At 33.9% G+C, this 144,179-nt stretch overlaps 6 protein-coding genes across 16 annotated transcripts; 1 reads left to right on the forward strand and 5 right to left on the reverse strand.

Annotated features, from left to right (window-relative positions):
- Positions 1-10,238: 10,238 nt before the first annotated feature.
- LOC128163588 (tripartite motif-containing protein 59-like) lies at positions 10,239-12,391 on the forward strand. Its single transcript, XM_052827217.1, has one exon. It carries the CDS (start codon positions 10,333-10,335, stop codon positions 12,217-12,219), a length of 1,887 nt encoding a protein of 628 aa, XP_052683177.1. The 5' UTR covers positions 10,239-10,332; the 3' UTR covers positions 12,220-12,391.
- A 4,998-nt stretch (positions 12,392-17,389) lies between these two features.
- On the reverse strand, positions 17,390-75,940 carry LOC128162430 (zinc finger CCCH domain-containing protein 10-like). Of its 11 annotated transcripts, XM_052825635.1 has the most exons (8): positions 75,861-75,940; positions 70,434-70,499; positions 69,084-69,750; positions 66,434-66,497; positions 50,960-51,018; positions 36,049-36,209; positions 24,295-25,727; positions 17,390-18,614 (listed from the first exon to the last, which is right to left on the reverse strand). In XM_052825635.1, the coding sequence occupies exon 7, from the start codon at positions 25,510-25,512 to the stop codon at positions 24,301-24,303; it is 1,212 nt and encodes a 403-aa protein (XP_052681595.1). In that variant the 5' UTR covers positions 25,513-25,727; positions 36,049-36,209; positions 50,960-51,018; positions 66,434-66,497; positions 69,084-69,750; positions 70,434-70,499; positions 75,861-75,940; the 3' UTR covers positions 17,390-18,614; positions 24,295-24,300. The 11 variants fall into 11 exon arrangements, with proteins under 11 accessions (XP_052681595.1, XP_052681602.1, XP_052681598.1 ...); XM_052825642.1 differs by lacking the exon at positions 36,049-36,209; XM_052825638.1 differs by lacking the exons at positions 66,434-66,497; positions 69,084-69,750; positions 70,434-70,499; positions 75,861-75,940 and adding an exon at positions 62,826-62,977.
- A 2,083-nt stretch (positions 75,941-78,023) lies between these two features.
- On the reverse strand, positions 78,024-89,249 carry LOC128163904 (ATP-dependent RNA helicase DDX42-like). The gene is made up of 22 exons (XM_052827588.1): positions 89,144-89,249; positions 88,965-89,052; positions 88,476-88,682; positions 88,121-88,247; positions 87,492-87,562; positions 87,120-87,273; positions 86,478-86,618; positions 85,999-86,118; positions 85,478-85,585; positions 85,216-85,284; positions 84,701-84,829; positions 84,305-84,404; positions 83,563-83,610; positions 83,086-83,183; positions 82,548-82,641; positions 82,299-82,379; positions 81,860-81,961; positions 81,414-81,515; positions 80,855-80,979; positions 80,322-80,432; positions 79,803-79,907; positions 78,024-79,238 (listed from the first exon to the last, which is right to left on the reverse strand). The coding sequence occupies exons 3-22, from the start codon at positions 88,667-88,669 to the stop codon at positions 79,122-79,124; spliced, it is 2,196 nt and encodes a 731-aa protein (XP_052683548.1). The 5' UTR covers positions 88,670-88,682; positions 88,965-89,052; positions 89,144-89,249; the 3' UTR covers positions 78,024-79,121.
- Positions 89,250-100,824: 11,575 nt separating this feature from the next.
- Positions 100,825-102,967, reverse strand: LOC128163905 (uncharacterized). Its single transcript, XM_052827589.1, has one exon. The coding sequence runs from the start codon at positions 102,783-102,785 to the stop codon at positions 101,844-101,846; it is 942 nt and encodes a 313-aa protein (XP_052683549.1). The 5' UTR covers positions 102,786-102,967; the 3' UTR covers positions 100,825-101,843.
- Positions 102,968-115,299: 12,332 nt separating this feature from the next.
- Positions 115,300-117,418, reverse strand: LOC128162177 (uncharacterized). Its single transcript, XM_052825364.1, has one exon. The coding sequence runs from the start codon at positions 117,416-117,418 to the stop codon at positions 115,532-115,534; it is 1,887 nt and encodes a 628-aa protein (XP_052681324.1). The 3' UTR covers positions 115,300-115,531.
- A 10,352-nt stretch (positions 117,419-127,770) lies between these two features.
- LOC128164322 (uncharacterized) lies at positions 127,771-131,625 on the reverse strand. The gene is made up of 2 exons (XM_052828114.1): positions 131,576-131,625; positions 127,771-130,122 (listed from the first exon to the last, which is right to left on the reverse strand). The coding sequence occupies exon 2, from the start codon at positions 129,174-129,176 to the stop codon at positions 127,989-127,991; it is 1,188 nt and encodes a 395-aa protein (XP_052684074.1). The 5' UTR covers positions 129,177-130,122; positions 131,576-131,625; the 3' UTR covers positions 127,771-127,988.
- Between the last annotated feature and the right edge of the window lie 12,554 nt (positions 131,626-144,179).

Genomic DNA, 144,179 nt, shown 5'->3' on the forward strand with positions numbered 1-144,179 from the left:
TTGCCTTATATGCAATTGAATAGTGAACTGCGTTCTATCTAGAACAATTCAAAATTTAGAATTCATACTTGTGGCCCGCTTGCCTTATATGCAATTGAATAGTGAACTGCATTCTATAGAACGCAGTTCGCAATTCAAAATTTAGAATTCATATTTGGGACCCGCTTGCATTATATGCAATTGAATAGTGAACTGCGTTCTATAGAACGCAGTTCGCAATTCAAAATTTAGTGCGATTGAATAGTGAACTGCGTTCTATCTAGAACGCAGTTCGCAATTCAAAATTTAGAATTCATATTTGAGGCCCGCTTGCCTTATATGCAATTGAATAGTGAACTGCGTTCTATCTAGAACAATTCAAAATATAGAATTCATACTTGGGGCCCGCTTGCCTTATATGCAATTGAATAGTGAACTGCATTCTATATATAGAACGCAGTTCGCAATTCAAAATTTAGAATTCATATTTGGGGCCCGCTTGCCTTCTATGCAATTGAATAGTGAACTGCGTTCTATAGAACGCAGTTCGCAATTCAAAATTTAGAATTCATGTTTGGGGCCCGCTTGCCTTCTATGCAATTGAATAGTGAACTGCGTTCTATAGAACGCAGTTCGCAATTCAAAATTTAGAATTCATATTTGGGGCCCGCTTGCCTTATATGCAATTGAATAGTGAACTGCGTTCTATAGAACGCAGTTCGCAATTCAAAATTTAGAATTCATACTTGGGGCCCGCTTGCCTTATATGCAATTGAATAGTGAACTGCGTTCTATAGAACGCAGTTCGCAATTCAAAATTTAGAATTCATATTTGGGGCCTGCTTGCCTTATATGCAATTGAATAGTGAACTGCGTTCTATCTAGAACAATTCAAAATTTAGAATTCATACTTGTGGCCCGCTTGCCTTATATGCAATTGAATAGTGAACTGCATTCTATAGAACGCAGTTCGCAATTCAAAATTTAGAATTCATATTTGGGACCCGCTTGCATTATATGCAATTGAATAGTGAACTGCGTTCTATAGAACGCAGTTCGCAATTCAAAATTTAGTGCGATTGAATAGTGAACTGCGTTCTATCTAGAACGCAGTTCGCAATTCAAAATTTAGAATTCATATTTGAGGCCCGCTTGCCTTATATGCAATTGAATAGTGAACTGCGTTCTATCTAGAACGCAGTTCGCAATTCAAAATTTAGAATTCATATTTGAGGCCCGCTTGCCTTATATGCAATTGAATAGTGAACTGCGTTCTATCTAGAACGCAGTTTGCAATTCAAATTTAGAATTCATATTTGGGTAGTTTTTAGCTCACCGAAACGAAGTCGGGGGGAGCTTATGCTATACCCTCGGCGTCGGCGTCGGCGTCCGAACCTGGTTAAAGTTTTTGTTGCAGGTCCTGTATCTAAGTTATTACTTGTCCTATCTTCACCAAACTTGCATGGATGATGCATCTTGACCTACTCATGGACTTGAAAGACCTGAATGCTGAATCAGGGCCATGAGTTTCAGATGCTGGAGGAGGTTAAGGTTTTTGGAGCAAGTTAGAGTTTTTGGTGCAGGTGCCCTTTGATAGCAATTTATAGGTTACTACTGGTCCTAACTTTACCAAACTTGCATGGATGGTGCATCTTATGATACTGATGCATCAGACATGCTTTAATGCTGAATCTGAGCCTTAGGTTTCAGATGCTGGATGAGGTTAAGGTTTTTAGAGCTGGTTAACGTTTTTGGAGCAGGTGCCCTTTGATGATTATATCTTAGTTATTACTGGTCCTAACTTCACTAAATTTGCATAGATGGTGCGTCTTATGATACTGATATACCTGGCAGGCTTGAATGCTGAATCTGAGCCATAGGTTTCAGATGCTGGATGAGGTTAAGGTTTTTAGAGCTGGTTAAAGTTTTGGAGCAGGTGCCCTTTGATGATTATAACTTAGTTATCACTGGTCTTAACTTCACCAAACTTATATGGATGGTGCGTCTTATAATACTGATGCACCTGACAGGCATGAATGCTGAATCTGAGCCATAGGTTTCGGATGCTGAAGGAGGTTAAGGTTTTAAGAGTTTGTTAAAGTTTTTGGAGCAGGTGCCCTCTGATGATTATATCTTAGTTATTACTGGTCCTAACTTCATAAAACTTGCATGGATGATACGTCTTATGATACTGATGCACCTGGCAGGCTTGAATGCTGAATCTGAGGCGTATGTTTCGGATGCTGGATGAGATTTGTTTTTTTGGAACAGGGCACAAATTTTATAGATAATAGCTTGCATAGTTGATTTAACTATAATATTAATGAACTGCAGAGGTAGCTTCAGATGCAGATCTCCATTATCAAAGTTGCTAAAAAAAATTATCCTATCTAAAACCTGCTTGATAGATGTGTTCGTTGTTAAATGATATAATATGATTCCTATGATATAGTATTGTATGATATGATACACTATTGTTTAATATGATACAATATTATATCATATATTATATTGTAAATAGTTATATGATACGATATGATATTGTATCATTTTTTTTTGTACATTATGATATGATATTGTATTGTGATATTGTTATGTATAGTATTGTTTATTATGATACAATATTGTATAATATGATATTGTATAATAACACATATATAATATTTTATCACATGCTATTTCATATGATATTGCAACATAATATAGTATCATATGATATGATATTGTATAATATATATCATATCATATGATACGATATTGTATGAAATGAGATTGGTTTATATAATATATTATTATATCAATATATGAAAATGTATTATATGATATTGTATAATGTGATATTGTATCATATAATACAATAAAGTATACTATGATATTGTATGATATAATATAGTACTATATCACATTGATATAATACGATGTATAATTGATATGATACAATGTTGTAGCTAATTTTATTGTATCATATGATACAATATCCTACATTGTATTAAATATGATACAATATCATACAATGCAATATCATGCTATAATATTATACAGTATAATATTGTGATGCATCATGTGATATGATATTGTATCATATATTATTATAATGTATCATATCATATCAATATCATAATATATTATGATATTGTATTATGTGATCAAATACAATAATGTATAACAAGATACAATGTCATATCATATGTTACAATATCATATTTCATCATTATTTATTACAGTATTTTATTGTAATATATGATATATATTGTACTGGTATCATAGGATGCAATATAGTATTTCATATTATCGTATTGATAAACATTGTATCATATAATACCCTATGAAATGAACATATGATTATTATACAATTTTTATTATATGATATTGTTATACGATATTTTGTCAAAACAGTATCCATGTATATCCAAGATCATTAACTATGATTTTCAAATAATATGATAAAGGTGGTCTCATAAAGGTGATTCCTCAAAAAGGTGATCCCTCGTCTCGGTGAGCTTTGTAATCTGTTATTAACTATGTTTAAGAATCGGGCTTATATGCAATTGAATAGTGAACTGCGTTCTATCTAGAAAGCAATTCGCAAATCAAAATTTAGAATTCATATTCGGGACCTGAATTTTTCAGGGGCATCTACTAGTGGTATTTCACTACCACTGTGAAAATATGGTGATGCAGTTATCTATAGTTTCTGAGAATCTGGCTTATATGCAATTGAATACTGTAGTTTCATTGATATTCAAGGGCATCAATTTTCGTGGATAAAGTGAAAATCACAATATCAAGTATACGTAAATTAGTGGCCAATGAACCTATCAATACAAAATGTTTATTAAAATTGCACTTCAATGAATATTTAATTTCGTGGATCATCTAAACAATGATCCACGAAATTCATATCCTTATCTAGTGACACACTAGTAACTATATTTTTATTCATATGCACTGATAATAAATGAAAATAATATATATATTTCAAAGTACATTTTATTTATTTTTTATCCATGCTTGCGTGCATGAATATTTCAGCATGCGCAGTCTAATATTTCCGGACACGACTTCCTACTAGACTGTGAAACTTGCAAAGTTGCGTTAGCGCGACGGCGTGTTAAGCAAAGTTGTGTTAGCGCGACGGCGTGTTGTGCAAAGTTGTGTTAGCGCGACGGCGTGTTGTGCAAAGTTGCGTTAGCGCGACGGTGTGTTGTGTACATGTGTTAGCGCAATGTCTCGTTTATCTGAACGCGATGTCGCGCTAATGCAAATGGCCCTATCCGGACACCATACAGATCTCAAAAACTATAGATTACTGCATCACCAAATTTCACAGTGGTAGTGAAATACCACTAGTAGATGCCCCTGAAAATTTCGGTCCCCAAAAATGAATTGCGAACTGCGTTCTAGAACGCAGTTCACTATTCAATTGCATATAAGGCAAGCGGGCCCCAAATATAAATTCTAAATTTTGAATCGCGAACTGCATTCTAGATAGAACGCAGTTCACTATTCAATTGCATATAAGGCAAGCGGGCCCCAAGTATGAATTCTAAATTTTGAATTGCGAACTGCGTTCTAGATAGAACGCAGTTCACTATTCAATTGCATATAAGGCAAGCGGGCCCCAAATATATATGAATTCTAAATTTTGAATTGCGAACTGCGTTCTAGATAGAACGCAGTTCACTATTCAACAATTTGAATTGCGAACTGCGTTCTAGATAGAACGCAGTTCACTATTCAATTGCATATAAGGCAAGCGGGCCCCAAATATGAATTCTAAATTTTGAATTACGAACTGCGTTCTATAGAACGCAGTTCACTATTCAATTGCATTTAAGGCAAGCGGGCCCCAAATATGAATTCTAAATTTTGAATTGCGAACTGCATTCTATAGAACGCAGTTCACTATTCAATTGCATATAAGGCAAGCGGGCCCCAAATATGAATTCTAAATTTTGAATTGCGAACTGCGTTCTATAGAACGCAGTTCACTATTCAATTGCATTTAAGGCAAGCGGGCCCCAAATATGAATTCTAAATTTTGAATTGCAAACTGCGTTCTATAGAACGCAGTTCACTATTCAATTGCATATAAGGCAAGCGGGCCCCAAGTATGAATTCTAAATTTTGAATTGCGAACTGCGTTCTATAGAACGCAGTTCACTATTCAATTGCCTATAAGGCAAGCGGGCCCCAAGTATGAATTCTAAATTTTGAATTGCGAACTGCGTTCTATAGAACGCAGTTCACTATTCAATTGCATATAAGGCAAGCGGGCCCCAAGTATGAATTCTAAATTTTGAATTGCGAACTGCGTTCTATAGAACGCAGTTCACTATTCAATTGCCTATAAGGCAAGCGGGCCCCAAATATGAATTCTAAATTTTGAATTGCGAACTGCGTTCTATAGAACGCAGTTCACTATTCAATTGCCTATAAGGCAAGCGGGCCCCAAGTATGAATTCTAAATTTTGAATTGCGAACTGCGTTCTATAGAACGCAGTTCACTATTCAATCGCACTAAATTTTGAATTGCGAACTGCGTTCTATAGAACGCAGTTCACTATTCAATTGCGAACTGCGAACTGCGAACTGCGTTCTAAAAACCGATTGCCACAAGATTCTCGGTCGCATGCGGCAATTGAATTAACACAGACTGGCCGAATAAACAAAGGGGTGGGAAAGTGAAACAAAATGTTACACACAAGAAGAATCCACCAAAAATGATTTTCGACAGATCTTATTATCTTTTCTCCAATTAAAAAAAAATCCAGCGCGAGCACCTGTCAGCGGGGCGGGAGGAAAGGGGGGGGGGGCAGCAATGAGTTCGCTTCCACAATGAAACTACAGAAGTGATTAATATGTGACCGATAGAATCTAATCTAAAGTTTTTTAAACTCATGTGAATATTTTTTAAAATAATAATCGAATGCCTCAATTCAGGGCATTCCTTTATCGTGCTAGCCCCTACCGCAAACATGGAACTTTGATTATAATTTGATTTCATGTTTAAACTACCTTGTACGCTATCGTATAAATCAATGCTTAATCAACTGTACAAGTAAAATCAATTTATATTTTCATCTTAAACCAATATAATAGTTGAAAACATAATAAAATATAGTTGTGTCCGTGCAAAATATGAAACATAAACGCGTCATAAGGTACATGTAGAAGAATACGAACCGACGGCGGATCACTTATCCACTCGCGCCGGATCTCCTCAGCCTCAGCCATGTGCGAGGGATGATCATCATTTAAAGGTTTAATATTTGAAGGGGGGGGTGTTGATTTAAAACATTAATTGTACAGTGCACTATAAGAACTTAACAACAATGACTTTAACTCCTAAAGGAAAAGTTTGTACTCCAACAACAAAAAAAATTCTTATGAATTAATGCCTCCTGTATAAACCAGCATACTTTCTGCGGCAACTTTATGCCAGTTGTACGCACAAAGACTTTCGTTAACTTGTCAAATGAAAACAGGTACATGTCAACATGTAAAGCTTTTTACACTCATACTACACAAATCACTTACAAAATAACATTGTTACGACCTTTATGAGATCCCAACAAACAACTTTTCCAGCGACAGCCATATCAAAATCCTAACCGTTTTTGAGTTATTAAGCAAAAACTTTTAGAGGCTATTGGCCCTTAATTTAAGGGGCCAGCCCTTTTTTATTGGTGTTAAATGAAAGCCCTTGATATTCTGCACAACTTTTATTCTACATGTCTTTACAAAATATTTTTCGTTAAAAAGATATAAAGGAAAATATGTCTAAATTTTTGCACTTTTGGGAATCCTTTTTTTTGACCCCCTACCTTTTCCTAAATAAAAAACGTAATCTAAAAACAAAAACTAATGTGCACCACTACAATGTCTCTGCTATTCAAATTCGTTGAATTCCCATTCCCTGCTATCATAGTCTCGGAGCCTTTGTCTGGAAACCAAAGGCCCTAAAAAAATTTAAAAGGGGAATAACTCGTTACCGGAAAGGGAATTCTAACTTTTATGAATTGATGAAGATAGTGTTTTGTAAAGTCCATTAGCCCTGAAAATTTGAGCAAAAACCGTTCAGAAATGAGCACGATATGAAGCCTCAAAGTTCGCGTCTAGGAAGAAAAAAAGAAAAAAAGAAAAATAAGAATAATCTTAACCAGCACAATAATAGAAAGGTCTTCCGTTGGAAACGGAAGACCTTAATAAATGCATTTACTTCGAACATTAGTTTTACTATTTAATAGTATCATGCATGATTCTTTAATCACTGATTGACGGACATGTTTTAGCTGACGAATGCTTGATTTTACACAGTCTAATTTATTTTTCTGTTTTATCTTTTAACAATTGAGTAGTTAATTATACACAAATCAATTTACCAGTCTAGAGGTGTGAAACCCTCTCTTTGTTCACCAGACTCGTGTACCCTGTGTATACATACCCCAGATACACGTGTGTCTGGAGCAGTGGCTTCGTTAGTTTACCTGTTTACCTGTGTCATTATCTCGGATCACTCATGTGTGAAAGGATATTATGTAATCAAAAAATGAATAATGAACATAAATTTGCCCATGTAAGCGTTTAAAGATATCGTATTCATCGGTAAAAAGGCGACGAGAATAACAAATTTTAAAATCCTTTAAAAAGAAATCTGATTGTAATAAAATAATAACGGATACAAATTTCTAGATCTACAATACTTAAAATAACAAGATACGTCAAAACATCAGACCTATATCAATCATTTTGGCTGAAAAATCGAATTTAATTTGTATAGCTTTGTAAGGAAATTTCCCTCGTGTTGACCTCGTGACGTCACTTCCGCTGAAGCCTCGTTATCGCCTAATTCTGTTTTCTCTTGATTAGATTTCCCAAAGCAGGTAAAAATAGCCACTTTGAAGAGGCGTAACTCCGTTATTTTTGCACCGATTTCGATGCGGTTTTTTGCATTAAATTTTGGTAAATAAACTCTTTAACATATGTTTCACATCGGCTGGGCTGCAGGTACCCTTTAAAGATTTTTTTCTGGGTCAAGGGAGCTGGGTGTTGTTTGCCTTTTATAGACTATACTATACTGATCTCCTTTGCAAAGAAAGTTTTTATAAAGATGTTGGAAAATATTTAAATTTTACATATTAGATATTATTGATAATTCTTAACTATAGAAAGATACATCTTTAATTTTAAGGTGGTATGGGAAACCTGTCGATACTGATATGGCTAAAAGTACATTATAATCAAAATACTTTCACAGTTTTAGAATTTTATAATATTTGACAAAAAAATATGTTTGAAATTTTTTTTTTGAAATAAAAATATTATGAAAGGCCCAGTGGGATTCGAACTTAGAATTTACAGATCCGTTGCACCCACTTAGATCCATTACGCTACTCTGTTAGGGTACAATTTTAGAGGTAAACAATTATGATGTAATATAAGTTGGATCTGATGGTTAATTTGCTGCATGGCCATGGCTAATTATAAATAAACATGTAATATTTGATGAACGTGAAACTAATACAACTACATTTAATACATTGTATGTACATTGTGTTATTCTTTTTATTAAAATTTTGAACGCCAACTGTGAGTTGATACTGATATTTGATATGATGTACAGGTTAGATCAAAAGCATATAGTATGATTTTTTCAAATATAATTTATTTATTTATTCAAGGTATCATAACACGTGTTTTGATCGAACACTCGTTTACCTGGTGTTTGTTGTGAAGACTACGAATTTGAGTGGTTATCATATAAGGAATAAGGAATCATTTTATTGAGTATTATGAGGTGATAATTTCGGTCGGGGCGTGATCAAATCCAATAAAGCCCGAAGGGCTTTATGATAGATTTGATCACGCCCTGGCCGAAATTATCACCTCATGATATTAAAAGAATGATTCCTTATTGTTTATATCTATACAATTTTTAAGCCATCATACGATTAAATATTTAAATATAAATAAGCAAACCCCGCTGGCGCCTCAATTTGGCTTCATTTGAAGTTATGGGTTTTAAATACTACAAAATCGATACGTATTGTAATCACAGGCAAAGACACTGGAAAATGTAAATATATTTATAGAAAAACTGTTCTACAAGTATTGACTATTCTCGTAAGGTACGCAGGAATTGAAAAGAAATTGAGTTTTAAGGTCAGACGAGACGTTCTTCGAGAATCTTTTTTGTATCTCCTCGTAATAAAGAGTTCCAATAAAAAATACTTATTTTACAATTACTTTAAAAATGGTCAAAATTTACGTGACTTGGTTATATATATCTAGATGGCCGAGTGGTTAGAATCGTGGCCGCTGAATATCAGAAGCGTTTTTGAGGTCGTGAGATCAAAGCCCCGCCCCGGCGGAGATATAGTTCTAATATAGTGAATTTCGCTGTCCTGTAGATGCTTTTATTTTTTAATAGCAGCAATTCAAGTGTATTTTCAAGAAGATTATATGGGAAATTGCATACTCTGGTATTCTGCAGAAATGCCTGGTAAGGTACCCTAATTTTTTGCAAGAAAACTTGTCAAAGTAGTAGTTAACCATTAACAAATTCCTGGAAAAAGTTATCTAAATTTGAGGAACTCGTCGTCTGACCTTAAGTCATTCGAAGGCCCTCTCTCAGTGTAGGCAGATGTTTCCCCACCCATCCGCCCTCACAATAAGTCATAGATGTTTGTTATTTTTACATATATTTTGCTAATACATGTATGTGTTGTTTTGTTTTTGTAGATAAAAAAGAACACAAGAAAAATTCTTTTTGCGTCTTAAATAAATTATTAAACTGCACTTCTGACAGCGCTACTGCATCTATATACGTGTTGTTATATTTATTTCATAAAATAATTATTTATGTTCGTTTGAATTTTAACGAATAAAAAAAACCATATTACCCTAATTTATTGATTCCTGGAGGTTGTTAATTCGTGGATAAGAGGTACTGACGAATTTTACGAAAATTGAGCCGCCACGACGCTTCATGATTCCAAAACATTTCATGAACAAAACCATAACGATATCCTCCGAAAAAATGCTCTTTATAATTTCGATTTTTCCGTAATCAAATAACGTATTTGACGTCAATCAGAATTATAATACAAAGTTTTAGAAAATGCTATAAAAACAATAATAAATTAACTGATCACCATTCGAAAACAAACGATAAGGAATAAATTGTAATTATAGTTTCAACAATTGCTAAATCGGGCGTGGATGTGTCTCGTGGCTTCGGGATCGCCATGTAGAAAATTCCTTCGGTGAGTATTCGTTCAGCCAACTTGGACCTGTGAGAGAAGACTCGTGGTACAGTAAAGAAAAAAAAATATAAACAGGACACATTCAATGGCTACTTCGAATAGCCCGCCCCACAAAGGCGATGTTTCCACGTGCTCGGTTTGCTTTGAACGATACAAAAACCCTCGATACCTGCCGTGTCTTCATTCCTTTTGTCACTCCTGCTTGGAATCTTACATAGTGTCTACCTGCATTGCTAAGGAAGCCCCTGTTGGATTCCGGTGCCCACTGTGTAGAGAGTTTGTAGCTGCCCCTGGCACGTTTAGCTCACCAGAAAAATGGGCCAAGCAACTGCCGCTGAACGAGTCTTTGATCACTTATCTAAAAAGCGAAAAGCCTTTGGAGGACCATGAAACGTGCGAAGCGTGCAGAAGGACACAAGAGGATCAACCGGCCTCGTTTTGGTGCAAATCGTGCATGGAGTCTCTGTGCGATATGTGTACGAAATATCACCGGAAGAATATGATGACGCAAGATCACAAGCTCGTGCAACTCAGTGAAATAAAACTGTCTGGATCGGCGATGATTGCCGAGAACGTCTGCACGAAACATAAAGGGGAGATAATGAAAATGTTTTGTGCCGACCATAAGGAGGCTTGCTGTACAACTTGTGTGAGCTTTGAACACAGGAAATGCAATAATGTCGACAGCATCGATAAGTGTCTTACCGAGCTTCAAGAGGGTAAACAGATGGAACGATTATTGAGGGAGATCGACAAGCTATCGCTCAAACTGAACAACATAGCAAAGGAGGAAGAGGAGAATGTTTCACAGATAGATCGGCAATCCAACGAACTTATCCAGTCGGCTGAGAAACTGCTACAAGAAACGCAGGCTCATCTCGAGGAACTGAAACAAATCTATCTGCGGGAATTGTCGAAGATCATGAAAGACAGAAAAGGGAAAGTAAACTCCTCTCTGGAAGCCATTAGCGAAAAGAAACACTATGTTGAACATTGCAAACAGCTGCTTTCTCAGGTAAAAGACAGTGGATCAGATATCGCCTACGTCTGTAAGTTTTACGAAGTGAAGCACAAAATTGACGAAATAAAGAAGACCTATATCAATAAAGTGTCATTCGATATCCAAGGGAAATTATCATCCAAAATCAAAGAATTGAAAAGCATTTCCAAGCTTTCCGAGCTCTCTGTATTCCAGAAGTCTTGTTCCATGGAGTTTGGGTTTGACGTGAAATCGGCGCGCATGACTTTGGAATCTGAATTCACCATCGAGAACAGTTGGATTTACGGGGGATGTTTTCTTCCGAGCGGGGGGATTCTGCTGGCGGATTATCCAAACTTCCGATTTATTTACCTGGACTGCGTCGGAAAATCGATTCTTCAGGGAAAACTTGTCGGACCAAAACCAAGGGACATAATCGTGTCAGGATCTGACATATTAATTGCACTGGAAGGCTTAAACGCGCTACAAAAAGTCGCCATGGGAAAATTCAGCCTCGGGTCAACCATACCAACCGGCGAATCCTGCTTGGGGATCGCAAAATTCCAAGAATACCTTTACGTCACACGGCCAACCTCTATCATCAAACTAGACAAACAGGGTAATATTCTGAAGACCTACCCCACCCGGAAGTGGACATACTCGGTGACCGTGACCGGAAGTGGTGATATCGTGCACTGCCATTACGGCGGAAATTCCGTCACTGCCATGCGCGATGACGGTCAGACACTCTGGGTATACAAACACCCGCAGCTGATTGGCCCGGTATGCGTGACTGTGGATTTCTTGGATAATATATACGTGGCGGGAGAACAATCCAACAATATCCACATCCTGTCAGGCAAAGGGAAGCTACTCCGAATTCTCTCCGATGTTCCCAAACCGTTCTGTATGAGATTTAAGGAGGGTAGTCTCTCATTTCTTGTGGTTACGAACGGCAATTGCGTAAAGGTGTACAATCTGAAAACTGACTAAAAAAAAACATCGCTGAAAATTATACCGAAAATATAACCCCCTAACGGAAGCGTGAATTGTGAAAGTGCTATGCTTATAGATTTACCTGTAAAGTTCATTTGACAATTATCTAAGGATTGAAATTTGTATAAACGTGTTTATGTTAACTTTATTAAATCACTTTGAAACTTTTTCTTTGCTATTATTTTTATTGCCAACACAATGAGGTATCTTAACTGACACGCTGCTTTGCGAATTTTTTCAATTTTCATTTGATCGAAGCAATATGTTGTCACAGTTGGGACGTAAATAGTTGTTTAAGAAGAAAATTTGCAATAATATTTAGACTGTAAATATTTTGAAGTACAATTAACTAATATTCTAAACGAAATAGAACTAAGTTCGATATTAAGCAAAACTCATTCACGTGAATTTAAAAAAAGATTTTCACGTGGGTATTTTAATAGTATACTTATTAGTGTATACCATACATAATTATGATTAAGTAGCAATAACATTAAGTTTATCAAAACGGGGGTACCAAGGTTATACATAAGTTCATGCGTGCACCCCAAAACTAAAATTTGTATTGTATAATTATACCCCGCCTCAAACAAAATTATCACTGACCCCTATCCCCTTCAAATATTTTGGATGCGCTTACATTTTATTTGTTTAATATAATGATAACTGGAAACTTAAATGACGAAATAGGAACAATATTGTAAAATAGAATGAGCTGTTTTGTATTAATATAAGAAAGATAACTCTAAAAGAGACGTGAGAAAAACTATTCTATCCTTTTATCAAGCGTAGGGCAGGAGAGAGGACAATTATGGTTCTTTTGGATATGAAAATTTACAACAATCAAATTTCAACCAATGTGTTTTTAAACTGTATGATAACTTACATTGTAGTCTTTACTCATTTTCTTAGAGATATTAAAATCATAAAAACGAAAAAAAATCACTTAAAATATTTCAAAACGTGTCAACTAATTTGTAAAAAAAATTCCACATACAGACTATCAAATTATTCTATTGAATTGGGATAGAATAATTTTCTCTAAAATTTCAGTATTCTCATGTAATTTAAATTTCCAATTCTTTTTAAATAGTTGTACATTGCAGTCATACGAAAATACAAAAGTTAGATCCCCTCCCAAAAGCTTTTGACCTCCCCCATCCGCGCGTGCCAGCTATTTACATTTGATTTAAATTTGCTGCGCAATAAATTCGTTCGGAGATGTAAATTAATGTTTCCTTTTCAATGGTGTAAGGACCTCTGAATACGCGAGAATCAGCTTCTTTCTGTACATTCACGCATGGGTCAGTATTGGTGTTTTTTTATTATGATGATTTTCAAAAAGGTATAACATAAGATTCCTACTTCCCATTATATCCATTTGTGAATTTACGTTGTATGTGATAGTACATACAGGTAGTATTTAAACAATATTTTATTATGTAAAAAATATTACATAATAGGATTGGGCAGCAGGCAATCTGCCTATTTGAGCCCTCTCCTTTAACGGTCAATTTGACAAACATTGATGGTACAATGTAACAATAGAATATAGTAGAGAAAAACAAAGGAAAAATAAGTGGAATCAAAATGCTTGGTACCGGGTATTATTTATGTACAAAATGAAAAATAGTTGTAGAAAGCTAGCAGTTCAGCTGTTTGAGTGACACTGTGAATAATGCATTAAAACTTAAATCTTTTGGTAGCTAATATATAATCATGTACAATCTTAAATATAGCAACATTTTCGTTATAAGGCAAACTACTGTCCCCATATAACAATAAGTCCAGAGAGATGGGGATATCTAAGTGTAAATTACTTATTGACTGTATAAAAACTTGCCTCTGTGCATCATAATGTGGACAGACAAAAAAATAATGATAAGCATTTTCACATACATAACCACACATATCACAAATAGAATTTTCACACAAAAAATGATTGAATAGGTCAGCATTTAAATTGCTTGCATTATTTCTTATCTGACAATGTATAATATTTGCGTTTCTGTTTCCAAAGTCATAAAGTTTGTTTGGCTTTCTAAAGAATATGTTTTTTATGGCTGTTTTGAATGAAGACTCAGTTGGTAAAATTCTAATGTGAAGAGGTAATTCATTCCATAATTTTATAGACGAAGGTAGAAAACTGTTCATAAAGGCAGTTGTTTTTATCTGGGGTATAACAAATTTAAAATCATCTTGGTGTCTTAGTGAGTAATTATTTTGCGGTGTACATGGCATAAGTAAATCCTGTAGATATTTGGTAGCAAGACCATGGACCATTTTATAAAATAATGTGAGTTTATGAACCTAGCTTTCTTCTATCTGATAGTAGATCAATACCCAATTCATCATATAGAGCTGACCTGGATGAGTTACTTCTAAGACCTGATATAATCCTTGCAGCAGTTACTTGAATATCTTCTAGAAGTTTAACTTCTCTATCATAACAATTATCCCAAACTATATCAGCATATTCTAAAACTGGTCTTATAAATGAAAAAAATATTTTTTTAGAGAGCATCTACATAGCTTATATTTAACAAGTTTCAATAGGTTTAACCTTATACAAGCTTTTTATGAATAGAATTAATATGTTGTTTCCAACCTCCATCATATTGGAGATTTACACCAAGATGGATGTGACTATCAACTTTTTGTATAAATGGACCATGGACACCAAACTGCACAGGGGGATGAGATATATTTTTTCTACTACAGGTAGTATGTCGCCCATGTGAATGATCTAGAAAACTCATTGAATTGACCTGTTTAAAAATATTGCTTTTCAACCAACATTAAAATGCAATTTAAAAGTCCCTTCGATGTAATCATCAATAAAGAGAGATAACTCTATCGGAGATGAATGACTTCCATTCCATTATTTAATAATTGTCCAATCAAAAAGCAATTTCTGTCAGATACTGATGAATTATTTTCAATCAAGTACACGAAAACAGTTTTAAAGCGATTTTTGATTTACCAGTGAAACAAAATTTTATTATTTGATTGTGCAGGGTGATATAGTTGATCACATGCAAACATACGTGCATCAATGTCACATGTCACGTGATATTTGTTAAACACGTGAGAAATTATTCATTTCAATCTTACTTTATAGTCTCAACATATGTACATTAAAATGTAATTGTAGATCAGATGCTTTAATGTTCCATTTTACACATTTTCATGTTGATATCTATATACATTTTATATAATAAAAATATTCGGTAATTTTTTAGGGGATGACGAATTCTTGGTTAATATTTTGATAAATCATCCAGATTTATAGTTTTCTTTTTCAAAATTTCATTGATTTTTAACAGTTGTGTGAAAATGGCATATCAAAACATTGGTTATTTTTATTTTTTAATGCTGCAATAATATGCGACTCTTTATAAAAATCTAGTTCTTTTGAAAGAAATTTCAGAAATAGTATTAAAATGTCACGTGAATACGTACCGTTTTATGGTATCATGCCTTTTTAAACTGATAAATGGGCAAACAATGATATTAATTAAAAAAGGCACCCATTTTCTGCATTTATTACCTTTTTGTAAAAATGATAAAACTGTGACATTAGTCATATGCAGCGAGCCAATCGGTTGCAATCCTTCAATCAATACGAAGTCCATCCTCACATCGCTCATTTAACAAATCTCCATGATAACGATTTTTTATGATGTATTCATTCATCGTCTACAACATTATTTGCCTCGTCAGTGAAACAATTGAACATGTACATAATTCATTCTATTTCAACTTCATATTTCTCGCGGGTTTAATATTCATTGTGACATCTTGAATGAAGATGAATGAAGATCTTCATTAAAATTTGCCAATAAAAAGGGGACTATTATATATTTATTGGCTTCTCATTGCCTCAAATAAGACAAATATCAACTTTGATAAAATTTATTGATCACGGTTCCAGTAAATTTGATAGAGTTCAATATTTCTATAAAATGCTGTATCTGGCCGTTCATGCGGGTATGAGCGTAGGAAGCGGCCTCAGAATTGACATAAAAAAAACCCCCACAACCCGCTGAAGCGATTTATGATTATCGATAACCCGTATGAAACACTAAAGGAACGCGTTTTGCTGTTGCAATTTACATCAATGTAATGGATATATGCCGAAAACAGTTCCATATGAAAAAATATCAGACAGTTTCGGGGCCCGCTATCAATGGCCGAGAACTGTCCGATATTATTTTTTTCATACAGAACTTTTTTGTTTGTTTGATTTACCCGACACAGTCCGATTTTGGAGGATATCAGTACTGTAACCACTGGTAACGGTCTGATATTAAGAAGCTCACTAATATCTGACTGTCACAGGTACATGTAAAGTTTAAAGACTTCTGGAACAAAGGAATGACATCACAATAGTGTCTAAACTCAACATATCTGTTTAATCATCAATATAAAGTGAGTAATAAATAGGTAATTTGCATGAATGTATCGTTTTGGAATGACGCGTTTCTTAGAAGGAATAGCTAAATCTTCTATATATGGAAGTTTATTACTTTATCGTTTGGAAGTATGACGTCAGTCTATTCTACCATGCTGTTGTTAAAACAAGGACCAATGAATTACCTAATAAATTTGCGGCAGTATAGTTATGTTTTACAGTGTCAAAAAAGATTCATTTCCCATTAACCAAAACCATGCTCATTTACTTGTTATTCTTGGCATTTCAACTCGCATTTTTTTTTTCAAATATATGTGTTAAAATCTGCTCACATTCGATAGCATCATCCAAAGTCTCGACATACAATCTATGTCGGTCTAACTGATACACAATGACACAATGTGTTGTTGTATAGCGGTTTTCACAACTATATTATAATAAAATCAGTTTTTGTATGACGTCACTGAACAAACCGAACCCGACGGAAATTTTTTTTTAAATTAACATGTAATTCAACAGTTTGCGTACAATTATGCCGTTTGTGTACTAAAATATTATAAGAATATTAAATTACTTATTATATTTCCACAACAAAACGGAAGATTTTTTTTTATGAAAATCGTTAAGTACTCCAGCTTGTACGTCATCAGTCTGTCACTCTTTTCTACAGGGATTTATCTAAAGGGTGTGTAATGTTCAGATAATTACAATCCGTTCAACACAAAATTAAAAAAAACAACTTTAACATAGCAATAACAGTTGTGTTTTTAATTTGTTTTTTTCTACAACTCAAAAAATATAAAGTATTGAATATCATATTAATCAATAAATATGAATGACCAGAAAAATGCAATTTTGTTTTATGATCACGTATGACGTAGTAACTTCTGAGTCAGACAGGGATGCTCAAATCTCCAATGGATTTACAACTGTTTTCGGAAAATACAGAACACGAGAGCAAAGGTTGTGTTTCTTTAAAATTTTACAATTTCCTTTAGTTTTATTGACAAAAATTGCGTGCTAGTTTCGTTGTCTCTTGGTTTTTTATGTTTTCAAATTAATAATGGTGTTTAAAACTCCAACAAAAAACACAACCAATAGAGAAACTCAATCGAATGCACAATGAAAAGTGGTTCATTAATTGAATGAACAAAAAAACCCCGCTTAAAACAAATAATGTTCCAAATAAAAATTAATATCAAAATAGCAATTAACATTAAAAAAAACATATTAAAAGAAACAGTGATCAATTTATCAATGAACATAATCTTGAACGAATATTTCTATAGAAATATTATTTGAATGAGTGTTCAATTCAACCAAAAGCTTTCAAATCAATAACATCATCGAGAACCAATGAATTTTTTTTATCCCGCAATCGGCTATCATGGCCAAAAAAATATACATTTAATATAGCGCAAAAATGAAACAAGCTCGTAGTCAACTTGACATTTCTCAAAGAAAAATAGATTCTGAAACAAACTGAAGATTTAAACAGTTAAAGCTAATGCTTCTTAATATAGCACAAAAATGAAACAAGCTCATAGTCTCCTTGGCATTTATCAAAGAAAAATAAAAGAAACAAAACTGAAGAGACTAAAAGCTTGCTTCTTTGCTCTTTTATCCAGTTGAACTGTATATATACTTAACTAACACAATGCAAAACACTGTATGAGATCATCGGGAGAATATTAAACCTTGTGACCATATATTAGACTTTCAAAATGAAAATGAAACAAGGGTTATCGAGATGAGGATGTTTGAAAGTGATTTCCTCGCATCACTTCTGCATCCGTCTTAACAGTACCCCCTTTGCATCCAAATCTTCAGAGGGTATTTGTTTTGGTGTGGTGAAACTCCGCCATTTTGATTTTGTGTTCACGCGAGATCTCGGAATCCCTCTTTTACTTCCTTCTTTCCTCAAGAATTAACACCGGAAGTAGATATTCCCACACTACACGAATGTAGCCTCATACTTCTGAAAAAAAATAAGAGTTTATGAATAAATATGTTGATTCAATGCAATTTTTTTTTTATAGACAATGCAAAAATCTCTGACAAAACCGTCATCTTAACAGAAAATATTAAGAGAAATTTGAAATATAAAAAATAGTTTAAAAAACTAGAAACAAAAAACAAATAAAAAACAAATAAACCATCATAGCTCATCTCGAGTTACGTTAAAGTACAGCTGAATTTTGAAGTGGTTTCATTTTAAGCAGCGTCATTTATAAAACAATGGGTGTTGTTTTTCATTACTGGTTAATTGAGACATGATCATTACACTAGCTTTTTCGTTTTTTCCGATACGGAATCTGTCAGGAACAACACGTTTTATTTTAATAATTGAGTAGTACTATCATTCAAATACAAAGAAACTACTCTTAAATTCATGTCGGGCCGAATAGATTCTTTCAAATTTAGTGCCAACCTTTATAAATAAAAAAACCCACAAAAAATCCCACCCATAATAAAATGGGCAAAAAAGGACCATCTTTTCAAAGTAATGATTACATGTAATATTTTATAAAAAGTGTCTCGTCACTACCAATGACACCCAAAAATGATCACCAACAAGAAAATGTAGTCTAGCACCGCTGGAGTAAATTATGAATGATAGATGTACAATGTTCTCCAAGCCTATATCAAGAACTCCTTCTCGCCTGACAGTTGCTGAACACCGCTGAGAAATGTCTCTTATGTTCACACTTTTCTCAATTACATGATGTGCAATCACTAGAAACTGCCAAGAACGATTTCCCAAAGAAGCATTGAGAAACAAAGCTTAGATTTGTTGGCAATATGTCATCTTATTTCCTCGAACAGTGTTCTTTCTCTTCTGACGCTGTCTACATGTACTTGTTTTCATTGACAGTGTATAACTTCATGAATCTAAACTCTCTGAGGACCTTTAAAAAATCACGTGGTCCGTACTTTCTGTGACAAAACTATGACTTTTAACATTATATTTTATCGTACATAAATTCTCTAAATTTCTTTCTCATCTGGCGCTGTGTACAACTTTCTTCTATATAACGCGTACAACTATCTGAACACTCTGATCGGTCTTTTAAAAACCAAATGATCTTTATAAACTGACTTTAACAAAGGCCCTTTAAGATCTCGACGACTATTTTAAGACCTTTGTAAGATTCTTGCTCTGAACTCTACGACCAGTGTCGACCACTAAGATGAACTTTTCATATCACGTGCTCTTTACTCGCTGATCATTTTGAAGACCCTAAAATTAGTTTTATGTTCTCTTACCAAGCCACATTGATATCACGTGCCATCTAAAACAATCACCGGTTTACGTACTCTGCGAGAACCTTTGAATGTTTTTTTTAGGTCCGTACTCTACGACCAGTCATGGAGTCTCTTATCTAACCACTATAAAGTCTTACGTAAAGAGGTCACTGTGGTTCGTACTTCTTGGCGGGAAAAAGTACAACGGACCGCGTTCGCCTATACTTAATGCATTATTTAGACCCATTGCAGTGAAAAGGACATCGTGAGCCGAACTAGTTTATCCAGCAGAAAAAAATTAAATATTTAATAAAGCTGTGAGATGTCTAGGGCCTGTCATTCATACACACCTTTTCGCGTGCCTCTTGCCATATATGCATGTTTGTTATGAAATGTTCATACCTACAAACCTGCACAGAATGAGACTCAATGAATGAAAAACCTGAGAGAGTTCGCGTTTGTAAAAAAAAAAATGAGAGAGAAGAAGAAAAAAAACAAAAAAACGGAGTCATTAAGAGGAATACCAAAGTCGGGTGATAATGAAATATTAATACGATCTCCGATTGATTAAGGTAACCAGGAAAGAAAGGCGGCGAAGAGGAAGAGATTGGAAGAATTCGATTTATAAAGAAGTCGTAAATGGGTCAGTTTTCCCCGCAAAGCTTTGGGACCAATATATATATAAGACAAGCAGTGCAAGACACAAGTTTCCCGATATCCCTTGTCTTAACGTGTCAATGCATCGTCTTTATATAACATTACCCATTACAGATCCCCACCTTTTCTGTAAGTGCAATGGGTCTCCGGCATGCACAATAGGCATCAGTGACCGAGCTCTGGCATGATAAATGACGGGGTCTTAACATTGCTGGCGTACAAGACAAGCTCTAATCTGCTTACTGTTCGAAATTAAAAAGGAGGCCCAGGTATCGAGCCTGCTGATTTATGTAGCGCCATTGTCTCTCCATGGAATGTCTTCTTCGAATCCAAGTCTGCGTCTTATAAAAAAGACCAATAAAGATTCCAGAACAAAGTGAGAATAGGGAAAAATAGATGGAAGATCGTGCATACTGGGCCATTGGATCGATGATCGATGCTGTTTGAAACCACAGGAACACTAAGACTACACGGGTCATTCTTTTCAAAATTTGACGCCTGACCGAAATAGGAGACTTGGGGTTGATTGTTAATCTTAATTCACCATGGAGACCCGCTGTCTAAAAATGATTAAATAGTTTAGTCGCACATCCCTCAATTGAATGAATTTCTGCCTAATTTTGAAGTATAAGGTATAGATACATATTTGTGGTAAATTGTGGATATCGTCTCTCTCAAAAATCGTTTTTTCGTAAAAGAAGAAAGATAGCAAACAGACGCAATTTAATTAATTAATTGGCCGAAACGTCAGGCGTCGACAGTTTTTTGGGAATCTTCAGAGAATGTGTTGAAAAGGGCTATCAATTTCTGCTTATAGTTCAAGCAATTGGTGAGAAAAGAACAGTGCTATTTGAATAGGGGGCAACATTGAAAGATTACCGAGATCAAAAGGGCCCAACACATCATTAAAGATAAAACGCTCGGTTGACTTAGATGGTCCGATAGTTCAAGCTCATCGCTGTCCTTAATTATATGAAACAAGATTTAGGGAACCCACTCTATTGATTTTGTTTCGACGCTTCAAGATTAACAAACATTTCAGAGAGAGAGAGAGAGAGAGAGAGAGAGAGAGAGAGAGAGAGAGAGAGAGAGAGAGAGAGAGAGAGAGAGAGTACAAGGTATTTACTCGAACTATATGTCGTAATGAATTACACAATCTGAATCTAAAATATTTGTGATTAGATGTACGTTCGGAATGGTTTATAAGCTTGGGGTTTTTGTTTTAAACTACACAGTGTTTTATAAAAATACGTAGAAGCCCTGGACTCACTCGCTCAAAGACTGTATTTTATCATATCTACATTATTCATTTTATTCAATAATATCAATTACACAAACATAATCAATGATTTTAAGCATTTTTATTATGGTCTATTTTAAGAAAACGCAGGAATAGTTTACTCTTCATAGTTTTTGACCATACACAGCGAGCAAGCCAAGAAATTGTCAAACCAATGCATTTGATCCCAAAAATGAATGTTAGGTAAATATAGACTTCGTATCGAAAAGCAATATTTCAAGAAAATAATAATCGCATGCAGTGGAACAAAAGTAGCCCTGCGTCTTAAAATAATAACATGCTACAGAATTTTAACGACAACCCGTTCCTCTTTTTGGCTGATTTACGACATGCCGTTAAGAGATTAATAGCTCTCAAGTTTGGACATTCTCGGAGCACGGTCCATCATTTAAGGCTAATACGGATCAATTTCCGAACACTTATGTCTATCATTTTCTCTTCTTTTCAGCGGCAAAAAACTTGGGAGGAAATGTGCGGGATATATATATCCAAAAATGAGATTGATGGCACAGGGGAAGAAAAGGGCGATTGATGGTATACACTCAGTGTTCTGTCATTTTCCAGTCACCCTTTATGACAAATCAAGCCATTAACGACAAAACAGGCAGAACAGATAGATATCTTGTATCAATAAAGAATGGGTAAATTAATAATCCCTTTGTTGCGAAACCCAACATTACAAAAGAGAGCGGGCAAATTTTCGTACGAATACATAGCTTGGAAAATTACCACCCAGAGATTGTAGGGATGGCGTTTAGAGTAGCAAAGACTTTGCTTGAATTAACGTATAGCAAAATTGGGAAAACGCAGTTCAAAAGAATGGGAGTCATATACATGTAAAGTCTAAAACCACAAACTCCTCATCCCCACCGTACCCCTTCCCACAAAATCCATAACGGTCTAGTAGCCTAAAAGTCCTTCCGGATTTACAAATACGTTTGAAAACAATATATTTGAGGGGCTGACCAAACAGACAAGTCTAGACGTAATATTTGAGACATTCTTTGATTAAAATTTGATGTATTTTTAATGACCACCATTACTTAAAGAGGCGATATCTGGGATCATATACAAATACGTAATATATCACATAGCGATTATTCTATCTTTTTTTCACCAATATTGCTAGCCAACACGCTATCCAATGATCAGAGACATACATATACTAGTATAAATGTTCATGGATAGACCAAGCTATTAACAAATTTTAAGATCATTTACTACACTATCGATAAAAAAATCAGATTTTAAACAAAATTAACGCATTCTTTTTTATAATCCCTAATTATTGATTCCAAATTTCACCGAAAGGATAAGAGAGCTTTAAAATGTTTGTTGTCAAGTCGAGAAAACATTCAAGATCTTGGAGACAGTATTTGAAAAATCGATCGCAATTTAACTTCCTATCGAGAACTTTTTAATATAAGGAAACGATGCATACAGCAAAACATAACCGATACATAATTTCATGTAGTTGTACTCTTGTAAAATGTTATTTAAAAAATGATATTAAAAAAAATAATCAAGAAAGGTTACATAACAATTTAAAAGTGATTCATGAATTTAATATGTCGTTGTGGTAAAATTGGTTACCTCAACAAGTGTATGACACAATGCAAACAATTACAAGAGTATTGATGGAATAGGCGAAAACAAGTCAATTTATACCCTTTTTTCAAGAGATATAAAATTTTAACATTAATTTGATACTCCTTTCTCCTCTTTTGTAATTTTGTCGTTGAAGAATCAATGCAGGCTTATCATTTATTGATGTTCACAGCGCGAGTCAGAGTTACATTTACTTTGAACATTTAGAAGCTTTCGTACAGCATCTTCAGCTTTAATTTATAGAGCAGCTCAATTCGAAAAAAAAACCATACAAACTACAGATAATTGGATTGGTATAATTAAATCCAACACCTACCATTTTTAACTGATAAAAAAAAAAGAAAACTAATTTCCTATGGACCGAAACATAACACAGCAATCATGTACTATATGGAGATTATCCTAAAATATACGGCACGGGGTCCATAAAAACTTAGACCAGCTCACTTTAAATTTCTGTCTCCCTGTCTCAAAATAATTATATATTTATGTAAGGAAAAGGGAGACTGAGATCAAATGAGATCGTCTTAGTTTTTAGACACCGGGACTTGTTATGGAAATTCATAAGAATACAGTGTATATGTTCCGAGATTCATAAAAACACTGTACAAAAGAAAGTGTTCGTCCCTATTTTTTCGCCACATTTAACATCAAATTAATGTCTTTTTAGATATATTTATAAAATCCTGTATACTCATATCTATTTATAAAGCAAATGTATATAGAACAATGCAAATTGAACTATGATATGACATGATAGTAAAAAGCGAGCGAATTCACTAATAAGAGTCATTGGGCGAAAATATCCATGTGTACAGTATAACTTATAAGAATAAAGTGAACTAACCTGGCGTCAATGGGCCAGACTGCTGGGTGCCGCCCTCATATTTTGGGACACGATGGGGTACGACACCAGGGGCGCCGAAGGGGGTCCCTGCAGATTCTGGGGCATCGTTTGCGTCATGGAGACGACCGGGGGAAGTGTCTGTTGCATAGAACCGGAAGTCAAGGAAACATTCTGTGGAAGAGAGACCGGAACTATATTTCCTGGGTTTATTGTGACGGAAGGGTTAAGGGTCGCCCCCGCCAACCCTCCAGCGGTCTGCTGACCTAGTTCTCTCGCCAGATGCTGCTGCAAAGCATGCTGGGATGCCAGTTCACTATTAAGCGCTATTTGCTGAGCGAGGCTGCTCACAGCTAGCTGATTTAGAGGTTGCGCCTGGTTTGCGGTTGCGCCGATGCCAGCTGTTAGTTGCTGACTGACCGGCACGCCCGCAGGGTTAAGGGATTGTACAGCACTTGCCCTACTGACGCGGTACCTAGCGTTCTGTTCCAGTAACACTTCATTAGTTGCGGTTAAATCCGCCACTTGCTTTTTGAGCTCTTCCACTTTCCGTCGCAACATAGAATTTTCCTCTTCTAACAACTGATAACTAAAAGGACGGCTCGACGAATACCTGCCTTCGAATCCCCCGAAACCATCAAACTCCCGGTCCGACCTCCTTCGCTTCACCCCGCCCGCCGTGTGACCGTATTCAAACGCTTCGAACGTATTGAAATCGTCCTCATACGGGTCGTACATTTGATTGTTGTTATTTCTGTGGTCGGATTTCCGAAGTTCAAAGTCATACTCCCCTTGAGTAATGTGTCGGAATTTGCACTTGGCTCCGCGTTTGCAGTTTCCTTTAAGGTAGTCCTTACAAATGGGGATCTCTCCCCTTAACAGCGGCACGTCCACGTTTGGCGTCACGCCAAGTCCAAGCGCCGCCGCCTGCTGCAACCGGACCGGAAGTTGCCCGGTCTGCTTGTAATGTTCCTCTTCCTCTCTCGTGCAGTGTAGGAACTTGCAGTTACCTCTCCTGCACCCCGTGTTTTGAAAGTCGTGACAGAACGTGATGTTCTGCCTGCCGAGATCTCGCGCCTCGTCTGTGTTTGGGTGACGGTATTTGCAACGCTTGCCCCGCTTACAAACATTTCGCAAGAAATCGCGGCAAATGTCATCATCTTTTCCATTCTGTTTGGAGGCTAAGCTCTCCTCGCTGGATGTGTCACTGTTTTCAGACATAGTGTTTTTTTGTATATGTTAATATAATCGCACGTTATAATAATGTTTTTTTGCGTCAAATAATGTGGCTTTTTATATCAAATCACATTGGAATACACATGCACCTAATAAATACTGTCAGTCGAGCACACGCTGATAATAATATCATCCAAAGCTCATCTCTGATTGGTCAATCCTCAAAGCGTCATCACCAAACGACAACTAGTAGCCATGATCTGGAAAATAAAACAAAAGTTGACAATTGATGCGGGTTTTGTTTTTAAGACTGCTCCATCGAAGAACGAGTTAATATTGCTACAATGGCGGAAGGTGAAGGCAATGGTTCTCTGGCAATAATGGCATTAGCTACCAAAACACAAAAAAGAAAAAAATTACCAAGATTAATAATCGCGCGAAATCCTCTAAATCTGCAATAAAAACAACCATCAACATTAAGAATGCTCCAAATAAGGTTGTACAATCTGCGGATAAAAATCTAAATTGATGGGCCTTTACAACCAAATGGGAAAAGTTCGTGCTCGGTGGTAATCGTCAAGGGAGTCTATTGCAGAGGAAAAAAATCGCAGTTCCTTGTATATATATATCTGCATAGATTGATTATATCCCGCATAAAACCTGTACATTTTTTTTTCAGGAACTCGCTGCTGTAAGGTAATTTAACCCAACCCTGTCATTATATTATCATATTCGGTAATATTGAGCTAAAAACATTCTAGAAAAAAAAAACCCAAACCAGTCAGCTGAGTCACAAAACTTGTAGGTATTGATTTTATTACCGTGCTCAAATGAGAGGAAAAGACGGGCAATTACACGATACAAAAAGCACACAAACCCTTGAAACCCGTGATTGTCGCAATACCGACGCTTTCCCTTTCTTCCTCTTGAAGACAACTACTTCTGTTTTAAATGAAATACAAAAAAGGTCACATTCCATTTGCTCTTTGAAACTTTGATTTTCAACCTACTTGATTTTTTTTATTTGCCATTATGTAAACTTTTATTGAACAAATTGCTTATTGAACCACTATAACCAAAGAGGAAAACCTTGACTGCATCGTGTAACAATAAACGCACCATTTTTCCTGTACAAAAAAGTAACAGACAGAAAGGAGGAGGCTCCAACACTAAATTTCAGGGAGAGGTCCAATTATTACAGGCTGCTTGAAACAGACGAGAGAATATTAAGGGGGCTTGCGCTCTTCTTCTCAAGGAGATTAATAAAGTCTAAAAATGGCCACAATCATCCAGGTCTCTTAACATGAGGAATTTAATTACCTTAGAACACACGTTTTGTGTCCATTGGCCACAATATGATTATGAAGTCCACCCTGCCCAAAGTTAAGAAAAATCGAAAATTGGTAAACAGTTATCAAGATTCTGGCCAAGTTTTGAGTCACTCCAAAAAATATATGGCTAAAATCCATTCTAGATTCTACCTTAAGTTAAAATGATAACTAAACAAGACTCATTTTATCTTTATCCTTGAACGACAAATTCTAGTAGAACAGATCGACATTGAAACTGTAACGAGAGACATCCGAAACCAGTCCAAGTCAAAAGCACCAAACTCCCCTAAACAAAAACTGCAAAATGAAAACCTACCCTAAAATCGTTCAATCCGTTTTAAAAAGGAAAAAAAAATAAAATAAAATGAAAGCTTGATACCAATGGGGCTCTCTCATTAGCCCTGTACAATTACCGCGACATAATTGATGAGTGTTTGCCGAAGTGAATTGGCCGTTTGGGGGACTTTCAAGATTATCCATTACCATCTGTCAAGCAAGTAGGCTGCGATAGATTTGTCAACGTTTCCTGCGACTAAGAGGGTCTTGACAATTGGTTTTAACTTTCTCTTTCAATGCACTAACTACATGTGACTTCTTTTTTTGCAGTCTATAGTTGGTTTCTTTGTTTCTTTTCCGTTTGGTCCGAGTTTTTTTTCTAATCTCTCGTTGAATCATACTTTTCGCGTTGAAATGTTTTTGTTTAAAATAAACGAACCTTTTTCTGTAAAGCTCCCGGTGAAAGACTTTTTTCTTTTCCAAAATACCTTTGCTCATTTCGATACATTTTAGAAAAGGAAGTAACTTTTCTCTAAAGTTTAAGATATCCACGCAAATTAAAGAGTTATGCGCCTTGCTCTAGTAGTATTTTCAACAACTGCAATTACACTGTTTTCTTAGCCAATCATAGATTATACCATTTCTATTATGCAATAGGTCATTTTGTCAAGAACAACATCTCAAATGCAAAACACACAATTTCCAAATTCATGCATTACCTTTCAAGATAAAATACATCGTTATCCTCAGGTTTTTAATTAAGAATATTGCAGTCCAGATAGGCAAATTGAAGCGCAGATTAAAGGGGGGAAAAGACGCAATAAAGACTACAGCGTATGGATTCTCCATTCAGGGCCCGTGCAATCTCTTCGCATCCGACAGAGGAATACCGACAACATTAAGATACGATCAATCAGATATCAAAGAATTCCAATACATTAATTGGTTTCACAATCACCAATTTACATGCGCTCGGCCAATGGAAATGTCAACACACGTGATAAAACAAAATGAGATTCCAAATTGAAAGACTCGAAGTAATGCAGGGACCGGGCTAGTGTTATCTTTTCCCCAGTTTTACCAAGAGCCTCAGATTATATCCGGGCTCTCGTCAGCAGACAAAAGTCCCTCCTTAATGAGTCGCAAAAAACAAAGCCGCTAATATTAATACAATTTATAATAACGAGCAACGCTGTATCAATATTCTCTTCACAACGATTACTAGTATGCACAACGTTGTATTAAACGCTTCTACCACCGCGTTGCTGCTTTCTTCTTCCTCTTCCAGAATCTGACTTTATAGAACAACAAAAGATCCAAACTCCTTGATTCTTAGTAGAACCTAACCTGCCAAGATGAACCTGGCGGCAGTAATGAACGAATTTCTCTATACCCCCCTGATGACTTTACCACAACACACAACGATTATGACAGGGGCCTTCTTTTTCCCTTTTGTTTTGAGTTTTCCTCTAATCACCCAGGAGTCAGAGGGGGGAAGTCTTAGAAAACAAGAGAGGCATTTTTTTTGTCTCTCGATACGGTGCTTCGCTTCCAGTGCCGAGTAGTGGTGCATGGTGGGGTGGTTTTTTTTTTTTTCGAGAGAAACACACGGAGAGGCATTAGAAGAGATACCAGGTTCTTTGTTATAATATTAATTATGTTTTGAACGTCAATAGTGATTAAACTCAGGAGGCTTTTAGAGATAGATTATTTTACACTTTCAGGAGCAGATGTTTACACTCATAGCGCTGGGAATGAAATTAGTTGTGTCTTCGGCGTGAAAAATACAGCGAAGCAAGCGCTTACGTGGGGGATGGAATTCTTCCTATGTTTTTGCTGTTGAGTATTTAAGAGATTTTTTCATTATCAATATAAACATTGAACTATTTCAAGAATCTTTAACCACCTCCATGAAACCAAAGACGGACTTCACAAGAAACCGAGGGGGCAAAGAGGACATCCAAAATCACGTGACATCGGCCTAATCTCACCGATATTAGCGTATTACAAAAACAAGAAAGATAAAATGCATTATTGATGCTTCACATGCTTAGACAAGCTTACCAAAGCTTACCAAACCAAAGGCAAAACGGTCAAAAAAAAATTTCCCAGATCCCGATAATATACATACAGTACTAGTTCCTCCTTTCGTGATCCTATAATAAATCTGAGCCGACGGTTTCCCCCTCATTAACCGCGATCTGCATCTAACTCGCCCAATGATGCTCTAATGATGAGTAACAACACTTCTCCGACTTCCTAGATACACTGCTCACCTGTCAGCCCTTGTATACTCTCTCAGTACACACAATACGTATACAGACCAAGCACTCACCCCAATATCTGTCACTAAGTATATCAATACATGTAATAGGAACAAAACGATCTGGTACATTCCCTCAGTATATATACACAATACGTACATAAACCAAGAGCTCACCCCAATATCTGTCACTAAGTGTATAATATCTGTCACAAAGTATAAAAACAGTAGGAACAAAACTGTTTCTGCTCGCATTTCCTGAACTCGCGACCATCATTTTTTTTTGGGGGGGGGGTTGCTTTTTTTTTAAAATTTTTTTTTTATTTTTGGACTACAGGGGTTAAAATGTGACTTCAAAAATTACTGGTATTCATGAAATAACCCAACAATTAATATATTAGAGGGGTTGCAATCCAAAAACACATGGGTTGAGATTGGATGCTGTGCCAGGTTCAATATAGAACTGATGTTATGTAAACTAACCTCGCGCACTTGTGACCCAAGCATGAAAATATATACACAACAGTGTCTTAATATCGGTTTTCATATCAAAGAAAATTAAGATATGGCGGTGAGTAAATTGGTAATTGGCAATACAGAAGTGTATACCCTTTATGATTCAGAAGGTTTGTGTCAAAGATTGTGATTATCAACCCAAGTAGCAGACTCCGCCATTATTAACAGGGGGAATATTGGCTAGACAGTTGTAAAAAAAAGTATTCACTTTCTTTGCATTTGTATGTTAATATACACCACTATTACTGCTTATGACACTGTTAATATTTATTTCGAAAAAATGGTCATTAAAAAGAAATCACTCGCATTTTGAATTTTGGTTAAAAAAAAATAACAACTCTTTGTACATGTCAGTCTAAAATTTGCTTTTGTTACATAAAGATAAAGAAAAAAAAACTTTCTTGAAAGCAGTAAAATACGTCTAAACATGCATGCACGTGCGAACTTATCTAGAAAAATCACTGTCTTTTCTGGGCAATATTTATTTTACATACGGAGGCTATTTACGGGATCCGTTCACACATCTGACAAGATATACGAGTTTCGCTACAATTATATAAACATTTTACCTCATTTTCAAACAGTTAGCCGTCATGTGAGCGGCTGTATGTCATATATCTAAACGAATCACCGTCAGCCTTATTACGCCGAAATACGTTAAACTAAAGAAAACCGTTCAACATGCAGGATGAAGCTTATACTTTAGTATCTAGATTTGGTAACCATATCGACTCTTTTAAATGCTTCCTATAATATCGCGATAACATCTTTATTTCAGCAGACCCCTGTCACTGGGAGGAAATCATTCCCGCGCAATATACACTTTATAGATATCTGCCGAACGGTGTGAAATCAATCGCCAGGTTAAATCCAATATTCATCCTTTCCATTATCCCTTTCCATAAAAAAACACCACAAGATGGGTCGTAAAAATCCCCAGTTATCAACGTTTTCCAAAAAGCCCTCTCTTTACTTAACTCTGAAATCTGCCAAATTCAAACCTCCAGTCTTCCGAATTCTAAATGATGCAACGCAAGATCTTCTGCCAAAGGTGCATTAAGATTTGGCAAAAAAGACCCTTTCAATTTTGCAATTAGATGGAATGATCTCCTGTCGTTTTCGTGTAAAAAAAAGACAGCAGACGTGAAATTGTAAGCAATCTGCTATTTTACAACCTCTCTCTCTCTCTCTCTCTCTCTCTCTCTCTCTCTCTCTCTCTCTCTCTCCACATATATAAGGAGGCAGCAGCCGGGGATTTATAAGCAAACCTCAATTAAGCAAATACGAAGCTTTTGGTCAAAATTTCATTGCGATGAGAAGTAAACATGGAGGTTACAGAATTGTCCCGTTTCCCTGTAAATGTTCCTCGCTGGACGCGCTGTCGACATGCAGCATTCGTGTCTCTCTGACGAATTTCTCAGAAACGACAGAATGTTGATATTTTTCCTCGACGGAAATCTATGTTGAATCAAATAACACAGAAAAAGATGTCGAAGAGAACCCACCCAAGTCTAAAGCCACGGGAAAACATTCCTTAAAGAAAGATCAATTAGAACAGAAGATAAGAGTTCGTTCTCTCTCTCTCTCTCTCTCTCTCTCTCTCTCTCTCCTAACATGCATGCATACAGTACGGTTCTCTGTACCTCTCGCATGATGACCAAATTATTTTGCAAACTTTGGAATTCATTAATCAAAGACTACCCTTAATTAATAAAAACGTTTGTTCATTCTTTAGCAACACGTCAGACGTCACAGGACCGACATCTACCGAGAAGCAAAACCGGTGCATATTTTATTATTGATACAAGATTTATATTCAGAACTCTGACCTTTTGAGGATTAGGGGCATCTGATATCGACCCAATCTGATCTTGCACTTTAATACCAAGACAGTGTCTTAGATAAAGAACTGTTCTACACCAAGATGAGCACCAACAACTAATTAATCAAGATGTACTTAGCTAACACATCCGAGTTGGAAAAGAGCAAACCCCCCCCCCCCCCTCTTAAAAAAAGTTCAAGCTTTCGTGCGATGTTTAACTTAAAAACATCTTTGCAAAAACTAGCATTTTAATCTTCTTCACTATTCCAACACAGCAGCTCTCTCTCTCTCTCTCTAAAAAAAATAAAGGCCAAATTAACGCTTTCGTGCGATTTTAAATCTTTGCGCAAACTAGCATAATATTCTCCTTTACTATTCCAACACAGCATCTCTCTCTCTCTCTCTCTCTCTCTCTCTCTCTCTCTCTCTCTCTCTCTCTCTCTCTCTCTCTCTCTCTCAGAGAAATGAAGGTTAAAGCTTTCGTGTGATTTTTTACTTTTAAAAAAAATCTTTGCACAAACTAGCATAATAATCTTCTTCACTATTCTAGCATAAATCAGTTTTGAGTGTATAACACGGTGGAAGTGGAGGACTCGTGGAACGAAGGCAGCAGCAAGGGAAGGAAAATCAATGGCCAATTCACTATTGGATAACTATGTTTCATGCCCAATAAATCCAGCGCGGGATAAAAACGACTATACCTCTTATTTAAAGGAATTGTTTTGTTATCTTTCAACAATTATTACCTCTCCTAATTGATTTTTCAATAGACCAAATTTTACAGTTTAACAATTCTGCAATAAAATATACAATAGCAAGGACACCGCGCGTTAACTCTTAATAAATTCTGGAACGCGATCGTTGCATATAGAAGATCTAGAATAAAAGATAATTTACATTATAAATTTTTTCAATAGGGAAGTTTCCTTAACCTCTTACATACTTTTCTTCCCTCTGATAATTTTGTATGACAAACAAGAGGGAAATTATGCGGTGTAATTTTGTTCCTTACGGAAGAATTTGAAGGGATCATCGACTTTCTTAATTTGTCAAGTAATTCAAGCCGGCTACTGTTGAATCAAGCACCAGGTGAAAAATAACGCTCTAATTGACGAAATAACCCCTTTTCTTTTCACGTACCTTATAATCCAATTTCCCCGTCCATCCAACTATAAGTTATTTAAATCCGTGTATTGTATATCCCGCGACCTCGAAGGCTTTTTTTCACCGTGTTAATAAAAAAAAAGGAAAAGAAGTGTCTCCAGCCGCCATTTTATATTAACACCAAAGTCTTAGGGACAATACACCTTTTCTCTTGACCTTCTTGTCCCAAATGGGCGGAGGAGTGTTTAAAAAATCCTTGACTAGAAATGCATGGGGCCTCAAAGCTTATCAATAAACAAAGAAGAGTAAATATTTAGAGGCTTCACGTCCACTTGTAGATGGAATGACAGGCTTTGATTATTTACGGGCTACCCTACGCTAGTACTTAGTGAAAGGAAATAGGCGGCCGTGTAAACCCTCTACATTATACTAGAAGTGTTGTAACGGTATTGTCTGGTGCCCCCCTCTTTGGATAAGACAAATCTCTATAATTGAACTTGGTACAAGATTTTAAGGCTGCATGGAGCGACTTGTGTGTGTATTGGCTTCTTGACTACAGACAACAAATTGCAGCATGTCACAACGAATATTAAGATGGAGAGGGTTGTGACATCAGTAGGCCCTTTTAGAAAGCTGGGTTTTATTCTTTAGTCTCTACTTCAAAAAATGTATACATGTAGTATTTTTGAGAGAGAGAGAGAGAGAGAGAGAGAGAGAGAGAGAGAGAGAGAGAGAGAGAGAGAGAGAGAGAGAGTAACGTTTATAATTACTGATTCATCAAAAGAGAAAAATGATATATTAGTGAATATAATGCTTAGTGTATATAATGCTTGCTCATGAGAGAAGGATGGGGAGAGAAGGGAGTGAGAGAAGGAGGATATAGATCTGTGACATCATTTCGCCATGTGAAACTACTTGACTGACCACGTCAGCTTGATTATTACAGCCACTCTGTGATCAACTCTGCAATGCTATTAATCAGGACAGCGTATTGACCAACGATCGGGGATACCCATTCAAAACAAGTCGTAGGACACAATACCTATGACATCTATTCATTCTTGATTTCATTATTACCTTGATTGTAATCAGCGCTCCCAAGACTCCTTGACGCACATTCTCCACACCATCGAACGAAAATAAAAGTCGAAGCAATCCCGGCCATTCTCCGGGTCAACGTCCGGAGAGAAACAATGGTGACAACATACTATAAGTTCCATTTGCACAAAAGGAATCGCACACTTGTCGTTCTTCTCTCGAGAGAAACACACACAACAAAAAGTCTCTCGTGTCACAGCCCAAAACTGTCAACTACGCAGATTTACGTGAAAACGTTCACTTGGTTTACGCATTACCGGCAATAATGTTCATTTCTTTTTTCCTTCCTCTATAGTATAAAAAACACTATTTTAGGTCATATGCTAGACAAAGTGGTTTATTAGTAAGTCGCAGAACCGCGAAGTTGCTTTTTTTTTAAGTTGTTGGTCTTACTGGTAATGGCTTTTCAAGGGTTTGTTTCAAGAAGCAGACAGTTGATATATGCGACCCTTGTGACCTTATAAACTGCAGGACCTGATGACAGGCGTGGAATATTTATGCGGCCCCAGCAAGAGATTTTACCTGTACATGTTTATCTATACTAGAAAAAGAAACATTCCTGTCTTGGCCCAGTCGTTGCATGCAGAGTAAAAGATACATAAGAGACGACTTGATTTACCACACAACCAAATTCATGGCCGACGCTATACGTGTCAATGTCTGTATAACCACAATACGTATTTTTCGAAATTATAATTAGAGCCAGCTCGATTAAGGGGGCAAAATTACACCTTTTGTGACTGCTTAAAATTGAAAATCTCATTTAAAAGTTTGTCCAAGGTTTACGTTTACAAAGAAAGAAGATTACACATTTTAAAAACCCTGCAACTGTTTCTCATGGCAGATTAGAATAGAAACTTCAAACAAAACCAACATTTAAAAGTATACCCCCAACCCCCTTCAAACCGCACACTGTTCTGTATTGAAAAAAAAACCATGCATGTAGTTTATATATACACAACGTATATATTCAATGATTGATTTATAGTCTGAAAAAAAAAGAGAGAAAGAAAATCAATTTATGCTACGACAAATCGCTACCGTCAATGACAGTATAATTAATTCGCCCCGGTGTCAAATCTCAAGGGACCAAATAGATAAAAGATACTTGAGATGATGAATTCCCACAAAGAAATGACACCCATTCAAGGAGACCATCTTAAGTCCGTATACTCACAAGGTTTTCCACGCATTTCTAAAAGCCTTTAAGTTGGACAACAACCCTGGGAATTATTTCCCGATAGCTCTCTCTAACCACAGTGAAACACGGAACAAATTAGACCAGCGTTTCGTTTACAATGTCGAAACTAAATTTGAAAAAAAAAAAAATTATACAAATGGCAGCGATGTTCATTACGTAAGATCGTCATTCCCATTGAAATAAAATCTTTCCTCGAACCCACCATGATACAAACAATGAATCAGTTTAAAAATGAAAATTGAAGATTTCTTCATAATATCCCAGACGAAATACATCCGTATATAGCTGATAGTGGCTACATAATGACATAAGTTTGAATGTACTTTCTATACAGTATACAGTGGGAAGAAATCTTAATGAATCAATCATTTAAATGATGATTAACCTTTCTGTTGACCCCTTTACATGGTGCACTGTAACAATGTATCGTCAAGCAACTCATGCGGAACGCTTTGTCTCACGTAAAATAAGGACGAGCTTCTTCGTAAAGGAGCGACAATATCAGTCCAATAAAGTTATCGTCTGTGTAAACTTTTCCTCCATGAGTGGTGACACACAATGATAAAGATTCGTGGCTGTCCAGTGGACGAGGCGCCGACCAGAATAGTGGAAAAATTCATTGGGGGGGGGGGGGGGGCTAGCTAGGACCTACCCTATAGATGTACATGTAAGCCGCGATACATGCACAGTACATGTGGAATGTAAAGCTGAAAGAGCGCATAAGTCGCAGCTACATGTAGACACGCAATCTGGTATGTAAACATACAGATAAAAACGAAGTTAAGAAATTGATATTTAAAATAAACAAGGACAAGATCAGCCTTTAGATATCTTTAGATATCTTCATTAAAAAAATTAAAATCGTTAAAGCAAAGAGAAATCCATTTGAAGTCCTATGTAGTTTTGCCAAGGCTTAGTTTCTGACCGAAGAAGAATCAATTGTTTATCCTTAGCTCGAATTTCCTCTTACCTGTGTATTAAGTCCTTGTTTGTAAGCCAATGATCACATCAACAATCGATCAACATATCCCAACTCTGTTTAAGAATTTCCTCACTGGCCTTGCACCGACAACAACAGTCCCAACGAACAAAGGTAGAACATCGTCCGTGGAATGACGCTAGCTTCTCTTTCTACAAAGACACAAACGATCTTGGGTCATTGTTTTGGGGAAGAAGGGGGAGGGGAGATTTTTCCAAGAGCCACGCTCCCGTGTCTATGCCGTGCCGGTCACCGAAGACGCACACACACAGAGAGACCGATACTGTCAGGTGTATACACTACACAATGCACGAGTCATTACAGCCCATTATCACACAACGATCGATACCTGCTCGCTAGTCATAGCCGCCCTATACCTTTAATCTGAACTGACTCTGCTATGCCGACGAACGACCTATACCAGCTCAGACTATTACACAGTACGCTTTGCCAGTGATCAACTGACTGCTACAGAGACTCAGACTACAACTGTGTGGTTATTCATCAAATACGTGTTTTAACTCTTTTTATCCGAAGTGACTCGACACAACAAGACGCCACCATTAGACAATTTCCTTTGGCGTACTCCTTTGAGGTTTTATGCCGTGTTTCTTTCTTTGCTTAGAAATTATAAAGTTCTCCTTGACACAAGGTACAATTAACTGGCTTTTTGTCAGCATACATCTGCCGACCATTACCAATGCCACGCTCGACGTGTCTGACTATGATCTTTGCAACAGAAATATTTTTTTCCCCAAATGACCCCCCCCCCGTATTTTGTAATAACAACTAGATTTACTATACATCCACATCCCTCCTACATGTATGTCACAAATCAAGGGCATTTGTTAACTACTTTATATATTTCAATCTCCTTTCTCTTCTACGTCATTTATATACTACATGTACGTAACAAGGACAAACGTATTTAAACGAAGCTTTTTACTGTATTAATAAAGTTGTATTAACTCTCCGTAAATTCACTCTGAATTGTATTAGATGATACACATACATGTACAAAGTTTTATAAGCAGGGTAAAATTGATTGTTTTAACTTCTTCAAATTGCAGCAAGTTTTTTCTGCGTTGCATCTTTATTTGAATTGAATACACACACACAGAGAGAGAGAGAGAGAGAGAGAGAGAGAGAGAGAGAGAGAGAGAGAGAGAGAGAGAGAGAGAGAGAGAGAGACTTTTTTCAATTTGATGTTGTCAAACACGTCTTAGCATACAACAGACAACAATGTTGTACAGACAACAAAAGTCCATTCACAGAATCACAGAACGCTGGAGCCATTTTTCTCCAAGTCCCAGAGGAGGAGCCCCCCAAATCGCTGCCCTTCACTGAAGCCTCGTCTGCTGCCACTTGATACGGCAGAACTCTTCAATATTTATCCTTTTTATCTACCTCTGAGCACGCCTGCCATTTGTAACACTTCTGTTTACTCTAATTATAACAACTAAATTCTTTTCTGTTTTATCTGTGGAATGCCATACCGACTTTTCGACTCTCCGCTTACACCAACAAATGTTGAAGTTCCATGGCAGCGCAACATGACCAAAAACCAAAAACCAAAAAAAAAAAAAAAAATGAGAGAGGGACCTGCCATGCCAGCGTGACAGCTTTAGCGAGATATTTTGTTCATTTCGTCACGATGCATGTCAGATTTAATTATATTACTTTAAATGCATTTTCATGCTATCATTTCACTCATATCCCTTCTTCGTATATTATAAGAAAGAAAAATATTCGTTTTTGTTTTTTTCTACAAAAACTAAAAGCCTGAATAATTACTATTATATCAAATTTCATTATGAAAAAATGTTTTTCTATACAAATTAAATATAATTTTAATGTAAAACTAAAAAATTACGGGGTTTTTTGGGGGGTGAAAATGATTGGTACGATAAACAATCAATACGGAACACTCATTATTAATCACTCATCAATAAAACTGGGATTAAACAACCAAGCAAATATAGATGAAAACGCCACGCAGCCACAGGGCTCAACTTGAGAATCACTGTGATCATTCCTGACACGCCGCCATTGAATTGATATAAATGCACAAGTTTTAAGGGAACATTAACACTTCAAAGTCACCAAAACGTTTATATAAAACCTGTCATCGTCTGACGAAATCAAACATATAATAAACTCGGATCTCATGGCTGGGTTACTCCTACTCTATAAAGCGTTTCAACAAAGCCATTAAAGAGTGTAAAGAATATATAATTTACACTTCTATACCAATGGGCCCCTTATGAGATTCGATTAATGCCTTAACACTTAATTTGCATTGGGTTATTTTCTCCTTTAAAAAAGCAAGGAGATTTTTGAGTAAGATTACACAGACACTGCTTGAGAGACAAGATTCCCCACTGCTTCTCGACTTCGCGTTTAATGGGGTGAATATACCCCCAAAACTATCAAATGATGAATATAATGTGATAAAAGGCAGCAAAGGAGGGGGATTCGGTACGATTTTTCCGTGCGAATGATTTTATCTTGCATCAAAATGGTTGATAAAACTTTAATACCCGTCTACTGCGGAAATGAGATCAGAAGTATCTACGCTTCAAAAATAATTTCCGAATTTTTGTTATTTTATGAAACGGCATAATTATGTTAAAAGGAATTTGATTTCATTTTATTACGTTCCAATTTAATGAGTAAGATCCCGTTTTAAACTGACAATGAAAAATTCAAGAGAAAAAAAAAATAAATTCTTAAAAGATATTTCAGAACAATAAAAGTACGTATATTATGGAAGAAGGATCATACAAGGTTTCAGAAAATCAAAAAGTGCATGAATTATTATAAGGATCTTCCACGTTATGTTGTTGCCGAAAAAAAGGGTAAACATATATTATATATTTTTTTAAAATCCTGCCAGATCATTATCATCTTCATTACTACTATAGAATTATTCATCAAAAAAAAAAAAGATTAACAATATAAAAGCTACTTTGATTAGAATTATTCATCACACTTATATAGATTAACTATGAAATTCAAGACAAGAAGCACTTACTGATGAAAGCTTAAATCTCCTGATAATCGAAGGAAAGTAAACAGTAAAAAAAAATACACAAGGAGTAAAAAATCTCAGTCCTCATAAATGATAAAATACAGATTTCAGTCGCCTGTCGTCCAATATCAATTTCAAGCTTAGCTGAACACCATCCGGGGCTCCGATCAACTCTCTGGTCCTATGCCTCCTTTCTTTACAGATAAGAAATTCAAGTACCATGAATAATAGATCGGGCTTCTTCTTCCGAATATATTTTTTTCTAGTTTACAAAATATGCAAATTACGTGGATATATGTTTTTTCTTTCGGTTGAAAAAAAAACGTCGTTTTTGAGTAAGTGCAAAATGATATGTTTATTTTTTCGTAATCATGAATCACCATTAAAATTCCGCCGTGGACTTTAAGGTGTATAATCAATTCTTAAAAGATGACGTCACAATCGATTGAAAACATACATCTTAAATATTTTTTTTTAATTTAAAACACCGCGTAACGATTCAGTTTCATAGAATTTCACACGCACATGGTTTAGACATACAATTTACTTATCCAAGCTGCTTTAAGAGAAAGTTGAACTAAAGATTAAAATCTGAATTTAAAATTATTCACAGCGGGTACCCTATGCTTTTGTTGCAATTGATAAACGGAACCAAAAATCAAGAAATCAAAATTTACATTTTCAGATAACCATTATAATTAGATTGGGTCTGAAGCCAGGTTACAGCAAGTCTTACCTCTGCAAGTCTTTAGAAGTTAAACAGTTTAAAGGTATTTTCTCGATCGTAAAAACGAATCAAAGCTTTCTAATCGTCGGTCGTAAAACTGATCATTACAGTAACGAGAAGACAAAACACAGGTATACATGTAACTACAAAAATAAACAGCTGTCAATTTCTCCTGGTCAAAATCAATCACCTGTGACTGATTGTACCTGTGCATGTACCTTAATTACCTCTGCCTACCTATACCAATGGACGATCAATCGAAAGCAGCAATAGACGTGTCACCAGGAACCTGTGATGATTGAGCGTAACATCTTATAAAGGACACACACTACAAACATCTCAATATCTATCAAGTTTTGCAGACGAATCAGGTGACACCTCGCTGGGCAGCGACGAGGGATGGTGATGTATACAGCCTGCCCCCTAAACACCCCACCGCATCAGTGGTTCCACCTGATTCGGCGTACAAATATAGATGACACGCTCATAAAGAGAGAGGGGGAGAGAGAGACGTGGCCGGCATTGCCCATCAATCGTCGACCAAGGAATGTATCTTGACAACAAGAGAGGCAGTACCATGAACGAGGAATCGTTTTTACCGTTCAGGGGAGGTAATGGTGGCGGACCGAACCCGATGCCATACCTGCCCGCGAGAGGCCGCAATGGCGGTCCGGTTTACCTGTTAATTATAGGTAAGTTAAGAGAATGATGACAATCGTCGCCTGTCAAAGTAGCCATTCCAACGGTGGCCGTAAAAGGATATTGATTGCAAAAATAACCTTCCTTACTGAGTATACATGTACCTCTGTTTGACAAGGAACTCTAGGAAAGTCATCTGAGGATAATGTATAGGTTTATGTTTCGTAACAAAAACATATTTACCTAATTAGAACCCCTCACAAATCAATAGAATTGAAAAAAATGACGGAGTTCTTGAAACTTTGCATCAATTATTTACAGAATTTTTCTCCTTTATAGCTTAAATTGTAAAATATTCATACATATTTTTTCGATGTTATTTTAAAATGACACGCACATAATCCGAAAATCGCATGTTGCTATCTAAATTATGGAACTTTGACAAAAATGAAAGTGGAATAAGCATGTCTTACAATGTCTTTTGTTGTGAACTTCATTAATAATAAAATGCTATTTTAAAGGGACCTTTTCTCTTTTAAAACTATTCTATTCATTAAAACAAGAGGCCCAGGGGCCACATCGCTCACCTGAGCAACAATTGCCTTAATTCTGATCAAATTAGCATTACAGTATCAAAATATCTTGACAACTGAGTACAGTAGATCTTGCTAAAAAAATTGAAAATCTGCCAATTTTTATCAACCTCTTATTTTTTGGTAAATACCAAGCCCCTTTTGTTGTTGTACCTGTAAGAAGATTTGTCTCTATTCCTATATACCCCCCCCCCTCCCCCCATTTCATGGCCCCATTTTTCTCTAGGGAATCATGGTTTCATCAGACTTAAATCTGCATAACCTTTGCTTTCACACTAAGTACTGAGTTTTGAACCGAACACTTTCCCAGAATAGTTTTAAAGATTTTCTCTTCATATTCCTATGTAAAAATTCAAACCGCCATCACGGTCCCGCCCTACCACTAGGGACTGTGATTTTGCAAACTTGAATTTACACTACCCGAGGATGCCTCTACACAAGTTTAAACCCTTTCTGGCCAAAAATTCTTTAAAAAGAAGATTTTTAAAGATTTTCTCTATATATTCCTAAGTAAAAATTCATCCCCCATTGTGGCCTCACCCTACCCCTGGACTATTATTTAAACAAACTTGAATCTATACGATCTGGGGATGCTTCCACTCAAATTTGGGCTTTCCTGGCCTAATAATTTTGAGAAGAAGACTTTTAAAGATTTTCTCTATCTATAAAAATTCATCCCCCATTGTGACCCCGCCCTACCCCCAGGGACCATGATTTGAACAAACTTGAATCTACACTTCCTAAGGATGGTTACATGCCAATTTGAGATTTCTTGGCCAAATATTTTTGAGAAGAAGATTTTTAAAAGATTTTCTCAATATATTCCTATGTAAAACTTGATCTCCCAATTGTGGCCCCACCCTACCCCTGGGGATCATGATTTGAACAAACTTGAATCTACGCTACCTGAGGATGCTTTCATTTCAATTTGAACTTTTCTGGCCTAATAGTTTTTGAGAAGATTTTTAAAGATTTTCTCTATATATTCTTATGTAAAACATGATCCCCCTATTGTGGCCCCACCCTACCCCCGGGAACCATGATTTGAACAAACTTGAATCTACACTATCTGAGGATGCTTCCACTCAAATTTGAGCTTTCCTGGCCTAATAGTTTTTGAGAAGACTTTGGCTCAGGTGAGCTAAAAAAGGTTAAGTTTACAATGCAATAAGTTGTTAAAGTTGGTTTCTGGAAGAAGAGACTTTGAAAATTTTCTTAATAAATATTGAATTTTTTTTTAGTTTTTTAATCTTTAGTTTTTAAGATCTGTGTACAAACATAGAATTGTGAGCAAATCTCTGTATCTTGCTTATAATTCGAAGCTTAACACTCAAATATGGTTAGTAAATAGAAATTGTAAACAACATGCACTACATGTATAACAAATAAAGAAAACAATTTATTTTTTCGAAATGAATCATATATATATACATGGATATACCTACATATTTCCGACAGCGATATCAAACTCTATTTAAACTGAATAAACTCGAGAAAATGCCGAGCATCTCAACAAAACCTATTGCATTAATATACCATTACGCAAAATATAATGCCGAATTACCGATAGAATGAATTGTATTTCAGTACTTTTTTGATACATCAGATTTTGCTTAATTTGCGCAGGTAAACAGTTCACTGTTTGATTTACCGAAGTCTCTGTTTGATTTGATACGTAAAAATTACGAAATACAGACGATAGTTCCCAGGTTACAAAGCATAAATAATGAAAACGAAACGAAAATCAGAACAAGCTAACACCAACGTCATGTGTGAAAACTGTCAACGCATTGAAATATTTAGCCTCAATTTACTTCACAAAATCGGCACAAATACATTTTGCATGTTTCAAAACTCTCCCTTCATTCGCGAACTGTTGCACAACAAGCAAATTCATCATAGTCAGATCGACCCTTTTTCGTATAATGTCATGGCTGCTTTAAACAAAGAACCTCGTTTTAGATGTATGGAATACGAGTCTTGGTAAAATGGGTACGCAAACCTGGGCCGTGGCAAAATAAAAGCCGGGGCAGATCGGCAATCGTCAATTCCAAATACGCATTATTTTGCAGCAATATTTACAGCAAATACAAATATACTGGTCCATCAAATATCCTGAAATTTTAATGAGATTGGCAGATTAATAACTGCCAATCTTTTGTTTTGCCCAGGCCAAGTCTTGTCTACCCATTTTACCGAATGCCGAATCCGAAGCTATTAAACTGATTGAAACACGCCTTTCCTTTATTATTATTTTCGTAATAACTCAGATTTGAAACATAATTAGACCTTAATTTTTGCAATTTATATTTTCCTTCCCATAAGGATAATTCATGCTAAACAACGTTGAATTGGAATCAGTAGTTCTTGAGAAGAAGATTTTTTAAAATGCACCCCCCTTTTTTTACAGTTTCAAGGTTTTCTCCGCTTTGAATACAGATCTGACTTTTATTTCTGCAATTTATATTCGCCCTCCCATAAGGATGCTTTGTGCCAAATTTGGTTGAAATTGGATAAGCGGTTTTAGAGAAGAAGTTCAAAATGTAAAAAGTTTACAGACGGACAGACAGACGGACGGACAGACGGACGGACGGACGGACGGACGGACGGACGACGGACAAAAAGTGATCAGAATAGCTCACTTGAGCTTTCAGCTCAGGTGAGCTAATAAAATAGTCAATTCAAAAACAAAGTACATGTATGATACTTGGCATATACATCATATGGACCAAACATACAAACTGATCATTAACACACTATATATATATGAGTATTAAAAATTTTGCAACTTTAATTTATTGAATCATTAATTATCCAACGTAGCAGCCACTTCCATTTCTAATTCTTTGTTAAAAATTTTCATAACTTGTTAAATATTTAGAGTAATTATTTCAAAATAGCAATACAGATCATTCATAAACCATCACCGCAAGCATACTTTTCAGTTTCCCAGAACTTGCATTTGATTTACCAACTCAGCATCAGTCCGTTACACCAGAGAATACCTTATTAAGCAAATGACACCAATCGAACAACCAAACACACCAATTACAAAATGGGGACAGGCACTTAAAACATTTTGATGATGCTTTTGAAATTCCCTATCTAGCAAAGGTAAGTCTACCTTAATTACAGGTATGACATAAGAAATTCCACCAAGGTTTCTCGCATATTGATTCTTCTGTTCTTTTCTGTTTCAGATCTCTCTCTTTTTTCCCCCCTTTTATTTGTCATTTTTAATAACGCGATGGAAACGGCTATCAAAGGGCTTAACAGTATCGATGTTTAAAGATTGAAGACCGGTATAATGGTAGCTTGAAAGCATACACTATGTTAATGGCGCTGAGCGCTCGTCGCGACATCGGGGACCCCAAAAGACCAATCTTGGATGGATTCCTGCAGGCGTGTGTACACAGCGCAACAGTATCCAGCAACTGGGCGAGAATGAACGCTCAATTAGCAGTTCCATCAACTATTTAATCACTGTCTGACAGAGGCAGTAAACAAATTCTTCCTTCCCTTTTTTTTTGAAATCCACACCCAATAAAATTCTTTCCTCCTTTTGCCGCCAGCATCTTTTGAACGTCACGTGCTTTCAGCGTTCACAAATTACCAATGCATCTAAGAACCAAACAGCATAAATTTCTTACCTACATGTACATTTTTATCAAATCAATTTCTTCTGGGATCTTGTTGAATCTTTAAGGTACATGTATCTAATCTTTATCAGTTCCACGTGCCATGTTTACCGTTCAACTGGTTACAACACCCAAATCCCTTAATTGTTTACTCGTGTGTTAACAACACATTTTACCGAGCTATTACACGCATGCCAGGAATATACAGAATGTGTCAAATAAAAAAAAGTCATGCGCTGGTGACATAACAACGAGAATGCCTTCAGGTATATGATAAAATCAAGGTCAAGAATCACTTTAAGGAAGACCATTCCATTGGTACTGGAGAGGTCTTATGAAAAAACCAATTGCGCTTCAACGGCCATTGCCGTCTGTTTTATTTTTGAAAAATTCAAGAGAAAGGATGTTGAGTAGTAAAGTTACATAAATAAAGTCTACTGCCCCAAAGGTATATCAACTTTACGCAATTTTGGATCATTTGATGTTTTTTTTTTTTGGTTATTTTTCTTTAATTTATTATTCCCCTTCTTGCAAACATCGCGCAAGTGACAGGTATTGGTCAGGAACAAAAAGCATTTCTCTGAAAAACCAAAGTAAAAGTGACATTTCGCACTACTTAGAAGAAACATAGTAAATGTTTTATAATAGTCCAACTGCCCTTCTTCTACCTTTTTAACTTTTTTTTGGTAACATTAATATATTACTTTCTTTGAAGTTTAATCCTCTTCGTGTGAGATGTTTTCTTGTCTTCTAAACGATACATTTGACGCAAAAAAGACACCCTCTTTTTATTCCCAACTGCACGAACTGACAAAAAATCGGAGCCAGGTGTTTTCTGAAACCTTCCCTGACGGCATGACTGCAATCTGGTTTCTCTGTTTACTCCAAGGTATAGGGTAGGCGTATAGGGCCAACATGAGTTTATTTACGCTATACTCCTGCTACTTTTATTTGCTAGTAGGAATAATCTTTTCTACACACATAGCTTTATCCACGAGAAAAAACTCCCAAAGTCAACACTCCTGAAAAGTGAAACCAACGCCAAAAAAACTTTCCAAAAAACTTATAGCAATTGAAAAGAAAACGAGGTTTCAAATACTTAATAAAACAGATCTACAAAAAGGTTGAAATCAGAATCGCGTGTTGTTAAATACTCTAAAACCGTCAAATCCTACAAAAACAAGAATTACATAGAGATTCCTACTGTCTTCCAACTTATGCAATCTTGTAATTTAAGCTTTTTTTACAGAAATATTGAAGACTACAAACCATGAAACCTTTAAAGATTTATTTTCTTGTTATTTTTTTTTCCTGTACCAATATCCGACACTTGCAGACTGTCTAATAAACGCTTTAGTTTTTTGGTTGACGTAACAAGCTGGTTTTGCTGAATTAAAATGGTTCCAGTAATCCCCAGACGGAATAAATGATAAATAGATAAATCTTCCCAATTCCCTATAACTAAATCGGTTTGAAACATGAAATCTTGGAAACGAAAAAAAAAAAAATAAATAAATACCACTTTTCTCCAATTACTAAATTAGCTGGTACAAAGAAATCTTCGAAACGAAACTGACAAAACTAATACGAACTATTTTTTTTATTGAGGAATGTGGCAACCGCCAGCAATAAACCATGAACAGCTATTGCTGTACATATGTACCGATTTGTAAACATAATTGAACATCATTTGAAACACGATACCGCCGGCCTTTACATATCAATCAAATCTGCCAGAGGAATGAAGCATACTTCTATCATGTCTTCTTATATTGCCGCTATAGTATTTCTAAGAACTAATTATATATGTAAAAAAAAAAAATTAAGAGTGAAAATTTAGTTGGATCGACTCGCTTCAAATTTTTTGGACCCATTTACCGATTTTTTTGGCTGTTGGGCACACTTGGAAAATTTTCTTTTTAGGTTGATGGATAATTGAAAATTTTAAGAAATATATTATGAAGTTAAATAAAGCTCGATCGACATGCTTCCCAACTTTTTGGGCCCATTAACTGATCTTTCGGCCGCTGGCCACACCTGACAACTTTGACATAATAAGATTTTTTAGGTTGCTGGACAATTTCTGTTGTTATAACCTCAAAGACATTGGAAACAGCTAAAGTCATTATTGATTACAGGACACATTTGACATATCATCTGACAATCAAGGTTTAAAGCTCTCGTAACTTAATGAAATTTCAAGGCTGGAGAACACACACAGATGACATCCTGGTATCTTGACAAGTACCGGTTCTCAGAATACGTAAATTTTTAAATATTGGGCACATTGATTATCTAACTTTTTATTTACAATTCAAAAACCATTATATTGTTTGACAAAAATTGACTACCGTGAACACACTTTTATGACTTTAAGTTTGTCCAACAACTTAATATACACGACTGTTCAACACCCTTTATTAGATTAATGATATAATCTAATGGTGTTCTTAGAACCATTTTAACAAGACCTTGGACTTTCGGTTGGACGTAGCTATCTATTTCTTGCGTCAAAACAAGTTAAAAATGACGTGGTTTCAAGCGAAATATGCACCGATTGCGTAGTCTTAGCTCTAAAGCCATAGAGCCATATCTGAGAGGACAGCAGTGAAAAAGACAGGCCTACGTCTCATTGCTGTTTGACACAACTACCCAAAGTCCAAGGTCTTGTTAAAATGGTTCTATTTGCTGGACAGCATCATTTGGGGAAAAAACCCACCTGAAACAATGACATATAAAAGAAAGATTCATTGGACACACATGAAGGATCTCTTTAGTAAGAACTTTGACACACTTACGGACTAACTTTCAGTGTTTTCAGGTCACTGGACACACTTGAAGGACTTTTGGGTTTTTTTGGTTATTGGGGACACTTGAATGACTTTTAAAGGATGATTGGCACATACAGTGACTTGTGTTGTCAGATGGACATTGGTGTGGTCATGTTTACTTTGTAAATACAGGTCCTGTCCTTTCCTGACACCTAGAGGTAAGCACCAAGAATCACTGTCAACAACTCGGACTAATGGGCTGACATCCAGGTTAATAAGGAAACAGCCAAAAAGTATAAAATGCCATACTGGTCACAGAAGGGTTATGTTGGGCAGCATCCAAAATATCAAGCTTGATAGATCCATTGCATCAGAATTATATATTTTAATCAATTAAAGTTTCTTTGACTTTTCTAATACACATGAAATTGTAGGCCATAATATTGACTTTCAAGAAAAATTCAAGCTTCATCTACTAGTGGTGTAGAAGATCTATTCATGGTATGGAAGAGTTCAAAGTAAAAGCATTATCGGTATATACACACCAATAAAGTTCATTTGACTTTTCCATTACACTTTAAAAACTGTCATTACAGGTACCAGAAGCATTGACTTGATGTACTTATTTTGAAGAAGAAATACCATAACTTTAAAAAGCTAAATGGATTTGATCCTGACTCTCAAAGAAATCACAGTTACAGACTTGGTAATTAGTGGTTAAAAGTAGAGTATATTCAGTCATTACTCAAAAGGCTCTTCAAACAGTAAGTATACTGCTTTTTGATATTAAAAGCACGGCTTTTGAAAATTGTCCCCAAGCTAACCTTTTAAAGTATCCTTAATTACACTTTTTGCAATGAGCCTTAAAAAAGCCTCTCTAAAATATTAGAAGTCTCTCTCTCTCTGTTTCTCTCTCATCCCATTGTGTTTCTTCCTCATCAGTAATTTTTAATTAAGTGATTGGAAACCGCCATCAAAGATCATAATATATGAAGTATATGATGTATATTGGCTCTGCATTGGCGAGACCGTTCACCAAAACTAAAATTATCCGTAATAACTGCCACAATCTTCAAACAGCTACGTTTGGGATTGACTGCACACAGACGATTGATAACATATCCGCAGGAAAGAAGAAGTCATTACTTTTGAGGTTGTTGCAGATATTAAAGATGGTGCTCTTTTTTGGTATATGTAACTATATATTTATTTAATACCTGGTATAGACAAAGCAAAGGGAAGGTAAAAGAAGATCGATGCTCTTTTTGTATACATGGTATGTATTATTTAGAATCATATCCAATAAAGCAAAAAGAAGGTTATGTGATGCTCAAATGATTGCAGTGTCTGTTTTTGTATATCTTTTTTTCATTTGAAGATTAAAATGGTTTTTTTTAACCTTAAGTATTCAAGGAAAACCATACAGCAAATGTTCCGACAAAGGCTAAAATGAAAATATTAGAGTCCTATTTTGTTTACTCTTCAAATCTAAACCCTTTTCATTGAAATTTAAAGATTATTTAATTTATCATAATACAATTCTTATAAACAAAGAGTAAAGATTTTGAAATAATAAATATTACGAAAGCACAAAAGACTAAATGCCTTTGCTATATTTGTGTTTGGTTATCAAAATAATGGAAGCCTCAATGAAACTAAGCCATTTCTCTTAAGTTAATTGACTAATTATTGGATTGCCATCCCCATTGGTTTTTCAATGAAATTTACATCTTTCATAACATCTTGCATAAATTTCATCAATGATATGTAACATACCACAGTGACTGAATAATATATCAGACCTTCTGCATATACTTTCAATCAGTCAGCCCCCCCCCCCCCCCCCCCGCAAAAAAAAAAAAAAAATAATTAAATAAATAAAATGAAAAAAATAAAACAAAATAAATAAATGAATAACAAATATATAAAAAGAAAGAAAAATAGAAAAGTAAAAAGAAAGAATAGAATGAAACAAAATATGAATGATGTAATTATCATTGTGTCATATTCAGAGATCATGTCAATTCTTGGCAACAAATTGTCAATAATGAGGTAATATCAATAATTCATAAGAGTGCTGTAACCTTGTGTCTAAAAAGTATTAAATTCATCAAAACTAGATCAAAATATCTGTTAAGGTATAAATAATTATTATCATAACCTGTTAGTACAAAATACATAGAGGCAAGAATTAATTTATGATTGGTTGTACATGTTAACACCTTTACACATGACTACATACTGTTATATGTAATGATGTACAACTTGCTATGGGGTGTTTAAATATTATATCACTACAATCTTATGTCAACTGAAGATGAAAGTTATGTTTAAAAATATTTTTTTTAAAAACTTACATTTTTTGATATGAACATCTAGTGCTGCATATACACATAACCGTCAATGAATTACCGGGTAAACCACAGAATTTCACGGAATCCTTGCAAATTCTGAGAGTCACTCAAAGAAATTAAACCAGTGCAGAGAGAGGATTAACACTGACTGCTATTACGGTATAGTACTTATTCAATAACTGCATTCCAAGAATACACAAACTGTGTGAACAATGACTTTGTATTGTTGACATGTAGATATTGCAGCCTGCAGCTATGGCTTGACCTTAGTTCAAAGTTCAGGTCAGGGTTCACCAGCAATTAACACATGACATGGAGTCATAATTTGTGTTAATTATGCAACTGCTAGCTGAAAGGTGCAATATGTATTGCAAGTTGGAAGCGAGCATTTTTACTCCAAAGATTCATTCAGGTGACAATTTTTTTTGCATTTGAACTGCAAAATAGACAGTTTATGTAACTGTTGTAAGGCATTGCTTTGGCAACCATTAAAAAATCCAGCTTGAAAAATTGAAAACATTATAGTATTTTTTTTATCTTGTATTTTTTTCCCCCAATTTTTTTTTACAACAAATGTTTCAATCTAAGTTACCCTACAGGGTTTATTAAAACCAGGTGCATTTGAGATAAATTACCAATAAAAAAAAATCTTGCGAAAACCACACATCGCTTCTTCACAAAAATTCCTAGAGAGTACACATATTGACTCGATAATCTCTTTCACATATATTCTTAATGTACACTTAGTTTTTTTGGCTTTTTACTACTGTAAACATTTGTGAATCATTCATAGAACATATGTATATATATATAGTCTAATATAATGCAAGGAAATTGGATACTCTGATAATATGAAAACCATTGCTTTGAACTTGCCACTTCTATGTGGTATTGAAGTATGATGCGGGGGTTTAAAATGTAACTGAAAACCCTTGTTTTTTCATCAAATTAAATGAAAGCTTTTGCTAACTTTGTATTAAATAATACATATGAATTTGAATTTTAGCAGATAGATTAAAAGAAATTCAATAAATTCAAAACAACTTTGCATCATCCATTAAATTATCCTCATGAATAATTTACATGCATAGAGCATACAACTCAATGAATGGCAACTTCTGAAAATTCTAGAAATATACGTGTACCTACATTTTCAAGCTTGCTATTCAAATCCTCAGTTCATGACAGCTTCAGAATTTATTGTCCATCTTAAAAAAAGAAGAAGAAAAAATGTTATTAAATTCTGATTCATACACTTAAGGAGGAGTATTTCTTAAGGTTTTTGCATGTATGATGACATGATATCTTAAGTAAGGTGACAAGAATTCCTTAAGATTCATTAAGAATACATTTCATCACTTAAATTATTCACAGAATGAAGATGTAAAATTTGTGAGTAAGAGGTACCCCAAATTCAACAATAATTTAGAGCCACTAAGATTTATAGTATGTGTTATTTACTTACTACCGTATCATTGTAATGAATTCAATGTTCGAAATGTAAATGGACATTAACCGTCCTTTAAAATAATTAATGTAAGAAGAATATACAGAGGCCGGCTTATAACCGTGGAATTAATAAAACAAAAATGTTCAGCCACTGCAAATTAATGATAAAATAATATATTGCATCCTTTCTTGTTAGCAACTGAGTTAAACTGCTGTTATGTAAGTAAATATATAGCCTACATTAATTAAAGTCCTAATTAATTAAAAAATCCAAGAGTAAACAGAAGAGACCAACGCAGACAGCTAGAGCATCTTATAGCCTGCAGTGGATGACAACAAAGTCACCTTAAACCAAAGGTGCATGTTTATAAATAGCAGATGAAAAATATACAGGTGACAAATGCGCTTAAACATTCTACTGATGCAGAAAACATGATGCTCCAGGGATAATGTCTGCGTTTTCAAAGTAATCCCTCATTCTGTATATCCCAGTAGCCTTCCTAAATTATACAGACGCAAAAAAGATAGGTGTTTTAAAAGTAATCCCTCAATTCATGCATGCCAATAGTCTTCCGGAATTATACAGACGCAAAAAAAAGGACTGTTTTCAAAGTAATCCCTCACTCTATGTATGCCAACTAGTAGTCTTCTGAATTTATAATTTACGCAATATAAAAAATATAAGTGCTGGATCCTCTCTTATTTTATCAGCATTACAGCCCCTTGCTTCTACACAATCGGACCATTAATAGCTGGTAATTATTGGGTTTTTGTCCTGAGAGATTTAATCATTGTCTATCAGCCTCCTTCCTTTGGAGATTTGCCGATCATAAAACTGACTGTACAGCCAGCTCAGTTCTGCTTCCTTCAATAAATCACAGCTCCATGGAGAAGGCGTCATATTTTCCCTCCTTCTTTTACAGTTTTTTCTCCCCTTTTTCTGTCATGATTGCATAATTATTTGATTTTTATATGAAAAACAAAAAAAAATTAAGCAGGCTGGGTGGTCAAATCCATTTTTAGGCAGTATATATTATTTACCTCCTTTAGATGGAGAGCTGTGCATTAAAAATTTAGAAAAATGTTCAAATTTTATATCACAAATATTTGTATTTTCTTCATTAAATATGTTTTATGGCCACAAATATTTGTATTTTCTTCATTAAATATGTTTTATGGCAACAAATATCATTTTTAAAAGTTTGAGACAGATCTGATAGATAATTTGTTGCCGATCTGCAGCCTCCTTGAATTCCATTCTTGAAATGTTTTCTGCTTATGATATTCAAAGGGTGGGGTGAATTGGGTTTGCAAAATGACATTAAGGTCCTCAAAAGAGTGTCAGTTTTACATCACTAAATGCTGTATATATTATATCATCTGATACCAATCAAATACATATATATTATACAGATCTAATGGCCATCCAATTTTACATATCATATTAAAAGTATAATGCCGGTACAACCCCACCCATTCTCTCCCCCCCCCCCCCCCCCCCAAAAAAAAAATAAGATATCATAATTATACTGAAAACACACACACAACCAAAATAAATGCATCGAATGCATCTTGAATTTCACTAGACTGATAACAATCATATACCTTGAAAATCTAAATGCAATCAATAGAAGGAAAAAACCCAAAAAACAAACTAAGTGACACCTACTTTAGGTCCATTAGAAGAATTCCAATCAATGATATCTTCGTCAATAATTAATAAGGAATACAACTCTACCTCAAACAAAAAGAAATCCACAAACGCAGAACCACAACGGAGCCCCCACAAGTCTCTCTCTATAAAACTGCATGAACAGTTTGATGAAATCTCCGACATCTCCATCCTTCTGTGTATAATATATCTGTACATTCACCTCGACAGCTTCAGATTTAAAACTTCTTTTAAAATCCCAGATCATTGGCGTGATCTTGAAGCACACTCTGCAGGGAATTCTATTATGATTTCTTGAGTATCAGTTTTCTTTCTGACTTTATAATCTCTCTCTCAATATTATACCATATCATATCATATATACTGTAACACTGTATTTCTCCACACATTTCTATATGAATTCAATGCTGGAAAAGTTGTACAGGATTGAGATGTAACACTCTCTAGATCCTATTTATACTATTGTTTAATCAGTTTTCAAGAGATTATAGAGGAAAATTCTGTTAACATCTTCGAACTTATGACAAACATTTAGATGCACTGGAAACTCAATCAATAATTTTCATGCCAAATATCATATTTGTATTGTATGCATTTGACAACTACTTGACATTAGTTCTCTCTCTCTCTCTCTCTCTCTCTCTCTCTCTCTCTCTCTCTCAGTGACTCTCTCTCTCTCTAAAACACAAATACAAACATTACATGCATTTCTTTTGTTGATTTACACAATAAATAAAATATTAAGTATCATCTGCCTGATCCAGACGGCAGGATGCCGTGACTTCAAATATGTCATGTTTTATCTACTTGAAAAATGTAAACAGAAATACACCGAGTTATCAAAATGTTTGCTGAGAGACATACATCCCCTCTCCTTCAGATGAATAGAATTTCTAAAGGACATTTAAGGGGCTTTGGTGACAGTGGTAATATTAACACCAACACCTGGAATTTCAAATATATCGTCGGACGGAGCAAATACGAAAAGATGAGTACATCCCCTTTTGCATTATCCGCCGGATTTCAAAACGAATCCAGTTTCAGTTACATTAGCAATTTGAGCTTTAAAGTCTGAAATTCAATTACCTTCTTTTCAATTCCCGTCTCCAGTTTTTAATAAATTGGCACTTTTTGTGGTTTATAATCCCATTATAGGATTACCAGCTACAAAAATGTTTTATACAACTCCGACACGAATTGGTTGAAATTAGTTGGCTCAGCCTGCTATGTAGCCTGAGCGATCGCAATAGCGGGTCTCCGACAGCTTTGAAAATCGTTGCAAGCCCAGAATCCTCCTCTCTTGTTTTATGTGCGTGTTTCCCAATCAATTATCTGAGGCTCAAAGGGATTACACTATTTGTAAAAAGTCCCTTTAATATTCAACAATGATCAAAATACCGATTCCTAACTGATTTATAACACCATTAACACCTCTTTTTTGTTTGGTGGGATTTGCTCTCTTTTTTTCAATGTCTAGAATTACATGAATCAACCATGTTGAGATCATCAACTCTATATAAATCTTATAAAATGCACAGAAAATGCAAATTCTTAAATTTACATGCCAAATTCATTTTCTGCAGTACATGTAATTGAAATCTATTTTTTAATTAAAAATTGAGTATATTACATTCCATTCCTTATCGACATGCATATTTTAATATATAATTTCAAAAAGTTGTATGTTATCTTATAAATTCTTTCAGCAATATTTTCATTAAACATTTCATTTAACAAAGAAAAATACAATTGCCACCATTTTATTTAAAATTTGCCTCTTATAAACATCAAGGGCAGATTCAAAATGGTACAAACTTAAATAAAATGTTAGATTGCACTGCAGTTTCTGAAAAACATCATAACGAAATGTTATAATACAATGCAAATCTAAAACTGAAGCAAAATCTTTTTCAATGTTAACCTTACATGAAAGTTCATTCATTGTCAGTAAGACAATGAAAAGGCTGGAGTTTTAGCATACAATTACATACACATTAGATTTCAACTATGAGGCTTTGTTAGAATCCTTACATGTTCATATACATGTACTGCATAAACTGATGAATGATGAAAGAAATGAATATACCTCACTATTTTGCCTCCACCAGCTTTTTCTACAATGATACCACCCCATTTACAAGCCAGGGGCACCCTCATCCAGCAATAAATCTTTGGCCGCCCATGAGACTCTTTTGAAGTTGGGGCCCACCCATGTAAAACTCTCTCTTCTTTACCAGTGAAATCTTCACATCCCTATCACAAATCCAGAGGATTTCTTGACAGCCAGCCTGATTTATCATATTTGTGATATCATAAACAAGAGCATGTTTTTAAATATAGCCCAAATCATATTTTAAATCAGAAACAGGGTTCCATTTTTAGATAAAATGTGGCCGAGTTATAATTCACAATATAAATCACAGTAGTGTAAATTTGAAAGCTATAACTGACGTAAGTTTTTATGTAATCTAGTGGGACTCTCAAATTCATCAAATCATGATGAATTGTGTATTTTGACTACTAAAAACTTAACTTTCGATCGATCGATCAGGCACTGATGGTTTGATCTCAGAGGGTTTTTTACATGTAGTTGCTTGGCAAAGAATACCTAAATGGAGACTGAGGGGGCCCAGATTCAAGATCCAAGGGGCCCTGATTCAAGATCGCGGTCTCTGAAGGGCAGCACGTGGTCCATCATTTTTTCTCACATCTCATTACATTTTGTACACACAATAACCACTCAGCAACCCTCGGATTAGTGGTACATGTACTGCAAGTTTATAATACAAAGCTGATTAAGAAATTAGGATGCAAAGATCTTTAATAGGGGAAGAATATGGCAACTGGAAGCAATCAGACAGCCCAGTTTGTATAGCCTATTTTACCGGAGATTGTATCTCGCTGCATCGATCAGGATATGAATTATGTTCAGTGGTTTTAAAAGTGTCGTGTTTTCTCGGGCAATCCAGTCACATTATAAATACAATATATGATCAAATATTTACATCATTATTAACTAAAGGTAAAAATATGGTCAAATAGAATATGAATTATAATTATGCTCCCTTCGTTATATACTCAACCTACCTATAGGTAACAGCCACCATGCTGGCATTGCCATAATTAGCAAGACTCTATTATTGTGATAATCATAATGGGAAGGGAAAAGCCCAAGATTATGAAGCCCATTTGTCAACATGGAGAACTTTCCCTTAGGAAGGGCATGCTGCTCAGGAAACACTTCAGTTTATTTGCTCTGTCGGTAATCATTACAAAATGATATTTTTTCCCATTGTGCACCTGAGGAGCTGTCTGTTTACGCAATCAATTATTAACTAATTACAATGGTAGCACTGGAAACCCAATAGAACCCCCCAGGCTCCCGACAGAAATTAAATGCATGACATGCAATCAATGGTTTAATTTCCTTTTCTGTTATATGCGCTATCAACTCGATGTTTACATGTGGTTAATTAATTATTTATTTCATTTTTTCCTGTCTTATTATCCTACAAGAATAAAAATGGCAGCTCACTGTTAAAGGCAATACAGCTATTATAATAAACCTATGCATGTTCATGAACATCAATTGTTGCAAATTCAAAATTGCCAATCAATATTTAATCGCACTTGACCATATTAGCAATTATTTATTATTCAACTTTCCAATATACAAGCTAGGTGCTCAGTCATATTAAATAATGAATGAAGTGTTGGATAAAATGAATTAAAAAGCTGATACCTGCATTTTTTTTTTTTTTAATATACTTTAAATCAAGCAGCAGCTGTTAGAATATTTAGGGCATTTTTTTGGTGTCATTTTATCTATACATGTGTTTTATTGACATTGACATTTGTTGACATAAAATAATAAATATTTATTTCAAACCTATAACATATATTTATATGCTCATAAATATATATACATGTATAACTGCACAAAAAGTACAAGTTTCATACACTAAAGTACTTTTGTAAATTGTTTGTCTGTAGATAGCTGTGCAAATTCTATAATTTTTTTTCACTTAACTAAACAGGATAAAATCTTTCACCAGTGATGAGGAAACTTAATTTTCAAAAACAGCACCATTAACAAACCCAGTCATTTTGTTTTTCAATGTAAGAAGTTACTTCTATTGCGGTACTGTAGATTCCATTCAAGGGAAGTCACTCAAATAAAAAAGCAGCAGTTTCTATGTTATTTGTACTAACAAATTTAATCTTACAGGCACATCAAATTTGCAATGCAATCAAAACCAATTTGTTGCTATATGTGGTACACAAAGGAAACCTGAGGATTGATATGAAATATTGGGCTAACAAATCAAAAATCTGGTTTTAATCATACAGATACTATATACTGTGTTAAAGAAATGATTCATGTATTAATAGAATAGTACATCAAAAATTTGATCATGTTTGTCTCAATATGCAGAGCAGCAGTGGATACTAGATAACTTGTATAATTAATATTTCTGATGTTATATGCACCTTATACTTGTGATGATATACCTGTACATGCAGTTTTCCATCAAACTTGACTTGTGTCTCCAGATCTAACTCCTCACCGAGGCCATCTTCACTAGCCAAGGGTTTTCAGTCCATTTCGCTCCCCATTAAGTGAAGTGGACCGAAAAACCTTGGCTGGCGAAGATGCACCGAGGATCAAGAATAGGGAATACCCAACTCATTGGAAAAATATCCCATATACTATCATAAATCAAGAGAAATACGTAAATGAAATTCAATGTTATCCCCAGCGTTTCCTCTGGCTATATCATAGCTGTAACATTTGTACATGAATTGAAAGTCTATCATAAATGGCTGACACATGTAAAACAACCAAAAAATATTTACCTCTTGGAGAAGATTAAAAAAAATACAAAGACTACAGACTCCGTAAAACACAGACAAAAAGTTGTACTTTTAATGGAACTGAATGCGTAAACATTCCACAATTCCGTGTTTACAGATAGGCTTATCTGCTCCTGAACATCGTGATAACATCACAAACAGCGTAGATACATCTTGGTTTTGACAAGGCAACATGAGATGCCTATCTCCCAACACAATCTGCTCCCAGTGGCTATATATCTATTGTGTACAAAACGTAATCTTTATTTTTCGGTTGTCTGGATCTTGAAAAATTAAAGATTTTTTTAATGCATGCAAATTTACACCCTGTATTGCCGCGTCTTACATGCCATGGCGACTATAAATATTAGTTAAAGAAGGAAATTTTATACTCCATTTTTAAGTTCACGCTTCTGAGAGCACCTTGAGCAGTTAACTTGGCCGTGAAAATATGAATCATTAAAAATATACATTTAAACAAATTGTGCAGTGTGTATAATGCATTATTTAGCTTGGTATGAAATAAAGATCTTCAAATTGTCAATAAACATCTGTCAGTGACATTATGTCAAAGACAAACAAGTACAAAGTGAAACAATTGCATGCCATCAATGCCTTCATACAAGCAGAGAAATTATAACAATACTTATACCGGTAGAGCCTAATAATACAGACTTGATACTTGAACATGTGTTTTTTGTTTATTTATACAATAGAAATAGATTGCTCATTTAATGAGTCAGTATAAGCATTATCTGATGCCAATCCTTTTTAAGATTTCTGCACAATACACATTCCAGTACGCAGACATTTATCAAACCTTCTAATACAACTCTGTGCCAATGCATTTACAAAGACAAACCTGATGATTATATAAGTCCCTTGCAAACTGTATTTATAAGCTAGATGCCTTGTCTGAAGAAAAAAAAAACTTCAATCTTAATTTTCTCCTCTTCACTTAGTGACCTAATTGCCCGTCCACTTCTCCAAATTAAGAATATCCATGACCCAAATTTTTCTGGTAGATCTTCATTAATTTCAACAATTTTTTCCCCTTCATGACACTTTGATAATCTTTTTACAATAAATTTCAACCAGAAACTGGAGCACAGATATCAAAAAGTAATTCTTTTCTGCCTGATAAACCGACAAAAACAACAGAATTAATTAGACTTAGCATGCTAATAGATTAAAATGTTTACAGTTCTTTGAGGTGGGCTTCTTTAATTAGACACTTTATCCGGCATTCAAAACCCAAATGTAATTTTTCTTTGATAAACAAAAATATACATGCATCTCTGTCATTATGTAAGCAGACTAGCTGTTGAGGAATGAGGAACTGAAAAATGTCTTTTTCTGGTAAACATGATCCTCAAGATTCGCGGAATTACATACATTACTTTAATTGTCTGAGAGAACAGTTCATATTGCACATTGCTGATGTCTGCAGCAATTACAGTGTATGGAAAGTGTTTTTGCATCTTTATATTTCTTATTTTCTGGAAGAAAATCTTTTTTCAAAACAAGTGGTTTTTTTTGGTAGATTATTCAAAACTTGTTTATCAATTACCTATGAATTATTTAAAACTACAGAGCCGATTATTCAATTAACTGTTGCAGTACATGTACAACGATAATGGATAATGGTTGATAAAGAAAATGTGGTAGTCTGTGGTATTTTGTGGTGGTTGTTGTGGTGTGTGTGTGTGTTTACTAAAACAATTATCATGATCAGGTACTGTGGTAGTGTGTGCTATATCAATTAATTTGGTTTACTGGGAAAAGACCTTTGGGTGACTCTAGTGGTACATATGAACTTTTCTGTTACTGTTAAATAGATATTGATATTGTGGTTGGTACAGTGTATATGTGCTGGAACACTGAATTCTATCTCACTGTGTTTTGACCATAAACTCTGAATATGAAGTGGTTTATCAGGATTGTATTGTTATGTATGTATCACTTTGAATAAAAACAATGTGACTTTAAACTAAACAACTGATTTTTTAAAAAACCAAATTGTCTTATTAAAGCACCTGGAAAACAGCTGCAAAATGGAAAAGTCAACAGGAAATAAAAAAAATCCTTTTTTATTATTTGCAAAATAAATCATGATAATTAGCTAGAATTACAAGGAATGTATCATATCTATTAATTTAGAGGAACATAAAAATCCAATATGTATTGAATGTCAAACACCATTGTAACATTATCTCTTTTTTCAGTTGTTTTGATTGTTTGTATCAATAATATCATATTTCTTATTTCATTTTCTTCCAGCTGATCATATAACAATAATGTACTATTATCAATAGCTAGGTAAAACACATTAATACGTGCATCTTTATATATAAGTGCATCAGAACTAATTTTAACCTAATTTATAAAACTCATAAATCCATAAAGATCTTAAGAAATGCTGCAATTCTGCTATTTTCTGTGTCTCGATCAGACTTGATATATTGCAAATCATGAAAATATCTCAAAACCTTACAATAACCCAAAAGCAAATTATACAATGAAAGAGAAACTTGACTTAAAGCCTTGCAGTAATAACTACAAAGACTGTGAGAGTTGAACAAAACTTGACCAAGAACATTGACATTTTCTTTGACAAAGCCTTACGGGACAGGAAATAGTTCAACAGCTCGGAACAAAGCTTGAACTGGACAGCAGATTTCCTAGAAGATATTATCAACTGGAAACTCCCGTGTTTGAACAAAGGATGCCATTGAAACAGGACCACAACTGTGACGACCAATCGCATTAGGACGTCATTGTAATACGATTAAGGGGCAAGAATTTAGGGAAATTCTCTTGTTGCCTGATGACCACAGTGTGATATTAACATCACAATCTGGATTTGTCCAGAGGGGACAAAATATGTTGCCGTATTGATACAAAGTCTTGTACAAACATAAACTAAGAGAATTTCAGCATTAAGGAATACCATATCTTGTACAAATATAATACTGAATCTTAAAACTTTCAGAGTAGCAGATCATATTATACTCTCAGCAGACGAAATTATTCTGTTGCAATTTGACAAGAGATTGCTCATTTGTTTTCTTTATCTTTGAAAGTTTACGCAGTTCTAACATTTATTTTTTCATCTGAGAATGTTCAGTTCTATATATAAACCTATTTCCTTATTTTTATAATTTAGTGATTACTACGTTGGATTAGAAGAAAAAAAAAATCACAATTTTTGTATGAAATTATAAACTTTTATGTAATTTATTAGAAAGTTAAGTGCATGCATGTATAATACAGACTAATAACCTTTGTTCATCCCACTACAGAAAAAAATAACTTCACAAGACCACTAAATTTGATTTTTTCGTGAGATCTGACATCAGTATAGCTTAAATTATCTTATCTGAGTACTACTCATGCCACTTTCATACTTGTTTCCTTTCATATTATATAACCTCCATGATTTTCTGCTACCAGTATAATTCTCTATAAAACAGCAAGGAAAATATCTATGTCAAAACTATCATATTTTGTATGAAACAGCAAAGGAAAATTTGTCTAGACAACTCTTTTGAAATAGAGTAGTGCTTTGGAAGGTTTCATTATTAATTTCACTAATATCAAAAACTGAATTCCAAGTTTTATGAATTCGTCAGACATAAAATGTATGATAAAAAATTGTCAGACATAAAATCCATGTGCCGGGTATGTAATTAAGGTTACTTAAAGTATGGGACACCTGTTAATATCAATGCATGTGGATAAAAGAACACAATGATCAAAATACTTTCACAGTTTTAGAATTTCAAATTTCACAATATTTGACCCCAAATTTTTTTTTTTTAAATTTTAGAAAGGTAAAAATAATAAAAAACCCTGCAGCTGGATTCGAACTCATCACTTACAGATTCATAGTTAACGCTCGAAACAACTGTGCTACACTGTTAGGTAACAATTTTGTGAAAGAAAAGATTTTCAAAATTATACTTGACTTTTTTGTTTATTTCGATCGGAAACATATTACAATATGGAGGTGTTCTATACTGTCCACCTTAAAATTAAGACATAAGATATTAATTATAACTTAATCAATGTTATGAAATCAGAAACATCCCAATGAAATTGACACTATAAATATGTCAAGAGCCTTGAAAGTTTAATAAGTCACACTGCACTTTAAGTATAATGTACTTAGCTAAGCTTACGGTAACTTCCTGCATCTCAAAGGGTTGACTGTACCCTTACGTTAAGACACTTATCTGACACAATGCCGGCATATTCCCCACATTTATGCATAATCTGGATGCATGGTTGTAATTAAAAGCTGCATGGGACAAACTCTATGCAAAGGAAACTATTGCCTTCATGTGTGAAGAAAATGCTTGCAGATGACACTACTTTAATACGGTAGTTAAAATAGTTTCATCACAATTATGCATAATCTCGATGCACGGTTGCAATTAAAAACTGCACAGGACAAACTCTATGCAAAGGAAACTATTGCCTTCATGTGCCAAGAAAATGCTTGCAGATGACGCCAAGTTAAATAATTTTCTTCATAGTCAGTAACACTGGAAATACCTATTTGCAGTAATGCCATATCTATACCTAATGAGATTTAAAAATAAAAGCTTCAAAATGATTACAGTGTTTATAAAAAACCGTTTTTTTTATAGCTATTGAACATTTTTGATGCTCAGAAACAGCTGAAAATTGAGTTTATATAAGCAAGAAGGAATCCTCTAATATTTACCTAAAAAGGTTGTTCTAACATGATAATTACAGATCAATAATTTACACGACATCATTTATTTAACAAACCCTTTTTTTGTATCGTAATGGCAACAAATGTTTTCCAATTCCCATTTTTAAAAAAATAAATGTCTTGCAAAAGCTATTACACCAGCAACTAATTTTTTACATACAGTGTACCTTTCAAGGACAAAAGAAGTGACTAGCAAATTTAATTGTTTTCAAAATTTAGAAAAAAATATCGCTAAAAGCCGCTGTTGGCAGTACATGTATGTAGCAGAAACTTATCCCTACTGGTATATAAATACCTACCGTCACGAAAACAAAAGAAATCTTCCGCCTTCAAATTGTCGCAAGTGAATAATTTTCACCGCAGAGGACCATTTGACTGAAGAAGAGGCTGTCGACACTGTATACAAAGCCGAGTGAAATCCTATTTAGAAAGTAGCAGGAAGCCAGCTAACAGTCAGGGAAATTGTGACGGAGTAATGCAATGACAACTGTAATTATTAAACTTAACTCTCCATTCAGCCATTACCTAATGGCTGCTTCTTACACGGTTTTCGTCTTATTATGACCAATTTTCTGGGAAGAGAGAAAGAGACATCACTTTGATTAAGTAGGAGTTTCATGTTCATCACACGTTCTCTTCCTGTTGTTATCTCTCTCTCTCCTTCTGTCTGTCTGTCTGTCTGTCTGTCTCTCTTTCTCTGTTTCCGACTCTCTCTCTTTGACTCTCTGAGTCATCACATGTTCTCAATTCTTAACTGATATTATAACTCTCTCTCTCTCTCTCTCTCTCTCTCTCTCTCTCTCTCTCTCTCATTTCTATTAATACAATGTAATAAAGCTTTCAATTTAATCACAATAATTTTACCAAATTGTATAACTGCATGAGCTGGAAGTTTACTTATATCAACAAATTTGGGAGGAGTTGTGAAACATTCTTTGAAATGAAATAATATTTAATTTTAAAAAATCAATATATCAACGTTTCCAGTAATATATATTATGCAATTTCTAAAAGCACTAGCATTAACTAAGTATCAATTAAAAGGACTTTCAGTTAACATTTATCATTAACTCCAATATTGTTAACATAATGTTAGTCTGGGTTAAACTGATCGAAATCTTTTTTCAAAGATCTGTATATGCAATAAAGGTGATTAGTTTATTATCTGAGCGATGTATTACAAGTAATTCTTAAAACATTATAAGAGCAACAACTTCAGCCCAGACAGAAGACATATACAGCATTCATTCTTCAGTATGTAACACCAAACTGGTCGAACATTATATCAAAGCTGCATGAGTGTACAATTGAAAAACAAATGACCTCTAATTTGCTTATAACCATCCTGCATAGCTGTCAAATCTATTGAAACAATCATGATAATATTGAACACAATGGTATCATTACCATTTTTATTTACTCTCTTCATAAAATTAATTAGAACATTTCTAATATATTATTTCAGAATATAAAATTAAATCTAAAAAGAAAAAAAGAAAGAAAGAAATCCTTCAATCTGTATGTTATTTAACTGGTCCAGAAAGATTATACTTCTGTACATGTACATTAAGGAGACTGGCCAGCATATAATCTTTCACAATGACAGCTAAAAGGGCAGAGAATAAAATCTCTCTCTCTCTCTCTCTCTCTCTCTCTCTCTCTCTCTCTCTCTCTCTCTCTGATTTTCCAGCTCCACTTCTATTATTCCATCTTTCTTCCGTCTATATGTCTCTAAATAAATCCTTACTTGACATCATTCTTTAGACTATCATTCTCTCTCTCTCTCTCTCTCTCTCTCTCCTCTCTCTCTCTCTCTCTGATTTTCCAGCTCCACCTCTATTATTCCATCTTTCTTCCATCTATATGTCTCTAAATAAATCCTTACTTGACATCATTCTTTAGACTATCATTCTCTCTCTCTCTCTCTCTCTCTCTCTCTCTCTCTCTCTCTCTCTCATATCATCTGTCGCATTGGTAGCATGTGCTCCGCTTTATCCCCAACATTGATTACATAGACCCTCAATGTACCACCCATTGTACACCTTTGAACAGGCATATCTATATAACATCATTTCTACCTTCCTGTCGAACAAAAGACATGAATTCACATTACAGTGGTAGATTCATCATGAGCTTAACACTGACTTCAACTGACTCACTAGATTCCACACAACATGTGGTAGCTATACAGAGGGAGAAATATAAATCCCTCTCTGTTCCGCACAATAAATTCTGCAGCTAACCAGATGACGCATATTAATACGAGAGGACCTGGTATTCATATAGAAAAAAAGAATCCATAAAATGCATGTCATAAGAATTCCGCACAAAAACAACAATTCATAATACAAACAGAGGACATTAAACATGGAACTACAGCAGTCACCACTAGAAACCTTTATCAAAACTTTTCAATCTGGATTTTTTTTCTCGCTCATAATCCTAATTATCATTAATTCAGACAGAAGACTCGTAACTGTTCCTCAAGTTTGAATCTGTTCTATTTTTGCTTATATTACATAATTAGGTGATATTATTATCATAGTAAAAGTCGCTGATCTTATTTAATAACATGATTGAACAATTGTGATGATCTTTGTTAAAAAATTTTAAACCTCAAACTGGTCTTTTATTATGACATGTACAATGACATATTGCAGTATTTTCCTTCATTTTTTATATCAACAGTCAGTGAGACTCCTTCATGGCCAGACCTTCTCTTGCATGTCAATTTTCCATCAACAAGATCAAGTACAACTTAAACTGTGGACATTCAACAGAAATGTGACAAGTTGTTGAGCATTAGGAGGGCTGAATAGTCATAGCCAATTTTAGACCAAACTGATCTTCTTTATATGAAGAGCTCTGTATTAACATATAGGAATGCTAAAATTTTCAAGCTAAAATAATTTTTTAATTTGTTTTTTCTAAGTAATAGTTTATAGCTTAGAATATCATTTCTAAAAATTTATGACAAATCTGATGGTGAATTTGTTGACATATTTCTATTCTTAAGCTCATATCAGTAACAAACCTGGTCAACTTAAAATTAGAAATACAGGCTCTAGCACTCCTGCAGTAGACATCAAAGTCACAATAGCCACTTTGGTAAAATCATAAAAATCAAAGTCCTGAATTGCAGCATAGGTACAGGGACATGATAAGAATTCCTTTCATTATACTTACTGGTCCCAAGAATCAAAAATTCCTTTATTTCTTCATAAAAAAGCTTATGGATAATAAAGATTGATAAACACCTCCGGTAAAAACAACACTAAATTTTCAAATGCAATTGCAAAGAAAATTTTTCTGCAATGTCAGCAACCTTTATAACAATGCCAATCAACACAAATTTTTAAAAATGTTTAAATAAACTCTTCTCATGTAAATTTCTGTTTTTTTTTAAAATGATTTGAATAACCTATTATTTTGGGGAGGAGGGGGATGGACATGACTTAGAATGTTTAATTTTCATCTCATATTGCCTCATATCTAATCCATTACCGCGTCAACTTTACTACATCTGGTCGCTACAGAATAATGCCTTTTTTACGAAGCATTAATGCCAAGTTTCATTATTCTTCGATTAAAAATTGATAGAAAAAGACTTTGGGGATCATGGATATCGTCGCTTGTACAAATGCAATATGCATTCAAAAATAATGTAGTGTGGAAGGGAGTCTCGAAATAATGTCTTCGTGCACAGTATTATGGTGCATACCGTCCCCGGGGATAAAAGATTTGACAATATCACTCAGAAAATACGATATTCTCAGGGTTGCCACAGCTGTATAAAGCTGTAACTGTAAAAGAGGACGCACAGCCTATTACACACAAATGAACGCTATAGAATAATGATCATGCAGAAAAAATTAATTAATAATTAAATGTACATGACTACACCAACCTTGGATCTTTTTCTCTCCAGCATATGGTTCAGTAATGTTAATTGCCGTTTGCAGTAAAATTTCCTGAAAGACAAAAACAAAACTATATTATATGATTAAGCTTTTATTGACCTTATTAAGTGAGAATTCCCGATCGGTGCGTTTTCAGATAGGTCATGAGAAAGTTTCCTTCGATTGGCCGTTTTCCCAGCTGGCTTGGAATTCAAAATCTTTTTCAATCTCGTTAAACACCCATTTTCACACAGTGACTTACTTCTTCATTAATTTCCAGAACGTTAACAGTCACACAGTAATTAAACCCTCGAGTGAAAAATGAAATAAATCTTTTAACCTCCGTTTGTTGTCCTATAATCTCTTTACTTTAAAAAATCACCATTTGTTTCTCACTTTATTATGGGATTAATCAGTTAAACCTTTAGGACCCATTTAAAAGCATTTAGTATACCAATTACTTTTAACTACAGTAAACATGGCCATTAAATACAGTGTATTTGATGGAATTTCACTTCATACTCTAATCAAAACATGTTTCAAATTGTTCATTAATCTTTTAATCCAAACTTATAAGATTTTATCAAACTACAGAGTGAAATTGCAAAGCAACACTACATGCTAATTCTCTATTATTGATATAATAGTATGTGTGCTGCAAATTAACTTATAAGCACCTATTTGAATTCACATAATCTCTTTGGCTGTAGAATGTCACTAGATGATACTTCAGGTAGGTAAGGATAACAGTCAATTTGTATCATCCTATATCATAAAAAGGATAGCGGTTAGGATTACATCCTATCCATTCCCTACAAGGTTTAGGATACACGTAGCAATTGGATCTCATATTCCGTAATGAGAGTAACCTCCCCCAATCACTCCTGACACATATAAGGATATTTATAATACTGCACGGATACCTAAATCAAGTTGGATTCTTTTCATATATCTTAGACTACCATAATTAATGCCCTAAAATTGATTTCCTGCTTCAAAACTTTTCCCCTGAAAGATGATGTACATGCATGATCTGAAAGCTATTTTGATGACATAATAAGTGTATACAGGATTTTAATCTCTGTACTGATATGAATAGAATTGATTACAGGTATCCTTTTTCATTACTGTTACTTAATTGACTTGATTTTATATTATTTTGTTTTATTACATTACATCACTATTCTCAGAATAAACCTTTAATTTTAGATATAATCATCACCAGAACCATTAACTGTAATTTCAAAATTCTGATTTTAATGACAGTATCAAAATATCTTAAAACATCCATTTTTAAATAATTATTAACCCCCCCCCCCCCCCAAAAAAAAAGCAAATACAAAATAAGTTCATGAAATGATAAGTCTGAAGTCTGATGTTGGCTAGTGCACATTAATATCATAAATAAAACTTATAAAAATTGCAGGAAAAAAAAAGATGTACAACATTGTTTAAACAATTAACATTATATCATAATCACTAATTCACTCAACATATAGGACTCTTCATTAAAGTCTAGAATTTTAAAGATGGGTTTGTTTATTGAAATGGCATTTGAATTGTTTAGATTGATTAACATTAGTATGTTGATTCATACAAGATGTCATATATGTTAAATATTTGACTATTTTGTCCACCAACAAAGTGAAATTTTGATTGTTTGCTTCATTATATTGTCATGTTAATTTAAAAGACAATGAACTCTATCAGACAAATTTGTATTGCATGGGTTTAAAATGGTTTCAGTATATCCAAGCAGTAAGAATTATTTTATTATCAATTTAATAGACTATAAAGGTTTTCTATAATCCTTAATGGCAAAATGAAAAGTACATCAAACATGATCTAACTTCATCATAGTCGTTTTAGTACTTGATCAGCAGATCTTTGCTGAGCTTAAAACAAAATGCATTACCTTTGATTAAATGGGATCCAGATTTTAATTAGCCAATTATCTAATTTTAGATTCTTCATTCTCGAGTTGAGTAATATATCTTGAATTAACCAAAAATATATCCGCCATCAGTGGTTTGAAGAAGTGCACCCATTAATGCTCCAGTTTTTTGACAAGCAGTGCGTGACAAAATCAAGAACACCAATATAGAAACACTCTGCTTATTTTTAGTAACTAATGCAAAAAAAAATATGGCAACAACTCAATGAATGAAAAAAAAAAACCCTATTTATTTAAAAGTCCATGCATTTTTCATCATGCTTGTTCCTGAAGTCTTAACAACAACTGAGTCCCATTGTGTATGGGGAGGCTTTCTCTTATATACAATACAATATGATATTACAGCAATTCAAGTATCGGAGTATGGAATTGTCTTGTTCAATTACATCACAATTCCGTTCACATTACTGACCAATTATCTTTTGGTATGCTCTTCCATTTCAGTTAATTAATAATTTCATTGACAAATTCCTGGGATCCTAGCTGCGACATGAATCTCAATGGTGCCATCAAATAAATATATAAAATACTAGTGAAGCCAATCAAAATGGAATGCTACTCCATGAAAACATCACATTAGCTATAGCTGGCTCTACAACTATGTGCCCTAGAAACACAAATTACAACAAAGTCGCACAGCTAAGTTCCACTTTGTACATTGCTATGTAGGAACATCAGAGTCGTCTCCCATTAAAATCACTCACCTGAAGAACTTTGTTTTACAGCTCTCCTTCCGTTTTCACAGGTATAAATATGTCCACCAGGTAAGCTATCCCTCTGGGGATGGTGACACAGTCCCGCAGGTGAGAATCCAGCGGCCTCGATTGTTTTCCCTGGAGTCTGCCTTATTAGTGCTTTGCGCTGTCACCGTTTAAGAAGAATCTGACTAATAGCTAATGTGAGGGGGAGAGAGAGAGAGGAAAAAAATCAATACGCCACCAGCTATCTACACTGAAATAAATATCAAACGGCGCTGCAAAGGACATCCCATTTCTCCCGATTTGACGAAAAATAACTCCTTTGATTGCTGGTAGACTTCGATAGATCAGCGCACTTGAGCTAGCTGCTGAGATTTTTTTGTGTCCGTTATGTATACAGCGAGTTATTAATAACTTCACAATCTGTCACTTTTGTGTGTGTGTCCTTTAAGATTGTCTTCCTTCACACAGATGAGTGCATTATTTTTCAACACGGCCAGCATTAGACTGAATTTTTAATTGGGTCTTATTATGCAAACTCGGTTTTTAATTAAAATTCATTTTTTTTTTTAAACTGAAGGTCTTCAAGTCATTTAGATATTCTTTGACTAGCTGCTATATGATCTCTACAAGCACAAGGGATTGCACCAATCTTCACTGCATGGATTTCACCCTATATAAACAAAGAATAGAAAATAAAACACAGGATCTACCTGTATTTTTTTTATCCCCAAAACATACATTTATAAATTAAGTCATTCTGTCCTCCTTAATATTCAAAATCAAAAAATCACTTAATGGTGATGCATTGAAGAAATAGGTTACTTTTTACAGGTAAATGTTTGCCCCCACATTATTTTTGTCCCTTTCACCCTCTTTGTCAAGGGGCGAATTTAAGACTCATTTAATGAATCATTTAATGGTGATGCATTGAAGAAATAGGGTACTGTACACAGAGAAACATTCGCCCCTGTATTAATTATTTTTGCCCCTTGTTGTCATGGGGCAAAATTAAGACTGGGCGAATTCCATTGTTGCAAATAATATACACGTATCTCTTCTAACACAAATGCATCTGAGTGAATTTAAGATGGGGTGAAGTTGTTTGCAGGTGTAGAAAGGCGAAAATAACATAAGGGAAAGAAAAACCAATGTGTACACTAGTTCATTACTGGTACATTTACATATTACACTAAATACACACGTACTGCTTTATATCTTACAGAACAAAATATTTACTCAGATTGTAAAGTATGTGGGATAATCATGATAATAAAATTAAGATGTAAACTAAATACCATTTTGGAAACAATTTATAATTAAATGATATTTATAGCTTTAGCAAGGCTTACTTACAGTTTAAATTCTGCCTATTTGGACATCCCCAAAAACCACAATGTCGGAATATCAATGAATAGTCACCTGGAAAAAAATATAAAGACATGGATAGAAAATATTAGAAGGCATATTACTTAGGTTTAACAATTCATATACTGAATTAAAAGTAAGTTGAAAACATATATGTACCGTTAGGTATATCAATGAAAACAAAGTAAAATGGCTGCATGTAAAATGATTGAATGAAATGCTCAAAATTGCCACTTTAGGTCCGAAAGAAATAATTTTATTCAAATTTTATTATTCACCAAATGTAGACGTTTAGGATTTCCATATTTAATACTATATGCAAGGCAATTTGGGCAAAAATGAATAATGAGAGTTAATGATAAAATATCCTGCATCTGCAGTAAAACCAGACCTTGGTCTTTAAGCTCAGAGCTTATCCAAAAGACTCAAAAGTTTCACTTCTAGTTTGAGGGATTTCAAAACCAAAATAACTTGGATGTGATGCTCAAGGCTTTGTACAAAATTTGATCTATTTGCGTGACAGCAGCTAATACCATATTAAGGCTTCTGAGACAAAAGTAAAGTCCTGAGAAAGGCTACGTGTTGTAGCGAACTAAATCTGGATTTACGCCAGCGACTGGCACGTTAATGTCTCAAAGTATTCCTGTGCATGTTCGCTAATTCTCTTTCAGTTCGTGAGTGAGATCTACACTTCAGGTAAAATCTGATGCATTATTAACCATAATCTTTTCTCTGTAGCTCTTTCCATTACAAAGTTATATGTAAACTTTACAGATGATACGTTTTTCGAGTTAAAAAAAATCTCATCCATTTCCTCAAAGCGTAAAGAAAAGTATGATTCGGACTCATTAGGGAGTTTCATAATTCCTGAAACCCAATCGGAACAGCGACAACAACTAAAATAAAGATGCGATAAATTGGTGATTACAGTGGTTTTATTACAGATTTTTGCCATAAGATTTTTATTGATTTCAGTTTTCTCAAATCATCTGCTGTTTCATTAGGCTAAGTTATGGCTTTACAATTTCCTGGAAAGTTTCCGCAGAAATGTTCAAACTTTTCCTATTTTCCTCTCCTTAAAGTAACGATTACCATCTTGAAGTAGACCACAAAGTTTTGATTTTTTTTTCAGCGTTTTCAAAAATCAATGCTTTAACAACCTCCATTATAAAGTCTTTTATCAAAAGCATTTAATGATTTTTCGTTACTACGCTGTCTCAATATATTGATAACAATTAGATTTCTTTATTGCATGGATTCAGCAAATCTTGATTGATTTTCAAAATACATTTTGTTTAAAATATGATTTAATGGGAATAATGACAAATTTCAATTTTTTTTGGAAAAAGAGAAAACTTTAAATAGTATAGACCTAAAACTTCATACTATTTTCATCATTATCATGGTACTGGTATATCAATTTTATAAGTAAAACAGCTGGTACGATCAATAAAAGTTTGAAGCAAAATATAATACTTTCAGATTTAAATCTTATTTTTTTAATTCCTATATGCTTTTGAATTCTCCCAAAATTTACAAACCATATTTTAAAATAAAACTTAGATAGAATGACGAAGCAATTTTAACACTGCAGTACTGCAAAATCCTCAAGTTTTTTTGCATGTTCATATTTGATATCAAACGTCATACTATCGCACACTGAGGATCAACAGTTATATCATTTGATAAATTCAAACAACATTCAAAGAAAAACAAAACATAAAGATAATATCCTGAAAATAATCTGTCCAATACCTCAAGAAAAATGATCAATCCTACACATTTTTTTCTGAAAGCCCATCATCAAAAACTAAGGCATCATAACAAATGCCAAATTAGATAAATTTAAGTGATAGCAATGTCCACATTCTGTCTCGATCCTCGTACAAATCTTTATGGCTCTCAGATTAGTAGACATGCGATTCCTTTCGAATATTCCACTAATGACTGTGATATCCGACGTCTCTCTCTAACGATTGTGATATCCGACAACGGGCAATTAAGGTTGTCTTGTCCTTGAGGCTTAGTAATCATCGGGCGATAAAACTGTAGTCTGGTACGGAGAATCTACCTGGAATGGCTAAATGATGCGTCTGTAATTTGAGCTTACTTCTCCGGAGAATCGTCTTAATAAACACGCTAAAAACCTCTAGATATCAGCCAAACACAGGAATTGTCAATTAAATCCTTAGTTGCAACAAGTAAAAATTTAACAGTTGCATATATCCCCTATCATGTCAATTCTAATATCTTTGAATTATTAACACTTGATGTCATTTTTTCAAAATGGAAGATTCACATATTTTATTATTTTATAGTCTGTCAATTCCATAAAGATTAAACTTTGATGATAAATAACACTGCATTTCCTGCATCATGACATGGGAATCTATACAGTTTGTATGATTTTGTACTGTACTGTACATGTTACAGTCTAGTAAGAATTCTAGTAAGACTTCATGAAATGGGAAAACTTTAATATTAGTAATTTCAATAGCGTTTTCTTTTATAACCATTTTATTAACCATTTTAAAGAGACAATTTCATGGAAAGAAATCTGATTTTTTATAATTCAAACCTTATTATTTAAATTTTTTAAAGCAATATGAGCTGTATTTTTTAGAATTTTATTTTGCTGCAAAAACTTGATAGTATAAGAATAAGTCTGCATGTAACTTAAACTTTTATAACAAAAAAGATTTGAAAATATTATTAATTTTTGTCAGAAGAAAGATTTCTCTTCTAAGAAATATATAGCAGGTCAATTTTTGTACAGGATGACAATAATTCAATTTTTCTTCAATTAAAGGTTCTTAATGGCCTTTTCCACAAAATAGGGCTAACAGAAATTTAAAAACCATGATATATTTAGTCATTTTAATAGTAAATAATATTTTCGTTAAACAAAATTTCAGCATAAAAATTGCAGCTCATATTGTTTTAACTTTATTGCTAAATAACATAAAAATTCAAAATATATCAATCATGTTTTTATTAATGTCATTGTTGATTATATTTTTGGACATGCTTTTTTTATCCAAATTGATACTGTAACACAAAAGTGTCCCATTCCCCTTTATAAAAGGAATATATCCCATATCCAGTAATTTTTGCTTTTCTCTAATTTTCACTTTTCCCCTGATTAAATTTAACATTATGTAGAAATTATATCCCGTATGTTGTTTGCTATAAGAAACTAAAAAGTCAAAAAAAAAAAAAAACCTGACGCAAATAAAAAATTCACACATTTTCCACATTTTTGCAAATTTTGTGACAAGCTGGAAAAAAAAAGCAGTATAAAAAAATACACAGTATCAGATTTACTCATTCAGTTAATCTGTTAAATTAAGTGTAGACTCTAACACATCTTTAGTCATATGTATATAACATGGACCACTTTACAAATTGCATTTATTTTTAATTCGGACCAATCGTTTCGCTTCATTTCACCCGTTACCAGTGAGTTAACCAATCAGTCACCATCAGCAATGTGACAAATTTTCTAGAAACCTTCCAATTTCTTCCTGTTCTCTGGAGAGACAGGAGAAGGAAGAGAAGCCATGCGAGCGTAACTTTTCCCAGAGTGCACTTCTAGACATAAAAGGCTGATGTTGATTGCCAGGGACTCAAAAAAAGACTTCCATGAATAATCAAGAGAATGGAGCGTTTGGAACAGCTGATCCCAACGCTAAAACAGACTCTGCCTCTGGATTGTTAGCAAAAATCATTGCTGAAATTGAATTAAACTTCCACTTCATTTTCTACTTTCCGACTTCTCTGCTGTATTTATGATAGGGAATTTGATAAATTAAGGCTCTTGTCATTACTGATGAAAATAACTGTCCATCAGTGTTTTATTACAGAAGTTTTTGTTTAATTTATTATATTTCACATAGATATTAATGATGAAGAAGTGTTCAGAAAGAACTAAACTGCAGACAAAAAAAATAAAATTTAAAGAACATGATGAAAGTATTTTAATGATTTACCGGTATTCATTTTCGATAAAGCTTTAACACTTCACAATAACTAACTTTGCAAATTCTAGTAATATAATTTACTCTAAAGAAAATATACATGTTCATATAATTTATAAATGAATAAATATACCTGTATATATTAATTGGTTTATCATGTTTATCATAAATAAGATAAACATTGAACTTCATTTGACATAACATTTAAATATTATATATAATGACGTCAAATTGTTTCTTGAAAAATACAGGAGGAACAGCAAAGGCCTGCAGACTTCTATGATCTGTAAAACTGGGCACTTTTCTGTAGAACCAACAACCAGCTATAACATGCAACCTTATAAGTGTTTTGCTTAGTTTTAGGAGAATAATTAGAACTTTTTTGTTTGTATAAATAAACCTAAAGAAGTAAATACAATGAAAAACATGTTTCTGCTGCTACGTTTGTATGAACAGCAATCATGCGAAACATTTTATCTTAAATTGGTATAATGGAGGCAGCCAAATGTATGTTTTGCTTTTGGTATGAGTGGTTCCATATTAGCGAGTTTGTATTTGAAACCATATTCAATTGTATAGACAAAACAAATGAACATAACTTAAAGGAAAAATAAAAACCCTGGCTATGATTTTTATCATGTAAATGCAAAAAAAAAAAAACCAAACAAATTCTAAAGCAACTTCATAATTTTAACATTATAATTCTTTTCAATATTTACCCTAAATATGAAGCATACTTATGAATGTGTAATTAATTAATATGTTAACAGAAATCTACTGGTAAACATTTCTCATGAAAATAAATATTTGTGTTTCTTGTTACCTTGAAAGTTTTAATGAAAAAAAAAACAAGGTTAATATTCACTGCTTAGTATGAGCAATACTTGCAATCAATTAATTGCTGCTGATAGCTAGAGGACTGAATAAACACTGCCCTGATTGCAGGGGGATATCCAGTGCTAATGATAGACCAAAAAAAAAATCCTACAATATTCATGATATTAGTGTAGCAATCAGAAAACTTAAAAATTACCGGCACCTAGGGATGGTTAATAAAGTTTTCAGTATCAGAACAACAGGAAAAATACTGATAATGTCGATGAGCTCTCGATAGTAGGGATGAGAAAAGTAAGGGGGGGGGGGTTAAGAAATATTTCCGTGTAATTCATATTTCAAGTACAAATTCTTCGGTTAATGTATATTATCTATGAGTAACTCATTCAACAAATATCTTAGAGATAAAAATATTCGTTGTTCTGAGAGTGGGGACAATGTCATTCGCAACAAGCTTAGGGTACCAAAAAAAAAATAGACCAAAAAAGATAATTACCTTGATTACCGTATTTTGCTATTACAAATTACATTGTTTTTGTCGACTTAAACAATCTTTAAACATTGAACTTAATTTTTCTTACAGTAAACTTAAAGACCAACTTACTTTCTTGTTGAAATAGTGAGGATAAATGTGCATAATTCTGCTTTGTCGTCCAAAGCGCGCAGCAGAGAGGAAAGTGAAAGTAGCTACATGTATACATATATTTACACAACGAGCCCGATGTTAATTAAAAAAGAGGCCCGTTGCCCGCAATGCTAACATTAAAATACAATTCATGTTTCTTGCTCTTCACACATGGTCATAATTTAGAAATAAAAAAAAAGAAAAAAACTGACACTTTATCACCAATATACTAGATTAATCTAGAAATTATAGAAACAAAAGAAAAATCTGAAACTTTACAAACAGCAAAACTGGGAAATTTGGGTTGACAGATGTTACAAGAGCTACTGTACAGTTCCATCATAACAAAAAACTGCATATTAATTGCTCACCGCTTTGGATTATTATATTCATATAAGATTAATTCTGTAAATATTTTTATACCAATAAATTTCTGAGAGATTTTTAACTACTGATTCACCAGTTTATTTGCCTTTAAAGTTTTCCCAAACTCCCTTTTAAGGGGAAGCAGGACACATATCACGTGACTATCATTGCAATGATGCTTTAATGTGCAAACTCAATTATGACATCATAATTAATTTGATTGTATATAACTGTGATGTCATTTATTTATTATGACGTCATACAGGATTTGATAGATCTTTTTCCGGTACTAAACGGCTCTGAAGTAATCATTGTCAAAACCTGAGCTGGTGGAAATTTAACATTTTTAATTTTAAAAATGTAAATGTACAAAATCATAAGCAGTTAATGTAATCAGATAAATATTCTAATAATGATCTGTTCATGTTAATTGATAAATCTAAATAATGCATTACTTTTTTGATGGTTCCAAACAGAATTTGTCACAAAAGGTCATAATTCCAGAATAAGGGGTGGGGTGATTCCTATAATTGTAGTCTCTCTCTTAAATGCCAAGAAAGTTGACATGAAAATTTAATTAGTTATAAAGCACATGCTAAGGTTAATACATGAAATTTTTTTAAAAAATTCATTGACAAGTTTTGATGTGCCATCACATTTTGTTCAAGATACTAAATTAGGTGTCCAGGTAGCGTAGTGGACAATGCACTCGCTGCGACCCGAGTTCGATCCCCGTGATCGACAGAGGTAGTATGTGATAGGGTATGGCGTTCGCCCGCTTGGACACGTGGGTTCTCTCCGGGTACTCCGGCTTCTTCCCACACCAATGACCCCCTCGCGCTAACATCCGTGCCAACGAGAGATATTAATATAAGTTGTAGAACTTGTTTATCAATCGTTGTAAAATAAATAAAGTTCAGTTTTTATTTTGTTCAAATTAAGAATCAAAATCTTCAAAATTGTAAGTGCTGATTTCGGCAATATTTTGATAAAATTATGATATTGCTATGTACATGTAAAAAAGCCAATGTTGTAAACAATTTTGAAAATTGTTTTCGTTCTTAAAATTAATAAATATGATTTTCAAATAAATTCCATCAAATAAAATAAATATTGCAGAAAATTAAAATTGTTAAAAAAAAATTCATAACAGTCATGAAAATGATATATGATGCAGTGGGCATCTTAATGTAAATGTGTTTTAAAAAGCAAATTAAAAAAATCATTGACAAATAATTTTCCACTGCAACCCCGTTCCCCCTTAAGCAACTTCGGAAAGTTCATTATATTTATATCCTGATCAAGAGTCGTCATTTTTACCTCTAAACAAATCACATCATTTCCCTTTGCGGGGCTAGTGAAGGTGTTTAAAAGATATATTCAGAGGCAAGTAAAGATATGACATCTAAAGTAAAATGTCCAGGAAATTTTTGGCATCAAAATGTACAGATTTTGTTCTCTGTGTATCTATGGGGAAAATAGATTCTTAGAGAACTGTCATTTACTAATATCACAACCCTATGACCCAAATTTTCACCCAAGTGTCATTAATTTCCATAATTGGGGGGGGGGGGGGATTTTTTAATCACCTTCATGGTAAAGACCAATTATTAAGTTTATTTAAAAAAAAAACTACAAATGATGAATAAATTTTTTTCAGCTGAACTTGTAAACAGGTATTTGTTTTTAAAAGGTTATCTTTATTCCCAAGTGACTCGGGTGAACTAAAAATGATGTTGTAACAGTAACATATTCTTGAATGAAAAGAACAACATAAGCAAATAACTCCATTTATTACTTATTATTAATTTATTATTAATTCATTATGAGCCATAAGTAAAAAAAAAAATTCAATAAAGACTTAGTCTTATAAAAAAAAACTTTTTTTCAATAATAAATCTCTACATTTTTATCAAAATATATTTTTTCTCTCTGTGAATTCAAACTGTTAATGCAAGTACATGTATCTCTGGGTTTTTGCTTTGTAGAATCTGATAATCCAGGGCCTTTTAATGTACACAGTAACATTATCAAGTAACAAACAAAGGAAACAGTAATTATACACACACATGCTAAGAAAAATTTATTTTTTTCAAAAGTCTCAAATTTAGAGTACCGGTACTAATTATTGATTTAAAAGATGCATGCTCAACCTAGAATTAAAAAAAAAATTCACACAGCAAGTTTATTCATAGCCATACATGTAATTTACATAGGTACATGTAATTCACATATTCACAGAGAACAGGAGAGCAGCACACATAAACATGTAATTGTCTAATGAAATAAACAAAACATAACTTCTATAACACATAGCATCATGGCAAAAAAAGGAACACACAGTAGAAATGAACTCTATGATAATCTGGTATTTTTAAAACAATATTATTAAAAAAATGACTTTGACAGCTAAAAAATGAACACAGATGAATGAATGGACTAATTAGTTTTAGCATTAGAGCAGCTACATATGTAAACTGTCTATATTTTCAGCTGCATATGTAAATGTCTATATTTTCAATTTAATTCTAATGAAGATCTGTTACTGCTTGCCATGTAGCCAACCATCACTGGACCTTATCATACCCACCTGCTTGTTTGGGCTCCATCACTGCTTCTCGTTCAAAATTCACACAAAAGATTCAGACACTGGAAAAGTGCAGTGAGCTGTGAGCCACATGTATAAATATTAAACTGGTGTTTTTCTTGGTTTTACACAGCTTGTGGCCTAGTTCCATACTGCATGCTCAGGGTGTTGTTTCATACTGCTGTTGGTTTAGTTCCAAATGCTATGCTGGACTTGGCCTAGTTTTCAACAGCATTCTCAAATGACCTAGTTACAGTACATGTGTATAAATGGTTCAGAAATTGGTGCTAATTCCATCGACTTTTCTTCTTTCTACTACTGCTGTTAATGGGATTATAAACACCGGGTTCTACTTTCGGCATGCTTGTTGACTCGGCAGCGACAAAGTTGGATTTAAACTGGGCCTGAGGGAAGACATCGAAAACAGATTACAGTTTTAATCTTCTTTTCCACTGATAAGAGAGTCATAAAATTTACAATGCTATAGAAAAAAAATACATGCCCAAAAATGGTGTTAAATGAATAAAGATGAAACCATTGTAACATAAGAAGGTGAAGCTTACAGGTTTTTACTTGTTTTTTATTGATATTTCTGGGCATCAAATTTTAAGGATTTAAACACAGTTTTTAAGGATGCTGTAGACTCCTTATTAAATGCAAGGAATTAATATCCATGTAAAATTGTAAGAAGCAAACAATGCAGTTTTCAAAATCTGACTAATATTTCATAGACAATTTTCAACTACCAGAGTATGAAATTATAAACCAAAAAAAATTGGAGCTGGCAATTTTAAATTTTCGCGATTTGATACAAAACAGCTAAATTGCAGAATTAAGTACTTGCGTAAAATATGGCGTAAACCTATGAATTTAATGACATTTTCCATGAAATCAGCAACAAATTCCACAAAATATAGTGTACATTGAATAACAATGAAAACACAGTAACTAAGACAAATGAAGCTTACAGTGAAGGCAGCCTTCATGGCGGACAGTCGGTCACTCTGGGGTCCGGCTGATGTACCGATTCCTCGGTAGCTGCTCAGACTTGAGGAGTCCTGCACTTTGGTACTCTGAAAAACAATCAACTTGTTACAAACATCAGGCCTTTAAGTGACTTAATACAAGACACTAGATACATGTAGCAGTTAGTCATTAATAGATAAACATGTGGCAGGGCCATCATTCTCCCTGATTTGGGTCATATAAAGGGGCTCCTCCCAATGTGGAAAGTACTGTGGAATCATTTTAATTTGTGGGGGCCAATTTTCGTGGATTGTTACTTTTTTCCTCATTCGTAGGGATATAATTTCGTGGATGCATCGGTTACTGTTTCATAACTTTTTCTAAAATTGTATTCGTTGAGGATTAAAACTCGTGGGGGAGGATTTACCCATGAATACTACGAAAATTGAGTCACCACGAATTCTAATGATTCCACAGTAAGTTAAAAGAGGCGAACCTTGACCTTTGACCTAGATACTCACACTCTCTGCCCCAAGGCCAGGTCTCTCCTTGAACCCGAGACCTTTACCCCCGAGGTTTAATTTCTTCCCTTTTCCTCCCTGCTTTCCTCGGATTTTCTTGAACCATGGATTCTAAATATAGAACAGAAATATTATAGCTTAACTTTGCTGTTAAAAGGAAAATAATATTTAATAGATATCTAGATTGCTAAATCCATTAATCATCAACATCATCATCTAGCTTAACTTTGCTGTTAAAAGGAAAATGATATTTAATAGATATCTAGATTGCTAAATCCATTAATCATCAACATCATCATCTAGAAAATATTTATAAGATATGTTTATATATATTTTCAAATTTCAACTTTCAGAATCTATTATCTGCAGAACCTTCTCTTTACATTTTCTGTTAAATTTCGCAGGAAGTATGAAAATCTACATTCATGTCAGTATGATTCATAAAAATTGTAAACAATCCTTTTTCAATAAAACGTATACATTTGCAATAAATGTTTAAATGAAAGTATTCTTCGTGAGCAAAACTATTCAACCTTTTCTGCTAGCTCCAGTAGAGCATGGGGAACATGCTGCCCGGCAGTCTCCAAGTTACGAACAAGATGTCCGGCGAAATCTTTATCCTTCTCTGTGACCAGTGTGTACGCAAAACCTTTCTCTCCTATTAATAAAACAACAAAAGTGTCAACAGTTTAATTCCTTACTGCTTATATTTCAATAAAATTCTGTTTAATATGGAGTTCATTTTCATCTCAAGATTGTATGATAAATAAACCAGTGTGTACTCAAAAGTTTTTTCTCCTGTTAAGTTAAAACACAAAGTGATCAACAGTTTAAGTCATTACTAATACTGCTTCATAGTTCAAATAAAATACTGTTTAATATGGAGTTCATTTTCATTTCAAGATGGTATGATAAATAAGCATGAAAGATAAAAATGTTCACCCTGTATTGATATCGGTCCAATTTCAAAGCAATAAACAACATACACCTTCATAAATTTCTGCGTTGATGAGAATTTTAACTTTTGTCAGGTGCATCTGTGCACGTACATTTTTGTACACAAAACATCCCATCATTTGTATATATACATACCTGCACGTCCCGTTCTGCCTATCCTGTGTGTATGTGTGTCTATATCCCTGGCTACATCATAGTTAACAACCGTCTTAATGGAGGGAATATCCAGACCTCGAGCTGAAATGTTATTTAAACATTAGGAGAACTTTACATCAAATCCAACTATATATCATTGTGCATTCTTATGGTAAAGTGTATCATCATTCCGCTACATCCAACCACAGTTCTGATACTGTATACAGGGAAATATTCGCCCTGTTTCATTTTTCGCCCCTTTTGCCCTCGCTGTCAGCAGGCGAATTTAAGACTAAATGAATTGTTAACAATTTTTACACTACTTTTAAGTAAGAAAGTGTATCTATCATGCAACTGTGACTCGGCAAATTTCAAGACGGAGCAAAAAAAAGCAAGTGTAGAAGGGCGTAAAAAAACATGGAGCAAAATTAACTCTGAGTACATACCTGCTACATCGGTGGCCACTAATATTGGAATCTCTTTCTTCTTGAATGTGGTGATGACATCATTCCTCTCCATCTGAGACATATCACCATGCAGGAGACCAACTGAAACGAGACGATAAATGCTAGAGTAACTGTTACAAAAGCTGTCTTATTGTATCAAAATAAAGAGGATGAAACAAGATACGATCCCGATGATTATCAGTAACCAGCCAGATATATTATGAGGATACCAATATGTGAACAATCTACATTTTTCTGATGTGAATACTTACATGTTACCCAATCTAATATGAATATGCATTCATTAGTGGCAATACAAATTCCAAAATATTGTCTGCCTCACTTTGGAATCATAATCTCAGTTGGTATATTGATAGTAGATTATGAATCAGATTAAGACAAGTTTTGAGTGATATGTAACAGCAATGACTGAACTCACTTTTAAAATCCCTGGCCCTGAGGTTGGTAGCCAACTCTTCAGCATTAGCTTTCCTTGTTACAAATATCAACACACTCCCAACTGAAATGATCAGGGAAAAAAAAATATTTGTTACATACATTTAGATTGATTGTCTACAAGTCAGTATGTTAAGTAAATGTACCAGGCTAAATGAAGGGTAAATTTGGTATAGAATTTCTGTAAATAAAATCTAATTAGTCATGTTTTACATAGGAAAAGTGAACTAACTTGTTGTGAACTCCACCAGGCGTTTTATTAACCACGTCCATTTGGCCGGTCCCAGAGGGAGAACTTCTACTACTTGAGTGATGTCTTCATTTGCCTAGTGATACACATTGAAACAGATTTCAAATGATCATCTTGAGAAAATTTGCAGAAACAGAAGAAAAGCAAAGTGATGCTATTACTATGGTGACTGACTTTCCTTTTTTGATTGTCTAAGTCTCTTATAACTGTAATAAATTTTACATAATTATTGTCAAATACTTGATTAGTGCATAGATTTATAATTTAATTCTGGTTGTAACGCCTTTTTTGATTAGCTAAACATTTATGTGTTCAATATAAAACAAAGAATTTTTCATTTTTCTTGAGAGATTCTCATGATAACAAAAATATATGGTAGAAGTGGTAGCATGGTAACTGACATGTATTAACTTGACAAAGAAATGCATTGAAAAAATTTTGTTGATTTTGTGAAAATTTGATAATAATGTAAAGTGGTTGCTATGGACACTAATTTGCCCGACAACAACCCCTATATTACCTCCCCTGCCTCCCCCTGTACAACTCGGACAGGATCCAGTAAGATGTCCCTGGCCAACTTTTCCACTTTCTTCCTGAATGTTGCGCTGAACAGCATAGCTAGAATTATAAAATATTTTATTAGTATAAATGATTTTCTAATAATTGTACAAAGAAGAAGCAACACTGAATTTTATAAGTGATCATAAACCGGTGCATCTACTGAATCAATGTACAATGAATTGCTACAAACAGGTTATTGAGAGTACATGTAAAAGCTTCCTTTGTTTAGTCTTTTACAGGTACATTAATATAAAAAATCCATTGTCCTCTATGTATCAAGTAAGCCCATTGTACCTTACGTGTCCTTTATTTTTTTTCTTCCTTATTATAGGACACTATTAAATGTTCTCTTGTCAGCGATTATATGTACATGAGTGCATTATTGCTTTAATTAATTCTACTAAATGTCAAGTGCCGTGTATATACAGGTACTCACTTTGCCTGTCTGGTCTCACGTGGTTAGCAATGGAACGAACCTGAGGCTCTGAATAGAAAATTAAAATCATCATAGACAAAAAGTACACACAAAGCACAATACTGTATACAGGGAAATTTTCGCCCCCTTTTATTTGTTATAAGAGGGCGAATTTAAGACTGGGAAAATTCCAATGTACCATATCATCTCTATCTAAATACAACAATCTATGGGCGAATTTAAGACGGGACGAAACCATTTGCAATTGAAGAGGGGTGAAAATAACCCTGCATACATAGTTTCAGTTAAGTCCTCGCTCTTTTTGGCATTAACATGACTAGTTCATTAACATTTCTTTAAGTTCATGACAAGTTTCAAGACTACAATATTGTATGGGACATTGAGGCATTTTTATTTTTGTAATGGATAAAAAATTACTGAACAGGACATTAAACAAAGTAAAAATAGAGTTACAAAGAGAAATTCAGTCATCAAATCTAACAATGCATAAAGCTACACATCTTTGGTAGCCAAGGTTTTTTGGTCCACTCTGCTAAGCAGAGTGATTCAAAGCCTTTGGCTAGCAAAGATAAAAGCTACATGTAACAATTTGTTTCAATTCAATAACTACTCTGTTTCATTTCAACTCTGTTTAACACAAAAGAACTACGATAAAACTCACATGATCATTTCAGTGCAATCTAGCTTTATTATAAAAAAGCATGGATAAACCCAAATATTAATAAAATCCATGAGTACACACCAAATCCCATGTCAAACATTCGGTCAGCTTCGTCAAACACCAGGTACGTCACCCTCTCTAGATTGGTGGCTCGTTTCTTTACTAGATCAATCAGTCGACCCTACAAACCAGTTTCAGACTATATAAACATAGCCTTATAGCTTTACAATGGCAAAGATTCAACCTTAAGGTTGGATTACAAAGCAAAACTTGTAATAAGAAACTTTTCTATCATTTTTGTAATTACACATAATAATTATTCATGTAATAATTACTCATGGATGAAAAGGCTTTCCCTAGCTTTACCTTTCTGAAATTTGGATATTTCACAAATTGAATCAATGCATGTCAACATAAAGGCTCTTGGAGCCAGAAGAGACAAAAGGAGGAGATCTATAAGAGTTCATTTGTACTTACGGGCGTGGCCACAATAATCTCCGCCCCCTCCTGGCATGCCTTGGTCTGCTCCCACATGCTGCCCCCACCGTACGCACACACCACATTGATATTGTACACCTTACCAAACTTCTTGGCTTCATGGTATATCTGCAAAAGAAATTTGACACACGTCAATACTCTACTGAAAATTGAAAAAAAAAATTTGCTGGGGGGAGGGGGGGGCACATCTATGATTAGATGCCTGGGCCTTAAGGTGGGACTTTCAAAGCAACCAAACGTTCAGCAATTGCATGACATTTTAATTAGTGGTACAAGTAGGTGCTGCAATTCCTATTTTATTTGATATTATTCAATGTTTAAAAATAAATAGCAAGTAAAGTTAATTTTACATGCAGTTGCTTAATTGTTAAGTGAAGGTAATGTTGGTTTTCCTACTTCAAAAGTAAGAAAAAAAACACCACCAAGTATTTTAGTAGAAATTTTTTTTACTTATATAAATAAACAAGACTGGGTCACTAATACAGACAGAGTACCTGCTGAGACAATTCTCTGGTTGGGGCAAGAATCAATCCTACTGGTCCCTCTCCCTCTTCAAGTTCTCGCTAGAAAAATAAAATTGGAAAAAAAAATGAATGCACAAAAAATGTGTCTCTATTCATATTTCTCATTTTCCTTTATTTCTGTATAGATTGAATATATTAAATATCTGATAAACAAAATTTCTGAAATAATGATAATTTGTCATTTATATATGATTTGGAAAAAAAGTATAATAGAAAGGTATATCAAATTTACCTGGTCCATGATATGAACCAGCAAGGGCCACAAAAATGCCGCTGTTTTACCACTTCCTGTCTTTGCTATACCTATGATGTCACGACCATTAAGAGCCAGCGGAATTCCCTGTAACACATCAAATCTTTCTAAAAACATTGTGAATAAGTCCACTTCAGTAATTTGTATTCACAACACAGAACAAATGTAATTTCCCTAGTATATTCCTGAAATTCATTTCATAGACTACTCATTGTATTATTACATATATATTTAAAATACCGAAGGTTCCACCTAATCTGATAGTGTTAAACGGATATTTTTTGTTCTAAATCAAAACAAATACATTGCATAAAATTAAATTTATAGTCCTATAATTACTTGTATCATAAGCATTGAACAGAATGTAAATTTCCATCAGAGGTTCTAAAATTGCAGAAAATGATATAACCAGTTAGTCATTTCTTCAAGAGATATGCCAGTTAATGTTTAAAGTTTTTTCTTCCAATTCAATTTAATTTAATAAGTACAGTAGTACAAACCTGGGCTTGTATAGGTGTGGGCTGTGAAAACTCCGATTTTCTGATTGCGCTCATCAAATTTTCATCAAAACCAAAGTGAGCAAAACTAGACACTGGCTTTGGAGGATTGAAGCCCGATACCTGTAATTAAATTGACGGAAATTCTTTGATTTATTTGACTATAGGAAAGCAGATCTTTAATCATAGATGAAATTGACATTTTTTTGGACATATTTTTTATTATCTTTAGGTATCTGGTGACTGGAATTTTTTCTTGAGAAAAAACTGCAATATTCATAAAAATTAGGCAAACAAGATACAGAAAAACTCGGTTATAACGAAGTCACTGGGACCTAGGAAATTACTTCATTATATCTGTAATTCGTTATAACCGTATAAGAAATTCATTTAATTTACATAGCTAGGGATCCAAGATGACTTCGCTATATCCGTGAATTCGCAATATCCATGTTTGTACTAAACGAGTTTTACTGTATTACCCTTATCCCTAGTTTTTTACGCAGTTCATCTACTTCATTTGGTTGTAACTTGGCAATGTCTTCATGTTCTACGTAAAAGTTTTTCACAAACGGTCCGTAGTCAATATCACTGTGATCCACTGGAGGCAGGGGGTCGATTATCTGAAACAGAAACCAAAACAAAATAAAGCCTGGCTCTATAACATATACTGTTTCATGGACTATTTATAATGCATGTTAATAACAGTCAAGTGTAGAGAATCGATCATTTGAAACATATACAATGAGAATGGCCTTCAGCGATATACAACATAAAACTTCTATTAACTGAAAGTTTGTCTTGCAAATTCAAAATCACATGAGTTTTATCATTTATGATTCTGTCACTAAATATTAATAGAGAAAACATTGTAAAGCTTGAAACTTTAAGCCTTAATGATCATTTGAATGTAACCTAATTTTCAGGAAAGATATTCAAAAGAGGTATTTGGACACATACCGGTACTTACATCATTTTGACCAAAAAAAAAATGAATTTATAAGATATAGAACTATTTTTTCGAAACCAATCTTAGTCTAATTTCTTTAAATGTTTGTCATTTTGAGGACATTTGCAAGCACACAAACTCACAATACAAAGTTAGATGCACTATGACAACTTACTTTATTTTTCTCGGGTATAATTGGGTTACCCTCAGCATCGTATTCTATGACAGTTTCATCGTCATCAAACACAACACCTGCTAGCGGATTTTCCTCCATGTACCGAAAAAATGATTCTTGGTCATCTTCCTGATCAATGTCATCACGAACGCCTCTGTAAATTACATCAATCTTAATTGTTGATTTTCTTTTTATCGACTCCTAATAATTACTGTAGATTCCCGATTAACCACAAGAAATTTCAATCCATATAAATTCGGAGAAGATTGTTCTCACATTTGATGCAAAACATTTGAATTTCAGAATTGAGAATTCGCATAAAATAGGGACTCTACAGAATACAGGGAAGGAGGGACAACATGATAAGCCTACTTTTCTTTCTTCTTTTCTTTGGGTTTTTCTTTGATTGTTGATTCCTTTGGTTGTTGACACTTCACTTCAGTCTACAAAAACAAAAATTCAAAACATCAAATCACATCCGTCTTTATTTTTAAAATCAGATTAGATAGTGATTTATGCAAACCTTAAAAGATTTGAGTCAAGAACATATAAACTTACATGTATATCCCTAACAAAAAAAAACATTCCATCAAAACATGTCAATCAAGTTATCTTTCCATCAAGAACCTTTTTCATTAGAACTTTGCATTGATTCAATTTGATTGAACACACGTACAATGTGAAATAATGGTAAAGAATAAAAATCATATTTTTTTTATCATTTTAAACTTTGCATATATTAAAGGAAAATAAATGGGAGACAACTTATGTCCTCAAATTTTTGAATTGAAATACTTGTAAATACAAAAAAGGTATTTCTAGTACCAGCCTTTCCAATATTGCCTATGTTGGGAATCCATAAAAATCCTTTTTTCTTTAAAAATTAAGAATCTCACTTCAAGGCCAAAAAAAGCAGTGAAATATTCAATCGGCAACCATAGAGCCACTGGATAATTGGATAATCGTACAATTCACAAGTAATTAATATTTTTAGGTTTTACTTCAATATCTGCCATGAATGCATCCAGTGGGTCTTCTTCCTCGCTCTCTTCATTCTTCTCTTCGCCTGGACTTCCAGGAGCAGGCTGGTAGGCCATGTTGTCTTCTTCATCCTCCTCCTCAAAATACCTGCACATTTATTCATTGTGAGAATCAAATATATCTATGAATTCTAGTAGACTAGTTTATCATTTAAATGGTATCCATTTAAAAATGACTTCTAATCTAGACCAAAAACATTTTATTACTTCACTCGAAACCCATTTCCTACACCATGTACAAAAGTAAACCTTTGATGGCAATGAATATTAGTGTTATCATTATTCAATAGATGTTTTAAAGCAACTTATTGCTTACTCGTCTTCATTTCTTGCTCTCTTCTTGCCAATGTTTGTGTGGTAACCAAATGATCGACCGGGCATGAATTTTGATCCTCCACTGGGCATTCCCCCTAAACCTGACTGGCTTGCTGTTGAATCTTCTTTCTTGGAAATGGTGAAACCAGAAAATCCAAACCCTTTCGTCTTATTTTCACTTCCCCTGCTGGACATGGTGAAATAATTTCTACAAACAAATCATTAAAAGTACTGGTATTAGTTCTAGGACTTTTACAAATATTGATCATTTCCCAAGATTGCAAACTTTCAAGCATGAACAGAAATCAACTAAGTTAATGCATGACAAGAAAAGAATTGATTTCTTAACAAATCATTGTAAACTTTAAAATCACCTTCTTCAATGAAAGATATCTACAGCTGTAAAACGTTATCTGGTTATTCCATGGATAATTCTTTGAATTCTAAAAATGATAGCTAGTCGTTAAATCTGTAATATTATGATACCTACCGAATTTATTTGTTATGCTGCAACTTATGCACGGTCAGGAACATAAAAAAGTGTACAAGACACCAACCAGCCAAACATGAAAGTAGTTCTACAAAGTGCAATGTACGGCGATTAGGCGAAGCGTATGAGAATTATGAAAGAAACTGCCATGTTTATAATTCCATATTTAGTATTCTTACTTTCCAAATAGCATAAATATCTGCAAGAATCGTTTACACGCAGATATTTTTACTAAAACGCTCTGCACAGGTCTCAAAACTGTGTGTATTGATGCTTACTTTTTTATCTTCATTCGCTAGAGAGTACCGACCAGTCTAAATACCGGAATGATAATGGTCAAATTTAGATTTCCGTTAATCATGAGAGAAATACATGAACAGAGTTAATTTAAACGTGATATAGTATTTTTTCACTCATTCTTACTGATATGTACGAAAGACGAATAGGGCCACATAATAAAATATTTTTATCTCGTAATTACGGGAAAAGATCTCGTCATAACGAGTTAATTATCTCGTTATTACGATAAAAGATCTCGTTATTACGAGATAATTATCTCGTAATTGCGAGAAAAGATCTCGTCATAACGAGTTAATTATCTCGTTTTTACGTGAAAAGATCTCGTTATTTCGAGAAAAGATCTATTTAAAATGGCACATTTCATTGATCTTTCTCTTTATGTAAAGTGAATGAACTACTGCATGTTTAGTATCATACACATCCTTAGCATAATCATCCTTTAAAAGCGTACACATAATTTGATATAAAATCAGACCAAGCAGTTTTAAAGTAATTTCAGAAGAAGAAGCGAAGCATATTGATTAATAAAATTAAATTCATTGAACTGTTTATTAATAAGAAAGATACATTTAATTAGTTTTCAGACAAAAATCAATTATTTTCAATATGCATGTAGGTTGAACAATTATATAAAACACAAATCAGGTAAATCCTATTTATCCATTATTGAAACTATATAGTCATTTATAAAGTCATCTGTAACTAATAGAATTGTGTTTTTACGACTATAGGTTTGCCTGGTATTTACTTCGGAGTGGAATTATTATATAAAAGCTAAAAACTCTTTCCAAGTATTCATATAAGATAAAATGTCAAATCCGATCATTTTATGTAGAAATTCATGAATAATGAACGTTGTTATTTAAAAAAATTAATCAAAATTAAATCAACGCTTCTGGGAAGAAAAAGATAGACTGAAAGGGTGATCCAGTCGACTAGGTCTTTTCAGAAACGCAACATTTTACATGTATATAAATCTTTTCTCGTAATAACGAGATCCTTTTTCGTAATTACGAGATAATTAACTCGTAATAACGAGATCTTTTCTCGTAATAACGAGAAATTTATCTCGTAATAACGAGATCTTTTCTCGTAATAACGAGATAATTAACTCGTAATAACTAGATCTTTTCTCGTATTTATGAGATAATTAACTCGTAATAACGAGATCTTTTATCGTAATTACCAAATAAAAATATTCTTTTATGTGGCCCTATTCGTCTTTCGTAGATATGACCCCATCTCATTAAAAGGCAAATGAAGCAGTCACTAGTTCAACTTGTGCAATTACGCTTTGAACATGTTAACTTTGGTTGTCTTCAAATGCATGTATTTTCTTCATAGTCAACACATTTGCCGAGTCAGAACTTATGCACCATACAAGACGTATCTTAATGTTTATAATAAATAAATAAATATATGTAAAATATTTTTTTGCCCCACCAGCTCCTTTAGAAATTACATACATATAAGACACCAAGCAGAATTAAGTTCAAGCGAACGTTCGTGGGTTTGATACAGATCTACATGTACAAGTATACGGGGAAAAAAGAGAAGCCTTTTCAAAACACTTTTTAAAATACTTGAACTAAATATTTCCCTTTTCCCATTTAGTTTTCTGTTACTGATTTTATTAATTTATATCATATTATTTTTTCAAATCAACAATGACTGATATAAGCTACAAATAACACATGACCGTTTGACGAGGAAATGCTAGAAGTAGGGGCTTCCTTTTTTTCACGAATAGGGTTGCTTTTTTTCTGCAGCTTTTCTTCAAATTACTATAAATGAATGATTCAGCAGTTAGTCCGAAAATGTAGGTACATGTGTATATTTCTACAGAAGTTGACATCCATTGAGTGTTTTATACGGAAGCTTATTGAGGCCAGCTTAGCAGAAACAATAATTTCTTTTGCGTTTAAACGCAATAACTATTGCGTTTATTTGCAATCTTTTGCGTTAAATCACAATAAGTTTTGCGTTTAAACGCAAAAGATTGCAATTAAACACAATAGCTATTGCGTTTAAACGCAAAGAACATTGTGTTTTAACGCAAAGTTTTGCGTTAAAACGCAAAGGTTTGCGTTTAAACGCAAAAATATTGCGTTTAATCGCAAAGGTAATATTGCGGGGTTTTTTGCGAATAAACGCAAACGTTTTTGCGATTAAACGCAACAATTTTGCGATTCAACGCAATAATCGTTGCGTTTAATCGCAAAAGGTATTGGGTTTAAACGCAATAGTTATTGCGTTTTATTGCAAAACTGTTTTTTTTTTAATTTGAACATGACTTTTTCAAGAAGAGGTTTATGACATACTTATGTTATGTATAAGTAGGACATACTAATGGTATGCCACAATCATCCGTCAATCTGTTCATTAAACGTTATGTTAGACATTTCTCGCTTTTTCCGTCGTGCTCTCTCATCTATTTCTAATTGTTTTTCATATTGTTTCTCATAAATCGAATCTTAATTATTCAATAAAATCAAATAGTGATGCTTTATTATATCATTGTCAAATGAAAGTGATACTGTTTATTCAATGTGACGAACTGATTTGGCATTTATTGTAATTGTTATACCATTGATTTGAATAAGTGATATCACCTATTGAAAAAGTGATAGCATTTATTAGAATTGGTATTATTACCTATCAATCACTTATTTATCTTATGATAAATTATGAACAAGGGATATTACATATTTGAAAAAACGGATACGTGTATCATTCTTTGAGTGTGAATAGATGGAATCACCTATTCAAATAGATGGTTTTACTTTTTGAAAAGGTTATAAAAGCTATTCAATTTGGTTATACTTGGAGACAATAAATTTACATAGTATAGTCATCAATGAAACTTTTTGTGCAAGTTCCTTTTGTTTTAATTTGTCACACGAATCGACATGCCTCTATTTATAAGGCCAATTGGCATAATGCTCTTTGCGATGAAGTCTTTTCCGTTTTTTCAATCTAACTGTTTCTCACAGTCTAGATACAAAGTATCCGGCAAGCAAACATCACTGGTGCATCCATCAATAGCCATTTTGCATGTCATCTCTAAGGAAGAATTTCGAAACAAATATAAGCAAAGACTTATTCTCTCTCTTTTATTTATTTATAGCGCGATCCTTCTTTTCAGGATACGTTTGCTTAGAAGTGCCTGATGCTTTCAAGTTATGACAACTTACTATTTCATTATAAGTTATTCCAAGTGAAAACCAGAAATTGAGTCTTTGTGATGTGTCAAGTGGTGTCATCAAATCACGGACTTGGTACATATACTAAGTGTATATACAAGCAAATGAATTAGTTGCGATTTAACGCAAAAATCATTGCCTTTAATCGCAAAATCATTGCATTTAATCGCAAAATTATAGCGTTTAATCGCAAAAAATATTGCGTTTAATCGCAAAAACGTTTGCGTTTATTCGCAAAATATATTGCGTTTAAACGCAATAATTTTGTGATTAAACGCAATACATTGCGTTTAAACGCAATTCACTTTGCGTTTAATCGCATAACTTTTTGCGTTTTATCGCAATCTTTTGCATTTAAACGCAAAATACATTGCAATTAAACGCAAAAAATTGCATTTAAACGCAAAAACTAATGCGATTTAACGCAAAATAAATTAATTTATTCACTGATCTGGCCTCAATAAGCTTCCGTAGTTTTATATGCTCTATGCAAGTAATTTTTTATGTGGAAAATTTAATGGATAAAGCAAAGTTGCTTTGATTTTTTAACCGGATTTTCCAAACAAAATTAAAATCTGGTTATTGAAATGGTAAAAATGGCGGGCGGGCAGGCGTCTGCCAAAAGGGTACCTCTATTGTACGGATAACTCCTTCTACAGTTTTCAAGATAGGAAGTTGTTGTTTTGCAGATTAATTGTACACATATCAGAGCTGTGCATGTTACTTGAATTTTGATTTTTGATTATTTATTTAAAAATAATACATGTACCAACTGTTGAACTTAGTCATTTTCTTACAGAATATTGCATAATTATAGGGTACTCTTATTGTACGGATAATCCTCCTACAGTTTTCAAGATTGGAAGTTGTTGTTTTGCAGATTAATTGTACATATATCAGAAATATGCATATGACTTGGGTTTTGACTTTTGATGATATATGAAGAATTTGCCACCTGTTGAACTTATGGTTATTTTCACACAGAATATTGCATGCAGGATATTCTGTTTCACTGAATGGGTTGTGTTTATCAATTCAGGGATGACAAATGGATTATATTGATACTGTTCATACAAAAGAAAACCCGTTTTTCTATTACATTGACAGTTTTTCTCTTGTTTTCATTGTTGTTGGGCTTTCCAAACATCACCACAATGTTTTCAGATCTTGTAATAATGGAGCTGAATACTGACTGTCGATGCATCCCCATTAAACATTATTGGTACTTGAAGATTACCAACTTATTTTAATTTTTTCTCAATCAAGCTTCGCTAATTAATAATTAACGAAAATTCCTTTAAAAAAATCCGGAAATTATCTGGGTTTTTGGATTTTACAATCTTGCGCATGCGCATTACATTCACGCTTAATCACAGGAGGCTCTTTAGTTTATGTTTCCGCAATATCACATTTACATGGATAAACTCAGAAACTATATTATACAGGTAGAATTGCAACATATGTTGAACATATGTTGCAGTTTTACCTGTATACATCTTTGGATAATAAAGATAATGTGTGTGTGTGTGTGTGTGTGTGTGTGTGTGTGTGTGTGTGTGTGTGTGTGTGTGTGTGTGTGTGTGTGTGTGTGTGTGTGTGTGTGTGTGTGTGTGTGTGTGTGTGTGTGTGTGTGTGTGTGTGTGTGTGTGTGTGTGTGAGTGTGTGTGTGTGTGTGTGTGTGGATGGGGGGATGTTATATAATTATTGACTTTAGTTCTTTTCCAGAACAACTTGGCAAATTTTCAACAAAACCTGGCACAAATCATCCTTGGGTAAAGACCTTCAAGTAAATAATTGACCAGACTTACTTCCACGGAAAAATAGGTCAAAAATGAAAAATAGTGCTGGTTTTTATAAAACAATGCATCTCATCGAAAACCGAAATAGCTTGTAATATCAGAAATAATCACACAGGCTTCGGAATCCGTCTTTATGGTAAATTGAATATATTGTTCAAACCATGGCCCCCTGGAATCAGAAAGGAACCGTAATGTTGGTTTACAGTTCATTACACCAGTAAATGAAACAAGAGGCCCATGGGCCACATCGCTCACCTGAGAAACAATAGGTACGATAAAATCAGCTTAATGGAGTCATAATACAAACTATCTGGACAATGTACAATAATACATAATACATACTTTGTATGTACACTACCTGAGGATGCTTTCACACAAGTTTCAGCTTTCCTGGCTGATTAGTTTCTGAGAAGAAGATTTTTAAAGATTTACTCTATATATTCCTATGTAAAACTTCGACCCCCCATTGTGGCCCCACCCTACCCCGAGGGCCATAATTTTCACAACTTAAAATCTACACTACCTGAGGATGCTTCAACACAAGTGTCAGCTTTCCTGGCTGATTAGTTTCTGAGAAGAAGATTTTTAAAGAGTTACTCTATATATTCCTATGTAATACTTTGATCCCCCATTGTGGCCTCACCCTACACCCGGGGGCCACGATTTTCACAACTGTGAATATACACTACCTGAGGATGCTTCCACACACGTTTCAGCTTTCCTAGCTGATTAGTTTCTGAAAAGAAGATTTTTAAAGATTTACTCTATATGTTCCTATGTAAAACTTCGATCCCCAATTGTGGCCCACCCTACACCCGGGGGCCATGATTTTCACAACTTGGAATCTACACTACCCGAGGATGCTTCCACACAAGTGTCAGCTTTCCTGGCTGATTAGTTTCTGAGAAGAAGATTATTAAAGATATACTCTATATATTCCTCTGTTAAACTTCGACCCCCATTGTGGCCCCACCCTACCCCCAGGGGTCATGATTTTCACAACTTTGAATCTACACTACCTGAGGATGCTTCCACACAAATTCAGCTTTGCTGGCTGATTAGTTTCTGAGAAGACGATTTTTAAAGATTTACTCTATATATTCATATGTAAAACTTTGACCCCCTATTGTGGCCCCATCCTACCCCCGGGGGTCCTGATTTTCACATCTTTGAATCTACACTACCTGAGAATGCTTCCATGCAAGTGTCAGCATTCCGGTCCATTCAGTTTCTGAGAAGAAGATTTTTAAAGATTTACTCTATATATTCCTATGTTAAAATTCGATCCCCCATTGTGGCCCCACCCTACCCCAAGGGGTCATGATTTTCACAACTTCGAATTTACACTACCTGAGGATGCTTCCACACAAGTTTTAGCTTTGCCGGCTGATTAGTTTCTGAGAAGACGATTTTTAAAGATTTACTCTATATATTCCTATGTTAAACTTCGACACCCTATTGTGGCCCCACCCTATCCCCGGGGGCCAGGATTTTCACAACTTTGAATCTACACTACCTGAGGATGCTTCCACACAAGTGTCAGCTTTTCTGGCTGATTAGTTTCTGAGAAGACGATTTTTAAAGATTTACTCTATATATTCATATGTAAAACTTCGACCCCCTATTGTGGGGCCACCCTACCCCCGGGGGCCATGATTTTCACATCTTTGAATCTACACTACCTGAGGATGCTTTCACGCAAGTTTCAGCTTTCCTAGCTAATTAGTTTCTGAAAAGAAGATTTTTAAAGATTTACTCTATATATTCCTATGTAAAACTTCGACCCCCCATTGTGGCCCCACCCTACCCCCGGGGATCATGATTTTCACAATTTTGAATCTACACTACCTGAGGATGCTTTCACACAAGTTTCAGCTTTCCTGGCTGAATAGTTTCTGAGAAGAAGATTTTTAAAGATTTACTCTATATATTCCTATGTTAAACTTCGACCCCCCCATTGTGGCCCCACCCTACCCCTGGGGGTCATGATTTTCACAATTTCGTATCTACAATATCTACACTACCTGAGGATGCTTCCACACAAGTTTAAGCTTTTCTGGTCATATGGTTCATGAGAAGAAGATTTTTGAAAATTTCTCGAAAATTTTAATAAATTCCTAATTATCTCCCTTTGCAAAAGGGCGTGGTCCTTAATTTTCACAACTTTGAATGCTCTTAGGCTAAGGATGCTTTGTGTCAAGTTTGGTTGAAATTGGTCCAGTGGTTCTTGAGAAGATGTTGTAAATGTGAAAAGTTTACAGACAGACGGACAGACAGACAGACGGACGACAGACAAAATGTGATTAGAATAGCTCACTTGAGCTTTCAGCTCAGGTGAGCTAAAAAAAAAAACAACTACAAGCACTGAAATACTTTTATTAAGTACAAAGATACCCCACCTTGTAAAGTTATTTTGGAAGCAACCAAATACATGAATGTTTCAAGTTTGTTTTACGTGACACCAGTTTTTTTCTTTACTTTTTACTATACAAGAGTGGTCCCTAATCAAGAGACAAGGATTCCAAGTTAAAAGTACGAGTATATGTAGTTATGTAGAAAAAGGAGGCTATTATTTGTGAAATGCACTAATAACATTGTAAGAAGCAAGATAGTATTTTAAAGAAATTTCAAGTTTAGCTCAAGTATAGCCCCTGGGAGTTACAGAGAGGAAACAACTCTGGTGGAGATGAGTTAAACTTTACATAGTAATAAATCCCAATTGAAAACATCAATTAAAAAATGGAAGAACAAAAACAGATGCCTGATAACAATTTTTTGACATCTTTGATATCTGAGATAAAGTCCGTTTATTTATAAGTAGAAGTCCGTTTAAGCCTGTCTCACACAGAACACACGGCTTATACGGTTGGCCACCCGTGTAAATCGTACATACAACCGAACCAACCGTGGCCTTATCCGACTTACACTCGGGCCATTCGAGTGTATCCGTGAAAGCCGTGTATGATTTTTTAAACTTTAAAAAAACTGGCACGGGAGCCATATCCGTGTATGATCATAATAGCGGTCGTACAAGACCGTGTGAGACCGTACGAGACCGTATATACAACCGCACATGAAGTCCATTCCACGAGTGAGCTCAACTGTGTTAATATCGTATGGAATCGCGTGAAACCGTTCCCAAGTCCTAAATCCAACACCCGGATTAACACTCGAATGTCACACGATCACCTTACGATTCACACGAGTGTATACACGGTTTTATACGACCAATACGGTTTCATACGATCGCCATACGATCAATACGGTTCAAGTACGAATTATACATGGTCAAGTACGACCAGACACGGTCTCTACGTCTGTACAAAGCTCGTGTTTGATCATACAGCACTCGAACACAACAGAAAACACAACTACCTGCTGACACCTTAAAACAACAGAGTACTTGCTACATAATGCCTCCAAAGAAGAAGAAGGTCCCCAAAAGAATCCCCACCGTGGAAGATTCTCCCAGAGAGAATACATAAAGGGCCACCAAGGCCCTCCGACCACTTCAACCTGTTGACCCTGTCGACCCTGATGACCTCCCCTCGCGCCTTCTGGCCAAAATAATCTCAATGTCTATCAGACTTATCATGATTTCTAATTCCCTTATTCTGTCATCTGCCATTTTTATAACTTCTCAGTTGAAAATTCGAAAATTTATGAAGCCAAGCCATCAAAATGAGTCAATTTATATCAAAACATACACAAATGTGTGATATTTCGAGCATAACTCGAACAAAAGTCGGTGGGACCGTATGCAAACACTGTAAATGTCCAGTTAATCGAGTAAAAGTCGTGTTTAATTGTACTGGGCCGTAACAGACCGTAGTAGACCGTACTTGGAACCGTACAACAATCGTATGAAAATAGTTTGCAAATCGTGTTCAAACCGTGACAAACCTTGCTTGACCGAGTATATCCGTGCTTTGTTCGTACATACTCGTGCGACATTCGAGTCTAAATCGTACCAACATATCCCCAGGTACAGATGGAGCTCAATACTCGTACCAGTCAACCCGTGTATAACCGAGTATACCGTATTGGAACCGTGTGCCCAACCGTGTTCTGTGTGAGACAGGCTTTACTTATAATATCGGATCTTCTTCACTATACCTGTTGGCTGTTCCATATTTAGCCACCAAGAGGTTTTCTCTAGAGTCTACACATAGACTGTATGGATATCGTGTCACAGTTGTCAATGTAGCGACGAAACTGTCCGTTCTGATCTATAAGATGTGTACGATGCAATTGTACCAGTCTGATATCAAGATCCGCCCCTTGCTGTCTGAAGTGATGCCGACTGAATCAAATAATTTGTTGGTAGTACAAGAAAATATTGCATATTAATAAAGTAAATCTGAAATGGAAAACAGACATTGTCGTTTTGCTATCGTTTATCTGTTTATTTTTTTTAAAGATATGCATTATTTATTTCATGTGGTAAATATTATCAAGATCTAAAATGAATTTGAAAGTTATTGGAGGTCAGCTCTTGATATGAAAACAATATATTTTTCAATTCTTTTGATGCAGTCAAAATTATTTGTATGCTTTACTAAGCTGCTTAATGTAAACCTCAAGCCCCAAATTTTCTACTGAGTATGTGTTTCAAGAGTATTCAATGAATTCAATTCCATTTACAAATCAGCAAAATGAATTATATTTTGGATTTTTTAGAACTAAAATGGGACATTTTACGTGTTTTTAGCATCAAACGAAGTGGTACAATGCCACAAAAAGCAAAGGAAATAATCTAAACACGATAACTTACAAAGCTAGCCCAAATACTGAAGACTAGAAAGCAATGTTATGCTTCAAAATGATTTTAAACTCATTTTACAGGTACATGTAAAAGAGCATGCATGAACTAAATTTTCATAGAGAATATTAACGCTTGTATTATTAATGACCAGTGAAATCCAAGGCCGTTTGATCTGGATATTGATTTCAGGTTCCAGTGTGACAATTATATTATTCAAAGGTTTGTTGTCAAAGTGGTGATTATTCCTGTTGTGATTATAAAGTCTGTAACATTTCAATTTCATAAATTCAAGGAATATTTTAAGTTTTAAATATCAACATAAATAAATGTACGTTTAAAATGGCGAAAGAAAATTTACAACAATCTCTCTCTCTCTCTCTCTCTCTCTCTAGCCCCCTCTGTCTCTCTCTGTCTCATCACCCACCCTTTTCTCTCTCCCCCTCTCTCTCTCTCTGTCTCAAGCCCTCTCTCTCTCTTTCCCCACCCACCCTTCTCTCTCCCCCCTCTCTATCCCCAGTCTCCTCTCTCTGTCTTACCACCCACCCTTTTCTCTCTCCCCCTCTCTCTCTCTGTCTCAAGCCCTCTCTCTCTTTCCCCACCCACCCTTCTCTCTCTCTCTCTCTCTCTCTCTCTCTCTCTCTCTCTCTCTCTCTCTCTCTCTCTCTCTCTCTCCCTCTCTCTCTCTCTCTCTTTTATGTTGCTGACTCATTAATCTTATCATTTGCAACTTCTCGGGCCTTTCCGACAGGCTCGGAAAAACACCTCGAATGTATTAACATTACAGGATGTTAGAATTTTATACAAAATGGAGGTGCTTCCCACTAAAATAAGTATCGGCTAAACAGTCTTTTAAGTCGCTTCTGTGTTATATTTTAGGGTATAACATTTATTTTAATGAAGTTTAGCTTACATCTCAACAGATCGTAAAATGTGTTGTGTTTATATCAAGTTTTACAAAAAGGGGGGTTGTCATGGAGGCCTAGGTAATACATTCGAGGTGTTTTCCGAGCCTGCAGGAAAGGCCTGATAAGTTGCGATTGTAATCTAATGAGTGCACAGGTTAACACCACTTCCAGTGATTGATAGAGGAGTCGATTAATCGAAAAAAAAAACCCTCCCCCCAAAATAAAAGCAGCGCAAAGTAATGCAAACTAGGTGCGATTTCATATTTTGTGACCTATAGTATGTTTGAGCTAATCAAATTATTGAATATTAAATCTCGAATAAACAATCCGTGTATCAGAAAATGGAGGTGAAATTACAAAAGAAATAGTGCGTCTTAAATTAATTAAACCAATCTCACATACACAAAATACTTAATCTGTAATCATAGAAAGAGTTGGTTTTTTTTGTTTGTTTATTGTTCACAACATACTGGCAATAGGGGGGGGGGGGGTAAATCCAAATGCTTTAGTTTTGAGAAATCAACAATTCTGATTTTCAGACACAGTGTACATGTTTAGGTTTATTTGATAGGCAATGCTTTGTTATTACTGCACTGTATATACTACATGTAATATGTTTATATTATTTTTGAAAGGTTGTAAATAAATATAAGACATGAGCCTTATTCATGCAAACTCAGTTTAAAAAACAGATTAAACACTTTACATTATAAACATTTTTTTTTTTGTATTAAAACTTGATATAATTTCACATCAAATAAAAACAAAATACATCATTATTGCAATTTTTATTCTAAAGTTTGTGTTTATAAACTCAAGGAATTTAATGGTTGTTCTATAAATCCTGTATTCTCTGTATGGCAACAGTATGTAAATCAGAATCATTGTCTTCACTCTTACACAGTGCCATTTGGTATGAGTACAGGGCAGCCTGTGTGTTTCCTGCAATCGGTTGACAGATCCCCAGAATCTCCCATGAAAAAGCAATTATGCCTGATACACCTTGTACCACGCCTTGTAGAGAATCTAGGGATTCTCGAGCCCTCACTGAGTCAATATGTCTAAAGCATAAAAATTCTAACATGTGTAAGATAACTGAACCTGGTATACGCAGTGCGACTTTTCTAGTTTTCTTTGCAAACTCTTGTTCTGGTATTAATTCATCAATGTAAGAAATATCAGTATAAAGAAAGACACATATTCTTATAGTATTTCTGAACAGTGATGATAGAGAGTGTCCCCTTGTGGTCTCGGCATCGTTTTCTAAGTCAAAATATACTATATTCTTTATGAGCTTTGCCAACTGTAAAACAAATAAAGCTTTTCTGTATCTGAATGTCTTGTAATAATACATACTTATATACAAGACATCATTAGCAACCCCAAACTTGGCTGCCAATTTCAGCAGGTGGCAGGCTATTTTGTCAGCAATATACATACTTCTGTTCGATGCTGTATTTTTGTATGTGTGATATAAGTTAAAAGCAGTACTCTGAAACAATTTACACCCCATTCTTTGTAACCAGGCTAATTGAGACCAAGTCAGAGGTAATCCAATAATCTGTTCTACAACTTGTAAGTAATTAACGTATCTAAATAGGCCTGAATTACTGTGGGACCTTAAATGAGCTTCAATTTCAAGAAGCAAGTTAAAATTAAAATCACTGCAAGATATCAATGCGGTTTCACCAGCACAAACCGTTGTCCCGGGATTACATAGGCTATCAATTATGTAGGACCTGATAGAAAGGCTTTGAAGCAATAATGCTATACCCTTCTTATACAACTCATATAGTTGTTTGAATAAATCTGTTCTCGCTCCACCATGGATTTTGCCCAAAAACATGTTGTTTAATGGAATAAAAAAATTAGGACAAACACCATCATACACCCATTTAAGAAGAAGTTTAAAGCAGACCCAGAAACATGCTAAAATATTTTGTGGCCCCCCCATGAGACAGTTCGTTTTGTTGAATGGCCCAGAAAACGACTGTCTTCATGTGGTAAGAACACAGTAGTCTGTCTTCCTCTCTCAACCCTTCGTTGATTATTTCTTTTAAGAACAATTTCAATAAACCATAAGTTAAGAATTGTGTGTGATTCATTGAGTATACAAGTCTGTTTTCAGCTTGAGAAAAAGATATTCTCCATTCATCGTCTGCATGGTTTCCTAGTCTGTGTCCTATTGCTACAAAGTGGCATCCGTTATTAACAATTTCGTTGACAACATGGACTGGGGGCCATTGGTGACATCTATATATCCACGAGCTTGCAGAAGGAGGCCAAAAATCACTAGCAAAACAATTTGCAAAATCGAATTCTAAATGGCCTTCTCTAACAGTACTACATGGTCCATGTATTGTACAACCGTGCAATAGGAACATTTCTCTGAATTTGGAACTTGATATGTAAAGTCTCCCATTTATCTTCACACAAGTTGGCAATAAATAACAATTACTTTCTTCCGTTGGTAACAAAAGTAAAGTAAATCCTGGTGGACTCTCTGAACTGTCACCGAGGATCAACCCCTGTCTTTGTATGTTGTAAAACTGGGACTGAGCAAAATTCCAAATCACTCGATAGTTAGAACAGATCATAAAATCAAAATCGGATCCATTTAATCTGAATCCTTCTCCATGACTTCCGGAAATCATTGATTTGTGCACATTCAGATCGTTAGGATAAACGATATCACCTAAACTTTTTAGAACTTTATTCCAGAACAAATCGCATACGTCGGTAATCTCTCTTCTGAAGGCAACCTCTTGTGGAGTCCCTACCTTGTGACAAAGTCCCACATAGACTGACTCAGAAATATTTTTGACCGCCATTTTACTGTAAAGCACCATGACTGTAATTAGTGATATTGTTACATCTATTCAAGTAAAAGAAAAGGGAAAAAACTATATGCACTCATCCATGATTCGTTGCAATTTAGTTAATTTTACGCGTGGTCTGAATTGTTAACTGAACAGATATTGAATAAATACTGGCAAATTAAAATCCAAGCTTTCTTCATCGATACACCATGTAAAGGCTGAAAATTCAAAAAAAAATTGTTATGCTTTTTAAATTTTAATAAATATTTCGATGTGATTATCAATCGAAACCCCATTTCCCATATCTGGAACTTTTCAATATGTAAATTATACATTGGTGTAAAAGAATTATCTTTTAAAGAAATAACTCTTTAAAAAGCCGAAATCTAAAAAAAAAGTTTTAGTTTAAAGAAACAGTACGGCGTATCTTATTAAAAAACCGATTTGAAAAGTTTTCCGATCGGGTTCGGTATTTTTGAACTACTCATAGAATTACAAACTTTCAGAAAATTACAAACTTCTACATGACATCAATCTAATTATTTCATTTAAATTAATATGTATATCCCATAAAAATATACATCGCCACGTGTTACGGGGTTCCTCCTTCTTTACTACTACGCATGCGTATTTACTATAAACAAATCAAATACAGGGGTTACGAAGATTATCCTGGACAGGTTTGTTGATATAAATATGTCTTTTCCAGTTCTCAAAGGTAACAATTGTTCTCAATTTTTAAAACAATTAGAATTATTATTTTGAAAGGATGTATTTTCCGTTTTTATTACAGGAGTTGCTACAGTCTACATGTACAACCTAAATTCATTTTGTAGGTGAGGCCCCTTGAGGGGTTATTTGATATATCTTAGTCTGTTTATTTCAAAATGAACCGAAATTAATAAACCATTCATAGATTATCTAGAAAGTGATGATATGTTCCGTTTAGAGAGTCCCTTATACCTCGTATTCCATGATGACCGAAGTCGGGCGAAGATCTTGTAGTTTTCAGCCCGTGTAAATTTTAATTGTCAATCAAAAATCACGTGGTAGAAATAAACGATATAAGATAAATCCGGTTTGTACGATACAACGTTATTTCTTATTCCCTAATGATACAATGGGTAAAACTCGAGTTAAACACACATGTGTTTTCAGCTGTATTGTCTCTTTAAACTTTAAGATCTGACTTGATATCCCTAGCAAATTAAAACTTGTTTTGCTGATTGACTATTTAAGCGTGATACAGAATTAAAAGTTTTGTTAAATAACTTATTTTATTAAGTGAAATAACTTCTTTGAGATATGAAAATGATAATGTAAAATCGTTCATATACCTTGTGTGATTTCAACAGACTTCTTTCCTCTTCAATTTTTGTTATGATATTGCTGAGATGGGATTAAGAGCCATTATTTATATGCTATTTCGCATCACGTGCAGCGATTGCTTACTCTCATGGCTTCCAAGGCTGTCTCAATTTCTGTGGACTGACTCTTCCTAGTTTGGGAATCATGCGCAATGAAACTGATGAATATGAATATTCATCTACAATGTAAAAGGAGTGCCTTATTACTTTTAAGGTACACTCATTTAAAACGAATTTTATCCGGAAAAAAGATTAAAAATGAGACAAAATCGAATTTACAATGGACTTTCAGATTTAGCTCTTGACTAATGACTTTCGATATGATTTCAGTCGAAAGCGAATCAGATGGAAAAAAATGAGATAAAAAATGACATCATGTACTGCACCTTAAAAACAACTGGACAGTAAATATTAATCCTATGAAGATAAAAAAAAGCTTCTCAGAAGAATTGGTCAAGTACCAACCAAGTTCATATCCCGTTGAACTTAGCGTTAAGTTTGAGAAAGGCAAATCGTTCAAAATTATTAACATAACCTTGCCTCGTTTACGCGGGTTATGTATTTTTTTTGCAATGTCGCCACCTTCATATCCCGCATGAATCACAAAAGAAAGCATTTTAATGTTCAATTATATATAACGCTCGTTCTACGATTCATTATTAATATATATATATAGCCGGATAGAAAACTATACCTCTGGGTAGTTTTTCAAAATAAATTAAGGCAAATAAACACTTCATCTAGACAACATTTGACGTATTTTTCTTTATTGAAAGTTTAAACATGCAATAATTTTTTGGGGCCAAAATTTATAATAATAGCTAGTGGTTATTAAATAGTAGTGTGTTGTTCTTTTCTCCATTTAATTAATGGTATTTAGTTCTAATGATCTATATATGATACAAAGTATTAAATTGATATTCAGATTTTTAATTGCACATGTCATGATGATTATTTATTGAAATTTCATTCTCCTCTTAATTTTACACATGATTAAGAACACACTATTAACACTAGTATTTATTGTTTAATATAAACCAAAATATCTTTTTGTACCATGTTGTGACAATACTTAAAGAGCAAAACAATGTTGAGGAATGTGTTTTTTCCTGTATAAAAGCTTTAATATAACAACAAGTTCTTTTTATATTAAATTAAAATTTCTATTCTAGTTGAAATGACTAGCTAAAATATCGATTTTTACAAGGAACAATTTCATACGGGTAAGTTTATAAAGAAAGAAAATGTAACATTTTGTCCTATCAAAAATGAGAAAAACTTCCTCTTAATATCAAAGAAATTTAATCTAAAATTTGTCGTGACGTCAAAAAGCTAGTCACATCTTCTAAAAGAAAAAAATTTATAATTACTCGAATGACTTTAAGTCTAAAATGTAAAGTACTACAGACATTTTTTCAAACCTTACCGTAACATGATGGGGCAGTATAGGAATGTAATTAAATGCTACCTTAATTAAAAAAAAATAACAAGGCAGAATGTTATTTTTAATGTCCTTCGGTTTATCATCTGACATTTGTTAAACTTACAATTAAATTTTCTGAGATGAACTCTTTTTTGAAAACTGCAGTCTTGTAAGCTGAAAAAACCATTAACGTGTTGTTATAATTTGACTGCTCATCTAAAGGCAATATCTGAATTAATTTTAAATACATTTCTTAAAATTTAAACAATTTAATCAGGTATTACAGGAGATGTTGACGACTTTGGTAAAAAAAACCCTGAAAACTGTTAAGAAGTTAAAAAAAGAAACAAAATTCTAGGGTAGAGTTTAAACTCTGGCTACAAATACTGTGATGATGTATATATTGCATACATCTATGAAAACTATCTTATGAATAAACTAAATTTAAACGTCGCGATGCGATTGTATCATATAAATCCATTTAACGAACAAGACATTCAAAGAATTTTAATAAGAATGCACAAATATAGTTAGGGTTTTGATATCTTTGTCATAATATATATCTACAACGGTAAGCTCAATAAAAACGAGCTTTTAGCCATTGCATTCATTTATTTTATAAATTTGATGTTTACAATATCAAAAGGAAATTAGCTTGATAACTTTGGAACTAAATATAAAGATGTACAAACGCCGCACTAGTACCAGGAAGAAAAAAAGAAACAAAAAAGGATAAAGAAAAACACAAATGAAGTAAAAAAGAACGAAAATATCTCGTTGTACCACATTGCGACATTACTTGTAGAAAAAAAACCCATGACTTTTGTGGGGGTCTTTTTACACGAAAAATAAAACATTTTTAATTAGCTTGATTCTTTACTTAAATCATTATATTTGCATTTTTAAGTGTCTTTGCCTGTGATATCAGTACGTATCGATTTTGTACTATACAGTCCAATAAATTAAAATGACGTATAATTGGGGCGCATGCGGGGTTTGTTTATTTCAATTTAAATATTTAATCGTTAAATATCTGAAATTACATAAATATAAGTAATAAGGAATCATTCTTTGAATATAATGTGAGGATAATTTCGATCGGGGCGTGATCAAATCTATCATAAAGCCATTCGGGCTATTTTGGATTTGATCATGCCCCGACCATAATTATCACCTCATAATGATCAAAGAATAATTTCCTATTCCGTAATTAGACCAAATTTTGAAATATATTCTTTTCTAGTGGAAGCTTAACAGAGCTGTATCAATTTCAATTCTTTATTCGCTCAAGACCAGTTCACTGGTATTTGAGGTTCAAAATCAGTATATACAAATGTACACGAATACAGTCAAGGATCACATGTACAGTAGAAGTAATAATGACAAAAAAAGTTAAAATCACAATACAATAGGTTGTTAAAGTTGGTTTCTGGAAGAACAGACTTTGAAAATTTTCTTAATAAATATTGACAAGTTTTTTAGTTTTTCTACATTAAAAGTATTCATGAGCTCGTTAAATTTTATAATATTTGGGTTTTCATAATATCTCTTGGGTAAAAACATTTTTCTGTCGTTTACAAAATATGTACATTCTAAAATATAATGAAATTCATCCCCAATACTATTAGAATCACACATTGTACATTTTCTTAAATGTTTTTCAATATTATGCCATCTACCTGTTTCAATGGGGAATCGATGATTACATGTTCGTAATTTTGTAAACGTGATCCGTAGAGCTGTAGGTAAAATCAACAAGTACTTTTCTAAATTGAGATTTGTTTTAAAAATTCTATAATTAATACATTTTGGTGAGTTATCTACAATACTTCTCCAATCTTGTACAAATTGATTTTGTAATATTTCTTTAACTATTGACTTAAGCCAGTTATAACTACATATTGTTTGATTTTCCCATATATATGACAACCCGCACGAGTTGAGTATATCATGTATACATTTTATCCATGGATGTATAAAAGATCCATTTTTGTAACATCTATAAAAATAACAATAGATTACATTAGTGAGTTTACAATCGTGGGCTGTCAAAACTTTTGCCCAGTACATTATCATTTTAGTTTTAACAAAGAGTGACAATGGATACCTTCCAGTTTCTCCATACACCATACAATTTGGAGTACTAGATTTAAGATTAAGAATAAATTTCAAAAATTTTAAATGTACCTTTTCAATAATATCTAAATTTTCGTAACCCCACACTTCGCACGAGTAAAGTAAAATTGGGTTAATGACCTTGTCAAATAGGTCTAACTGACAATTAATTGGTAGGCTAAAATAACGTATTTTACGTAAAACACCATACAATGCCTTTGACGCTTGTTCTACTAAATGCTTTTTAACATTATTAAATTTTCCACTTCTTGATAAAACAATACCCAAATAGCAAAATGATTTTACGTTTTCAATAGTTACTCCTTTATACAAAAATTTACGCTTTGACATTGCACCTTTTGAAAAAATGAGGATTTTTGTTTTGGCTATATTGACATTAAGTTTCCATATATCACAATAATTTGCAAACACATCTAAAGCCTTTTGTAAATCAGGCGCAGATTCAGATATTAAGACAGTGTCATCGGCATAAAAAAGTAGACAGAGTTTCAACATAGCAAATAAATCATCCTGTATTTGAAGAGAAGGACAAGTAAAACCCTCTATCTGGTTTCTTAATAAATAATCAATGACAGAGTTTTATTCAACTTTGTTTGTTGACTGCTCTCGACCGACCAATATAAAATTGTAGTTACAGTGTCGAAAAGTATGTTGTCTATTACATCGTACAAAAATCATTAATTACTTAATCCCGAGTAGTAATTTTATAGTATGATATGATTCGCTATGCTGAGTGGAAGCAAATGCCATGCTAAGGAATTTAAATGTTGTGATGTAAAACAATTGTTTAAATTTACTGTAAAATATTCAACTACTCCGACAATAATGTTTAATAATGCAGCTCCAGTGCGCTAAACATGTTCCTATTTAACATCTGAGACACAGAAACATTTTACTATTATGCATAAGAGCCCTTTCAATTCTTTAACATTACTAGTATTTTATCTGATTACGATTTCAAACTTTTTGTTTTTAATGTAATTACATGTATATATTTTCTAATACAATATTATTAATTTGATTACATTCAGTGCATCCATATGCCAATCAAAGAGAATTGAAATACATTAATAACATGTATCTAATTAGTATATTATAATTTGGAGATATTTCAAAGCCTTTTTAGAACTGAATTGTATAGTTTAAGAAAGTTTAGTTTTTATTGTCGTTATACAGCAAAAGTAAACAATTTGTATTATAAATTTAAATTTCTTGTTACATTCCCCTCCTTAAATGGCACATCACATACATTACAAACAATGATTAACAAGCATTCGTGGTCAATATCAAATGATGATATAGTGGCCTCATGGTATAACAAAATGCTGGGGACACCTTTTATTTCTTATCATAACCAATAATTGTTATATTCGAGGTTGTTGGCATTTCCCAAGGTGAGGCTCGACTGCTATTTTTTTTTTTTTTACATTTCACATTTTTTAATGAATAACGTTTTTTAAGCAAGTTATTATGATATGAATATAATTCAATCAAACTTATCTTCAATTCACGAGTAAAAAGAAAATATGTGATGGACAGGTTTGTATTTTTTTTTATTATCAATTCTGTAATAAGTTTTAATAATGTCAATCAGTTTTTGTAATAAACTAAATGTGGAGTTTTCGGTGTCTGTTTTCTGCATTAAGAAAGTTTGTAAAATCATAACTGACACATCTTTTGCAGAAATTCTGGAGATTCTAGAGTATCTGCCGACCACCAATATCTTCTTTTCCACTTTTCCGGTTTCTGTCTCGTCATCATCTTCAATTTCACACCGAATTTACTAACAATGTTGTCATCCGTTAATAACTTTGTCGAAATAACCTGTGAACCAACACCGAAATAATCGGCAAATGAACAAGCCATGATTCAGTTGAAAAATAGGTGATAAATAGATAAAAAAGGACAATAACAAACTGTCATACATCTCAAAAACCCATCAAACAAAATACAAATTCAAAGCAGATCAACACGGGCCTCTGAAAAGATAGAGGTAGGATGAGGTGACTGCTGACCGGTCACACCCACAGTGTCCTCTTAGTTGTAATCGTGAAAAAAAATGCAAAAGTCAATTAGATGGTTAACTATGGTATAACAATTAGTATGAAAAACGTCTGTCAATATGCGATTTAATGGAAGATTGCATTTGCTGACAAGGTCGCTGTATTGACCATAGAACTTACGAAAAGATGAATTCAAACAAGACTGTTGATAGTCCTGTTTTATTAACTTATTTGTCAGTAGCTTGCCTCACCTTACAAACTGTTCATACGAAAAGCGTGATCTTGTGTATCGAAATTACTGAGAGACAAAAGCACCATATGCAGGTGATGACGGTATATTTCTACATTTTAAAGTAAGGGAAGTTTATTATAGAAAGAAAGTAAATCTGTGAAAATTTTCTTCTCTGAAACTTATCAGCCAGGAAATGTGAAACTGGTAAGGAATCATCCTCATGTACTGTACATTCAAAGTTGTGATAATCATGACCCTGGGTGTAGGATGGGGCCACAGTGGGAGTCTAATTTTTACATATTTTATAAAGAGTAAATCTTAAACGAGTCTTGGGCCTCACAAGAGGTTCAGAGATTGATTGAGGCTTACATCCTTTATTTAAACAAATGTTTAGGATCTTTTTGAGAACTGCAATGCTCAACATGTGATATTGCAATAAGGTCATCCTGTTAGTATAGGGACTAATGATTATAAACATTAGAATATTCAGGAGTGAAACCGGATTTTTATTTATACTAACAGTATCTACAATGAATTATACTATATTGTCCATATAGTTTGTATTATGACTGAATTAAGCTGATTTTATCATACATATTGTTCCTTAGGCGAGTGTGTGGCCCGTGGGCCTCTTGCTCAGTATCCATATTTGATTTCTACCGCTTCTGGAGTATATTGCTGTACAGTACTCTTGAAATTTCTCCTTTACTACTCTAAGGAATTTTAGTAATGAGTAAAGAGAGGGGTTTGGTAGAACATTTACTGGAACATGCAATATATCTCTGTTTGTAAGGATTTTTGTAATCTTTAGAATCGAGTACAAATGAGGTTAAACAAATTCATTTTGTTTATTGGGGATATTAAAGATATCCAAAACCAATTTATGATTTTAAAGCATTTCCTGCTTGGAAAGGCTGCTATGGGTGTAAGTAGAATTAACACGAGTAGAAGTATTTTTATTATTTTGCAAATTAATGAAACAATGTGAATAAAATATATTGGATTGATATTACTTTCGATGTCATATAAAGTAGGTGAGTTATGCTTCTACTTTCAAATTTAAAATTAGTAAGTTTACTAATGACGCTTTTCACAGAAGTTTTTTCTCATCAGTTGTCTTTTTCAGAATCATGTTTCGTTGGTACCAGGCTTCTCCTCACTAAATGTCGCCTACACATTTGCATATATACAGGGATTTCCTACCAAGTTTAAGGAGAGTAGTAAAATTTTCAGCGATGAAAGGTTTTTCTTTTTGACTTTTAGCTGAGGGTTTTGAAACTTTTAGTTGATTTGTACGTCTATGAAAAAAAAAATCGAAACTCTGGATTTTCATTAAAGAATTTCTAATATAATTTTTTTAAACCTGAAATTTGAAAAGTTCATTTTAGAAATGTGCTAAAATAGCAGAATTCCAAGAAAAATGTATGTGCATCTTTGGCTTCAAATTTCAGTGAAAAATTATTGAGGGTATAAACCAAATACATGATATCTGAAGGCGTATAAGAAATATTGACTTAAGAATGTTTGGGAGTCAAAATCTTTACCATATGGTGACTATTAATTCCTTTATCCACCCTCTTTTCAATCACAAATTTGAGAGTTAAAATTACTTTAACATTTTATTCTATATACAAGAACATGTGTTGGTACTTTGAAAACAACATTACCTTAAGTGTCACATATCATTGTAATATGCATGTGTTCCAATACCATTTAAATAAATGCATAGATAAACACTTTTGATAAAACATATAAACATATGCCGCTTATATACTAATTTAAATATCAATCTATCACAATCAATAACGCTAATTAATTTTAAAAATTTTAGAAACACTCGCTAGCCTTTTATATACAGATATTCTGAATATAACAATTTATTCTTGTCACTATTATTTCTGAAGTATGATTTGTTCACATGCGGGTTGAATTAACCCAATCATCCGTGGGACGCATATCCATGATGCATTTTGTTTGTTTACCCAGAAAGAAGCTATTTTTATTTACTTTGAATATTTCTTACTTTGAAAGGACACCAATTATGCTGATGTAAATAGGCGGAAGTTTATAACTTTTTAAGATAAATGGTTTATATGGAAAATTATTTCATACTGTATTAAACAATAGGGCCATGCAGCTTTAACTTATGTCTTCAAGCGATCAATTTTTATTTCTACTAAGAACCTACATTTTTATATTTCTAACGTCTTATCTAAATTAACTGTAATGTTATGAATCTGAATGAGGAAAACATAAGATAACAAAATACGCCCCAGTTTTTATTCAGTTATAGATTTAAGATGTAGTATGTTGATAGCTTTTGATTAGATAAAAGACCACTTATTATAAAACAATAAAAAAAAAACTTCTAGTATTCAAAGAAAACTGAATGAAACTAAACATAGTTACTAGAGACTAAAATATACTGTGGTATCACTTAGTGACAATATTTTTCTATTTTGTATAAGGAAAAAAATATTTTCTTGTCCGCTTGTCTTTTTCTTTACTGAAGGAGTACGTTGACAGAAATTGAATAAAAAGAATTATAGTTGACCAAGTTCAAATATATTTAGTAAATAAATACCCCTTATCCTAACAATTTTACGCATCCAAAATATCTGTCCCTTGACTCCTGAATTGGTATTCTATACAATTTACTTTCGCCAAGGCTGTGTGTCTTTTGACTATCTAACTACAATTCCCGTGGTTCTTTACATGCATAACCTAAAACTCAAATGTATTATTGAAACAGAAAAAGTATTAGATAGAATGTGTTTTTTATAGTCAGATAACGTATAATTTTTAACTCCACCCCTACCATTAGGATAAAATACGAGGGGCGTTCAATAAATATTGTCACTAATCTGATTCCATAAAATACAGGGTTCAATAGACTTTGTATGTCACGCATGATTTGGTTAATATTTTATTGACGGCCGTTTTTCTGACAACGTTTCTTCATCGAATATTCCTTTGAGAATTTGATTTAAAACCCCTATTCGAGATATGACTGAAATTAAAGGTTGTGTCAGAATAGGTAAAGACTTAACAAAAATTTCAAAGAACTTTGCTAAGTGATTCGAAACTAGTGTATGTCAATGAGACATGTTTACAGGTGCGTCAGCAAATTCCAAAATGGCCAAACAGACCTTGAGGAAAAGCAACGTCCTGGAGCACCTCGGACGGCTTCAACGGATGCAATACTTGCAAAAACAATCGATGACATTTTTAATGATGGTCTACTAACCATTTAACAAATAGCAAATTTAGTAGGCATTTCATTGGGTCAGTGCTTACAATTTTGAAGAAACACAACATCTGAGTAGCCTTCGAAAGGTAAGTGCAATATAGATACCTCATCTATTAACTGAAAAAAACAAAAATTATTGCGGGTTGATATGTGTAGAAAACCACTTAAAATCTACAAAAAATTGCAATGGACGACGTTTATCGTAAATTGTTACAAGTGATTAAACATGGATACGTTATTTTAATTTGAACCTCAAAGAAAAATTGATAACACGATGCGATTGACTAAAAAGGCAAAATGTCATGTTATAGCAAACGGTGCCAAAGTACAAAGAAAGTATTATACGCAATTTTGTTTAATTGTGAAGGTCCTGAAATTCAAGTTGCTATTCCAAAAGGCCGATCAATCACCGGACATGTATACAAAACGTATGTGCTGAAGAAAGTTAAGAAACATTACGAAAGGAAGAAACCAAAGTTTTGAATTCGCAAAATTCAACTTCTTCATGAAAACGCCCAAGCACTTAAATCCCAGATTGTGAAACCAGTTTTGGAAAAAGAAAAATTTCACTTTTCTCTGTTTACCCGACTTGTCTTCCTGTGGCATTTTTCTTTTAGGTTAATTTAAAAAGCACTTGTCAGGAAGAAGATATGCTTCAATGAATGCTTTGAGCTCTGACATTTATCCGTATATGAATACCATTCCCCCCAAAAAATTATATGAATGCATTCAAAGCTTGAATGAATACGTTGAAAGTAGGCCTATCTGTGTATATTAAAGGAGAGTACTTTGAATGTAACCATATAAAAATATAACAAAAAATATGTTAATGTGTTATTTTTGTTAGGACGGTGACATTATTTATTGAACAAATGTGTCCAAGTAGCGTATTGGTTAACTTACTCGCATATCACCGCTGCTACCCGAGTTCGATCCTCATGATCCACGGCGGTTGTATGAGAAAGGGTATGGCGGTCGCCGTTTGGACACGTGGGTTTTCCCCGGCTTCCTCCCAAATCAAAGACCCCCTGGCACTAATATCCGACGAGATATATTAATATAAGTTGAAGAACTTGTTTTTCAATCGTTGTAAAATAAATAAAGTTCAGGTTTAGGTTATTTATTGAACGCCCCTCGTATCATCATAAAATGAAGGAGTACCAACCATTACATAAATATCTTCCACAGAAGGAGGGTAAGGCATTCCATAGGGATGGACGTTAGTCGGTGTTCCGCATAGCCTGACCAAGGCAACATTATTTACAGTCGGGCATAAAGAAAAGAGTCTTTTTTTGACGTTTGATAAACTTTTATTGTGTTTGGTGTGCGCACAGGCCTCTGAATTTCTATCAATAGGTCGATAAATGTAGGGGAAGATAAACATTTATACCCTATCTATAAATACACCAGGTATGCAACGACTATTTAACCCCCTCGTCGATTCGGGGCCGATTATTCAAAAAAATATTGCAGTGCCTGACCTTAAGCGTGCTAATCTGTGTCCAAAATTGATTTATCTTGTTCTCTTTCGCTTCAAAAAATTCAAATGCGCCGAAATAATGACACAGTCAACCGTTACCTCCATCGTTTCAAAAATCCCTGCCACTGTTCTCAGCCATGCGCAGACGTCACATAAACATCAAATCTGCACTGAATAAATCACTCGAAATTTAAAGCAAATTTTTTTTTCTTCAGCTATAATAATTTTCAAAATATGTTCATAACAAATACTAAAATTAAAAGAAGATAGGTTTTAATTCTTTTACCACTGAAAAATTCCGTATAAGATAAAAAATATGATATTGAATAATTAAAGGGCATATTACTCTATCTTTATTCAGTTGTTTACATGTATGTGACGTCAGCGCATGGCGGAGGACAGTGCAAAACCCAGAGACTGTAAATTATTTCAACTCTTTATACCGTTTTCCAAGGAAGACGGAAATAATGGAGAATAATGTCAGCGGCATCTCTTTGATTTCGGCAATAACTGTAGTAAAATGTATTACCCACTCATAATAGGATGGAGAATAACAACATGTACTCGTACAAAAACCCAACTTTGTAAAATTATGTAAACATTGGTATGATATGTCATATTTTTATTGATATATTATTGATGTCCAAATTTAACAAACATTGTTTGACACGAATTGTATGATGTCATGCACTTTTTGAAAATTTTCCTGAGCTTGTTAAGCAGTTCAAGTAGATGTTATCGCGGATACTTTTGAAGTTATTGAACATGCATAACTTTCCAGAATTGGAAAATACCTCTAACATTTTGCTCTACAACTGTGCTAGTATTAAATAATAATGCACATCAATCGTCAAAGGAAAAATACCACAGCCATGATTCCAAAGTTTATATTTGTAAATCACGAATTCTCTGTCTCGTGGCAGTTTCTATGGAAGCCATTGAAACTTGTCTGAGTGATTGTTGGTACGAGTACAAGGCAGCCTGGTGGTACCCTGCGATTTGTTGACAGATCCCAAGGATTTCCCAGGAGATGTCCCCGAAATCAAAACTGTCATAATAAAGAACGAGGTTCAATCCAGCCTGGAGATCATTTAGAGCTGCTTGTGCTCTTATTGTGTCTACATGTCTAGAGCACAGAAACTCAAGCATGTAACACAAAACGATAGTTGGAATCAGAAGAACTGTCGACCTTTGCCTTGAAGCGTGTTGTTCTGGTCTCAATTCGTCAATAAAATGAATGTTTTTTTGAAGACCTAGAAAATGAGGCTCACTCCTAGACCTGCGTTTCCCCCAAAAAACCTCTATTACAGATAACGCTTTCCTGTACCTGCATGTCTTATAATAATACATGGAAATGAACAACAGATCAGTAACGCAACCAAACTGAGCTGCTAATTTAAGCATTTTATGAATCATTTTGTCAACAACATATTCACGTTTGTTTGAATCTGTGCAATTGTGTGATATTGTAAACGCAATGCAACGAAAGATACATCCTGTAGTTTTCTGTAAACAGGCAACTTTACACCGTGTTAAGGGTAAACATATCATTTGCTCAATAAGATGTAAATACTTTTGTAGATTTCCTTGATTTCCAAATAAACATTGACTTCCTATCTCATCAGATATACTTGCATCAAGATTATCCTTGGCTATCGGACAGTCCTCCTGTATAAAATCTTTGTGTTGGGGATTATAAAGGACATTATACATACTGGACCTGATAGAAGGACTGTTTAACAGAAATGCTATACCCATCTTATACATATCATACAGTCGCCTAAATAAATGCGTTTGTGTTTTACCTTGGATTTTGCCCAAAAACATGTTGTTTTGTGGAATAAAAAAATTAGGACAGACCCCATTATACACCCATTTAAGAAGGAGTTTAAAGCAGATCCAGAAACCAGCCAGAAGATTTTGTGGACACCAATATGATAAGGCATGTTGTTGAATTGCCCAGAAAACTGTTGTTTTCATATGATATGAGCACAATAGTTTATCTTTATCTTTTACGCCATCATTAATTATTTCCTTCAAGAACAATTTTAGTAAACCATAAGTTAAGAATTGTGTGTGACTCATCGAGTATACAAGTTTGGTTTCAGCCTGAGAGAAAGAAATCCTCCATTCGTTGTCTGCATGGTTCCCCAGTTTGTGTCCTATCGGTACAAAATGACATCCATTTCTGACAATGTCGTTGACAACAGAAATTGGAGGCCATGTGCGACATCTATCTATCCATGAAATAGCAGAAGGCGGCCAAAAATCACTGGCAAAACAAATTGCAATATCAAACTCTACAGAAGTCAGCAATTTACCACTCATACATGGCCCATGCATTGTCAAAAAAGTTTCTTCACATACCATCTCTCTGATTCGAGAACTTGATAGATAGATATTTTCATTTATCTTTAAATACGGTGCTTTTATTTCTTGGTGATACCCAACAGAAAATAACAAAAGTAAAGTGAATCCTGGTGGACTTGCGGAACTGTCACAGACAAAAAGCACCTGTCTGCGTATGTTGTAAAACTTATATTGATGAAGGTCCCAGATCACACGTACATGAGTAAGCCACTCCATAATGTCTACGTCCGATCCTTCTAATCTGAATCCTTCTTTTTGACTTCCACTTATTACACTCTTTTTCGGTCGAGTTTCTGCTTGATTTGTTAACCACTCATTAATGTCGACTATTTCCCTCCTGATTGACACCTGTTGTTGGGTTCCTATTTTGCGACACATCGCCACATACACTGACTCAGACATTTTTTGGAAAGCCATTGGTCTAAAAATATTATACATACTTGTCAGTACATGTTATTTATAGAGATACGGTTAACAACTGATCATGATAAAGAAAGGTAAAATAACTTCACCCTTTCATCTGTGAAGTTGTTGTATATAACATATTCTCTGGATAGAACATGGAAAGTTTAGCAAAGAATGTTCCACGTTACCACCGGACAATGCTCATTAAAAATAAAAAGAATTAAAAAAAAAACCCGTTGAATGAAAATCAAGTTCGTAAACTTGTGCACTGGGTAGTCTAACAAAGATTGATTATTCTTGTAAATGCAATCTTAGACACATGAAGAAAACAAATTATTATTTAAAAGAGCATTAGAGTAAAAGTTGTTTTATCCACTTAATGAAGTGTATAAGAAAGCAACGTATAACGTGGGGCTATGTTAAAAAGTAATCTATTATGCATTATTTCAGTGGCAGTTTTATAAAGTTACTTAAGTCTTAGTCAGTGCTTTAGTATAATTTTTTTAACTTGAGACATTCTAAGACTTCACTAAAGGAGTGCTTAGCTTTTCCTTAACTTAAAACTCGGTAGAGAAGACTAAGGTAGGTTTTAAGTATTGATTCTCACATTTGAATAATGATTTTAAAACTCTTATAATTCAGCATTAAAAAGTCTTAGAAGCAAAAAAAAAAAAAAAAAAAAAAAAAAAAAAAAAAAAAAAAAAAACCAACAACAACAACAAACCACAAAGTGAATAAGTCAATAAATAAATAAATAATAAATATAAACATTATCTGTGCAAATTTCGGTGGGCCCCACCCTCTCCTTGTAGTTCTGCGCATGGTGTCACACCTGATTGTCTCCGATAATGATAGTCGATTATTTTAGTATCAATCAATGAAGTCGTACACCCTCATATATTGAAAATCAATAAAAACTATACCTATTTATGCTTTTAACAAATGTCTCTCCTCTGCAATTTTTTTTCTATGAAACCATAAAGATCTGACTGACGATCTCTCCTTATTTATATGAAATATGTTCAAGTGTACATGCGCAGTGAAAAACTGATATATATACCGCCCCGATTTCCTAAAAGGTCGTCTCGAAAAGTGTCAATAGGATCCTGTTGGAATTTGTTGAAAATGCGCTAAATTTTTACAATATTTTTGGTATTTCTGCCCTAGAGATTAATTTTTCTCCAAATATATTTATAAAAACTATTGTTTAAAGTCACCAAATCTTCAAAATATTGAAATCCTAGTTTTATTCCAAGGATTATATTCAAAATTGATTTTTTCCCAATACATAGGTAATTTTGCATACTGCAATGATATTAGCTTAGAAAAATTAATATTTAACGATATAACACTTTCTAAATGCTAAAATGATTCAATTTGATCCCCTGTTAAATCCAATTTTTATTTTAAAATCAATGGCCGCCTGGAATAGATAAGCGAGTCCTTTTTCTTTGGCTTTATACATAGTTTACTATACCGGGAAACGGTGGTGCATATTTTGCGCTATCTTAGCATTTTTCTCTATCGAAGTCATAAAATCACAATTTCTCATTTCAATAACGTTACATATAATATTTAATGATACATAAATGTTAATTTTATACAAAACAAAAAAAACAATAAAAAATAAATTTATAATTTTGCACCTTCGGTTGCATGAAAATAAACAGATGCGCAAAGTCATGCGCGGTCAAACTGTACTCGGTATTGTTAAAAAGACATGTCTGGTGTAGCAGGTTTAGAAATGATCCAACTGATATTGTTTATTTGTTCTTCTCACTTAATAAAATGAACAATCGCAATGAACATGTAATCAGATATCATATCTATAGACAAACTAAGCATATATATATATATATATATATATATATATATATATATATATATATATATATATATATATATATATATATATATATATATATATATATATATATATTTAATTTCCCAATACAACAAAAAATAAATCGGCACAGTTTTAAATAATTTAAAAATGATAAATATCCAGAATAAAATCACAAATTGATCCTATTAACCGCAAACGTTTTCGCCATTCCTGGCTCTTCAGGCAGTTATGTACAAATGACTAATATGTAACGTAGTAACGTCAATAAGCAAAAGTTCATTGTGACGTCATAATAACGTTAAAGTAGCGGAAAGTTAGAGTCACAGAGCAAAAAGGCGCTAAAAAAATAACTGGACTAAAGGGGAAGACGACTTAGAGAAATTTCATTCTTTACTAAATACTTTAAATGAATCAATACAATTTACGATGGAGAAGAGTGACAAGGAACTTCCATTTTTAGATCTACGTATTATAAAAAATGGGTCATGTATAACAACGGATTTATACTGTAAGCCCACGGACACACACCAATATCTGGATTTTAGATCATGCCACCCTTCCCACACAAAACGCAATATTCCGTTTAACTTAGCACGGAGAATTTGTACAATTATCACAGACAAAACCTTACGATCTAAACGTCTGGAAGAATTAAAAATATTTCTGCAACGTCAGAGATACCCGAAAAATTTAATCAACGCTGGAGTAAAAAGAGCGACACAAATTCCATTACATGTTCTACGTAATCCTCGCCGGTCTTCTATTAATCGCAACAACGACGGGAAACTTGCTTTTGTTGTGACCCACAATCCAAGGAACAGAAATTTTCTAACAGACGCAAAACGACTTTACCCTATATTAGAACAGTCAAAAAATATGAAGAAATTATTACAATCCGAGGACATAATCAGTAGCCAACGACAAGCACCAAATCTTAAACACATATTGACCAAGGCCCGATTTACAATGCAGGAGGAAATTCCATCTGTGAAAAAATGCGGCGACCCGAGATGTGGTACATGTGCCTACATAGAAGAAGGAAATACAATTCTACTAAAATCTGGGATGGAAATTCGCGCCAATTCGTCGATGAACTGTAAATCGGAAAATGTTATTTATTGTGCTATTTGCCCAACATGCAAAGAATTTTATATTGGACAGACGGGGAAACTAAACGCGCGTGTTCGTGTCCACAAGCAACAGATTAAAGACCCGAGTGTTCGTAATACTCCATGCTGTGAACATTTTGCTGAATGCGGCCAGGGAAAATTTACCCTATTCCCATTTTATAAACTTCCAAATGAAAATGAAATACTGCGCTTAGCCAAGGAAGACCACTTTATTAAATTATTTAAACCAAAACTTAATCGCACCCAGTGAAAAATTCATTATATGCATGTGATATAATTGAATCATTTGTTATATTTGCGATTATTATTTTTTTAGCGCCTTTTTGCTCTGTGACTCTAACTTTCCGCTACTTTAACGTTATTATGACGTCACAATGAACTTTTGCTTATTGACGTCACTACGTTACATATTAGTCATTTGTACATAACTGCCTGAAGAGCCAGGAATGGCGAAAACGTTTGCGGTTAATAGGATCAATTTGTGATTTTATTCTGGATATTTATCATTTTTAAATTATATATATTTATATATATAAAACTGTAAAATATAATATCGTTTTAAAAATCATATCGATGTCAATCTAGCAATGTGGTTATCGAGTTTATTGTAGAAAATGAAACAGAACTCCTCATTATGTGGAGGAAACTAGCGAAATAAAATTATTTGTTAAAAATTACTCGTTAAAACAATGCAATGCACTCGTTTGCATCTCATTAAATTACTATTTTTTTTCAATTTTAATTATGTAATAAGTATATCTAGTTAAATTGAGATAACCAACTCGATTGAATAATATTAGAAGTATTTGTTAACGAGAAAACTATCTTGCTATATACATAAACAACGAAATTATATACTAGTTTAAATAAAGCTGACTAACATGTTTTAAATATACACAAAATCGTAATCATCTAAATAATAAATGCCTTCTTTTGTGCTTCATGAGGGTATTAAGGTAGCTATCAATTACAGAAAAAATATAAAAAAATACGCATTTTAGTGTGTGTTTAACTATATCTTCAATATAATATTTCCTAAATCAGAATTACTGTTTTAAAGTGTAAACATGATTTAAGAAGAGGTTAAAATATAACAATCTTGGGCTCTTCTTTTTTTTGCATATTCTTTTATGCATGCAATAATTGAGATGGGATATAGGGGGTTTGCCTGTCTCCGTTTTTGTAAAGGACAATTTGAGCATAATGATATTTCGTAATACGAATTGGCACCATGTAGTACAACTGCGTATTTTTGATCACAAAGTGCCTTTTTGGTTTTTTGTTTGTTTCAAAGCTTCCTGGTGATAGCGGGGTCTTTGTACGGCTAAATAAATATATTTTATTAAAAGTAATCAAACTATTCGTTGTTACATTACGTTTCCTCTGAATGCGATGCATATAATTATAAACACCGAGGACACATTTATACATGCACAAATGAAGATCATAAATAATTTTATCACTCAAGATCATTTATTTAGACGCTAATTGAGACACAAATACGTACAATATAGTTGTAGCACAGTGTGACAATCTTATAAAGGAAAAAAAAACATAGTAAATAATTTAAATTAATTCTAAAACCTAATGAATGCTGTTTGTGGCTAGCTATTAGAGTACCCGTTAACTTTAGGGATTGTCATTAGTACATGTACATTTGAGGTGCAATGGATATCACTTGGGTTCAATGGTCTTAAACCAGAATAATACATGTAATGGGATCATCTGGGATATATAGAACATCACACTGTGATCTTGATTACGACCCTAGTATCAGCCAGAGCCCAAGCCTGCTTAAATACATATTAGTGTTTGCCGCTTTAATTGAGTTATTACTTGAAATATTCCGACGTTTTACTTGATGTTTTACGTTATTTATTGTTTGTTTTTGTTGTTTTATTTTACAAACTTGTCTTGATAAAAATACAGGTAATGGTAAACTTGAGAGCAATGCAGCTCATTGACGACTGGGAGAAATAATTATCAGCTTCCGGTTGTTGTCTCACCTAGTCCGAAACAGTTGTATCAGGGTTGATGCACTACTACGTATATGATAAATTGCTGGGATACCATTCAGGATCATTGTTGTAAAAGCGTATCTGTACTGGTATCAGTACTCTGCAAAAGTTGTGCCAAGAAATAACTGATATGCAAAATTGCATAATAAAATTTCAAAAATATTTTCTTCACTCTAACCGTGCCACAAAATTTATTCTTTAAGTTTCATCGGTTTACATCGAGGTTTATACGCAAGATATCAGAAACGGAAGTAACTTCTTAACAGTAAAATACCGCTTTAATTATTTATTCATTTTTTTAGTTATAGTTCTAATGTTTTTAACTAAATGTGATTCATAACTTAACACAATCAGATTTGATAAATTCTTGAACGTTTTTAAACAACTCTAAATATAAAGCTGTACAAAGACCAAACTAATCACTAGAAACTTAAGGAAACCAAGCATAGTCACATAGAGACCAAAATATCTCGTTGTACCACATCGTATCAATACTATTTTATTTTGTATCTAAAAAAAACCACCAATATTTCCGTTTGTACTGGCTTTATTCTTTACTATTGAAATTTTGAAACAGATATTGAAATGGAAAGAAAAATTCTAGCAAAAAAACCCTTAAATATATTCATGCTGCATAAGGAATAACGGTGTTTTACAAACGAAATATTTACAAGAGATAGGAAAATCTCAAATGCCTGATTATATACATTGTGTAGTCTCATAATGAGTGAAAACATCCAATTGTCCTAGTTCCACTCTGTCAAATTGTTTACAAAAATAATTATTCTACCAAGCCTTTTAGGTATTCCATTTTCTCATCCTTTTCTATTTCATATTTTAATCCCTAGATTGAAAAGAGATTTGAAATTGTACCATTAAGAAAAGTTACTATTACAAGACTTTAAAGATGTTTTTCGAAATTTTAAGTTACTAGCACTGTTGTGTGGCACTGTACTTGAATGAGATTACACTGGATCATCATTTGATTATTCATCAAAGTATCAATAAGACCTGATCAATAGAGTTATTTTGGGGGGATAGCAGTAGTGGTGAAATAAAACTTCTGTCCTCTGCCTTTTCAGTACCTCATCATCTACGTTGGTAGACAAACAAAATCACAAAAAGCTACACGTGATACTGCGAAATTAACACCATTACATATAATTAAAGAAAAATTCAGGCAATCTCTCAATCGTTTTTATCAAAGTCCGTCGGTTCAACATCACCTTAGTTTTGTTCCATTTTTTATTTTATATTACAGTGTGAAATAAAAGATTGGTCAATTTTTGTATAGACTTGAGAGCCAGTTAAATATTCTAATATGCATATAGCATAATTATCTCTGCATTATTTTGAAATGAAATGGCCCAGAAAGTGTAGGAACGTAACAGATATCATTCAACATCGGGACTGCAAAGCTGCATGAAGGGTTTGACATACAAATGGTATAAAATGATCATTAAAGTCATTTAGAACAGTAGGTCTTAAATCCTACTTACAAAAATTCTCTAACATGCATAAACAATGGGAAATTTTGAGATCCATGCATGTTATGTCGTATATTAATAGATGCAAATTTATTGTTTTCATTAATATCTATCACGAAATAACGTGAACGTTAACGATATATTGAGACTCGATAGAATGGGAGAGAGTGTAAGGAAAAGGAGAGCGTGAGAGAGTAGAGAATGTGAGAAGGAAGCTGTAAGGGAGGGGAGAGTGTGAGAAGGAAGTAAGTGTGGGTGTGTGTCGGGGGGGGGGGGGGGTGGTACTGTAAACGTATTGCATTTGGCTGTGTATTCTATTTAGCGTTTTTGGCGGAATATGGCTTCCTCTAAATCAAGTACATCGCTAAATGCCATGCATATATGCTAATTCAAATCCACGCCAATTTGTTTAAAAACTATTTTCCGCCAAATATCGTACACGCCAAATATGATATGTTTACAATATTAGATGGGAGTGTGTGTGAAAGAGAGTGTGTTAGAGGGGAGAGAGTGCGGGAGGAGAGTTTGTGTGAGGGGAGAAGGTGACAGTGGAAGAGTGTATGAGGGGAGAAAGCATGAGGGAAAAGAGTGAAAGTGTAAGAGTGGAGCGTGTGAAAGGGGATGGAAAATGTGAAGCTCTCTATCGTTTAAAGACAATTTCAGCTGTATAAAAGGACATCTGAGGCAGACGATGCATTTTTTAGAATTCATTTTCAACAGATTGTGCAGATCCATAACTTTTTCTGGGGGGGGGGGGGGGTCGATGGATAATTATATTTGTTTGGGGGGGGGATCTGAGACATATTTTGGAGATCTTATTATATAAAATTAATAAAATAAAATTTTCCGGGAGGATGGGAGTCTGACCCTCTCTCCCCCTACACTGCATGTGTGAAGTTATTAATTTTGAATTTTCCGGGGGCGGACCCCCTCTCCCCCCCCCCCCCCCCTAGATCCATACATGAGCAAGTAGTGTCGCATAATGAAATTAGAATGTTATTGTGTTTGATCCATGGTAAACAGACAGCTGGTAAGTGACAGGAGTCTGGGAGTGCATATGTATACATTATGACGGACATTACATTGTATGTGGAGTATATAATGATTAGGCATAGCCAGCACTGGTAAACATATATGTCACTTATACACATGTATAAAATATATATAAAATATTTATAAACATTCATAGTAAGCTCAATGGAATAGAACGAAATTGCGAAAATTCGAAGGCGAAAGTGAGAAGATGCGAAGGCGAAGAAGTATCCAGGCTGTTGAAAATGAATCCCAAAAAGTTCATCGTCTGCCTCAGATGTCCTTTTATACAGCTTAAATTTTCTTTAAACGAAAGAGGGCTCCAAAATTATAAAGAGCGAAGCGAAAGCGCAAAGATGCGAAGGCAAGAGTGCAAAGTTGCGATGGCGAAGCGTCGATAGTAGTATTGCTTCTTCGCCTCCACAACTTCTCACTTTCGCCTTCGCATCTTCGAGCTTCGCCGTTGCATCTTCGCACTTTCGCTCCTTCGCCGTCGCAACTTCGCACTTACGCCTTCGCAACTTCGCACTCTCGCACCTCGACCTAAAGGCGAAAGTACGAAGGTCTAAGTGGCCCCATCGGAACACCATAGAATTTGATGCATGCAGGCACTGTACTCGCCAAGGTCTTCCGATTAATCCAAGATGTTATTGGAACGCATGCACTAAGCCATATATTGTAACGTGCGCCGAACTAGAAATCTAAAATTAGCCCCAAAACTTTCCCCAATTCTAAATATAGCGACACTTACAAAAGACACCAGTCAAAGCAATTAACGTTTACACATTTAATAGATTACACATATATCAAAACACACAAACAATAAACAAATACAGAATCAATTAATCTTAACAAAGTTTCACAGATACTCAGCTGATTGAATGGCGACAGGACGGTGCAGTTTTACGGGTCGGTACGCGCACACGGACGAATCACAGTTCACAGGAAGATCACAGTTAACAGACGGATCACAGTTCACAGAAAGTTAAAGACGGTCCAACAGTCACAGTTATATGTAGATCCCGCACGGCATGGCCGAATTACCGAGTATTCCTCAATGTCTTTCCTCACCGATCCCTGGCGTCTTTCTAACCTCGCAGACGACACTACACATCCTGTCGCGCGCTATGACGTCACACATAAACATAAACACAAAACAGCTGATTATCATAGCAATATTTTATATATATAATTTATATATATGTGACATATATGTTTACCAGTGCTGGCTATGCCTAATCATTATATACTCCTCATACAATGTAATGTCCGTCATAATGTATACATATGCACTCCCAGACTCCTGTCACTTACCAGCTGTCTGTTTACCGTGGATCAAACACAGTTATATTTTAATTTCATTATGCGACACTCGCTGCTCATGTATGGATCTAGTGGGGGAGAGGGGGTCTGACCCACGGAAAATTCAAAATTAATAACTTCACACATGCAGTAAAAACGGAGAGGGGGTCCGGATCCCATCCTCCCGGAAAATTTTATTTTATTAATTTTATATAATAAGATCTCCAAAATATGCCTCTGAACCTCTCCCCCCCCCCCCCCCAATTATCCATCGACCCCCCCCCCCCCCCCCAGAAAAAAGATCTGCGCAGGCTGTTGAAAATGAATTCTAAAAAATTCATCGTCTGCCTCAGATGTCCTTTTCTTTTCCCTTGGACTGAAAGGTCACACCTTCATTGGTTTAAACATAGCACGTGATTGCCTCATATATCTCTATATTGTTCGGTGAGAAATAATATTAGGCAATATGGCCGTCTTTGGCCGACGCTTCGCTTACTCATTTCGACATTTCATAGCATTTAATCGTACATAAACTTCTTAAAGTATTTGGAGTAGTTGCCCTTTGAAATTCTTTAAAATTAGAGTAGTTGCCCTTCGAATATTGACGTCACATTGTTTTGTCTGGAGCAGAACAAAATGGCAGCGTCGAAATTTGCTCAAATCTCTGCTGAGGAAAGGGAGAAAATATTTAAAATTGAATAGCTACAAAACATTGTAAGTAAACATGGGTGAAGCAAAGATTTTTAAAGAGTATTTGAAAGGTGGGATTGAAAATTTTAAAGAGTTTAAATGAGTTAAATTGGACGAAATGATAGGCATCTTGTACATGGCTTTGCGTAGATCATCGCTATATGTGAATAAATATGTCGCTTGATAGTCCACGGGAAAATAAAAAACTAGGTTAGTTTGTGACTCACTATGGAAATATATTGGGTGGATCAATCTCATAGACGGCTCGGCTTCGCCTCGCCATAGTAGTATCGCTCCTTCGCCTTCGCATTTTCGCCATCGCACCTTCGCGCTTCGCCGTCGCATCTTCGCACTTTCGCCGTCGCACCTTCGCACTCTCGCACCTCGACCTAAAGGCGAAAGTACGAAGGTCGAAGTGGTCCCCAATCGCAACTTCTCGGGCCTTTCCGGCAGGCTCGGAAAAACACCTCGAAAGTATTAACATCACCGGATGTTAGAATTTTATACAAAATAGAGTCGCTTACCATTAAAAAAAGTATCGGCTAGACAGTCTTGTATGTCGTTTCTGTGTTATATTTTAGTGTATATCGTTTACTTTAATCAGGTATAGCTCACATTTCAACAGATCGTAATATGTGTTCTATTTTTTTCAAGTTTTACAAAAAGGGGGGTTGCCATGGACGCCTAGGTAGTACATTCGAGGTGTTTTTCCGAGCTTGCCGGAAAGTCCCGAGAAGTTGCAAAGTGGCCCCATCGGAATACCATAGTCTTCAGTTCTTTTCCAGAACAACTTGGAAAGTTTTCAACAAAACCTGGCACAATGCATCCTTGGGTAAAGGCCTTTAAGACGTGGGAATTACAGATGTGAAACAACTGACTGTGGTGGATTTGAGTTGAACTTTACATATAGTAGTAAACCAACATTGAAAACATCTATTAAAAATGTAAAAAAAAAAACAACAACACACACACACACACACAAAACAGATGCATGATATATAAGATTTTTTGATATCTTTGAAATCTGAGATGAAGTCCGTTTATTTATAAGTTGAAGTCCGTTCACTTATAATATCGGATCTTCTTCATTATACCTGTTCCATATTCAGCCACCAAGAGGTTGTCTCTAGAGTCTACACAGATGCTGTGTGGATATAGTAAATCACAATTGTTAATGTAGCGGAGAAACTGTCCATTCTGATCTAGGATGTGAACAATGCAATTGTACCAGTCTGATATCAAGATCCGCCCCTGGCTGTCTGATGTGATGCCGACTGGATCAAATAATTTGTTTAAAGTAGAAGAAAACCCTGTATAAGTAAATCTGAGTTTTCCGGCCTTATTTACTACTACCACTGAACGAGCTCCATTGTCAGCTACACATATATCTTGGTTTTTATTTTCAACAATGTATTTTGTGTACATGAAGAGAGAGCTGGATGAATAGAGAGGCTGGCCCTTTTCATTGTACTGAATTGTCTGTCTCTTTGTGAATCCACAATAACGAACGACTTTTGTTTCATAATAATCATCATTTAGCATGATAACCAAAAGGTCATTAGAGGAGGTGCTGCATACTTTTAGAGGGATCCAATCTCTTAGCTTGATCACATTTCGTTTCGTTTTATTCTTCACGATATTTAATGATCTATCCCAGGGATCAGTGTAAACTAAATTCCCACTCTTTGTAATTGTTATGTCTTCTGGCATGTTTCCTGACTTGGTTTTGATTGACTCTAGACGCTGCCCATGCAGGTTGTGGAGTTTCATTGTGTGTTCATTACCAATGGCCCATATCAGTTTATCACTCATACAGGTAATAGTGGTTAGATATTTATATCCTGTGTATACAGATTCAATGATTCGGGGTGCACGAAGTAATTCTTTGCTTGAGAACCCAAAATCAGTGGTGTAGACACAGTCCTGAATTGTCACGTAGGGGGCTGACAGATTACCGATTTGTTCGAGCAGCACCTCGGTGTTCATTTTAGCAGAAGAAATTGTTGGTAAAGATATGTTTAGCAAAGGAGGCAGTTTTATGAATTCAAAATGCCTGGATTTATAATTAGACACAAGGCATATATCATTGGAGTCCAGTAATTTCCGCAGTTTGTCAATTTTCTGAGTGATTTCTGAAATGTTATGTGTAATTTCATCTTCTTGCTTTTGAAGGATATTAAGGTACTTTTCTTCCAATTCAAAAATTTCAGATTTCATTTTATATATTATGTTGTCTATTTCTCTGTGCATGTCTTCCCCACGTTTATTAAGAGTAGCTGTTAATTTTTGTGAATTCTTAATCAAATAAGATTTTTGAACTGGGATTTTAGATTCTACTTCTTTATACAAGGGATAAATGGATTTTTCTAGCTCTTAAAGATCTTTTTGTACACGTAGGGGGCTGACAGATTACCGATTTGTTCGAGCAGCACCTCGGTGTTCATTTTAGCAGAAGAAATTGTTGGTAAAGATATGTTTAGCAAAGGAGGCAGTTTTATGAATTCAAAATGCCTGGATTTATAATTAGACACAAGGCATATATCATTGGAGTCCAGTAATTTCCGCAGTTTGTCAATTTTCTGAGTGATTTCTGAAATGTTATGTGTAATTTCATCTTCTTGCTTTTGAAGGATATTAAGGTACTTTTCTTCCAATTCAAAAATTTCAGATTTCATTTTATATATTATGTTGTCTATTTCTCTGTGCATGTCTTCCCCACGTTTATTAAGAGTAGCTGTTAATTTTTGTGAATTCTTAATCAAATAAGATTTTTGAACTGGGATTTTAGATTCTACTTCTTTATACAAGGGATAAATGGATTTTTCTAGCTCTTGAAGATCTTTTTGTATAACTTCTTTCTTGCTTTTGAAAAACTCAAAAAGTTCAACTACGTCATGTGTACGATGTGTTTTGGATGAAACACAAAGGTCACAAATAGGAATTTCACATTTTTCACAGCGGAGTTTACATTGTTTTGAGGTATGTGTCAGACATTTCGGACAAGTAGGATTAGAACTTCTGTTCTTGATTGACACTATCTTATGTTCTTTGGATTCATCCAAAAGATGTTTCCCGGCACATACAGCGCATAAGTGAACGTGACAGAGGTCACAGTATAGTTTCGGCGCAGGTGTATCACAGAGCTGGCACCTAATGATGTCCTGGGCGCTGAATCCTGTGCCCATTTTTATGGAACCTTAAAAAGGAACAAGTCCAAAAATTATACTTTTAAAGTTTTTTTTTTTACAGTATTGCAATTTCAGAGCCGGTTTAACAAGATCTTTCGTTCGTATTTTGCTTATTAAATCAAGCTGTCAAATATTGAGTACCCTCTTTCTGATTTGCTAAGGGAAGCTCATTGATCAATATTCACAGACTGTCATTGCGTTTAATGTATTCATTTAATGACCGGACAGTTAACACGTAGACCCTGCCTTCGTCAAATTACCATTTGTCACGGACTGCCCAAAGTCCAAGCTTTGGTCAAAACGGCCCTATTTCCATAAAAAACCCCAGATCATGAGTCTTTAAAGAATTTTTCTCTGTTCATATTGATTTGTTTGAACAGTCATATTTTAATTATTCCGTGTAGATTTTATTTTCCCTGCAGGCTGATTAGTTGTGGGTATCGATAAATTCCATTATAAGTACAATTCAAAAAAGGATTTCTTTGAAAGATATCAAGATCTAGACGAATGATATCACAGTTTTATACTTAATAGAGCTGCTCTAAATTAGAGCTCTCAAAATAACGGTCCCGGTTTTCTCATAATCCTCTCAGTTTTTCTTTTAACAGGGATGTATTTTACATTCATTCGAATATTTTTCCTTTGTTATCCAATTATAATTTTGCCAAAAGTATAAACACAAAATTAAGTTTCTCTCTTTTTCAATATCCTCTTTGCAAATTTTGTGTTTATAGATACAATTTCATACAATGGCAGAAATATAGAAATATTTAAAAGTAATCCCCAACAAAATAGCCGACCTTACTTGATTTAAATTCCAACAGAATATAAAAGGACAATCAAAGTAATTAAAGTATATTACTGCGTTATTAAGAAATGCTTGTAGTTACTTTTTTGTTATATTAAATAAAAATGTGATGAATCATGAAAATTATATATATTTGAAATAAATAAATTGAGTACAAATCATAATGTTTGATTATCTAGAGGGATACTATTTTTCATCACTGTTTTATCATTCTCCGTATTATAGTTTAATTACATGTACTTAATACTGTATAATTTGAACTTTGAAAAATCCCAATCATGGTGATTTCTAAGGCCACTAACTTAAAAGAGGTCAGTTGATTTTTTTGAATTTGAGAACAATTTGAACCACAATAACGATAGATATTCAATATACGATAGGTTATCTTTCATTTTATTGGAATGTTTTGTATTTAAGTAAAACTAATCACGAGAGGCTAAAAATTGAATAAAATGTTAGCAGAAATACCCTGATTTCTAATGCAATGTTTAATGCACATGTTCTCGACGACATGGTTAATAAGTGAAATAAGTGTAATAAGTTTGATTTTGGAATAATGCTAAACACTCAGATTTTTTTCTGCTCAACATTAAAGTAATGATAATAGAAAATTTCATATTAATAATATACATCTGATTTTTAAAAAAGCATACCATCGAACTTGTCAATACCAGTTTCTCCCTTGTTGCCTATCCGGGATCACTACCTTATTAAAGTGTCGGGCGCAAAAACGGTGTATATGGATATACATGCATATCGAATTAACGTTGCGGTTGTTAATTATGAATGGTGAATCGCGAGCCGGTTGGTTTGACATTCTACTACAATTTTTCACGTCGAAAGAAACACGTAAATATACACATATATAAAAAACCAGAGAGTCCACTACGTGAAATATTTTTTTCTGATGTGTAAATTAATGAAATCATTATCGGGGGAAGTGAAAGTGGGAAGCAGGGGTCGAACTTCATTCAATCCCTCACCATTGTTTACGCATTTTAAATATCAGAAATTCTCGGAAATGTTGGCTTTGTTGGTGACCTTTTAGAAATTGTAATGAAGGGTATCGTGTATAAAAGAATTTTCCTCTTCATCGTTCTGATAACGTACATGTACAGATCAGACCAATAAAGCTAGCTCAAACACTAAATTCTACACAAGAATGGTCCAGCGTCAAAATTAGAGGAAATGGACAGGTGTTATTGTTATCGTTTTACGAAGATGAATTAAAAATTCATCAAATATATACCCTTGGAAATGATTATCTTAAATTTTTGACTCATCTTACATGGGTAATTGCGTTAACTGAATTTTCAATGAGAAAATAATCGCTTGTATTAATGATCAGTGAAATCAAAGCCGTTTAATCAACAGAATGGTTTAAATCCTTCGAATGGCTTTTAAAAAAATTATCTCTACAGATAGAATATTTTTGTACTTTTAAAGCACAATGATAATGAATACCTTTATCAAAATTTTTTCTGACTTTCGAAACACATTCTGATAAGGAGCCTAGGTTTGATTAAAGAACATCGGTGTATTAGACAAAGAAAATAATTTTATAGTAGTGTCACTTACAAGGGAAAATTTTAATTCTCAATTATCTAAATTTTTGTAAAGGACATCAAAATGTGATGTCTTCCTTTGTATTTATATTTCAAAGATTTCAGTGAATTTTAAATGATAAATGTTCAAAATATCAAGAACCAAAAAAAACCTAAATTTTATTCTGGGACCAAGACCTTTATTCCACTAAAGTCGAGCTGATTAACCTGAACAGAACTTCAGTTAATTCATTACTTACTCATTTATATCTTTAAAAAAAACCATGGCGAAAAAAACAATAATGAATTGAATTTTATGTTCTTAGAAAATTTAATGAATTTTAATAGTTGAATAGGTAAAAGGTATTTCAATAACAACTCACATCGTATTCCGATTAAACTGAAAGTTGATTTTTTTAACAAATACAGTCTCCTTTTACAATAAATAGAATTATAAAAACAGAATATACTGGAGAAAAACAACAGTGTTTAAAGATAAAAACAAGAGTTACATGTACATGTAGTATGTATAGATTAAGCAGCACACAGTCTTGCGATTTGGCCCCTACTAGTATTTGATTACTAGAGCACCCCAAGCTGAGCCATATTCAAAGTCGTGATTAGTTTGCTAAATATATGCAATATTGAAACACATGAGATCTACTTGTTTCCTAATGAGATGCGCATTCAAATTTTAAAGAATATTGTGAATTAATAAAAGAAATTTATGTGACTAGGGTAGCGAAAACAAGGTAGCTAATAAATTAACAGTTTGGGTTGCTTTGACCTATCTTTTTTAGAAATAAAAAAGATGAAATTTAGAAATGTTCAATAATATAAAATGTTAACAATTATGGAAACGATACAATTATCAGAACTTTTTTGCCAAGCTTAAATCATCAACATTATCAAATTTTATTGTTGATAAAAATGGTATAATTCTATACAAAGACCTTTACTTTCAGTTACAAATTTTAGCCAAAAAAAACCCTGACACTTTTTAATGGGTTCAATAATTCAATGTTTATATTGATCCTGCTGCCATAAAAAAAATAACATTTTCTAGGAAAGTCTATGAAAAGAAAAGGCGATAAATTTTTGACGTGGCAACTAATGGTTTGTGCTAGGTTCCTACTTCTCTATAATTTAATGCTTGTTTACGAGGTGATGTGGGTCGATACGTTCTATTGCGATTCGTTGAGCTTTGAGACGACAAGGTCACAGTAGACATATTTCAGATACGTATTAACTTTTATAATTAAGGTCTTCCGTTTCCAACGGAAGACCTTGTACTGATTATGTTGGAAATTCTTCATTATTAAGGTCTTCCGTTTCTAACGGAAGACCTTGTACTGATTCTGTTGGAAATTCTTCATTATTATTTTTCTTCTTCTTTTTCTTCTAGACGTTTCTTTAAACTGTAATATCTCGCTTGTTTGTCATTAAATTGTATTCAAATTTTCAGGGTTTATTGGAAATGACAATAGCTTAATATAACACAAAAAATTGTGAAATCGCTACTTCCGGTTTTGAGTAATTCCCCTTTGAATATTTTTTTAGTGGGTCTCGTGTACCTGCAAAGGCTCCGAGTTGATCCGTAGCAAGTAGTTTTAATTTACAAATCTTTAATGTAGACATCTTGAACGTTGTCCTCCTAGTTTTACATGTTTGATTAACCCACGTATACTTCTTAAAAAATTACATCGAAATTTTTGTTTCAAAAAATGTTAAATTTTGCTTATATCTTTGCTCAATAACATTTTAGTTGTAATTTTTTTCTAGACACATATAGAACAAAAGTTGTGCAGAATATTAAGAGCTTTCATTTGATACCATAAAAAAAGGGGCTAGCCCCTAAAATGAGGGGTCTAGATCCCTTAAAAGTCTTTGCTTTATAACTCTAAAACGGTAAATTTTTCAATATGGGCGTCGCTGCAAAAAATGTTGTTTGTGACTTTATTGATCTCATTAAACTGTTTTTGTGTTTGGATATTGCATTAAATGAGTGTAAAAAGTAATACATGTTGACCAGTACTCGCGGCAATTTGGCCAAGTTAACGAAACTCTCCCTCCGCAGCACAGTTAAGGCTGTCAATAAACTCCGTTCAGACAAAAAGTACGGGAAATGTGCATTATGACATCACAGTATAGTACAAAGCTCGAAAGTACTTATTAATCTATTTATTAGTAAAATTAACTTATACTAATCTTTTAATTAAAAACACCAAATGCTATTACTTACAATTTTGATGTCCGTTATATCGTACACACTGAAAAATAAGCGAGATGTCGTTCTCGCTGTACTACAAAATATGACGTCATATGCTTCAAAATGACGCATTAAGTTAAATCATTGAAGGCTATCGTGCAGTTTTATAGCGAAGAAAAATAAATGTCATACATTAACGGAAAAGTATAAATGAATATTTTGTTTAAAATTATTATTAGTATAATGCTACCTATATAATCTTTTTTTCATTTTGTTAAAGGTATGCATCGTATAAAGAAGCCACCTCGGTTTTGTATAAAATATCGTATATCTAAAATCTGAGTACCTAAATAAATCACTTAATTGCAAGGGCATACACTTACCTGATCCCGACAAACTTTTACATGTGAATTTGAAATATGCTATGTAACTTAAAATCTTCTACGATCCTTGTAAAATCTTACAAATTAATTATTTTTTAATGAAATTAACCCTGTGACCTTCAAAATTATTCAACATATGCATTATAAATTACGGTTTCTACTAACAAATATTCTTATCTTAAAAATTTGCACCGTTTTTCAAAATCTACGATATAACATCAAGTTATTTCATAATTCAGTTGTGAATTTTGACATGATTATGCCCTTGCAATATTGAATTTTTTAAATGACCTCAAAACCACAAAAACATCTGCTTGTACCATGCGATTGCTATATCACGTGACCACTATGAACATAAAATATTGTACTGTTATATATATATATTTGAGAAATATATTGCATTTGAGTGACTGTTATTGATTTTAAAAAGGACATGCCAGTTTAACTAAAGTATACGTGTTTTCATCACAAAAATTTGCCCATATTTTTATTGACCGCCTTAACTGTACTGCGTCGCCCGCGGCCGAGAGAATCGGTCACCATGCGACGGCTGGGCTACCTGGCGGTCAGCGGTTATCCAGTACATGATAGTTGCGTCTCTCATATATGAGTTTATTTCACCGCGAACTCAAGAATTGTTTTAGTTTTGATTACACATAAAAGTTTATAGACTAAACGATTGGGTGTCAATTATGAAATCGTTCAGTTAATTAATAAAAGCAATGTCATTCTCAATCTAAAGCAATATCAAACATAGATCAAAATGGGTTTTAAGTTTAAAATAAAGAATTTCTATTTGATAGAATATGGTCATTATACTGCAAACTTTTCAAATATTCCTGGGTTCTGAGCTGTGCGTGTCTGTGCGTTGTACCTTTACGTAATCTACCCTTCGTCCACGGCCGAGGAGATCAGCCACGGCTGCACTACCTAGCGATAAGCGGTTATTTATACACAAGATTCGCACACCGCGACGCACACTTAGATGAATATGAACGTGTTTGAGTTTATATAGCTGTAAAAACAAGAACTGTTTTAATTTTATGTTATAAAAGTTTGTCCATCTTGTATATATTTAATTAAACAGTTGAGTGTAAGTGAATATTAATGAACGATATTACTCCAAATAGGAAACATCGTCAGACATAAATTAATGGTTGGTTTGTGTATTTAAATTTTTTAACCCCCCCCCCCCAAAATATTAAATGATGACCATCCCTCGCACATGGCCAAGGAGATCCAGCGCGAGTGGACAAGTGATCCGCGGTCGGCTCGTGTTCTTCTACATGTACCTTATCACGCGTTCATGTTTCATATTTTGCACGGAGAGAACTATATTTTATTATGTTTTCAATTATTACATTTGTATATAGGTTTAAGATGAAAAGATAAATTTATTTTACTGGTACAGTTGATTAGAGAAAAGGTTACGTGTTTTGTAGGCGGGTTAGGTTTTTAGAAAAAAGTACAATTCCTGACAAGAATCATGAGTACATTTTGTTTATAACAATGCTTGCTATTTTGAAAATTTAACTCGCCATTAAACCTCATTTTTAAAGAATATTTGTAACGATTGCACAAACTGTGTTCGACGAATAGTTTTCCTAAAACATTTTCTTCCTTTCTTTTCCAAACACGTTTTATATACAGGCTTTCAATCACAACACGTTTTTATAACAAAAGCAGAACTGAAAGTTTAGTCATTATAATCGTTTGACACCACATATATTTTCAACCCGCAGCAACAACGGAAGACCTACTCGTGGCTTTGCCACGAGCTCGCTCTAGTTATTTTTAGGGTCTTCCGTTTTCAACGGAAGACCCTCTTGTTATTTTTCGGTTTCTTTTTCTTTAGTAAGGTCTTCCGTCTTCAGCGGAAGACCTTACTGTTTTTCTACGCGTTCTCATTCTTCTATATTATTATTTTTCTTCTTGGTAGTCACCCTAAATTTCTCAGCCATTTCTCAATCGATTTTAATGATTTTTACAGGGATGATGTCTTAGGTGAATATCTCTTTGCATCCTACTTCCTGTTTGAAAATTCACTTCCGCTTCTGAATTACCTCCCTTTTTCATGTATTTTGGAACATGATATTGTGCACGCATCTCCTCAAAAACTGTTATAGTGAGGGACTTGAAATTTATATGCAAGAAAGAGTGGTTATGGTAGATTTGCTTGCTTGTTTTAGATTTGACCAGAAGTCATCATTCTTGAAGCTCGCCTGGAACTGAAAATGTTGATGTTAAATTTCTTTGACAATTTCTACGAAATTTGAGATTTGATCACGAATATCTTTCTTCTAACCAATATTTTGCTTACACATGTAGAGCATCAAAAATTTATCTATAAAAGATCTTTCAACTGACACCAAACAAAAGGGGCTGACCCCTCATATAAGGGGCCAAGAGGGGTCTAAAGTCTTTTATCTATATCTCTTTAATGAAAAATATTTTGTAATGCATTATAGAAGCAAAAATGTTTATCTTCCAGTTATCTACCTATATTTGTTAAAGTTTTCTGATATGTTACATAATTTGGATTTTAAAGGAGCTAGAAGTCCAATATTTTGATCATTTATTTCTTAAAAAGAGAAATATTTTGAAATGCATTATAGAAAAGAAGACTCTTAGAATAATATTCGTAATAATATTTAACCACCAAAGTTTTGTTTAATGGTCCTTATAAGGAGATAAAACAAAATGAACAAAATGTGTTTATATTAAGGGACCTTTCATTGATATCAAGAAAAAGGGGCTAGCCCCTCAAATTAGATGATAAGAGGGATCTAATTGTTTCAATCAAAGCCCTTATACATATATCAGAAACAAAATAAGGACGAGAAGTCCAATACATTTATGATTTATTTGTAAAAGAAAAAAAGGATATAGAAATTGAAGAAAAGAGTCTGTTTAAAATCAAAGGATTTTTCATTCTATTTCCAAATCATGTTTAGCGGGTAAATAGCAAAATAAAGGTCATGCATGTATCTCAAACTCTAGTGATATTAGGAATTTAGTATTTTCCGTTTAATATAGAAGTCACCGACCGCCCCCCCCCCCACCCCCTTCATAAAATCATAGAGTTTTTCTGGCCCGATTTTACTTGATCTTTGATCTTGGACCTTTAATTTCAACTTAGTACCATTCTAGATTACTGTACTAATTACTAGACCGAATCGTTTATTATTAACAGAGTTATGAACTTTTTGGCATTTGACTTTTAATTGTCGTGTTTGACATGCACTGTAGAAAAAAATTATAACTCCAGAACCCTTTCCTCAATCCTCATGAAATTTTGTGTAAATGTACCTCGGACCTCATTCTGTTTTTCTGCCAAATTTGCAGCAGATTGAACAATCAAGAAGAAATATCCGATATCAAGCCGCGAGTATAGCCTGTACGGGGATTTAAAATTAACACAGTCCTAGGGATGTAAGCAGCCGTGTAATATTTCTGTTGCATGTATATTTCTTGTTTTCCGTTTAGTCTGTATCTACGATAGCGTGTGAACTACTCATGAATGTTAGAACTGTGGAAATTACTGTCATTAAATTTTTATTGAATAAATTTACGGGTTACTGATTTCGTTATTTCTACATTTATAAAGATTTTATCAATCCTGTTGATATAAAACAGTCAAACATAATAGTAAACGACACAAAAAAAATCTCTACACTGAAATACATGTGTAAAATGCATCAGTCATTGTTTTAGGACTTCCCCTAATTGTTGTTAACCGAATCCGAGATCCACACCTCAAAATTCTACTTTCGATTTATTTACGACGAAAATCAAGCTCGGTCCTTTTCACCCCCCTCCAGACACAACCACGCATCAATATTTCAAATGACCTCGCACTGTTACCAAACCTAAATAGTGAGACATCTTACACGTTGTTTTTCATCTCATACAACAATTCAGCTCCTGTCCCGGGCGGACACGCCCCAAATTCAAAGAGAAAATCGGGAATTATTTCGCGTCAGCCATGTTTTGACGCGAACCTTCGATGAAATGCTGTTATGACACCTGCAAAGGCTGTGTGTTCTAATCTCGCCGGTGTAACGAAGAATATTGACCCGGGTTGAAAATTGACCCGGGGGTCATTTTTCAACGTTGAATATTGACCCGGGGGGTCATTTTTCAACGTTGAAAATTGAGACCAAAATCATGAAATTTATACCCGGGGTCATTTTTCAACGGTATGAGAAAGATTTTTCTAAACTCTGATGACCTCGACCCGTTGAAAATTGATCCTGTTGAGAATTGACCCAAACCTCAGAGTTTTGACCTGAACTGGAACTTACTCTACACGGTTTAAATGTACAATCATGCACATATTTGAAAGTTTCAGTTTTAAAATGTACATACTGTCCGATATTTATGCGGACGTGGCTAATTTCTTTTAGGCTGATATGTCCAATTAATCATTTAATTTTTAGATTGAAAATATGCAATGATATCCATTTATTATTACAATACTATGTAAATAAAGCTAAGAAGATGACCGTTTGATTCGGAATGGAGCAGGCGAGTAGGGCTAGAATACTTTTTGACATAGATGACATGGTTTTCATTCCCTCATGTGACAGAATTTTAAGTTTAAACTTGTCACAATCTCTGATAAATATATCTAACAAACATATTGCCCGTTATCGTCACTTTTAAGGCAATTCAACAGAGCTCTATTCGACAGGCACCTGACGTTGTATATTTTTCTAATAACTCTGTACTGCTTTATTGGGTAAAGGGTATATATATACATGTATTTATATCAAGACAAAAGGATATAATGTCAGATACCTATGCTTAATTTGAAGAAGTCAGAATATTTCACTGACAAAATAATAAATGAATGGTTGTCATATTTTTATCCTTTTTCATGTATACTGGGTTTTTCTTTTACGTATATATACAGCATATACATATTTACACATGTTTTTAATTTTTTACGACTTAAAAATAATTTTTCATAAACTTGTCTGATTAACTTTATTGAAGCACCATACAATTTTCTGCATATACAGTAATAGTTCTTCTTAAAAATGCAATTTATTTCTATTATTTTGAGTTTTCAATTCTATTATTTACCTGTAAATTAGAAACACAGGCAACTGACGTAATATATTTTCTCAAAATTAAAAACATATACCCTCTACAGCAAAAATGTTATCAATTTAAAAACAAGTAGGTTTGCATATAAATATACAGTCGGAGGATTGTTGATCTAATTATATTAATGGTATATACATGAAAAGGTATGCGAAAAGTATAAAACTGATAGATATGTTGTTTGGAGCAGCTGTATCAAGGAAAAATCCGAATTGCTTAAACATGTACAAATTGAAACAACCAGGACAGTGACAGGGATAATAGTTAATTCTTCTAAAATAATTTATATAGTGAGCTTAATTTGGAAACCTTGCTCTCGAAGGGATAACCATAAATTAATTATATTCTACAAGAATATAAATGGTTTAGCACCACAAGATATGTTAAATTGAATTCAATCATATTTTCTTACTGAACATGCATATAATCATAGATCAAATTAGTTTTTTTACTATCTACCACTATATACTTATTACAATAGCTTTGTTTCGCGCGTCTACATGTAAATTATGGAATAATCTTCATGCAGAAAAGAAAATTTCATCAACTTTATCTTTTTTTTAAGTCAAAACTTCAAAAACAAAATATACCTAGAGCCTACAAACCTTTCAGTTAAGACAATAGGAAATATTATTTTACGTCAATTACGGAATAAAGCTAGTAAAGCTTACTTATTTAAGGATTTTTTTTTTTTATCTGATGTGAGTCGATGTTTATACTGTGGGTCTGAATCTGAAGGAAATGTGATTTTCCCCCTGGATATTCAAGATACACTCAACAAAGAGACGAACTTTTTAAACAACTTATTGACATTAGTGTACCATTTTATATGAACTTTATACTTTATGGTAGTTCTGATTTTTCATATAATTGTTTCCCATGTTTATACTTATATTAGATCTCCAAAGCGTTTTTGATTCTCTTAAGGTACACTGTTTAAACCTATTTAAGTATCATACCTGTATTTTTACTTTATATACAGTTCCCTTTTATTTACTGTTCTTTTCAAATGGGCTGGATCATGAAAATCTCATTCTTATGTTTGTATCTCTGCAGGTATAAATGAAGGTGATATGTTTGTTAATATAGGTGTGAGTGAACAATTCTACCAACAATATGTCATACAATCATATATGATAAATATTCAGATAATTATTTAATATTCAAGTACCTCATGTCTTATATACACGTTTAACACGTTTGAATTAAGGTAATGATCCATACGTCACAAAACAACGTCTGACGTAATTCACGCGTTATTACGTCTTTTCCGTGCCCGATCTAATCGAGACCTAACGCTAAAAGGTGTACATGTGTTTCAAAACAAAAAAAATCAAGCTGACCTAGAAATTAATTCAAAACAAATCTATTAAAAATCCTGAAAACTGCAATCAAATAGTCTATTACTCAGCGAAATGAGAAATTGACTGGGTTGTGTCGATTGAGTACTCGTTTTGAAAATACATACCGCTTACTTTTGTCCTGCATAAACATCAATTCATTACAAGGTTGAACTTAATCCAATTCTTTGAACGTTAATCCCTGAAGATGCATAAACATCCTGACCGAGATCTATATTCCAGTGCATAAGGGAGATAAATACACAAGGGGAAATAATTTGACTTATTTCATCTATATTCTATATTCGCTTAGCAACGAGCATAGATATATTTTCCCACAAAAAATGTTTTTAGAATTAAAATCATACGCTTAAGAAAAGTTATTTCATTTTAAGAACAGTCTTTAAAACCAGTAAAAAAAAGTTGAATAGAGGTTTTGTCTTACAGGCATATATCAGGTAGTTAGCATTATCCAAGCGTGGGACTGCAATTTCTAAATACCGATCTCGATCCATAATACTTACCGATATCCAAAGATACAATCTTTTGCGGACTAGATAATACAGATTGATCAACAGTTTGTTTAAATCATGTTTTCTATTTAACAATAATCTAAACATTTTTTTTAGAGTGCTGAAATAATAAACCTATGCATAATTCAATTTTTACGGATCTTTTTTCAAAATATATATTTTAATGATTTTTACCCAAAATACGCCCATTGTGATCCTGAAAAGGCCGATCCCTTGGGTAATTTTATTTCCAATTGATTAAGGACGTTAATGTGTAAATAATATCAAAATTTTAGAGAATTCTGTACGTAAATAAAATTATAAGAGCTTAAATTCTCTTTGAAAATTTATTTCATTTTATCTCATTTGTATGCAGATTTATCTATTTTTGATAAATACGCAAGTGTAACATAAAAATTTTTGTTCTGAAATAATAATTCCTTTATTTTACATAGGATATAAGTCAAAAAATTATTTTGTGAAATTCTAGTTTCAGGCTTAGGCTTATATTCTTTATGTATGAAAAAGCGCCATTTTCCGCAATCGGTTCTATTTTTAGCAACGACCCTAGCTTTTATAATACCGATGGACCACCCAACAGGATAAAATTTGATGAGAACATATCCTCAGATACATGTTTAAAAAATATGAAAAAATTCTGTACGCATTTTATTTATCTAGTGGGGTATGGACCATTACCTTAAATTAATAATGTAGGTGGCAGTGAAAGGAAGGTCACTCATCTACTCCAACGCTGCTGTATGATCTTCTACTACTCATTTCTATTCAAAAAATGCAATTTACCAATTTATTGACGAAAACAATTACTGTTAGTAAATTTATGTGATCAAAGCAATTTAGAAACGTTAAAGCAAAATTCTATTGTCATCCTGTATACAAAAATTAGGTTGCTAACTTGCTACAGATTCCATGAAGCAGAATTGTTAATGCCTAGAAGAATTTGCGATTTGATGATATTTAGTTACATCAGAAGTTATTCTAACGGAACAAATAAAACACCAAAAATCGGCTTCAAGATATAGTTACTACAGCATTGTTCATGAAAGAGTACAATCATGTTAGCATATCATCATTTTGTAAACTGTTATTGGCTGGATGGGTGTGAATACAAAATTCAGATAGTCACAGTTTTAACAAACTGAGTGGGTGCAAACACAAAAATCTCAATATGACAAACTGTAATTTTTTTTTATTTACACCCACTCAGAAAAGTTACAACGAACAATATCAAAGTTTCAATTTACTGGGTGAACGTAAAACCAAAATTAAATAATATGACGTATTGTAATTTAAAAAAAAAAGAAGAGTTTTACGGAATTGAATATATTTTAACGTGTAACCATGTATACTAATATTATTAAAAAACATATACTTCTTTAAAAATATATAGATATCACATAAAACATCAATTATACGCGATAAGTTTATTATGAATAAAATATAGTTATTACATGTACATATTTAAAGGGAATCTATGTAAATTCATAATTATTTAAGTCTCATTTTAACACCCCCCCCCCCCCAACGTTGAAAGATGTAGCCTAAATCTAAAGAATAAATAAATAAAAACTGATAATTTTTAATTAAATAAACTCAAGTAATAATATTGATTCGTTAATTTGTGCTTCTTTGCTTTTGAATTTTGAACCGGTTTCATGATCAAAATTCAACGATGCGGGTCAATTTTCAACGGATTAGGGTCTTTATTCAACACCTTTGGTCTCAATATTCAACGTGGAAAAATGACCCCCGGGTCAATTTTCAACCCGGGTCAAAATTCTTCGTTACACCGGAGCCAAGATTTGTTCTTTCTCTCTATTCCCTTCTCTCCATTTTTTTGGACCTTCTAACTAAAGCATTCAACATAAAGGGGTTGTTGGACTGAAGTACAAGTTGAAAAACACTCTTCTATTAAGATTTAGACAAAAACAGTCTTTTATTATTAAGGTCTTCCGTCTTCAGCGGAAGACCTTACTGTTTTTCTACGCGTTCTCATTCTTCTATATTATTAAGGTCTTCCGTTTCCAACGGAAGACCTTATTGTTTTCGTTCGGTTTCTTTTTCCCTATTATTAAGGTCTTCCGTTTCCAACGGAAGACCTTATTGTTATTCTTCGGTTTCTTTTTCCCTATTATTATT

This window comes from Crassostrea angulata, chromosome 9, assembly GCF_025612915.1.
Source record: "Crassostrea angulata isolate pt1a10 chromosome 9, ASM2561291v2, whole genome shotgun sequence".
Classification (NCBI taxonomy): Eukaryota; Metazoa; Mollusca; class Bivalvia; order Ostreida; family Ostreidae; genus Magallana; species Magallana angulata.

Bases quoted from the DNA above. Each gene is read 5' to 3' on its own strand.
- LOC128163588 (XM_052827217.1), top strand. From the start codon at position 10,333: ATGGCTACTTCGAATAGCCCGCCCCACAAAGGCGATGTTTCCACGTGC.
- LOC128162430 (XM_052825642.1), bottom strand. From the start codon at position 25,512: ATGTCTGAAAACAGTGACACATCCAGCGAGGAGAGCTTAGCCTCCAAA.
- LOC128163904 (XM_052827588.1), bottom strand. From the start codon at position 88,669: ATGTCCAGCAGGGGAAGTGAAAATAAGACGAAAGGGTTTGGATTTTCT. The intron at 80,433-80,854 runs GTTGAATAGTTT...TTCTATATTTAG, and splicing joins TACTGGAGCTAGCAGAAAAG to AATCCATGGTTCAAGAAAAT. The intron at 79,239-79,802 runs GTAAGCTTCATT...GTCTTCCCTCAG, and splicing joins CCATGAAGGCTGCCTTCACT to GCCCAGTTTAAATCCAACTT.
- LOC128163905 (XM_052827589.1), bottom strand. From the start codon at position 102,785: ATGGTGCTTTACAGTAAAATGGCGGTCAAAAATATTTCTGAGTCAGTC.
- LOC128162177 (XM_052825364.1), bottom strand. From the start codon at position 117,418: ATGTCTGAGTCAGTGTATGTGGCGATGTGTCGCAAAATAGGAACCCAA.
- LOC128164322 (XM_052828114.1), bottom strand. From the start codon at position 129,176: ATGCACAGAGAAATAGACAACATAATATATAAAATGAAATCTGAAATT.